The sequence below is a fragment of the Pleurodeles waltl genome, chromosome 3_1 (genome assembly GCF_031143425.1).
Source record: "Pleurodeles waltl isolate 20211129_DDA chromosome 3_1, aPleWal1.hap1.20221129, whole genome shotgun sequence".
Lineage (NCBI taxonomy): Eukaryota > Metazoa > Chordata > Amphibia > Caudata > Salamandridae > Pleurodeles > Pleurodeles waltl.
In genome coordinates, this window is record NC_090440.1 from 1,762,920,040 (window position 1) to 1,763,064,218 (window position 144,179).

At 42.8% G+C, this 144,179-nt stretch overlaps 2 protein-coding genes across 3 annotated transcripts in view; one reads left to right on the plus strand and one right to left on the minus strand.

Annotated features, from left to right (window-relative positions):
• Positions 1-8,571, plus strand: part of LOC138285596 (uncharacterized) — a 106,572-nt gene extending 98,001 nt beyond the window's left edge. The window contains exon 5 of the mRNA XM_069225751.1: positions 7,837-8,571. Within this exon, the coding sequence (XP_069081852.1) occupies positions 7,837-8,434 (598 nt within the window). The 3' untranslated portion in view covers positions 8,435-8,571. The remainder of the gene's footprint in view (positions 1-7,836) is intronic.
• Positions 8,572-39,313: 30,742 nt separating this feature from the next.
• DBR1 (debranching RNA lariats 1) lies at positions 39,314-96,934 on the minus strand. Of its 2 annotated transcripts, none has more exons than XM_069225752.1 (9): positions 96,812-96,934; positions 87,552-87,772; positions 86,221-86,345; positions 82,437-82,517; positions 79,945-80,030; positions 62,701-62,925; positions 57,778-57,858; positions 57,476-57,624; positions 39,314-40,289 (listed from the first exon to the last, which is right to left on the minus strand). In XM_069225752.1, the coding sequence occupies exons 1-9, from the start codon at positions 96,845-96,847 to the stop codon at positions 39,608-39,610; spliced, it is 1,686 nt and encodes a 561-aa protein (XP_069081853.1). In that variant the 5' UTR covers positions 96,848-96,934; the 3' UTR covers positions 39,314-39,607. The 2 variants fall into 2 exon arrangements, with proteins under 2 accessions (XP_069081853.1, XP_069081854.1); XM_069225753.1 differs by having other exon boundaries at positions 87,552-87,859; positions 96,812-96,920.
• Between the last annotated feature and the right edge of the window lie 47,245 nt (positions 96,935-144,179).

Below are 144,179 nucleotides of genomic sequence, written 5' to 3' on the forward strand. Positions count from 1 at the left end.
CTCAACGTTTGGCTAAATTCACATTTTCCTTACATGTATCACATTTCTGTGAAGGAACTATCTGGGGATTACACTAACATTCATGACACCCAGAATTCACACACTTCTTCATATAAAAACGATGTCCCACTGCCTATTTCCCACTACAGGAACAGATGAAATCTCTTGACAATATGAAGTCACTTATGTCTTCGCATGGACCCTGGTTTGGTCCATTCTTGACATTCTTTTTGGAGTAACCGGCTCAGGCAATTAAAAAAAAAAAAAGCTTGGTAAACCAATCACAAGTGCACTACAGTTTGTTCAACACATTGAAAAGGTTAATATTTGTGAGAGTAAATAATCATTGCAGTGATTTGACCATTTTGGACATTTTCAAGAAAAACTGAGATTCATTTGATAATGGATGGGATGCAGTAGTTTGAATTAAATTCTGAAAAACAGAGATGCTAGTTGTAAATGGAAAATTTAAACTTGGGCTTGATAAATATGAGCCTCACGAAATGTGTCCTCCATGAGCTCATGGGAATTTAGATTGAGGCAGGTGGGTGTGCTTATCTGCACTTAAATGTTTCATATAAAAGTAGGTAGGAAAATTGTTCCATTTGTGAATGACAATACAAAAAGGAAGGGTGTCTCTGAAATTACTGGCTCATTCTTTATTACGTGCACACTCTTTTTATGAGTCTTCCTGAATATCTTTAAAAGTAGCTCTTTGTACTTGACAATACAGGTGCATGTCTTGCGTGTGTTGCTTTTTGATTTAGTCATGCCTGCCCCTTGTGTACCCTCTTCAGTGTCTCCCAGTGCACTCTGTACAATACCGGGGGCCTTGTATTGTTGCTCTAAGAGTTTCATTCAGAATCTGATTATAAAAAGTATATAAACCCTCTGGACGTCTGCGCTTGTCTACTGCCAATCAAGTAACTATCCAAATGTTAACAAGATGAAGGATGGGTGGTTGTAGCTTCTTGTTCTACACTTGGAGACTGTGGAAGTCCCACCCCTTCAAGCTGCTAGCAGTACCATACACCACTAAGTTCAGACACTATATTAAAACGTGGTTATTTGCTTTCTATCATTGGTTACTTTATGTGGTCAAATTAGCCCTAAGAGACCTCCTGGTGAACGAGTGTTCTATAAAATCCCTTTAACGTAACATATGAGGTTCTCCCAGAACAACCTTGCTTGCAAGTAACATAGGAGAATGCTGATTCCTAAATAGACATTGGATTTTATCTTCAGGAAAAAGAGTAAAGTGGCAAGCATTACCTCTGCCAACAGATGAGAGACTGAGCACCATTCCTGCTGGTGGGGTTCTGAGCATCTCTCTAGAAAGCCTCTCAGACACTCGTGGACATCACTCTCTTGGGCCATATGCAAGGTGTGCAAGTAACATCTGGGAAAGTGATGGGGTCTGGTCAAAAGACGATTCAGTTCCTAAAAACTAACAAGCTTGCTACAGAAGGACCCTTTTGTCTTAGCTCAGGGCACTATTAGAGGACCTTTTGGGGTGCTAAGGAAATGTCATTGCACTTTCAATGAGCGGCTAGCTGCCGCAGAATTGAGGAATGGAACAAGTTTGCTACTCTAGGTGTGGGCCTGCAGATTGGTTGAACTGAAAAGTCGAATCTATCGCCCCTCCAAGGGTGCAGAAAGATGGTGCAAGTCTCTGCCAGCTCCATTGACCCAGAGACTTGCCCTGGACAGGTTCAGCTAATCCTGTGTTTGATAAAACTCTTCCTTCATCCTGGCTTTGAGCCTGGCTCCCTCACTGTGCAGGCTGCAGTAGAAAAGGGTGGCTGCATCAAATCTGCACCGAAGCAAGCATCTTCTATTGTGTGGATGCTCCTGAAGTCCACCCCTTGGCACAAGAAGCACAAAAAAGTGGTGGCAACAGGAGACTTAATCTGCTAGCAGTATAGTTTCCTGAGAACACCATTCCTACCAGTGCTATTGGGAATCACACTAATCCCACTGGACCCGGGAGCATCCTATACCACTTCATACTTTATTCGATTCCAGAGGAGCAAAGCCTGGTTCTGATTAACTGTCCAAAGCTGTTAGGCTCCCGGGAATAAAACCCAAGAGCAATGGTAGTCTCCTAAGGCAACGTTCCCAATGAATTCCTTCCCGGGTGGTCGTCTGTCATGAAGTTTTGGATGCCAAGATGGACTGGGTGGATTTTCCATAACTTCTTTGGATCACGAGCTGCTGCACCCATTACAATCACTTGTAGCTCCAGCTGCAGAATTTGCCTCCAAGCCTGCCATGCAAGGAGTCTCGTTAATGGGGAAAAAACCCTTTTGGTTCCTCTGCCTCACGTTGCTTTGGAGATCATGCCTCTAACAATGCTCCTCCCAGTTTCCCAGTACTATGTTGCTCCCAGTTTCCCAGTACACCTCGTGCAGTGCCTAGGATGAAAGGAACGGCTCCTAGCACGACTCCAACTTGCAGTCCTGAACCCGCTTCTGATGTTTGCACCATACTTCGGTGCTGGCCCTCCAGGTATGGACTATTCTCCTTAGGTCTGCCAGAGGCCTCACCTGGGAAAGCTGGATACAGTGTTTGACACTTACCTGTAGACTGGTACCAATGATATTAGTACATGTATCCAAACAGATGCTCTTATTATGTCATAGCCAATGTGTTGGACGCGCTGTCCTCTGTTCACCAGCACATCTACTAGTAAATGAGGACACTCATAGACGACATTTAGAGACCACCTGGGGGTCATAGCTGAGGCCCCTGTGATGCTTCCTGCTCCCCCTGGCACTTCCTTTGCGACCCCTGGCCAAAGCAGTCCCAAGAAAGAAGGTGAACACTCTCCTGATGAGCACTGTTTATGTTTTGCTGCTTCGACTGGGATCCATTTTTTAAAATAACTAAATTCAAAAGAGGAATGCCTCATTGTTGAACAACCTTTCATAGTTCCTTATTGTGCACAGATTAACAATTATATTGTAACCATACCTTGACTTTTGTGCCTAGTAAGACTGATCATAAATAACATTTGAACAGTAATAGGAATACTGTAAACAAATAAAAAAAAAAAATTGTTTTGGAGCGCAATATTATCTAGTTCAAAATAAATTTGTGATGTTTCCCTGGCAAATCCTCCGTATCCGAACTAGTACGTAGCTATTTATGTAAAATAGGCATGTATTTGTGTAACTGTTGTGTGGTATTAATTATGCATTTATTATGGGTCCTTAACATCTGGAGCAAATGTCTTAGGGTATCCCTTTCTATAAAGTCCCTACCCCAAGCATTTTGGTGAATCGACACAAGTGAGGGCACTTATATATTGGAGTATGCATCAGATTCCCATCAAACCACCATTTATCATAGATCTCCAGTTTTTCAAGAAGGCCCAGAAGATTTGGAGGAAGTCGTTCTTTGAGCTAGGTATCAGAAAGCCACAGTACGCTAAGTACAGGCCACTAAAGGTGTGCCCGGTATTTGTGTCCAGCAACACAGGTAATTGTTTTCATAACTCTTTGGGCTGTGAGGAAACAGAATGCCTTCTGTGTTAATAATGTTGAATGTAGAAAAGTCCAAGTGAATCTTAAACATGCCATTTCTGGTTTGCCTTTTCACTGATCACCTCTTTGGAATGCTAGAACTAGTAAGGATGACATTTTATATATAAAGTTGCCTATTATGTTGATTTATTAGGTCTTCAGTAGATTTTGCAATGTATATACGGTTCTTTTGTTGAACTTAGCTGTAACATGAAAATATTAATGAATGTTATTAATTGCATCATTTTTGCTTTTGTGTAAATAAATTGTTAATACTGTTTATTTACAAACTATCTATAAACTAATCTTAACTTTACCTTGCACCCCCTGGCTCGGCTGCTGATAAAAATGTCAACTACTTTAAAGGGTAAAGCAACGTCTTCCAACATAGGCAAGGGGATATGTTGTATGATACATAAGGGGGGTGTCAATGTAAAAGACCAATGCCAACATAGCCAGCAGTAGCCACAGTCTATGGCATGGTTGACGTCTGTGCCTCCTTGTTCCCATACTGCACCTAGAAAGAGTACCAGTTAATTCTGCCATACTTCTAGCTGCATATTACTCACCTTTTCAGCAGTACCTCCGCACTATGGTAGGTGACGCTGTGCAGCTATGCACTGATGACGTTCCACTCTAGAAATTATGTACGGAGCCTTTATAGCTGTCACTCCTGCATATTGATGTCATTTGCCTCAAAAGTGTCTGTGCCTCCGGACACAGGGTCCCACTGAAGAAGTGGGACAACCCAGTGCCCCGGAGCCACACCTTGTCCCATATTTCTGGTCAGGTCGGTACCGCCTCAGGCTGTTTGAAGAAGTGACTCTTTCCCTATGGTATGACCTTCAAACGTGCGGGGAAAGAAGCACGTATGAAAGGTCCAGCACTGTATTTTTTTTGCTTTACTTCTGCGTAGAATTTCCGTTGTGCCTGGAACTTCCTGGTATAGACTGGGTATATGTCTATAGTGTGGTTCTCAAACATCTGTCTCGTTGTCGTCCTGGAGGCTGCAAAAGTACAGTCTTCGTCATTATAGTGTGGAATTAATGCCCTCAGTAGTGGCCCCAGCCGGGTACGCATCCCTTGGGCTCTCTCCACCACAAAGAGTGGAGACAATCCTTCTGGTCACAGCTCATCCCAGATCCACCTCTTCAGGAAGGCCGATATGTTGGTGCCCTCCGTCTGCTCTGGGATCCCTAGAAAGTGTAGATTATTGTTGCTGGAGCAGTTTTCTGCATGCTCTGCCCTTTCCTCCAGGATCCTCTCTGTAGTAAATCTCACCATTTGGATTTTCAAGACTGACTTAGGTCTGACACCACCCACTCAACTCTCCGAGGTCTGTCTGCCACTTAGCAGAGATCTTGGTTAAGTTACTTTGATGGATACCATCACAATCTTCCCCTCAAGGGCCGACTGTGATCCGTGGGTTGCCTCCAAGAGCTCCTCCCTGGATGGTTTATCTGTATGTGCCTCTAGGTCACGCACACTTTTGGGACTCCATCTGCCTTGTAGTTCTTGGAGACACACCCTGAGTAGTGATGTATTGTGTAATGGTGCTGACCTGGGGCTGCCTGGAAGACATGGCGACACCGAAGGCCTCAGTGTTCTTTTACTGATCTTGCCATCCGATAATTCTCCAGGCACAGAAGGGAGCACTCAGGCTCCTAACTATTGAAGCACTCTTACCCAACCAGGCCCTATAAGCTGTACCTCACCTACCTTGGCCTGAGTTTTGTCAGATCAACAGGTGCCAGTCTCATCAGCGCCCAGGGCCAGCCCTCCAGACCACGCTGTTGTGAGTGTGCAATGTGTCTGATCACAAAAGGGGGCTGCTCATGCCACCCTCTCACCTATGGCCATTCACTGGGCTCTGTACTACAATGGGAGCTGCCTCTGCACTGCAGGGCAGCACCATATTTTCAGTCCCAGCATCTGTGGACCACCCCTCCAGTCTATGCTGCTGTGAGCGTACAGGGCAGTCGGATTACCATGGGGAACCCACTCGCACTGCCCCCAGCCACACTCCCGCTTTCAGCCCGTTCACTGGCCCCTCACTGCAATGGAAGTCACCTCCTTGCACCACACGGCAGCTCCAGGTTCTTAGGTGAGTGGCCGGTGGCAGCCGTGGACCAGCAGTCCTTTCCCTGCCTACGGCACAGCAGGGGCCAGGCTTGTGGGCTACCCTTCCTCATTAACAAGGCCGCTCAAAGTCTCCCCATCCAACACTGCCCTGGCCCGGACCTCACAGCAGGCTCCAGGCAGTATATGTGCTAGGAATGCTGGATGGTAGGAATATTTGCATTTCTCACAGAAATTAGGAAAATGTGTAGTTTTAGGTGAAGTTTGAGGTTTGCAGGACATTGTGAGTAAGAAACTATTGTGAGATCCATGGAAGGCACAACACCCTTGACTCTCTTGGGTGTCTACCTTTCAAAATGTCTGTTTTTGGTAATTTTTCTTGATTGCTGTCTGACTCTGTGCCCGAATATTGCCGCCATTCTGTATAGTAAGTGAGTGGAAATTGAGATTTGTCCCCACTCTATGGGCTCACATGTAAAAACTATTTTCGAAATAATCCAAATTTCCTCTAGTTTGCCAAGGGAAAGAGGATGCTTTAGTATCTAGGACAGGCCAAAAACTACTGCATCTGTTTTGGGTTAGGGCGCTGCCAATGCCTTGGGACTGAGTGGTCTGAACCCACTCCTTTTTTTTTTTTTGGATCTTTTTTCCTCTGGTCTCTAAAGGGCTTTCTGTCATCTCCTTCAAATTGTGAGAAAACACAGTATCTGTCTCCCATTAGGGCCAGAAATATGTTCGTGCTGAGGAGGCCCTGGTCAATGCAGGGCTGACCCCTGGGGGTGTTAGAAACACTATTTCCCCTTCTTTGGTGGGTGCCCCCATCCTTTTTATTTTCTGTGCGATTTTGAAATTACTAGTGTGTAGTGTCCTTTCTGCCAGGGAGGTCAGGGGGTAAATGGAAGACAGCCCCCCTATCTGCCCACTGTTAGGGGAGGGGCAGACATACTTTGTTGCCCTTTTGGATTGGGGTCATAGCACTTGTTTTGCCCCAGTGTAACATCCCTGGTGTGTAGTGGGCTTTCTACCTCTAGGGGGTGAAGATTGGGGAACACTCCTTAATCTGTGTCTAGAGGGAGGTTTGGGGGCTGAAAGACTATATTGCTTCTTCAGAAGTTGGGGGTACAGCCCAATGCCAGGTGGACCGCAACCACCTCTAAAAAAAAAAAAAAAAAAAAAAAAAAAAGAAGAATGAAATCCCTTTGGGGCAAATTCACAATCTGCCTCACAAGGTATGCAGAAAGACTGTTTTTTCACCTTTTGACTGGGGTTTTAGACCTGTGCTGGGGTGTCGCCCCCCTCCTTTTTTTTAAAACAAAAACGAAAATCCATGATTTCTAGCGTTTTTTTAAGGGGTATATTAAGCCAAGCCCCTCTCTTCCCCACACTTTGCCCCCCTGCGATTATTTTTTCACCATTTTGGAGTGGGGGAACACGGCATATGCCAGGTGTTTTTTCTTAACACTTCATTCTCTGGTAGCTATTGACGTGTTTCTGTCCCCAATACCAACACTTTTGGGGCCAGATTGGGGATAAACACCCTCGTCCAGGCCCCCAGCAGAGAGACGGGGGTAGAATGACTGATTGTACCCCGGCAGGGGTGGGGGGAGTTGGGGTAATAGGGGGCGTAATGAGCCAATACACTCATTTATTTCGCACTTTGAAGTTTATGTCACCAGTGACAGCACAAGTGGGTTTCTCTGCTGTGGGTGCTTTGAGGTGATATCCACATCAAAAACTCCAGGCAGAGAGCATTCTTGACGTGGATCTACTATTAATAGCGCCTAAGGAGGTAACTACTCGTCCACGTTTCATTGGAGATTCGGGGAATTTTAGGAGGCCAAATTTCCATTGTAGACAGTAGTTAGTGACCTAATTGCTGATGAACACCAGAACCTTCCCCTTACTAGAGACGCATTTTCCCTGTGAATGACTGAATGCAGGGAGTGGGGGAAAAGCCTGACTGTTAACAGAAACTTGCAGCGCTACCTGTGTATGTAAGGGAAGCTTGCCCTGCACTTCTGCGGTCCGTGTGGTATCTCTTTTATGTGCCTTATTGAAGTATGAACTTTATGCTGCACAGAACTCAAAATTCTTGCCATTTCTGTTTTTTTTTTTTTTTTTTTTAACATTTGTGTTTGTTGATTTTGGTTTTGCATATGTCAAGATGTTAGGTATCATGGCCCTTGTTTTTCAAGCTTTTTCGTTGTTAAAAACTAAATATTTCGTTTTGCAGGAATCTTAAATCATGCCGAAGATCAAGGCGAAATAGCTCCAGCATGAAGTCCAAAGGATGGGAAATAGGCAGAGAGAAATGCCGCAGAGATGTGTTTAAACTAAACACTGGGAAAAAACTGAACCGTAGTACGGAACTTGGCAAAGAAAAAAAGAAACAATTGTTCGTGTATAAGGTTGACACAGATCATGTAACGAAGGATAATATTAAAAGAAGCCAAACAGGAGATGATGATGGAACTGTCACAATGGCTAAAAAGAAACAAACGTCCAGCGACCAGGGAACAGAAAATGAAATGTTTGCACAAAGGTCAAGTAAAAGTAGAATGCATGACACGGTCTCTGGATCACAGCCCAAGTTAAAAAATTTAACAAATACAGAACGTGGAAACTCCATGGAGGATTCGCTTTTGGACCTTTCAAGTGACTCGCTTTTCTCTATTGCTGTTGAAGATTCCGAAGAAGAGGGTTCCGAGTTACACAGTGATGGAGATTCAAGTCTATTTGGGTTGGTAGGCGGAGGAAGCTTCAGGGAAATGTTAGCCAAGATGACAACGAGGCCTTCCGGTAAAGTTGTCCGAGAGTATTCGGTCATTTAGAGAACATGCCGGATTTACACAAATCCGAGGCGGTGCCCTTGCATCATTAAAGTTGTAGCTTACTTTCTAGCACCTTTCACGATGTTTTGTTACTGTGCAGTTGCTTATGTAAAATAAAAAATATAGTTTGGTTTCAATGGCAGGGTTTTATTTTTCCGCAGATTTCCTTTTCTTTCTGTAAAGTAATTTCTTAATTCCTCAGACTGCCAAATTTGAAGGAACAAAGTATGTACTTAAATTAATTTAGTACTGTATTAAAGTTGCCTGTTTCGTAGCGTTTTTAAACGTTAATTTAAAGGTTAGTTTCTGCAGTTAACATCGTTAAAAGAAATTATCCCGGCAACACTTGTAAAACAGGGAGCGTAGGCACGCACCTGTTTATATTTGTTTTGCACGGTTGCTCTAATTACATTCTCCCAAATTAGCTCGAATTTTTCAAATCGGGCTGTACTATGGTAAAACTATGTTCCCTTGTATTGGACAGATCCAAGGCATCCATGCGCGTCTTCTTTGAGTTTAAAATGCATTCCGTTTTCGGCACAACTGGAAATAGCACTCTAATAACGCAGTGTTTTGTACGCCATTTCATAAAGTAGGCCACGGGTATTTTCCTAGTTAATTTTTTCCCGTTTTGTGACTATCCGCTTCCCATTTTCTTTTGCTAGGACAACTCATAGACTTCTTTGTAAGAGTCTATCTTTGTCTGTGAATAAGATATAAATTAAATGTTGGCTTTAAATAAAAAAAAAATTAAAACCAATCTTTCACCGACGGCACTGCCGACTTTGAGTGGCAGCCAAAAAGGAAGCTAGAGCGAGAACCGCTGCTTTGTCTGATTGAGAAAATACCAGAGCACCAGTGCGAGGCGCTTGTTAGTGGATTTAACTCTGAGCCAACTGATGTTCCCACACTTTATTTGAGCAATTGAGTGCGTCCTAACAGACCATTCATAAACAAAAAATTCCATGTGGTTTGTTTTATTTTTATCATTTATTTTTTATTCAGACCATATGCAAAGTAGAGGGGTTGGTGCATCCAGCAATGCATGACTACACTAGTTAGATGAGCATTGTTGACCTGAAGGAAGTTGATTTCGAGAGTCTTGTAGGTGCAGGAGTTTTCATGCCATCAAAGAAGACGCAACATTTGTTTCATGACCAATTTGACTAAGCATTGGCAAAGGCAATACTCCTGCTTATGGCCGAAATTGGCTATGTTAATGCTGTTAAGTTGTACAGTGGCACAGCTGGTAAGCTTCATGGCTGAAGTAAAAAAAAAAAAATAAAAAAAAAAAACTGCCAGCATCATAGGTCTTTGTTTTTTTTTTAAATTGCTCAAGGGAAGAGTGAATGCAACACGGAGGGTCGGTCGGGGAAAGCAGAGCACTGCGATGTGGACGGCATTGTCATGGTCATAGCCCTTTTTAGGTCGTGCACAGCAGTGTGCAAGCTTTTCAACCTGTTGCAATCTATTCTGTGGACTTTAACCACACTCATCACTTTCATTAGTTTTTGGGCCTGCTTTTCAAAAATCCCTGCCTTGATGCTGTTTTATTACTACCTTGGAGATTAACCCTGTTACTTGGATTATTGCACGATCGGCCAGATAGCTTAGTGTCGGCGCACTATTTTTGCTTTTGCCTTGCTGCTTTGCTCATGGCAGTATGTTTGTTTGTCTTCCTTGGTTTTGGCCATCTTGCTGTTTCTTTGCGATGTCTGTGGGATCTTTTTTATTTATTTATTTGTTTATTTTTTGTGCAGTTTTATGTAGCTCAAACTTGACAGGAAGGTAGTTGGGTGCTTTATGTATTTTTTTGCAGTTTTATACAGCGCAAATGTGAGCACCCGTTACATCACACAAGAACATATTAATTCTTGGTAGCAAGGGGAGATTAAGTGATTTCCCCAGAATCACAGCCTGTTGAGTCGGTGCTGAAACTCGTACCGTGTTCTCCAGCTCCAAAGTCTACAGTCCTGGCCCTTACGCCAGATCCTTTCCCCTAGGGTTCTTTTTCTGTTGCGTGTTGGGGCAGTCTGGGAACAACTTGTCTTTTTTATATAGCACTTGGTTATACAGGTTCTGTCATTTCATAGCACTGCAAAGCAGGTGCCTTTCTTAACAAAATTGGTAGAATTCATTTGCATCGACCTTGCGAAGAGGTGAAAAAACTGTCAGGGTTTTTTTTTTTTTGCAGTTTTTTTATAGTTCGAACTCAACATGAAGGTATTGGAGCACTTTATTTTTTTGCAGTTTTATATAGCGTGAACTTGATACAAAGGTATTACAGCGCTTTACATGAGCACTGGTTACATTACAAAAGAACACATTCATTTTTGGTAGCAAGGGGAGATTAAGTGATTTGCCTAGAATCACAGGATGTTGAGCCTGCGCTGAGACTTGAACTATGTTCCTCAGCTCCAGAGTCTGCAGCTTTGGCCCTCAAGCCACATCCTCTCCTCTTTGGGTTCTTTGTCTGGTGTGTGTTGGGGCAGTCTGGTAATAACTCATTTTTTAAAATATATAGCGCTTGGTTCTGCCACTTAATAGCGCAGCAAAGCAGGTGCCATTCTTAACAAAATCACTATAATTCATTTTCATCGACCTTGCAGAGATGAAAAGGTGAAAAAGCTATGTAAGAATTGTAATTTGTGCCATTCTCGTTCTGTCAAGACCTCTGCAGTGGGTGCATTAACCAACTGACTTGAGCAGAGCTTAACGCTAGGCGTTAGCACGTGCTCTTGATAACCTCTGGAAGGTCACCAACCAAGCACATAGGTTAGTTCTAGACAAGAAGGTGGCAAAAGATGTCTTCAAAATGGTGGAAAAGGAGTCATGACTCCAGACCCAAGGACTTTACGGCCTCAAGCTTGATAGCAAAAAACATCTAGCCTTTGGATGTAAATTGGGCCTCTTCAAATAGAGTTCAGTTAGCGCTAACTCAATACAAAGGTATTACAGCACTTTACATTAGCACCAGTTATATTACAGAAGAACACATCCATTTTTGGTAGCAAGGGGAGATTAAGCAGTCTGCCCAGAATCACAGGATGTTGAGCTGGCGACGAGACTTGAACCGTGTTCCCCAGCTCCAAGGTAGTTTTTTAAAAAATATAGCGCATGGTAATACAAGTTCTGCCATTTCATAGCACTGCTAAGCAGGTGCCATTCTTAACAAAATCGCTATAATTCATTTGCAGGTAAGCTGCCTCTTCTGTTATTCTCTTCGTATACAATGTTTTTAAAAGTTAGGTTGGTATTGCCAATGTAGAGGACTAATTCCTTTAAAAGTTTAACACAGAAATATATGGCTGCCCCTTTTTCTTTGCTCCTAACTCTTTTGGCCCCCTTATTCTCCGGTTTAAATGTCACAAATGTGCCTCTTTGTGGCTTGTTTGGTGCTGTAAAGGTTTAGGTAAACACACTAGAAAGGGTTGCATCTCGAGGGTATCATAGCCAGTCTGTAAGAATGAGGCAAAAACACTTCTAAGATGACGGCCTTGTTGTGTTCTTTCTCCTGCAGTGACAGGCCTGGGAGATTTGTAGTGGCACCTGGCATACATCCTCTACACTCCAAACCGAAACACACACATTCCACAGTCATTTACAACGCCTAAAGCTCTAACTCTCACAAATGCAAGACCTATTGCATTTCAAATTCTTGTTTTTGTAATTGCGAGTGGAGGGGTCATCATGGACAACAGAGGGAAGTCGGGTCGATGGTACAGTAGAGCAACTACTGAAGGGGGTTGGGACAAGCAAAAATGAAGGGAGGGAGTGACGCCGGCAACACAGGTAACGATCAAAGAAGGGTGAGGTGTTTGGTCAAACAGCACTGGCAACAACAGAGGGAGGGAATACGGGTGCAAGCAGCACAGGCAAGTTGGGGAAAGCAACACTGATAACAACGGAAGGAGTGAGGAAGGGTGAGAGCAACCCTGACAGCAAAGTAATTGCAAGCAACACGGGCAACAGCAGTGGGAGGGTGGGTGATGGCCAAAAGATGGACGATGCAGGGGGGAAAAGCATATGTGGGAGCTAGCTGAAGCAGACACATTCTGTTAGAATGGTTAAACACAAAGAAACATGTAGGGAGACTACAACAATGAGCAGTTGAAGGACACAGGTAATGTATCTGTGCTCCAGAGAATGAGCAAACACGTAAAGAGGAAGGAAGAGTATGGCAGACCAATAAGGAGCAAGCAATGATCCATCCCTGTGCCCACTGATAGAAAACAAAAGGTCTCAAAGAGACTGCACTTGCCCTGTCTAGGTGAGGTGTACAAATTCAAGAAGTCTGTAATGATTTTTTTTTTTAAATGTTTATTTTCATTTTTTTTTTGTTTTCTGCAAATAAGTGACATTGTCATAGAACAAACAACCAAGAGGCACCATCACCCACACCACAGCAGTCACAGATGAAGTATGTAATTATTGAAATTGTCTGTAGAAATAAAGTCTTTGCATTCAATACATTTCTTTAATCAAGACTGTGATTCAAAAGCACCACAAATACATGTGCGTAATTGTAGTGTGAAGAGTCGGCGAGCAAGAGACGTTCTAGCTGCAGTGATTTTGGAAACAATAACTTTTGTGGAGAAGATAGTCGGTGTGGATACTGTAGCCTAAGATTTGCATGAAGTGGTTGTGGACAAATTGTGTTGGAAGGAAACGTGGTATGGCTTCAATTGATTTGGCAATGAAGTTGCAGCAAGTGGTGGCTGATGTAATAAGATGAAAGAGGAAGGGTCTTTGAAGTCTGCTACAGCCAACTACTGGTAGATGACCCCTGCCACGCCAAAGACCTTTAGGTAGTAAGTCCTCCTGTGGAGCAGCTGTTCCCTAGTCCGCTGACGTGCAGCAAAGAATCTGCTCTTAGAATATGTGTGCTTAAATTGAGTGGGCGTGAGAAAACGAGTTAGTACTCCAGTTAGTTCTGCCTTGAAACAGACTTCACTGTTAATTTATAAACTGCAATATTTTGTCTTCTCGATCAGGGCAAAATTATATTTCTGATAAATATGTCTCCCTCCATGTTCCTGGCCTCTTGAATCCTCCCAGCCCCAGACTGTATCAAGAAAAAGATTCCTTGGTGCCTACGAGCCAGTAGGTCGCACCATCAGCCTTCACTGCAGCGCCATCCTGCGCAGGATATGACAACACGCAGCAATTTGTATGTGTAACCCCTTACATTAGTTCCTGTTATTTCTGATCCATTCGACGTGAATCTGGAGCTCTCTGATCAGGGAACTTTGAGGCCAGGATGTAAGTGCAATGAATGAGACCATTTCTACCCCGAAACACCATACTGGATTCCCCCACTTTCAGACTTTCCTGTTCTTGGGCTACCTCGTGCTTTCTGGCTTTTTCTCAGCCTTGCCTCTGTTGTTTTGCTGAGTCTCACCGGTTGTATAGCCATGGGCTTCGGTGACCTCCATCTCAAATCCAACACCGGCTGTGGAGTCGGACTCTTTAGAGTCCTTTTGATGTTGGACTGTACAAGAGATCCTTAACCTTTTGCCTTCTGTGGACCCCCACTTTATCATAACTGGAACCCAGGGAACCTTCTGAATCATTGTTGGAATCTGGGGATCCCCCCACTGAGTTATGACTGGAAGTCCGGGACCCCGACTTAAACACTGTCAGTGATTTAAACTGCAAAACAATTCACCAAAAAAGCACTCGTCAAACACTTACACAAATGATAAAGCATTTTATTTACTTTGAAAACAAATATAAATAAAAAACAAATAATTTTAATAGGAAAGATAGAGCTTTTCTAAATTCAAGTGAAGTCAAACATCGTCCATACTGTTTCCTGTTGGATGCACCTGCACTGCTCCCACAAATCAATCCGAGGATACGAATTTAACATTTAGCCTCCATTTTCAAATTGCTGGACATTTACAGTACGTTTTAACATTTTCAACTGTACATTTAGCCACTTTATATACTCACTCTATCGCTGGGAAGCCTGGTTTCGGGTAGCCATGCTCTTTACAAATCTGGTAATGTAATTTAATTAATCTGTTGATATTATTTAATTTTCTAGGCAGTCATGGACCCCCTGAAGTGACTCTGTGGCCCCTCAGGGGTCCTCGGACCACAGTTTGGGAACCACTGCGCTGTACCATAACTAAAACACTCCCTGTTGTGAGGATGGACCGCTTCTGGCTCTGCTTCCATCAAGCAAAAGGTTTGTCAGAATGAAGGCCATTTGTGGCTCAGAAGATGAGAAGGTGGTTAATGTACCCCCCTCACCCACCCCATTATGCTGATGCAGGCCTTTATTTGTATTTACTGAATGCAAGTGATCTTGACGCCTTCACCTGAGTCAGTGCTGAAATTCCCCTATGGTCTCCCATAGAAGAGAGTTCATCAGTTGTTGTGGTCATTTGCAGAGCCAAGGAGGTTCTGGAACTTCGTATTCCTTGAGAGGAAACTAGACCCAGTTGCTTATGAAAACCTCCAACCTGACCCATCCACTCCTTGGCCTCTTTTGGTTTTTAACAATGCACTAGTGGACCCTAGCCCCTTGTTCTAAGCCCTTCTCTGACCAAGTTGTTGTTGCCTAATGCAGCAAGGTTTCCTCTTGTAAGCTTATTCATAAAGGCTTCCCTTATACTTCTCCTTGATTGTTAACCTAGGTGGTGTGATGCTATGGGCAAAAATGTATTCTTTTCTCGCCAGTTGGCATTGTGCTTCTTGAATGCTACTTGTCTGCTAACTGGCTAATGCCAGGCCTTTTGGAATTGAACACAGGCGGTTCTTCCTGCTGTGCCAAAGGATCTACATTCTTCCTTTTCACAGACCGTTCAAGATGGCCAGGAGGCAGCCTAGCAAATCTTGTGCTTGACCTGAACTCCACGAATTCAGATGTCTGTGCTATTGAAACCAGGGTTATCATTCACAAGCATACCTGGATGCGTTCTTCGTTTTTTTTTTTCTGACATCCAGGATTCCCCGGTCAATGTCATTCGACGCATCTGATTGATTGAGAGCAGATTCTTCTATGGAGAAGTTTAAGCTGAGCTGTGAGATGGGACAATCAGAGTGCCAGTGCTACAAGTTAAAGGGTTGCTCTAGGGGCCTCCCTTTTTACAGCTCATGAAGCAGCATGCACAGAACATTTGGACCTAAGCAGCTGACGCTGCCAAAGGCAAGGGGGGGGGGATGCAACAGCAGTAGTCATTCTTGTCTCCTGGCATTCCATTTAAACCTTTTTAGTATGCACTTCTGTAGACATAAGTTCCCAGCAGGCAGTCAAGTTTACGATTGTCTGCATGATTGATGTTTGATTACTCCAGCTGAATGGGTCCTGCAAATTGGCCAACTTGTGTATGTCATTCCCTTTTAGTATGCTCCTCCCAAAATGCCTTCTCAACCTACATCATGTACAAAGGCTGTAGTAGGACAAGGGCACTATTCGTGTTACTTCCTGTTCCCCAAGAAGGATGGATGTCTACTGCTTGCTCTGGACCGCAGGGTATTGAAGTCCTTCCTAAGTAGTGTCCCGTATTCAAGTTGTGTTAGCCTTTGACTGCAAGGACTAGTTGGTGTCTTTTTGACTTGCAGGACCTGCACTTGAATGAGCCAGTCTTGCAGAGCTACATTTGATCTGATTTTCTTTCTGGTGGGTTTTACTTGCTACAAATTTGCAGTGCTTCTATTTGAGGGTAATACCACACCCCTGGATCTTTTCAAAGCTCATGTCAGCAGTGATGGACTATCTTCACAGGTACGGTATTTGCTTGTTCCTGTACCTCAATGAATTGCTATTAAATGTGGACTTGCATCTGCAAGTTTTAAATTACTCACAGAGCAAAGTCACTGTTGTTCGATCTGGAGTTCTCCATAAACCAGTCCATGTCTCACCTCCATGTAGGCTATTTTTCACTGGGGCGGTCTTGGACCAAGTTTCCTTGAAAGCGTTCCTACTACCTGCAACAAGCTCAGAACATCTAGGATCGTTTCTTGATGTTTAAGGTGAAATCTGCTTTTCCCAGCACTTTCGAGGGTACTTGCTCTGTTGCCTGTAGCTTTTTGGTGGTGCCTTCCATTCTGTGGCACATGCATGCTCTCCAGTGGCATTTGCCGCTCTGAATGACCCAGCACTGTGAGTTTCTTTGTGTTACAATCTGTATTTCTGAGGAGGCCTCTCAAAGTCTGCAGTGGTGGATGACAGACAGCAATCTAACTTGCAGCAGTCCCTTCTGCCTTCCTCAACTACTAGCCGATTTAGTAACCCATGCATTATTGCCCATGTGGGGGTTCCACTTATATGAAATCGCAATCTAGGGTTCCTGGTCCACATTAGACAGCTCAGTTGCATAAGTCTGTTGGAACTGACATGAGGTTGGATTTTAAGGTATTTCCCTGGTCAACAATGTGCATGTTTAAAGTTGATTCAGGTGCTCAGTGACAAAAAGCAGGATGCGGGATGGTATGGGTGCCTGTAATTTGTGTGTGGAGGTGCTGAGGTTGTGGTGCTGCCTAGCACCCAACAAGTTCTTGCATTAAGAGAGTTATCAAGCAGGTTGCCGCAACATCAGGACAGATAAGCTAAGTAGGCATCATCTTGCTGACAACAAATTGGGTTTACACCCGAAGGTAGTTCAAGTTCAGTGGGGGTAAATCTTTTCTCAGCCTTTCACCACCAAAATGCTCAATCTTCTGCCTTTTGTCTCCTTAAGTTTCTGGGAAATGCTTCAGATGGCTTCAACTATCTGTATGCATTTCCTGCACTGACTCTGATCCCATACTTTTGGAGGAAATCGAGCCAGAACATCCAACAAGAGGCTAGGGTATTTCATCTAAACCACCACAACCTGCCCCTCATGCAGGAAGACTGAGCAGGACTAGCTGACTGAAGTGATGGATGTAATTCCGGTTGCACAAAGTCTTCCCATGAAGTTCATACACTGAGGTTGCTAGACTCACTTTTTCTCCTCGTGTTGGGAGGGCTGTGTTGGCCTTTTATGGGCACATTTTTCTTGTCTTCTGTGTGTTCTACCTTTCGCCTAGCAAGGTTATGCTTTGGAAACAGTTGAAGGCTACATATTGGCCCTTTCATCCCTTTTTCATGCACGTGGTCAGCCTCTTTATTGAAATCTCCTGTTATGCGTTTCCCTAAAGGGTTGTCACATGTTTCCCCCGGCTCCTGTTTGGTCTAGTCTTTCCTGATGTGTCTGCCTTCTGAGCCACTTAAAAGTTGCACTGTTTGGCTCTTTACATTCAAAACTATGGCCCTGATTCTAGGCCGGCGGTGCCCCGCAGGGCATTCTGACCACGGCGCTTTGGCCGCGGTCAGAAAGGGTAAACCGGCGGTCTCCCGCCGGTTTACCGCTGCCCTTAGAATCCCCCATGGCGGCGCAGCTTGCTGCGCCGCCATGGGGGATTCTGACACCCCCTACCGCCATCCTGTTCCTGGCGGTTCGCCCGCCAGGAACAGGATGGCGGGAGGGGGTGCCGCGGGGCCCCTGGGGGCCCCTGCCGTGCCCATGCCAATGGCATGGGCACGGCAGGGGCCCCCGTAAGAGGGCCCCGCAAGGTATTTCAGTGTCTGCCTTGCAGACACTGAAATACGCGACAGGTGCTACTGCACCCGTCGCACCTTCCCACTCCGCCGGCTCGATTACGAGCCGGCATCCCCGTGGGAAGGGAGTTTTTCCCTGGGCTGGCGGGCGGTCTTTTGGAGACCGCCCGCCAGCCCAGGGAAAAACTCATAATACCCTCCGCGGTCTTCTGACCGCGGAGTGGTATTATGGGGGCGGAATTCTGGCGGGCGGCCTCCGCCGCCCGCCAGAATTAGAATCACCCCCTATGTTCCTTATAGGGATCACCTCTGTGCAAAGCATTGGCAAGTTCAAGTTTTGTCTTTTCATCCGCCATATATAATTTCCCAGGACAAGCTGGTTGTTACGAGGCGTGCATCCTTTCTTCCAAAAGTGGTCTGACCCTTTCATGTTGGGAAGCCTGTTACTCTTCCCACATGCTTCTACCCTCACTCTCTACAGTCTTCTAAGAAGGAAGAGTGGTTACTTCGATTGGATCCTCTGCATGTGCTTAGTTTGTACATTGACAGGACTAAGGGCCACTCACTTGACAATGTTTTTTTTGGGGGGCTTGCCAGTGCAAAAAGTGGAGGCTGATACAGTAGCGTACTATGTCCTGCTCTATTGTCCTTTGTACCAAAAATCTTTTATGCTTTGGCCCAAAAAGGGATATTCCTGACGGTCTCCGTGCTCGTTCGACCAGAGCAAAGGCCAAGATTTCAGTTATTTCAATTAATAAATCGGGCACAATTCACCAGTTTGTGTTATGGACTCGATCACACTGGCTATTTGGGCAATAAATCGACCCAATACACCTGAAAGTGAACCCACGTAATGAGGAACAACCTTTCTTGTTTTAAGGTATTTAACTGTTAATTCTCATTCCATTGTAAGGGTGCAGTAAAATTTAGGGGGGGGAGGGTCTGGCATAATCTTTCTCAGAGTCTTTGAATGATTCTATGAACTCATCTCACTGCTTTGAAATGGGCAGTTTTCGTAACTCGTGCTTCCCTGCGCAACGCAGGAGTATATGAAACTGATTGCACATAAGAAAAGCATTTTGTGATACTTTTCAAGGGTACTCCAGGGCTTTCTGCAATTCCTCATCATTGTGTGCCTGTGCAGTCAGTCTCCCATTTATGACAGAGTGCATGCAACGAGACTCCGGCGTGGTCTAGCACTGACCTATACATCCATACAACCAACTTGCGGCTGTGGCTTACCACAGTTTTGGATTTAAATGGTGTTCCTGGCTAGATGCGGAGTACAGGGTGTTGAATAATTGCACCATCTGCTTTTCAATCTGTTGCCTTCCTTTGCGGATAAATGTGTGTCTTGGAGGAAGAAAATCTGTTCTGCTCTCCTCCAGATTTGGGCCAGCAGCCTATGTCACTTGCTTAACTCATACGCCTAATGTTCCATGTAACAAATAGGTATTTACCCTGAGTACCCATTGTAAGATGTTGCACACCTGTGTGTTTAGTGTCCCCGTTGTGACACCCTGTTGATCATGTGAGTCAGTAAAAGAATTAAGTAGTGGCAGAACCCCCCCCCCCAATACTAGGTCTGGCTCAGAAACTACTATCTGACCTCCCAACCAAAGCACAACCGATCAAGTCAACAAATATTTTGGGTGGAAAAAGACTGCATAAGGTAGGCAATAGTTAGGGAGGTTGGCCCAATCCACTGACTCAGCCCGTCAATGTGATCATACTAATATTATGATCTGCTGAGGGGGAAATCCCTGTGTTAGGAAAGCATTCCTGAGTGCTCTATCCCATACAGACCAGCATCATTCATCAAGGAAGGATCCACTTGCCCAGTCTCCTCCTGGCAATAAACGCCCAGGCCCAGTTGAATGGCTTTGTTCAGGATTAGTAGAAGGTCTTAGGGCTTCTCCTGAGCAAACATGTAGTGAACATTAGTATACTTAGTGACTTCACAGCCACATACAAACATACAGCTTAGTATACTAGTAAGGGAAACATTGCCTTACATTTTCAAATGAATTGGATAAATTCGTCTGCTGCCTTCAGGCTAACTAATGGAAATATTGTGGAATCTTTACTTGAACCTGCAAGTTTCTCCTCTGTCGAACTAGGCAAAAGGTTTCTGTCTGGTCCTCGTATAGCAGCAGCTGTTGCAATGGTTGCCTGGTGCTCTTCTAGAGCCTGTGAGTGGGATGATGCAGTGCGCAGGAATTTGGGTTTGGCTCCTCTTCGGTGGCATCTAGCAGTGCCCTCTTGGCACCAGGGAATGCCTGGTAATGTCCCCTGATGTACTGCTGTTGGAGGGTGGTATTGGTCACCCAAGGTCCAGGATGCCAAAGGAATGGGTAGGGTGATCTGCAACTATTTTTAGCTTGTATGGAAATATTAAGGCAGAAGTAAGGGCAGGTCTCTGAGGCTCTTTTTAATGCTCATAAATTCATCTCTGGCACTGTACTGCGATTGTGAAATCGGGAAATATCAGCACTTTAGAGTTATCCATAAGTAATGGACCTCCAGATCTAGCTTTTTGTAAGTCTGTACTAGGGTCATGAAAATGTAGTATTTTGACAACGACTGGTCTGGGAGGTGGTCGAGGACACCTCGCTGGGATCCTGTACACCCTCTCCACCATGATCAGGGCGACAATTTGAAGGGAAGCATTGTTAAAGGGCCAGGTTTTGAAATATTCAGTATGATCTGGACCCTCCACATTTTTGGGCATACCCACAATCTGCATGTTGTTATGCTTTGCCTGCCCTTATGCCTCTTGTGGCACAATTCTCAAGGATTTGTATCCAACTGAGTAGGGTTTACAATTGTTTCGCTTGGTTATTGGATGTTGTATGGAGCTCTTGGAGAGATGTTTCATTGTGCTTGACCCTGTCAGCCAACTTGCATTCATCTTCTCTGAACAAGGTACGTTCAGTTGTCATTGGGTCTATTTTGGCCACCAGTGCCATTTTCGACTCCCAATCACTGTGAGGATTTTCTCCAGCTTGTCAGAGATAACTTTAATTCCAGTAAGGTGTACGAAGGGGCAGAGTAGAGTAGAGTCAGAATACAGTTTCCAGCATGACAATATTAGTGTTGGCATAGTTTTGTTGGCCTTTGTCTTTACCATTTGGGAGATGGGGTGTGCAGTGATTACTCAAAATTCTGAAAAATCTTTCACTGGTTGCTGTTGGATGAAACAGCCTGCCAAATGCTGCCAGGGAGGGGAAGGAGTAGGATTTTCAGCCTGTGGTGGACCCTCTACGACTGGCAAGAGCACTAGGATAGCAGAGGGCCACCTCATCTGTCTCCTGTCTCTCTTATGGTGTGCAACGCTGGTCAATCTCTGTTTGGAAAGACACAATAAATGAGTGTCATGCACCAGGTCAACGGATCGTGCCATAGTAAGGGCACCAGCAAAGTTGGTAATGGTTTAAAGTCTGTGTGGTCTGAGGGTATGGTCCTCAATGCAGCCCTGCTAAGCCCTGCCATAACAATCCAGCCAGTTTAGTGAGTGTCTCTGGTGCCGACCTCACCTCAGTGAGGCCCCGCCTAGCTGGGGGCCACACCATTCAAGAGTGGGCCTTAGTTCAGCAGTTCTCGCAGGTTCCTCCAAAAGTGGGCACATGTTGGCAAGCCAGGGGAAATAGTTCTTGGAGCTCTGCTTCTGGGACCCAATCTGTAATATGTGCCCTGATTGAGCCTCGTTTCCTTCAGCACAGGCAGAAACCAGTCACCCATGCGATCCATCCAATACTGTAGAGGATAAATATCACAGAAATCATCCGGTGGCCCACTGGGCAGGTTCTGGGTGACGAACTCCTGGCGATTCATCACAGGAATCCCCGCCACTACTGCTCACTTGCATGGAACTTGCTGTCTTCACTGGATCACACTCGGGGTCCATGGGTGCTCCAGACAAAGGTCCCAATGCCCCAGTCACTGTTCCAGTGTATCAACCATGGCCAGGTGAGACTCTGGCTAAGCAAATCCCAGTAGAGACTGCAGCACCAGCCATATCAGGCCGAGAGGAGGAGGATGGCCCGAGAACCAACAACCTTCGACTCTTCTGGTGGATTTTCTGGCACAGAAATTCTGATTCTGTGTGGGTATTGAAGGTCCTACAGTTCCATTTAAAATGGGGACTCCCCTCTGCAGACGGATGCTGATAACAGGCTGTGACCAGGAGATCCTTTAGATTACATTCTCTATCGTCAGTTGTCACTTCAGTTATGCCTGTCAAGTCTCCATGGGTGTGGGGGAAAACTTATAAATGATGTCTTTCTCTTTCTCTCTCTGTCTGGGTCTGTATCATGATTTTAATAGTGGGACAGCCACAGCAGAGACTGTTGGTGTGACCTACCAGCACATGGAAGCTTTTTGGGACCCAGACAGACGCCTGTGGATATTCACAAATTGGGAAATCTGTGTGTAGATAGAATATATAGAATGTTTATGAAGATATATTACTTATTCCTGGTAGATAGATTTATGCCCCTGGCCACCTATTTAATTCTCCTCATCTGACATCTAGTGTTAGTAATGTGCCAGCATGCAAAGCAGGCCACTGACCAAAGCGCAGCAGACCTGGCCTAGAATGCTTTTTGTTTCCCTTAAGATTAATTAATAATCTAATTCATTAACTTTATAGTAATTTTGGAATTACTAACATGCTCTCTCCTAATGTTACAACTTTTTGCAATTGTTTTAGAGCACCTAATGAATGAGCTGTTGTTTATAAAACATACTTTGACCTAATATCACAAATATCTGTAACAACAGCAAGTAATGAGGAAGCTCTTTAAAAAAAACTACCATCCTTGATTATGTTTCAAGTAACCCAGATATAATCACTAGATAGCAAATTTGACTTGAACAAACTGTGAACACACCTTCAGAATTCTTTCCTGTCCTGCCGAACAACACAACCAGCATTTATTTTTAACTTTTACTATAAAAGAATTGGGTGGCATTTCACCCCTAATTGCTGTCTAAATTTGGATGAATCACTCCTGCGCTGGGACGGCCATACGGAAGGGGTGGAGATCAAAAAAATCTGGTCTGTGGTTAGATCTGTTTTCTACTGCCAAGAATGTGTAATGTCCTCAATTTTGCCGGCTAGAGTTTCCAAGGTGATTCTCGCTCAGAGATGTTTTGTGTCTTTAATGGAGCTCCGGCCTTCTGTATGCCTTTTGCCAAATACTGCTCTTACTCAGAGTTCCCATGAAGATCAGGAATGACCAGACTCAAGTTATTCTTGTGACTCTGGACTGGGTACAAATTCTAGTACCCTGAGCTGTTAAGCATAAGCATCGGTCTCCTGATCAGGCTACTACTTCTGGGTGATCTTCTGTTGCAGCAACAAGGGAGGGTCCTGCACCCAAACCTGCACACCCTCCACCTGCTTGCGAAGAGATTGAGTGGCAACTGTTGACAGCTTTCGACCCTCCTCCCGAATTCTGTGATGTTATTCTTGCAGTCAAGCGTCCCTTCAGCAAGTCACTATGCACCTGCCGCTGGGTTATGGTGTGCATCAGAAACATCAGTCCTCTATCTGCACCCCATTCTCTGGTTCTTCTGTTTGTTCTATCCTTGACCCAGCAAGACTCTGCTTTGGGCACAGTTAAGGGCAATTTATTGGCCATTTCAGCATTTTTTACGGTTGCAGGGCTAACCTTCTTTGTTCAAGTCACCTGTAGTGGCTAGGTTCCTCAAAGGTTTGCAACATGCTTCCTCCCGGGCCATTCATCATGCCCCAGGGACCTGAATCTGGGCCTGACCTTTTTGATGTGTGCGCCCTTTGAGCCATTGCACAATTAATTCCCTCTCCGGTTATACCACCTTCTTTCTGGACAAACTGGTATTCTGAACATGCGCCTCCCTCCTCCCAAAGGTTGTGACTTCTTTCCATGAAGGCCAGAAAATTACCTTGCCTACCTTCTTAACTCTGCCTTACCCTTTTAAGAGGAGAGACTCCAGTGTCTGGACCCAAAAAGAGCATTGTTGTTCTACCTTGAATGCACAAAGGAGTTTTTGGTGGACGATCAACTCTTCCTAGGGGCCAGGAAAGGGAAGGCTATGCAGAAACGGACCATCTTGAGATGGGTAGTACTCTGCATGAAAATCTGCTATGCATTAGCCAAGAAGCAACCCCCTGAGGGCTTGCAAGCTCATTCCACCAGAGCCAAGGCTGTGACCACTGCATTAGCTCACTTGAGTCCCTGTCATGGGCATCTGTTAGGCAGCAACGTGTGCATCTCTGAACATGTTAACTAAGCACTACTTCCTGGGTAGGTCGGTTGTGATGGGCAGTTTGCCCGTTCAGTCCTGCAAGACCTCCTGGTTTAGTTTGATTTTGCAGACCCACCTCCAAGGAGATATTGCTTGGGTATCTATTCTACGGTATGGAATCTGCAGCTAGAACTCTCTTTCAGATGAACAAGTTACTTCCCTTTGGTAATGCCTTATCTGGCAGACTGTCTCGCTGCAGATTCCTTAACAGCCCTCCCATTCGTCCCGCTTTGTGAACTGATTACAGTGTCACCCTTTTAAGGGCCCTTAAAGGCCTTAGAATTTCACAATAGTTGTCCGTCTTCATCATGGCTCTGTGCTACTGGCATTGAAAGCTGTAAAAGGAACAGACATCCACTCGCTGGGGTGGCACCTATATAGCACCGCAAATGTCATTTCCAGCTCCCCCGCATGAAGCCAAACGACGCCACATAGGTGCATATAGTGGCACACATGGGTACTGGGTACTGCTCAAAAATGTCAGGATCCAGTCTGACTAAGTTAAGGAGTCTGCAGCTAGATAGTCTCTACCAGATAAAGCGTTAGTGATGTTAAGTAACTCTTTCTTCCAGACCCACTTCTCAAGCCACATCTCCTGCTATTGCTAATATCCGCATATCGGACATGCCTGCAATTTAAAAATTATTGACATCTGTGCTTCAGTTGTTAACTAAACTAGTTACTACTGAGGATCACCCTAAACATGCAATAACAGCTACGCTTAAGGGGTTAAACCCACCATCCATACACTAATCTTTAATTGCTCTACTGAAATTAGAACTACTATCAATCACAGGAAAACTTAAGTTATAAACATTGCAGATTTCTATTGTAAAAAGCACTTCATATTGAATGCTCAGTTTTGTGATTTTCAGTTTCTCCCATGTGTATCTTCTAATAATTGTGTAGCATTGTTTTCTGATTAAATAGATATTGACCACTTTGATGATAATGACTGTTAAACCTCTGTTCCCAGAGGTTATGAATGTCAAGAAAAATTATGGGCAACGAAAAATGTCAAAAATATAGAATGACAAACAAATTGAAAGTGTGCTTTTAGTAGAATGTTAAATCTAGAATCAACTACAACAGATTCCATCACTATTAACATTTTAGAAAGTTGCTCTGTTTGATGTCTGCTGTGTTTTTGGGATATATATTGTCCATCAATTACAGGATGACCCCTTTCAAGTCTCTCAACCAGGTCAGTATACACTAACTCAGTGAATAGAATGCCACATTTAGATTAGCAGTCCACAATGTATACCAGTCCATTAATTCTCAAGTCCCTTTCAGCTTTCAAATAATTTATCCCAAATTATGTTGTAATTGTGCCACGAAAAGGTATCAAATTTCTGAGGCTGTCTGTAATTTTTGAAGACGCTAGAGCATCTATACGTTCCTTATGTCCCGTGCCTGTGTCGAGGAAGATGTGGACACATTTTAACCCCTTATCATTTGGGGGCCTTCTCAGGACCTAGGCTGGTATGTGTAATTTAGGAGTGGCGCCTCCATTAGGGCAGACGAGCATTGTCCCACTAATAAAAAATAAATACCCACAGAAAAGTGCCCTGAGACGAAAAAATGAAATGGTAATAAAGTTAATTTATTACCATTTTATTTTTCACTAACCCGGGCTCTGAGCCGAAGTGTCGGGCCATTGCTGCTAAATGGCAGCAGAAAGGAGGAGTGGTGGGCTGGGCACTTAAGTTTAAAGTGTGCTTGTCCCTCTAGCTCGATGTCTTGTGTCGGCCAGCCAGATGTGCATTTTAAACCTCTCCAAACCAGTTTTTTAGACAGCTGGGTGGAGAGCAAGCACAGGCCTACAATGCCCTGGGGAGTGATGAGAGAGCCCGCTCCATCCAATCCTGGTGCTTCTCCATTGCTGGTTAACAGCATGAGAGAAGCGCCAGTATTGGTTAGGGTAGCTGGCTGGGGCCTGCGCTGGATGAGAGATCACTGGGATCGCAGTGAGGACATGCAGCAAGGTAAGTTAATATTTTATTTTTAATTTATTTAGTGTGCACTAAATTTCCGAAATGTATTACATAACTGTTTTAAAATTAAACATTTTAACTTTAAAAGGATAATGTGATGCATGTCTGCAATTTAATTAATGCAATTGCGTGCATGCACCCACCCTGCACGCCCCACCGCTTTCAGTCGTTGGCAGCAAACACTGGAATAATTAAAGGCTGGATGTTTCTTTTGCATATCCATGTAAGCGGTAAACAAATGTTGCAGTGTACAAACATCGATTGGTGACCTGTTTCAGAAAACAAAGGGAAAACCGGCAGGTGAATGATAGAGTGAATAGTCCTCATGTGTTGCGATGCATATGTCCATGCACGAGGGGTGTGCTTACTCATTTGACATTACGCCAAGAGTATCGGACATTGTTGTAGGGGTACATTTGTGACCATGTATGGTCCCTGTATGTATAAACAAGTAATCGAATGTGACCTACTTCTTCTCATGGCCATGTCAGAGGAGTGTGTTTTGGAAAGAAACATCTGGTCTCTAATTATACATACCAACCCAGGTCCGGAGGAGGAGATACCCAAATGATAAAGAGATCCAAACGCATCGACATCTTACTCAACAGGTTAAGTGGAAATAATGAACGGGTGGAGGCTCCAGGATCTTCGAAAATTACACACAGCCTCAAAAATGTGTAACTTTCTTTCCCTGTTGCAATTAAAACGATGTGGAATGGATTACTTTGAAAGACAACCCACACTGGCTTGAGAATTAGTGGGCTGGTATATATTATGGACTGCTTTGCCAATTTTCTTTATTTATGATTTGCATTATTTTTGTCGTTTAATGCAGTTTATGAACTATGCATGCGCACACTATTTTCACTTGGGTCCTGAATTTCACATATAATGTTATACATAAGTTCAAAACTGAAACAGTTGCAATGTCACTTGATTTATTATGAAATAAACTTGTGATCTGAATAAAAATGCTTGCACAATTGATTTGGAAGATAAGGGGGACTTATTTGAACCATACTTGTCTAAACGTTCAGCAAAAGGAGTACTTTTTTCTTATTCTAGCTGTTGGCCCAGCTCCTATATTGCTTCCTTAGGGACCTTATCCCATTTCCGTATATGCTCAATCTAGGAGAGGCACATGGAGTTTGTTCATGTTGGAGGCCCCACTTTACCAGTCCTAATTTGTGTGCAAACATTGGGACAGGAGGAAAAGCGTGCATAGGCGGAGTGTGCAACTGGAGTGAAAGTGTGGCCCTGGCATAATAATGGTTACACAGAGCACAATTTGGAATTTCTTTATCTAATCATGGCATACATCTTTGTCATACTGTAAGCATCAGTGACAAAACTGGCCTCTTCTGGCATACTACTGGGTCCAAAACCTTTTCTGCATCCCGGGCATTATTGGCATCTTATTGGCACTGTTGCTATTTTGGTGTGCCCCCATGCCTGAAATGTTAATACCTGAACTGTGAAGGCAAAATGTATATATGTGTAGCGTCTGTACCACAGGTACTTGATGAAAATTACAAGCTGATGTTTAGGGACCACTTATTTTCTAAAAATAGGACTCTAGTATTTAGAAGGAAAAAGTTTTTTTTATATATATTTGTATATGTATATATATTCATATTATGAAATAACTTATTTTCCTTCTGTAAATAATTAAAGGTTATTTTCTTTCTCAGAATGGAAGTATCGGTTTGATAGAACAGCAGGTTTGCATTCACCTAACCAAGTTTTGAAGACATAATTATTGCATTTCTGAAACATAGTTAAAGATAATATTTGATGAAACCTGACTTCTCCTGGATTGAATGTCCTTTGTGCTACAGGAAACTTGCTGTTAAGTCTCTTCTTCCACTAGTCATGTGGAGACAATTCTATATTTATATAGCTTTAGACATTATGGTTAACAACTCCATCTTATGCACGCGATAGTCACTACTGCATTGGGTGTCGATTGTTGTAAGGAAGTGTGCAACACTAACATTTATTAGTAGCTCTGGATGCATTTCCTTGATTGGACGGAGTTAGAATTATAAAAGGCTACTTCTGATATAGATGATTATGTAAGCCAGTACCCCCGGTAATCAGGGTCATGCTAAGAGTGACGAGTATTCTTGGAATTGTTTAGTTGCCCAATGTCTCGGATTTAATTGTGGGCTAGAGGATGCCTCTCTTACACCTATGCAGTGACTGCAATCATTAATAAACACTCCTTGTTGCTGTCTAGCGGCATTCTGCTGTGCACGTTGTCTTCGGAAGACAGCAACAAGTTTGATTTATTGGTGCAATATAGTTGGCTTGCCAAAAAAGCGTTCCTGTATCTCTTAGGGTTCCCTAGGCAGGCAAAACGGAGATGAAAGACAGTGAACTAGAGTGGAAAACGAAACAGTGGAACAGGAACGTTCCCGACTTAATAGACACACTGTGAAAGTAGGGCGAGGGAAAAAGACTGTAAAAGCTTAGGTCTGTATGGCACACTTGAGAGAGATTGAACAGCAAAAAAAAAAAAAAAAAAAAGGAGAAAGAAATAGTCATCCTGGTTTTAACTTTTTTTTTTAAATTACATTTCTGTCTGTATTTATCCATATTTTTTTTTTTGGCCATCCTTATGGTATTTATTCATATTTAGTTTGTGTTTTTTGACCAGATGAGGTTATAACTTGTACATTTCCGCATTTGTTTATCAGATAAACGTGCATGCATACTTGGACACCTGTCAGGTTTTAGCACATTACACTGCCAAAAAAAAAAACACACATGAAAACAATAGCATAATAGTACAAATGCATGTTGTGATATGCAGTAATTTAAGCAAATCTCATTCTCATTTTAACTCCCCATGCTGCCAATATGTACAGCTACTGGCCTAAAAGTCTATAATCTCAGCACAGAGAATCACTCAAAAGAAGCCAAGTTTTCTATATTTTTCTGCTTTTAAAAATAAAAAGAGTCAGGAAACACAATGTTTTCTGTCTGTATTTATCTGTAAAAATCAGTAAAAAGGTAAAACAGGGAGCCCTAGATATAAAGCAGTCCGGAAAAAAGTTGAGCCAGGGTGACATGCAAGATCAGAAGTGCGAAACGGGAGAGACAACCAACGGAAGGTATGAGGACACCACAGAATGTATGAGAGAGAAATGTTAGAAAAGAAACATCTAAGTAAGCATGTGAGAGAGAGATCTAGAATGATGAATACAGCAGAGGTGAGTCTGTAATGGACAAGCCGAAGGGTAAAAACAACCAGTGGAAAAAAAGAGAGCATATTACTGAGAGACCAGTGTGGAAAAGAGGGGGCAAAAAAAGAGAGACAGCTTAAAGAGAGAGAAGGCTAAAGTTTTAGACACACGTGAGAGAGAGGAAAGACAACCAGAGATAGGAGAAAGAGGAAAGAGGAAAGAAAATTAGTCCCTTGCAAAGTTTCCACTGTTGGTATATTCTCGAGTAATTTCGTCTTTTGTTGTTACGCGTGTTCTGCAAAATTCCCGAAATTATGCTGTCATGCTACGTTGCATAATTACCTGCTATGTGGCTAAAATGTAGGGTTCACACATGGAAACAACACGAACAACCAGAATGCGAATTGTAGCATTTGTGTATTTTGCACTATTATTTTTGTGCAAAATGTGTACTTGCATCCAAAATGGACACAGGGACGCATTTTGAACTAACATGTAACACTACCTGCGGTTTTGCATTTTACTTAATTATGTGTAAATGTTCAGTTTTTCTCAAATTTATTGTAATAGCAAATGTTGCCCACCCCTAGAGAAAATGGCAGTCGAGAGATTACAAATTACGGTAGAAAGAGGAAATGAGACAATAAAGGGGAGATGTAGGGGATGGAGTATGGGAAAAGCATTACACAAAACGTTGATCAGGACGAACAGATTTGGAAGAGGAAGTATGTAAAAAAAGAAGAGAGATCGCAGGCAGCAGTTTTGCATTAAGGCAGATGGGCACTACCACACGTCTTTTTATCTTGCCTCTGAGGGTTTGAAGCAGTAGCTCTGCCTCTTTAGCGCAGCTCGAGAGGTTCTGAGTAGAAGAAGAAATATAACACAAACAGCATGGCTGCTGTGCTGTAGGTCCATACTTGGCCTTCCAGGCATAGTTTGTTGTCTAGAGCATCTATGCACAGTACACTCTTACAGAGTTGAGTCCTGAAATCATTGCGTTGGGTTTTCAGCAAATGCTAAAAAGTAAGGTTTTAGAAACCAGTAGCAGATACAATGTAGTTAGCAGTATGAAGTCCTGAGCTCACTGTCACATTAAGGTAACCATTTTAAATTGGACAGGGCAATAGCCATGTGGGGGTACCACATCGCACCATTACATATTTTACTCTGTGATGGAATATATCTGGTAGATCTACTATTTTGACCCTGCTGAAAAGGTTGGAGGAGTATATGCACTAAAGCCAGCCCAGAACAGGGAAAACATACAGAACTGAATCTTCTAATTCCAGGTTTCACGTTTTATCCAATCTCTTGCCCGTAAGTCATAATGGCTGGTAACTGGAGTGGAGATTCAATCCAAATTGGGCACCTCGGACCCTGGTTTCTCCAATTTCTGTCCAACTTGTAACAGAAAGAACTGGAGATCAGAGGCCTCTGGTCTCCAGAAGAACAGATATCAGATGGTACAAATCAGTCTGTTGGAATTAAGGGTCAATTGGTAACTAGCTTTTTAGTTAATGGCACATGCCAATTAAAGAGTTGTTAAATATGCGGGCGCAAGCACAAGGAAGAACACAAAAAGATTTGATAAAATGAAAAATAAAAGGTTTCCAATAAAGTTAAGGTCACAACGTGTTTAGCCTACAATTCTGGAGGAGAAAGACTCAAAAGTTCTAAATGTTACCTGATGTAGTGCTTTTATCAAGTCAGAATTTGCCAACAGTTCTGTGTAGGAGTGTTGTGATCTATATTAACTGTACCCTTAAAATGCTGTAATTCGTGAAGGGCAGTGCGGTAGGGCTACGTAAACCACAGTATAGCATTGTCAGTTTGAACCTGTATCATTTTTGTGTCTGTCGACCAAGCTGCTTACTTCGGTAACACTCGTTCTGGTAGAGACTATCTAGCAGCAGATTTCTAACCTTTTGAATATGCCCCTGGTTTCAGAGTGGATCTGAAAACTTCTCCATAGTACCTCTGTGCGCAGGAAAGTGGCACTACGAAGCTCTGAGCTGACAAAGTTCCTCTCTGATAACGATCTGCAAGGCCTATTGAGGTGCCACTCCCGCGTGCTGACATCAGTTGCTTCGACACCATCCACACATCTAGAAGTGGAGCACCAAAAGCAAATTGATAGACCAGTGTGCCGATTCAAAAACTGTGGATCTTATTAATGAGTACAGTCCAAACACAGAAGAGGAAAGAATGGTGAGGAATCTGCAGCTAGTTCAGAAACATTATTGCCAAAGTTAAGTAACGTGATAGGGACTTCTAACCATAGCTTCCTCACCTTTTTAATAGATATCAAAGCAGTACTTAAAGGAAGTCAGCCATAGATAGGCTCAAACCAGAAAGTCCAGCAAAGCTGAGCAGGCAAAGTGCCCTTCTATGCAGATCTAGCTCGCCAGACAATAGTGCTTCATGAGCTTGTGAAGAGACATTCACATAACAGCCTTAGAGATTGTGGGACTGTGTGCGAGAATGCAGTGGTAGAAGCTTTGGCCCCTGTAGAATGAACATGCAGTCCTTCTGGAGGCTGCTTTTTGGCCGAAGCATAGCAAATCTTGAATGCAGAGCATGATCCATTGCGAGATGGTACATTTCTGCACAGCCTTGCCTTTGTTTTTTGGCTCCAGCAAACCCCAAAAACAGTTGATCATCCACCCATTGGTTTTAGTACAATCAATGTTAACTCACTGCTCTTTTGGGATCCAAGCCTGCCAACTTGAAGACCAGAAGCAAGAGGATTGGTGCCACCCCGTCGCTTTGTCAGGGGAGTAGGAAAGGTGCAAAGAAGAAGTCTGTTTCGACGACTTGTGTTTTTTGTGGTTATGGGGGAACTTGGAGAACAAAAGCTGGCCTCTAGAGAGACTGTCAACAGCGGAATCAAGTCTTGGAATGGGACATTTGCGCCACTCTTTTTTTCTTGTACTTGGCAATGTTAAACGTCACCTCCCTTTTTCTGTGGGCCTCTGGGCGCATGGATGCGCAGTTTTTACAGATCTTGGAGTTGTGGCTCGATCCCAGATAAATCTGTCAGTGATCTGTCACAGACATCTGCTTGCAGTAGTCCCTAAAGGGTTTAAATCCTGCACACTGGATCGTTTTTTGGTGAAAAAAGGGTCTCGGAGACAAGATGCATTCCGGAGCTGTGCAAAAGGAAAATAACTGAAAGCGTGTAGGAGTGGCACCTCTGTAGGCCTCGCACATCATCTCTGGAGTGAAATGTTGCAAGTGTGCAGCCCTATGGGATCACCTTCTGACTCGCAGAGGTACTACAGAAAGGTTTATGGATCCTGATGCTGTGTCTTTCTCTTATTTCTGTAGTGCCATAAACCAAGGCTTGGCAAGCCAACAGGTCTGGCTTGAATGTGCAATTGCATGCAAATATAATTAGTACCTGGTTATGTTTACATGTGCTTCTACAATAAAGCCTCAGCTGTTCGCTGCGGCAAGTTTAGGGAATATTCAAAAAGGTGAGGCCTCTGCAGCTAGAGCTCGCCATACAATTCAAGGTTAAGTGCGTGTGCGCATAATGCCGTGTTTTTCCGAATGAATATGGCTTATTTCATAGTCCTTTCACAATAAGAACTACATGACAATTTATTGTCTCATTTCATTGACACAGTGTTAGAGAGAGTGACACTGTTACTTTGCTGTCTGAATGGAGCCACTCTTCCCTCAATCCTTTTTTTGTTCACTCTCACTTTTACATTCACCTGCGATTGTCCGTGTGCTTACTCAGCTGTCCACCCAACCGTCAATGGTCTGTGTGCTTGCCCCAGACCCTTCCACATGACCTGCATTGTCCATCTCCTTGCAGACTCTTCTACTCACTGTGTCTGCATGCATCAGCCGCTCCCGCCACTGTTGTCTGCTTGCACACTACAGCAGACTGTTACCTATGCAGTTGCCATGACCATCCAGCTATACCTCTGCAGTCCATCCATTTGTCCCTGCTTTTTAGCCATGCTGCACAGCAGCTGTACTACCATACAACATGGCTCCAAAACATCAACAAAGCCAACCATTCTGGTAGATGAGACATTACATATGCCAATGGTTGTCCATACAGACCAGAACGTCCAGTTCTGGTTGCTTGCGTGCTAGTCAGTTAACTTTAACAGCTTGGCACACCTGTGCCGTACAGGATAAATTCTATAAGACGTGTAGATTACATCAGTGTACCACAAAGCTATCTAGGAGGATTTCATCTATGCACACCAAGTGAGTTCCCAGATGAACTGACTTAACAATTTATGCCGTTTAGTACCACCTACCCAGCATGTCAAAACCACCAATTATTGGGGGGCGTTAAGCCCTTTCAATGATGGATCTGTGGCATCATCGGCCAGCCTCCAACAGACTCCATTTGTCTCTCAAACAGGTTCAAACATGAACTATTCAGCACGCTCCGTACTAATTTAGGACTGCATGCCGCTTGGCCCTCATGCAACCAAACCGATCGTTTCCGAGCATACACCAAAGATCTCAGAACTTGTGGAAGTTCGGTGTATGCTTTTTTTTTTTTCTTTTTCTATCTGTCTTTATTTTTTATATCATTGGACTTAATATTGCATTACAATACTCATATTTCTGCGATGAAGTAGTGTACGCGTTGTATATACACAGCGTTTCATTCAGGTAACATGACAAAGGCACGCCCAATGTAATGTGTGTGCCTTACAGCATAGAGAATCAAATAATCAACACTTGAATTATCATAGATACACAGTAGTCTGAATTAGGTAAGTGCAGAGTGAGTATGCATACGTGTGTGGTTACGGGGACAGAAGCATGCATTTTGCCCTAGAAGAGAAACAACGTAAACATTCTAGAACAAAGCAGGGACAGCTATTTGACCTGGGAATGGGGAAGCCAAGTTGAGAGGAGGGGGAGACATAGCTGAAGCCACAAGCAGGCGAGTCTCGGGGCCATTATATCTGTGCAGGAAGAGAGTAATGACGGCAGTGGCAGCGTAAGTACCAGGAAAAGGGTTAATAGGAAGTTGATTGGGGTGTGCTGGGGAGAAATCATTGAAGCGTGTGTGTGGTTCATTCGGTGACCTGAGCGACGAGGGCGATCCCACTACACCCACCGCACTTCATTATGACAACTCGTCTATGCAAGTAGGTGTACCAGGTATTAATGTGTGTAAGTCGGCCTGTATTGTGTCCCAGCTAGTGGCTATTTACAGAGGCTGAGAGTATCCTCCCAGTGGAGGGCAATACCTCCCATCTGTGCCCAGATCGAACTGGAATGTAGCCAGGCATCATAGCACGGTGGGCCAACTACGGTTAATGAGCCACTTGGCTAAAATAAGGCCTTTGCTAAAAACCGTGATGTGACTATGGCCAAAATTTAAGAGCGCCTAGCGCCAATCATTGCCACATTAGTCATTTTTTTTTTTTACACTAATGTGGCTATAGTGTGGCAAAAAAATGCCACACCATATTTACCATGCTTGCATTGCGCCACTTTGTAAACCCTTGCACCACATTATGCCTGCCTCAGGCATAATGTTTGCAAGGGGTGGGGCATTCCCCCACTTAGGGTGCCCGCAAAAATGGGGCAGTGAAATCTCAGAGATTCCACTGTGCCATTTTTTTTTTACACCTGCACAGAGCAGGCGTTAAAAGGGGGCACACCTTTTTAATTTTTTTATAATGGGCTTCCATGTACTTTGTAGGATTAGTGCCATAATTTCTGGTGCTAATCCAGCAAGGTACAACAATATCATCAAAAATGATGACTCTAATGCAACTAATCTGTGCCATGGTGTGCCATGTGTTAAATATGGGCCACATATGGTGGCGTTGGGGGGGTGCAATCTGGGCATATGTTTTTTGTCCCTGCGAAAGAGTCCCAGTATGTAAGCCTCCCAAGTAAATGTGATGGTTCAGTTCATACAGTGCGACAGACAGTGCATCACTGTACTCTAATAGCACTGAACGTGTGGGCAGGCCCATAGCATGTGTAGTAGGTCTGCATCTAATAGGTGACCGTGCGAGCACTTTGCATCCACACAGATGAAGTAACTAATAATTTTGGCTGGTGTGGAATAAGCCCATTGGGTAATATAGTATTGAATTTGAAGGAACCTGGTACTGTGTGGAACCCTCGTTGGGCTTGCCAGCAAATTGGACCATTCCTTGATTGTGTATTACGTACCTCGGGCAGTCTCCCAAAGGTTTCAGTGATGTGAGCGGCAGGGTGGTGTGTTGTCTCGACAAATCTGCTAGCGAACGCACCAGGGGCCTGATTTATACTTTTTTAGGCGCCGCATTTGTGTCATTATTTGACGCAAAAGCAGTGCAAACTTACAAAATATGATTGCATTTTGTAAATTTGCGCCGCTTTTGCATTAAAAAAAAGGACACAAATACAGCGCTAAAAAAGTATAAATCAGGCCCCAAGTGCCTACCATTGCCACAAACATGCTAATATTGTATGGCCAGGTGAGTGGAAAGTTCCTGGGACGTCACCCCATGATTGTCCCAGTGCTCCGATGAGTGAGCAATAAAGGAAATAGTCACAGATAGGTAAACCAGTTTTCTCCGTTAGGGTGTCGTATGTAAGGAGAATGCAGTTGTGATATATTTCGCCCAATATATGGATTCCGGTGGCATGCCATGGCGCCTATTCTGCTAGTGTAGTGGTAGGATGGGCTCGTGGTGTCCCCGGAAGACCAATGGCCGATGCATAAACGATCGTCACGTAAGTGAGGTATAAGCTTTTACAGAAGAAGCTGTGTGCTACATGGAGAAGTTGGGGCTGGGGTGCAGGAGTTTTAGCATGGGGTGGAACAAATGGAGTATGTCAGGAAGACTCCAAGGTGGAAACACTGGCATGTCAGCCAGACTGCAGAAGGCTAGCCACCGTGATACCCACTGTAACTAGGCCACCAGCTAATAGTTTTCAAAGTTAGGGAGTGCCAGGCCACCATGATCAGTAGCTCTGTATAGTGTAGTGAGTGCTACTCTGCAACAAGAGTTGTTACAGATGAATTCTCAAATGGTGTGTTCAAGAGAACGGCGGGGGGAGGGTACATACATTGGAGATCAACAAAATAGTACTGCAAGTGAGGTGGGCCAGCCATTTTAGGAGCACAACTTGTCACCAATAACGGTAGCGCCCACCAAAAGGCAATCTGGGATTTGAGGGTTCGTAGTAGTTTTCATTTAATAGGTCCGAGTCAGATTGATAAATTTGGATAATAAGGTATCTGAAAGTGTTGGGTTGCCAGGGTGGAGAAAGAACGGCAGGTAGTGGGCCAGGAATGGGCATGAAAGATGGTAACGGGAAAATACGCGACTTAGACCAGTTGACATGTAGTCCCAATATTTAATGCGCAAGTGGTGAGCACAGTAGTTATTGACAATGAGGAAATGGGAAAGGTCTCTCAAGTAAATGAGGTTGTCTGTATAGAGGGACACTGCATGTGTATGCCCCAGTCACGGCCCTATGCACATAAAGCAACAGCCAGGGGTTCCATGGATAAGGCAAATAGAAGTGACAGGTGGCATCCCTGACATCTGCTTCTATTAATATAAAAGGGAATACATATCAGGGGCCCGGTTTTATCTCTGGCTATTGGCAAATTGTACAGGAGGCGTACCATTTGCGTGAACCGAGAGCCTGGTCTGAATCTACCAGAATCCAGAGCAGGAAAGGCCATTCTAACGTATCAAATGCTTTCTCCAGGTCAAGCACTAAGCAGCCCGTCCTGGGGCCAATGCGCAGTGCGTATTTTAGGATTCAGAAAAAACGCTGTATATTTAGTGATGCGTTACTGGCCCGAACAAATCCATTCTGGTCTGCACCAAGTCAAGGGCCAGGTGTGCCAGATGGTCTGCTATAATTTTGGCCAATACTGTTTAGTCGGATTTCAACAGCGCCAGTGGTCTGTATGAATGGAGATGTGTTGGATCTTTATATGGTTTGGGTAGTGAAATTAGGACTGCGTTGCATATTGTGTCGGGGAGGCATGCGGTGGCAAGTGCTTTCTCAAAGTTCAGGCAGGCAGAGTGCAAGTAATGAGCGCATGTTTTGTAAAATTATGCCGGCAATCTGCCAGGGGTTCTCCTGGTAGCAAGGGTTTTGATGCCGTTTTGAACCTCAGTTAACGTAATGGGTTTGTTTAGTTCCAACCTTTGATCTGGCGTAAACTGGGGGGAGTAGGTATCGTGGATAGAAGGGAGTCCATGTCATCCTGAGAGGATGGCATGACAGATTAGAATAGAGTGTTATAGTGGCAATATAATTTGTAACGTATCTTGCGCTGTGTACAAAGCTGTGTGCCAGTCTCTAAGCGCTGTGCCTCTATGGGTCGTTGGGGCCAGTCTTGCCTTATCATCCAGGCAAGGAGGGAGCCAGCGCTATCCGCTGTGACGTGTGTTCTGGCAGTGTGTGGTGTAGTTCAGACAGCGTAGTCTTTCTAGGGGTTCGGAGTGATCTTTGTGGGCTTTGGGAAGGAGCGGCTGACTGCTTGGGTCTTGTAATAACACTTTTCCAAGGTGAATTAGTTGACGTTCCACTGTGGAAACCTCCCTATCCAGTTGTCTGCGTATGTTCCAAGTCGGTCCCAGGCAATGGCCATGGAGGGTCACCTTGAAGGGATCCCATTCCGTGGAATGTGCCTCCATGGAGCCCTCGTTAAGGTCAAAATATTAAATTATTCATCCGGTTAACAGTCTCCTGGACTGCAGGGTCCACACTTGCCGCAGGCTGTAGCCACCGCACGAGGGATAGGAGGGGCCCATATCCTAGTCTAGTTGTAAATCAGTATATGATTTTTTTTGATTAATTACATGACTCACGTGGTGGAATGATTAGAACGCTATTAAAGGCTCGACTATTAAAACTGCATTGATTCACTGGGGGAGAAGTGGTAAACTGACAAGCAAGGTGCTTGTCCCAGGGAAGAGTGGTGTCCTGATTGGGTTAGCTATGCAGCGTGCACTAAGAAAAGCAGCAGTGAGGTGATCCGGACCACTTCTTCTAGAATGTACTTCACATTCATTCAGTCTATCATTATTATATATCTAAATTGGCCAAATAAGAATAGAGAGAAACAATTAGTAAATGTTTGAGAGATCTTAAGTTCACATATTTCAAACTAAAGCGTCTCATTCAGTCTAAATTGGTCTTTTTAGCTCCATTAAAAGTGTCTTCATCTTCTTTCTGTAGTGATATCATATGCCAAGGCCTGGCAAAGACAACGGGGTCTAGTTTTAATGTGCAATTGCATGCAAACATAATTTGTGCTTGCTTGGGTTTGCTTGTGCTTCTATATTAAAGCCTGATCTGTTCGCTTATGCAAGTCTTGGTATCTGCCTAGCCAGAATGGTATTGTGGATGTGGTGAGCCGAGTCCACCTCCCACTCGTTAAAGGGGGAAAGACATGGGGCACAAAGTTACAAATGCTCAGATGTTAAAATATTAGCAACCTAAAAGTTAGGTACTGTTTAAATAAATGTACATACATGATTAGTCCAACTACCAGGGAGTGCAACCTACACTTACAGTGACCACTAGGTGGCCCAGTGAGATAAAGTTAAGCACCAACTGCAGACATCTCTATGATCTACAGATCACACATTTGAATCAGGACAGGGCCAACTGATGTTTTCACCGGTTATTTACATGAATTAGAAAAGGCATAAGCGACTATTGTGGCATCTCTCACTAAGAGCTTGCTTCTCTTTTCTATTTTGCATGGCCATTCTGTGGAGATAACACTTTTAAACGTGAGAGGCAAAATTGAGCTAAATGCAGTTGAAACCTCAAAGATAAATATCCCCTTAACACGTTTGAACATAACTCTGAGAGAGATTTGTTGTATGTTAAGACAAGACACAGCACATTCATATACAAAATAAAGAGCAAACTCTTAGTATATTTACTGTTGTAAGAAACTCACTTTTTACAAAGGGAAGTAATTTACCACAAAGTTCTACAACATTACCAAATTAAAAAGAAGCTGCACCTTTCTTATCAACAGAAATAATCTAATTTTGTAAATCCACGTACAGTCCAAGGTGCTTAAAAACGCATATTAAAACATGGTTTAAAAATCAGACCTCACCATTACTATAGAACGCATTTGGCGCGCAAATTATTAAAAAAAAATGCATTTTATTTCCAAGCGCAATGCACTTCTCGGTTAGTAGTCCTCGTCTTCATCCTTAGAAGCATATATTGACTGATTCCGCCTCTTAATTTTTTTTATGCCACTGTTCCCATTTTCATTCTCGCCACTTAACCGCTTCAAAGCACGTTCCTCTAGAACCTTCCCCTCCCCGTCAGTCTGGCTGCTCTCAGAGCGCTCCAGTTCATCATTGGTGGAGTCAATAGCCTCATCAGAAGACACAATCATTGAGTCTGGGAGGAGGCGTACATCCGAAAAGTTGTTTGAGAAATCAGGTACGTGCTCTGGGGAAGGCTCCACAGACTGCAAGCTAATGTCCCCATCTCCAACGTCCTGCTCAGTCTCATCCTCATCGTCATCCAATGTGATTTCGTCAGGGTTAATGGAGGTGGAGAGGCCGGATGTGTCTGTGCTGTATTCACTGGGATCATCGGCTGACCCGGTGCTTTCTGCATCCTCCTCACTGTCTCCTTCAGCTTCTACCTGCCCGACCCTGGCATTAAGGTCGGTCAGTCCAAATTGGGCACAAAACTCAGTCGTCTGTGGGTTGATTAAGTGAGACGCTTCCCGATGGTTCTGAGGCTTGTTTGGGTCATAGCAGGGAACAGTGAGGCTGAAGTTAGTAGGGATGTTCAAGTCCTGACCCATATCAGCCAGCACTTCTTTTTTGGCTTCTTCTGTGGCGCTATAATCCCACCTAAGGGGGTAATTGACAAAATAAGTTATTGTTGCATCTGCAATGATTATTTTAGATTTAACTTGCCAGTACTACAAAATACCAAGCATGAAGGTGCGGTTCCTAGCTATCGCACTTGATAAAAGAAAAGTGTTTAGACGTTCAGAAAGCTCTTATAACCGTGCCACTACTGCTATCAAAGACTGACACCCAAAGATTGACACCCATGCACTTGACAGTCAGTCCTGGGCAACCAAGGAAGAGACTCTTCCCCCTCGCCCCCCACCCCCCCATCAAAAGGAAACCAAGCTCACCATCTCCCTAACTCCCACCACCTATCAAAATATTGTTGAACATTAGAATAATATGAAGGTATGGTGACAGGAGTGGCTCCTCCATTAGGGCAGAGTGGCATCACCCCTCTAACAGAAATAAACCCCAGAGATATAAAAATAAAATGGTAATAAAGTTAATTTCTTACCATTTTATTTTTCACCAATCTGTCCTGAACGGAGTGCCAGGATGGGCCGGGCCACTGCTGCAGCAGGTAGGAATGGTTGGCTGGCTGTCCACTTAGGTTTTAAATGCACATGACTCTTCAGCCGATTGTCTTGCGAGGGTAGCCAGACGTACATTTTAACCCTCTCTAACCCAGCTGTCATAGACAGCTGAGTTAGAGAAAGCACAGGCCTCCAGTTTTCTTGAGACCTCTGAGAGGCGCTGCTCCTTCCAATCCTGGCACTTCCCTCATGCTGGTTATCAGGACTGGTTAGGGGAATTGGCTGGAGCCCGGGTAGCCTGGAGGAGACAGACGCAGAACTCGGACCGAAGCGGAGGAGGATGTCGGACAGCAACCAAGGTAAGTGGCTATTTTTTTGTGAATAGTCTCCACTAACCTTGCATGCACGCATGCTCCCACCTACCACCCATCTGACCCACCACTCATCCTAGTTGCCAGCCAACGCCAGAAAGAAGGAACTTTAAAGGTACCCCAAGGTACGACCCACGATGCAGTAGCACACCAATACCCTACAAACTGCTTAATGAGTGCTTGAGTTGTGCCTAAGGAGTGCTCTTCAATTTAATAAGGACTGTACAAAGGCACATGCTGAGAATGCCAGATTGAGTATTGCTGGAATGCTTTTAAATGGCTGAACTTACACAATGAAAAGTTTGAATCTCTGGAAACCTTTTCACAGTAATGGAATTCTTCAAATGTTAATTAATCGTACTTTTTAGAACCTCATAAGCTTTTGCAGCAACAAAGTTAAAATGCGTTCAGACCATTTAAGAAAGGCGATAAACCTGCTTCTTTGCTACAGGATAAAGCAAAAGAACAGACACAAGGATGGCTCCTTTACAGTTGACAAACATACATTTGGGGAACTAACTGGGAAAGGAAGTTTCCCGGTCTGGTCTCCACTGCTTAACGAAAGAAAAAAACTACATAAGCATTTCCCATGTCCAATTTCTATTTCTCAGTGAATTGATCTTTCACCACAGTTAGCAAGTTTAAACTAGCTGGGTTTTGGTTAATCTTTTAGTCCTCAACAGTGCGTGGTGTCACAGCGTCTAAGCGCCAACAAGACCCCCGCCAACTCTTCCTTAGTGAAGGAAGATAATGAAAAATAAATCTATAACCCCTATCGACTTTAGAATTTTCAACTCAAAGCGCCACAGCTTTATATTTCTTCTTCCAGTCAACATCTGGGTTAAAGTGTTCTCGGTCTAAACTTAATCAAGCAACCTCCTTGAAGCCACTCAACGGTGAAGGCAGTTTTCAAGTGCACTGGCAGACCTTACTAAGCTTAGTAGACCAATCAGTTAAAAAGCCCTAATTATCAATCTACCAAGCTGGAACTCAAAATTGACTTATTAAAATTAGTGGCTTCAACGATCGTAGAAACTGACAAAAGAAGGAGAAACTTTGCATCTGTCATGAACAGTGCAGTTTCAGATGACCACTCAAAGCTTGCCTTAAAAGTAAGCCTATTTACAAAGAAGGACTACTGTGCCTGCCAGTCTGTAACAGAAACTATTAGAACTTCCGGACAATCTCAGCATAGTAACTTTCGAGGTAAAAAGGTAAAAAACACATCAGTCCTTACACACATAGGTACTAGGGCCGACTAAAGCCAACAAAAAAGTTAACAACAATCTGAAGGCTCAGAGAGTTACAAATCTTGTAAAACCAAATAACTAGCCCTAAAACTATTCACCATCTTGTCAAGTCAACCTGTAAATCCAGATAAGACACTCCTTGTCCCCCCATTGTGCCCCTCTCTCATCACACCTATCTCATGACAAAGCAATACCTCCAGGCCACCTACATAAGAGCTCGTGGCCTCACCTTATAAGATCAAATTACAACTAAAGGCCGCCCCTGGTTCGACCTTTCCTGCACTACCTAATTCCCAAGGGAACTGTCTACAGTTCAGTTCAGGCCCTATGAAAATAAAACACCACAGGCCTTTAAATACGCCACAAGTAGCAACATTAAAACAGACCGTGAAAAGGCCTACATGCCACCAGAGAAACCGTACACCGCAGGAGGGGGTTCATTCCTCCCTTTCATTCTCCAATGAACTGGATGCCAAGTATGTTATGAATAGCCTCATCAGATCGCTTACAAAAACGGCTTCCCAGACAACAATTAGATCCATTGTGTGCGACTAGTCAATTCTTTCAAGACACATTCTAGCAGTAAGAGCGTCCTGGAGATTCCAAGTTCCCGCCCAGGCACCAGTGGCCATTCCATAGACCCTTCCATTCCCTCAAATACCAGACAAACCAATTTTCTATCCGAATTATTAGTTGAGAGGGCACTTCCGCAGCCCACCCAGAACATCACAGATCTTTCATCCAAGGACATCTTATCAATTCACTTTCTTCAGGCTGAAGCACACCCATGAAGGGAGTCAACACTAGTGGCATGGAACAGCGCGGAGGTTGCTATTTTTTGTCTCCTGATCCTCTTTATCCTAAAAGCTTTGGAAACCTTGCTCTGTTTATCGAACGGCAGGTCAATCACCAATTTTTGTCGAGCTTATTACAGGATTTCTTGGCTCCTTTGATAGTATTTGCCCCCAGGAAGCTTGGAACCAGACTGACATTTCAATGGCTTTGAAAGCTTGCACAAATTAACCCACAACACTCCTGGCAGGCCCACAGGAAGGTTGTCTTGTTCTGTAAAAGCTGATCTAAATTAAAATAAAACAATAATAAAAAATAAAAAATCCCAGATACCCTATCTGAGACTCTGCAACCAATTCGCAATGAAGCCCAGTTCAGGGATACAACCCGGTCATATGTTAACATTTAATGTATACAGGGAGTGCAGAATTATTAGGCAAATGAGTATTTTGACCACATCATCCTCTTTATGCATGTTGTCTTACTCCAAGCTGTATAGGCTCGAAAGCCTACTACCAATTAAGCATATTAGGTGATGTGCATCTCTGTAATGAGAAGGGGTGTGGTCTAATGACATCAACACCCTATATCAGGTGTGCATAATTATTAGGCAACTTCCTTTCCTTTGGCAAAATGGGTCAAAAGAAGGACTTGACAGGCTCAGAAAAGTCAAAAATAGTGAGATATCTTGCAGAGGGATGCAGCACTCTTAAAATTGCAAAGCTTCTGAAGCGTGATCATCGAACAATCAAGCGTTTCATTCAAAATAGTCAACAGGGTCGCAAGAAGCGTGTGGAAAAACCAAGGCGCAAAATAACTGCCCATGAACTGAGAAAAGTCAAGCATGCAGCTGCCACGATGCCACTTGCCACCAGTTTGGCCATATTTCAGAGCTGCAACATCACTGGAGTGCCCAAAAGCACAAGGTGTGCAATACTCAGAGACATGGCCAAGGTAAGAAAGGCTGAAAGACGACCACCACTGAACAAGACACACAAGCTGAAACGTCAAGACTGGGCCAAGAAATATCTCAAGACTGATTTTTCTAAGGTTTTATGGACTGATGAAATGAGAGTGAGTCTTGATGGGCCAGATGGATGGGCCCGTGGCTGGATTGGTAAAGGGCAGAGAGCTCCAGTCCCACTCAGACGCCAGCAAGGTGGAGGTGGAGTACTGGTTTGGGCTGGTATCATCAAAGATGAGCTTGTGGGGCCTTTTCGGGTTGAGGATGGAGTCAAGCTCAACTCCCAGTCCTACTGCCAGTTCCTGGAAGACACCTTCTTCAAGCAGTGGTACAAGAAGAAGTCTGCATCCTTCAAGAAAAACATGATTTTCATGCAGGACAATGCTCCATCACACGCGTCCAAGTACTCCACAGCGTGGCTGGCAAGAAAGGGTATAAAAGAAGGAAATCTAATGACATGGCCTCCTTGTTCACCTGATCTGAACCCCATTGAGAACCTGTGGTCCATCATCAAATGTGAGATTTACAAGGAGGGAAAACAGTACACCTCTCTGAACAGTGTCTGGAGGCTGTGGTTGCTGCTGCACGCAATGTTGATGGTGAACAGATCAAAACACTGACAGAATCCATGGATGGCAGGCTTTTGAGTGTCCTTGCAAAGAAAGGTGGCTATATTGGTCACTGATTTGTTTTTGTTTTGTTTTCGAATGTCAGAAATGTATATTTGTGAATGTTGAGATGTTATATTGGTTTCACTGGTAATAATTAATAATTGAAATGGGTATATATTTGTTTTTTGTTAAGTTGCCTAATAATTATGCACAGTAATAGTCACCTGCACACACAGATATCCCCCTAACATAGCTAAAACTAAAAACAAACTAAAAACTACTTCCAAAAATATTCAGCTTTGATATTAATGTGTTTTTGGGTTCATTGAGAACATGGTTGTTGTTCAATAATAAAATTAATCCTCAAAAATACAACTTGCCTAATAATTCTGCACTCCCTGTACATCAATGCTAGAAACATGCTAAAAATTATTTAAAAAAAAAAACTTGCATCAAATAATTAGAGGGGTCATTACCCACTTAATTATGATTTTCCAGAAGCCTGCACCCTGGTAACACTGATATGAGGATAACGGTCAAGACATGCTATGGCATCATCATGGTTCATATCCCCCAAAAACGTGACCTACCAGGGGAACAGCTGCTGACAAAACTCGAGTCCTTAGGCATCAGTGCTCTCAATAGGAGATACATTGATGTTATTCCAGCTAACCAACCCACTTCACTATATATAGGAATACTATTCGCGACTTACGTTTGTCAATCTAAATTTAACAACACAAAATAACCAAATTTGAAATAGAGGCGATTGCAGAAAGTTACCATCACCCCAAGGTCATAATCATTCTAAATAAAAAACCTCCCCATGGAACTAATAAATCACTCAGGAACACTAATAACCAGTGGCAACCTTAAGAGGCTCAAATAGATGTTCTACTACCCATAAATTCAGCTCAGAGCCAGATTCGTTAGGAATTTGGGCTCCACAATCCTCTTACTGCTAGAAAGCTCTAATTCATCAAACTAATGCACAAAATAAAAGCTGCAAATCAAGATGTGTTAAGTCATTACATTTTGGAGGAAATGCCAAGCAATCCTTTGTGCAGATCTAATCAATGGCTCGATCTCCTAAATTGCTCCCTTAAACAACTAGGATTACAAACTCTATAGCAGACCTTCATAAACCATAATCTCTTAAAAAAAAAAAAAAGCTGCAAACCATATGGCGAAAAAAACTGATTCTAAAGGATAAACCGGCTTTCAGATCCCACTCATGGTATGTTATTAATTCATAATAACTTTCATGCCCCCAACAATATCTAGGACAACCGTTCTCAATTTGAAAAATGAGGCTTCTGCTACACAGATTTGGTCTATTTCCTTCAAAGGACTGCAACCCTCTATGGGTGCGGACAAATTCAGCTCAAAATTGCAGATACGGTTGATCCCACCACAGTCCATCTTTTGTGCACATGTCCGGAGTTTAAAAGGAAGGAAATCTGCCTGTTAAAGCCATAACTTGCGAATAAGAACTTGCTGACAGGCCATGATCAGGATGGACTGTTCCAACATCCAATTCCGCATTTGATTCATTAAATTCGTAGTCACCGTAGATATGCGCAAAAAGTTATTAGACTTCAATCCAGATCAAGTAAGCTGTTAACAACCGTCCAGCACGTGAGAAGATCTACGCACTATGAGCTACCACTGAAAATGTCTTACATCTTTGCCCCCCTAGTGGGGTTTCAAGTGATCCGGGGGGGATACCAAGCTCTGGTCAAAATAGTCATTACACAAATAATTGTTTGTTAAAAGCAAAAACATCTTATTGCATTTTTAAAAAGGTAACAGTACTTAACTGCAACGTTATATTTAAACATTGCCATCTTTATAAAATAATTGTGAAAAAATTCTGAAGGGGGGGCCCCAATGATTTTTATTTTTCGAAGAGGGAGGGGGGGGGGGGGGGGGAGGAGGGGAGAAGAACCATTGCTCCAGAGGATTATAATTCATTATTGTATAAGGGATGTGTGGAGGGCGAAGTTGCAGATAACGATGAAATTGACTATGATGAAGTTTAAACTTGTTAGAGCTCCTGTACAGATTTCAGGACTGTGTCATACATTACATCTCCCAATGCAGAAATGTCCCATTTCCTAAAACTCTCCAATTGGGTCCCCTGTTGCTATACAGAACCGTGCCATAGTAGTGTCTGTTCCATGAGCCTCTCCAACCATCCCATTCAGCGTAGTGTTTTCCAACGTGGTCAGTACTACCCGTGGTACTGGAGGAAGACTGTTGTGCCTACCCCTCCCCATAAAGCTACTCCAGCAGAGGAACCACGCCCATCTCCCATCTCTCCACCTTTCCACCGCATTTGCCGGATCTCCCCATTGGTCACACCACAATTTGTTGATGATCAGCAGATTAGAGGCAAAGTAATAGGAGGATACGTCCTCAGCTGCAATGCCGCTGTTAAATTTTGCCTGAAAACATTTGGCCACGGCAATTCGTAGGGCAATTGGCCACCCCAAGGAAACCCAGTAAGGATTTTATTAGACCTGGGGACTGGATGAGGGTGATTTTGTAGTTGATAAAGCAGCCAGTGCAAGGACACCATTTTAAAGATCACTGAGCAGCCGGTAAGTGACAAGGGCAGTAGTGACCAAGTCCGCATCTCCTCCCTCACCTGAGCTAGGATAGCCTCCATATTGCACGGTCGGGAGAGTGTAGTGCCAGGATTCATAAACACCTCAAGGTACTTAAAGCCATAGGTCTCTCTTTGTAAATCTGGGGCCCAGGCTATCGGCCCCGTATAACCATTTACCGGAAACACTACAGATTTGGAAGTGACAAAAATGCGCAATATCTGGAGGTCTCGGCCCTGTCACCTCAGGGTCAGTAACAAAGAATAACAGGTCACCTGCGTAGAGAGCGAGTCCGTTTGAGGGATTCTTGCCCACTCAAATCCCCACACCTGTGCATCCATCTGGACCCAGCCCACCTAGGGCTCCATGACCAGGACAAATAATAGTGGGGAAAGAGGACACCCCTGACGCATTTCATGCTGGATTGAGAACGGATCAGATATGTGACCAGCGACCCTGACCGCAACTTGGAATATAGTAAATGAGCATACCGAAGGAACCTGGGGCCAAGGTTCAACAGGGTCAGCAGTATGATCATGTAGTTCTGGTGACTGGGTCAAATGCCTTAACTACGTCATCCAAAAGTATGGTGGCAGGTTGCCCATGGTGATCTGCTTTGCGAGCCCATTGGACACATGTCTGATGTTGTGGCTCTGCCAAGCATAAACATACCTGGTCTGGGTGAACAGGTTGGAAATGTGACAACCCGTCTATTTGCTAGTCTTAGCTAGTACCTAGGCTTCTCTGCTAAGGAGGGAGATGGGACGATATGAGGAATGTTCTTCCTGTGATCAGCCTGGTGACTTCTCTGCGCCGACAGCATGTATGACTGCTAGGAGGCGTTTCCTGAGTTTGGGCATGTATGTCTTGAAAAATTCACACGGCCGTCTATTGGGACCTGGGGACTTGCCAGACTGCAGGCCCTGGGGGCTTGCCAGACTGCATGCCCAAGAGGCCCGCCGAGAGCTCTGCCTCTCAGATCTTAGTCTAGTTGGGCTCTTGCTGAGCCCAAGAGGGTCGTGTGGGACAAGACGGCTACAAATGTACATTATCTACTGTTGGGGAAAGTCTTCACGTTGGGCATACACCCTCGCAAAGTAGGCAGCAAAGCTGTTTGCAATCACAGTCCCATTGGGGTCCAAAAGGAGAAGGCGTACAATGGGCCAGCAGGCCATCTGACAATATACTAAGCAGGTTACTTGACTTGTTGTCCCATTGGTAGATGCGGCTCTGTGCCGCCCGCTATGTCTACCTGGCTTTATCTATTAGCATCTGGTGGTTTTGCTGCTGAGCTAGTCCCCACTGCCATTGAGCTATCTGAGACTTGATGTCTGACAGGCTCAGTTTCTTACGGCGGCATTCCCCGGTACAATAATTTATGCCCTCCAATTGGAGTGCCGGTTTGAAGGCCTCCCAAAGGATCGCTGCAAACTCCTTAATACCCTAATTAAAGAGGAAGTACTTCTCTATAAATTGCATAATGTGTGTTCTACATGGGGGAAGCCATAGGTGCCAAGAAATAAGTCGCCAACGAAAGGCAGGTCGTTAGGGCCCAAGATGCATAGTTTATAGCTATCGGCGAGTGGTTGGATAACTCTTGAGTCAAAATGTTGGTGTTGAGTGTTCTGTGTACGTAAGTGGCCACATAAAAATAATCTAGCCAGGAGAAGGACCAGAGTGCCGTTGAAAAATACGTGTACCGTAAATCTAATGGGTGGTGTATTCTCCAGGCATTTGACAGTCACAGTTTCAACATCAGGGAAGCAAGCCAGGTCACTTTACCAGGCACGTTGTAGTTCCTTGCACATGCCATCTACCCACCTGAGGATCCATTACATTGTTTCAGTCTCCCCCCACCCCCACCACGGTTAGGCCATAGGGGAGAACTCTCCCCACAGACAAATTGATCTACAAATGATTGTCCCAGCTGAGGGGGACATATATTTAACATAGTGTGATGGGTTCGCCATATAGGGTACCCGTGACAACCATATAGTGGCCTAAGCAGTCAACCCAAGTTTCAGTGACCAGAAACGAAAGATTCTGATGTATAAGAATACAAGCTCCTCTAGACACCCTTATGAAGCCTGCATGGAACACCTGACAATAGCCAAATCTAGTGAGGCAAAGGGCTTTGTTGCCAAGGAAATTAGTTTCTTGTAGCATTACTACATCAGTTCCTTGTCTCTTTGCATATTTTAGGACTGCACCACACTTAACCTTGTCTAGTATCCCCCTTAAGTTCCATTACAGAACTCTGATAGTGCCCTGTGGACCAACTGACTCAACTATGCTCATACACTGTGGGTAGGATAGGAATTTGTAAGGAAGGGTGCACGAAGGTGCATGTGCTCGGTCGGTCTGCGCATAGAAAGAACCATTAACAATTCAATCCCAAAACGTCCCCCATTCCCCTACCTCATAAAACTAGAAGTACCTACTGCAGACTGTGGAATTTGGTGGCCCCAACAGGGCTCCTTGTGGATCTCCAATCCCCCGTAAAGTCTATTAACCTTGGAGAAGCTTACTTCATCTCAGGGTGGGAGTATAATCAAAGATATATGGCCTCATACTTACCTGGTAAAGAAGGGGTTGAATTATTATTTGTTCAAATTTTGGGATCCTAAATTATTCAAAAAAATTAAGCTGAAACTTCTGAGAGATGCTGCCCAATTATGGTTCAGTGTCAGGTCCCTAGTGGGGATTGATTATTATAGCAAATGGTCACCTATTTGGGACTCGCCAGGTACCCCAGAGTGTTTGAAGGATGTTTTGGCCACCCCAATTAAAAAGGCAGGTTTTAAACACTGGGGAGAGTTAGTAAAGGAAGTAGTCTTGCTGTCTTGGGAGGAAATGTCGCAGAAGACAGGTGGGGCTTTGTCGAGATTAAAATATCTGCAATTGAAAGGGTGGATAGCTAAGGATATTAAGATGTGGTTGGCAGTCCCAGATAGAGGATAACATTTTGGTAGACCCCTCCCAAACAAATTTGTGGCATCATGGTATTGGGAGTTGCTAGAGGCTGGGGGACGGTGAATTTAATCTGCCTAAAGAACTCTGGGGTGATGTTTTCCCGGAGTTACAGTTGGTGGAGGCTTGGGAGGTGTCTATGCGCACGCTATATCAAGTGGTGAAACCTGCTCTGTTTAGACCAAATGAACGAGTTACTTACCTTCGGTAACGACTTTTCTGGTGGATACATTAGCTACCTGTGGATTCCTCACCTAATGAATACTCCCATGGCGCCAGCATTCGACGGAAATCTTCTTCCTAGTCTCTGCACGTCGACGAGGACATCACTCTAGCCCACGCGACGCCGTCTGACGTCATACAGGCAATAAGAGGTCCTCGCCGACGTCAGTACCAACATTTTTTACGTGCATGAGAACAACAACCCAATGCAATGAAAGAGCAAGGCAACATCCCATAACCTTGTAAAATACACAATATTGCAATGAATAGCTGTAAATTTAATATAACAAACAAATATATGCAAATCATGTATGTACACAAAGATATATACATATATATATATATATATATATATATATACAGATAAATATACACAAGTATCCATTTATACAACATCTATTGCAACCTTGAAGACCAAGAGGAGCGCACTCAAGGATTACTTGGTAAGACCAGAAAGGCAACGGGGAGGCCGGTGGGACTGTGAGGAATCCACAGGTAGCTAATGTATCCACCAGAAAAGTCGTTACCGAAGGTAAGTAACTCGTTCTTCTGATGGATACAACTACCTGTGGATTCCTCACCTAATGAATAGAGTCCCAAAGCAGTACCACGCCCGGTGGCGGGTGCCTAAATGGTCAAACCAAGAAATCCTGCAGCACTGACCGTGCAAAATGGCCGTCCCTTCTGACCTCAGAGTCCAAACAGTAATGTTTCGCAAAAGTGTGAAGGGACAACCAAGTTGCGGCCTTGCAGATGTCGACCACAGGAACACCTCTGGCCAAGGCCGAAGTGGCCGACTTAGCTCTGGTGGAATGAGCTCTAATGCCCTCAGGAGGATCCTTCTTTGCCAAAGAGTAACAGATTTTAATGCAAAGAACCACCCACCTGGAGAGTGTTCTCTTGTGGACTGCCTTTCCTCTCCTCTTGCCCACGTACCCGATGAACAGCTGATCCTCCAGCCTGAAATCCTTTGTTCTATCAATAAAGAAGCTCAACGCCCTCTTTGGGTCCAGACGGTGCAGTATTTCTTCCTCTTTAGAAGGATGAGGCGGAGGATAGAACGTGGACAAAGTAATTGTCTGAGCCAAATGGAAGGGTGAAACAACCTTCGGGAGGAAAGCAGCCTTGGTCCTCAACACCACCTTATCCCCATAAAAAGTTGTATAAGGGGGCTTTACCGATAAGGCCTGCAACTCACTCACTCTCCTTGCAGATGTTATAGCTACCAGAAAAACTGTTTTTATAACCAAATACCTTAAGGGGCAAGAATGCATAGGCTCGAAAGGGGACCCCATAAGGAAAGTCAGGACCAAGGACAAATCCCATTGCGGCATAACAAATGGTTTTGGAGGATATTTATTTAGAAGACCTTTCAAGAATCTGATAACAATAGGGGATTTAAATAACGATGGTTGGTCTGGAAGACAAATGAAGGCTGACAAGGCCGACAAATAACCCTTAATGGTAGCCACTGCACAACCTTTCTGCGCTAGAGACAGAGCAAAAGACAAAACGTCCGATAGATGAGCATGTAAGGGATCAATCTGCCTCTCTCCACACCACGCAACAAATTTAGACCACCTATTAGCGTAGATAGATTTAGTGGAGTGTCGCCTGGCCGCTAATATAACATCCACTACATCAGGCGGGAGAGAGAAGGAACTCAGGTTGCCCCATTCAATCTCCAGGCATGTAGGTGCAGACTCTGGAGGTTGGGGTGTAAAACCTGCGACTGCGAGAGGAGGTCTGCCCTGAAAGGGAGACGGAGCGGAGGGCACATTGAGAGTTGGAGAAGGTCGGAGTACCACACCCTCCTTGGCCAATCCGGAGCTATTAAGATGACTAGCGCCCGGTCTTGGCGAATCTTCCTCAATACTCGAGGAATCAAGGGTATGGGAGGAAACGCGTAAAGCAACTGGACGCACCAGGTTATTTGAAACGCGTCCCCCAACGCTCCCTGCATCGGATACTGGAGGCTGCAGAATAACGGACAATGCGCGTTCTCCAGAGTGGCAAACAGATCTACCCGAGGAAACCCCCACCTTTGGAAGATCAAACGGGCTTGATCTGGATGGAGACGCCACTCGTGGTCTGCCGAGAATTGGCGACTGAGACCGTCCGCACGTACATTCAAGACCCCGGCCAGATTTGCTACCAAGCAAATCTGATGGTCCTTTGCCCAGGACCATAGTCGAAGAGCTTCTCTGCAGAGAAGGTACGACCCTACTCCTCCCTGTTTGTTTATGTACCACATCGTGGTAGTATTGTCCGTCAGGACCTGTACCGACTGACCACGAAGGGAAGGGAGAAAGGCCTTGAGAGCCAGACGTACAGCCCGTAACTCTAACAGATTGATATGAAACATCTGCTCCTCTGGAGACCAAAGGCCTTTGATCTCCAGATCCCCCAGATGAGCTCCCCACCCTAGAGTGGAAGCATCTGTTATGACCGTGGCCACTGGTGGCGACTGCGCGAACTGCTTTCCTTGTGAAAGATTGTTGCTCGCAATCCACCACTTCAAGTCCACAGCAGCATCTCTGGAGATCATGACAGCACCTTCTAGATCTCCTTTGTGTTGAGACCACTGCCTTCGGAGGCACCACTGAAGAGCCCTCATGTGCCAGCGAGGATGCGTGACCAACAGAATGCAGGAGGCGAACAGACCGAGCAGACGAAGGACCTTGAGGACTGGAACTACCGCTCAATTTCGAAACATTGGAACCAATTCCTGAATATCTTGAATCCGCTGAGGCGGAGGAAAGGCTCGACTCAATGTTGTATCCAGTACTGCCCCTATGAACAGGAGGCGCTGAGAGGGCTCCAGGTGAGATTTGGGCTTGTTCACCGAAAAACCCAGGTCGAACAACAACTGAGTCGTTGACTGCAGATGATGCGACACAAGCTCCGGAGACTTGGCTTTGATCAACCAGTCGTCCAAGTAAGGGAATACTGCTATCCCCTTCCTTCTGAGCTCTGCCGCAACCACCGACATCACCTTCGTGAAGACTCGCCCAAATCCACGAAACCTCCTGAAAAATCTGGAAGAGGCAGAGGAAGAAGGAGCTTGGAGTCCTAACGATTTGGCTGTGGCCCTGCTCTCCTTAAATCGCTCCAAGGCCGAATCAGCCTTGGCCCCAAACAGTTTGTCCCCATCAAAAGGGAGATCCAATAGGGTTGACTGCACATCCGCAGAAAACCCCGAATTACGGAGCCAGGCCTGTCTCCTTGCCACCACAGCCGTGCCCATTGCTCTGGCCACCGAGTCGGTCGTGTCCAGCCCAGACTGAATAATCTGGGTCGCGGCAGCCTGGGTGTCCGAAACAACATCCAAAAGACCCTGGGGAAGCTCCGTAAATGATGAGGAAATGTCATCCATCAGAGCATGGATATATCTCCCCAGAATACAAGTTGCGTTGGTGGCCTTCAACGCCAGACTGCAGGACGAAAAAAAATTCTTGGACTGCGCATCCAGTTTCTTCGAGTCCCTGTCCCCAGGCACCGTCGGGAAAGAACCAGGCGCTGATTTAGATGAACAGGAGGCCTGCACCACCAAGCTCTCCGGCGTAGGGTGTCTAGAAAGAAAGCCAGGGTCAGATGGTGCAGCTCGATACCTCCTAGCCACGGCCCTATGAACCGCTGGGGAAGATACTGGTCTCTTCCACACCTCTAGCACCGGATCCAGCAAAGCGTCATTAAACGGCAAGAGAGGCTCCGCCGCAGCGGAGGCCGGATGTAGCACCTCTGTCAGAAGATTCTGCTTTGCCTCTGCCACCGGCAAAGGTAGGTCCAGAAAGTTAGCTGCCTTCCGTACCACAGCGTGAAAGGAAGCAGCCTCCTCCGTGTATTCCCCTGGAGACGAAAGATCCCACTCAGGGGAAGTGTCCAGCCCACTGGCTGTATCCAGACCATGCAGTCCATCCCCAGAGTCCTCTAGTTCTCCTTCCTCCAGGACTCGTTGGTACTCCTGCTCCTCTAATAAACGGAGAGCACGTCTCCTCGAATGAAGCCTCTGCTCGATACGCGGAGTCGACATGGCCTCCGCCGAAGATCGGCACCGATCCCCAGAAGCAACCGACGCCGCGTCCGGCGCCACAGGTAACTTCGGCGCCGATGAAAGAGCAGGACGTAGAGAACACAGAGCTGATGGACCCACCGGAGTCACAGGACGAAATCCCGACGTTGACGGGATGGAAATCTCCGGGGCCAATCCCTCTGAAGCCACCGGAGCGGCCACCGGCGCCGACACCGGCGCCGAGCCCACGTTCCCAAAAGGGAGAAAGGGCATAAAGGGTGCCGGCCGTAGAGGCGCAGGATCACCCAATGAAAAGGCCAAAGGGCCAGCCGGAGCACCCCCTGGAGCCATCTGTTGGAAGATGGTATACATCGCATTTAGGCATGCGGTACTATCGGCTCCAGGGGTGGGAAAAGCCGGATACTGGGGTGCCTGTATCGAAGGCGACCCCGACCTCGACGTCTGCGACGCCGGAGACAACACCAGAGGCTGCACCACTCAATCACCGACGCCTGTCCAGGTGAAGTCAGTGACGCCGGAGAGGGCAACGGCGTCGACGGATGCGGCGTGACCGTGGGACTGACCTCCCAAGTCCTCTGGCGCCGATCCGAAGACCTGGAACGAGTCTCCTAGCTTGAATGGCGCCGTGAATCTCTACGGCGCCGGGAGTCTCGATGACGCTGATGCCTTGGCGAAGAAGACTTCTTGTGATGTTTTTCTTTCTTCGACTTCGCCATAAACAACTTAGCCTCACGTTCCTTGAGGGCCTTTGGATTCATGTGCTGGCATGAATCGCAAGTCGAGACGTCGTGGTCGGAGCTCAAACACCAAAGGCAGTCGGAGTGAGGATCCGTAACTGACATCTTGCCCCCACACTCACGACAAGGCTTAAAACCAGACTTTCTCTGCGACATTATTACTGCAGAGAAGGACTACGCAGCAAAAAATACACTGTAACCACGAAAGTAACAGTTGCTCCCTCGAAGATAACCGTTTCGAATGCACGGAAAAAAGGGAACTGACGTCGGCACGTCGTCGAGGACCTCTTATTGCCTGTATGACGTCAGACGGCGTCGCGTGGGCTAGAGTGACGTCCTCGTCGATGTGCAGAGACTAGGAAGAAGATTTCCGTCGAATGCTGGCGCCATGGGAGTATTCATTAGGTGAGGAATCCACAGGTAGTTGTATCCATCAGAACATATAATTTACATTACATAGAGGTTTTTTTTCTCCATACAGATTGTCCAAGATGGCGAAAGTTGAGGTGATTAAATGTGGAAAGTGTGGGTTGGAAAAAGCGTCGGACGTTCATATGTTTTTCGAGTGTTCGGCGATTAAATTTTTTTGGGACGCAAGGGAGACATACGATTTCGGAAGTGTTGGAGGTTGAGATCGAGATTACCCCACTATTAGTTATGTTTGGCAGATCGGAGCAGTTAATAAATTTAAGGGCAGATATGCAGGAGTGGGTATTTTATGCAGTTTTATTAGCTATAAGAGAAATCTGTAGGAAAAGGGTGGGTAGTATTATTCCCTCTTATAAAGAATGGGTGGATCAAGTGGAATATGTATTTAAAATGGATACGGTAATGGGTATCACTAGGGCAAAGAAATTTTGGCTACCTTTTAAAGCTTGGTTGGATGCACTGTTGGTAAGTGCATAGAATTTTTGTCCGATGATTATTCCCTCCCTGCGGTCTCTCACATAGTGAGGAGGTTTGGTGAGAGAGAAAGAAGGAGGCCTTTGGTTCCTCCCCGGGCCAAGGAGCATGGTTTGGTGTCAGACCGAAGAAAGACCTGGTGGCTGGGTTGTAGGAGGACAAAAAAAAAAAAGATATATGGCCTCACCTCAGTGCATGCATTGAATACAGCTGTCAATTAAAGTCCCCCCCTGTGTACCAAAATAATATGGATGTGTGCATAGTTCAATCAACATTTCACTAGGGCTGTTATACAGGGTCAGTGTTGTGCCTGACATTTTGCCAGGAAAGTCACTATTACTGAATGATGACTATTTGAATGAGGTTCTCTGAGAGTCAATCCTACCCAATACTGTTACAGCAAAGGCAGTGGACACGGACACAGAGTATTACAAAGTGTGCCCTTCCCGGTGCAATAAAGCAAAGGCCTCTCAAGGAGGGTAAAAGCACCCGCGCTCCGATGCGAGCAGCCACCAGCCTGCTCGACTCCCCCCAGCTGAGTATCTGCGAATGCAACGCTTCAGTGCCGGCCCCTTCCGGGCCGTGATCTGTTGCACCAAGGTACGGGTCGCGGCACGATGATCCAGTTCGAGGAGGCAGGGTGGGGCAATTAACACCACAGGGCCACGACACTGCACCAGGCTGGCCAGCACTTAGTCCGGCTTCACAGGCACGTCTGCCAACCTCCTTAAGTCCAGGCGCGGCAGCCCGTCGGCCTGACCGGACCCCAGTGGGAGAGGGAAGCAGACAGTACCCACAGCAAATGCTGCACACCATGGTCCGGGGAAACACTATTCCCACCACTGACTCCAACAGACTCCAGAGGGTTTGTCCCCAGCAATGAGTAGGAAGCAGCATGGTTCCCATGGGCTGCACCACTGTCTCTCTCAGCAGGCCACAGCGAGGCCGCCCCAGCTGCACTTAATATTGCTGGCAAGGGGGCCGCAACTGTTGTATTTAGGACGGTTTAGTCATGCAGTGGCAAACCATGAAAAACATGCAAACCAATAGCATACAAGGGGTGGCCTAAAGGCCATTGTTTTTACTGCTTATTGTACTTTTTTTTTTTTTTTTAATAAACAAAAGCGAAAGAAACAGTTATAACATTTTTAATCTAACCACTACCACAGATTTGAAGAGCTTTTGTTTATTGGCTATTAAGATAATGTAAGCACTTCCCCAGGCACATATCTCTTTGTGACTTACCTAGCATGGAGGCCGTTGTTTTCTGGCATATTCCACATTTTGGGTGTAACATTAACCAACTCGTTAGTGGCCTTCAGAATTGCCAGCCATTCCAGATCATACTCTAGCCTGTCTTCTGACTTACTAGGGTCATGATCGATGTCCACCACCTACAAGAAGAACAGTGAGGGAAGCTACAAGTAAATTCCAACCATCAATGCCAAAAGTGACAGCTAAATAAATATTAGAACAAGTAACTAGCAATCACAAACACTCAGCAGATTTTACTTATTTTAATTAAAGTTGAAGTGATCACACAGTACCTGCAGGAAATCTCTGTGGGGCAGGCATTTGTCCAAGGCTAAAAACTTAGTCGCTTTTGGAAGTTCTTTACCATTGTTGGTCTGAAAAGTGAAAAAACAGCATTAAACAACTTACAGAACAATTAGCCATATGTTTACATAATCAATCATTTTATTCTCATTTAAAAGCAAAGGCAGATGTGGATAAGCTAGCACTCCCATATGCCACAGGAATAAATTATTGACTCAAGTAGACGTTTACGCATTTACATTAAGGGTGTACAGTAATCACGGCCCTTGACATTACCTATATACTACAGTCTCTCAATTTCAAATGTTTCTGGTCTAATACCACTGCACCACTATGCAACTGTATCGCCTTTCCACTGTAGCAGTACATTCTTAAGTGCTCTTTGGCCAGCATGTGGCGCCATACACATTTTAAAAGGATGTAGTCTTGTTTATCACCCTCTTTAATATGTTGGATCAGGAGTTAATAAGGGGCAACCTACCAGTCCAGATTTGTTTCTTGTGCTCTAAAAATAATTTTCAAGAGCAAATGTCATTACAGTGGATAATTTTGGATAGTTATTTTTTTTATTTTCACTATTTTTTTAGGCTTTGGGGGGGGGGGGGGGGGGGAGGGGAGTGGTGGAGCGTGGAGGATATGAAGTGGAGAATAGCCATAAAGGAACTTCCTTATGTTGGGAGGCTCAATACAACTAGATCTTAAAGACAATAAGACACCCAACTTTAGTGATGGGTTACCTTGCCCCCCACTCATCTGGCTTGCTCATGCGCAACACAGCAATGTCAATACAAGCATGTTTCATGGAAGTTCAAACTTTAAATGCAATAGAAATGTGGGCCAAATAAAATAGTTGAGGACTGTTTTTTTCCTGGAGCAAAGTTGATGTTAAACCATAGAAAAATGTTCTTACATAATGAGATCTTGAAAAGATGGTCGTAAAACAACTTCAACATCCACAATCTATGTTTTTGCGTTTCCACTACATGAAAGATTGCAGGGCTTTTACCTGAAATAATCACTCAATACCTGGAACAGATTATTCTTACGTTTTAGTCAAGTAATAGGCAAAACATTCTATTTTGGCAAGCAAACCAGGAATTAATTAAACAAAAACTTATCTTACGTATTTTGGTAGTAACTATCTAGGAAATGTGATTTGTGAGTGAAATTGCTAAAAGTATTACCCTAAAGATATTCAAAACATGGAGTAGAAGAAAAGTATATTATTACTATTATCATCATCATGAAGGTAGCCATAAAGTGCAATGTTCATCCAGATATGGATCTCCCAGCACTTGAGGAACAACAAAGTTGAACCTGTGCCTACATTGGAAAATGAAGACAAGAAAAACAAGGTTTTAAAGTCCGTCTGAAGTTTCTGGTGGTTTGCTCGCTGTTTTTCCTTGCACGTATTTGTAGAGTATTGCATCCTTTCGAGGTGAAGAAGGCTGTGACTTCTCATATTTTGGTTTGGGGTGTCTGCAGAAAATGTGTTGCTGAAACCGAGGAGGTTCGCAGGTGGTATTTACTTTAGTTTTCTATCAGGAATTTGGATTCCAGTCTTAAGCTAGTTTGTACAAGGTCACTTTAAAATGTATCTTTTTTTTGGATAGGCAACCAGTACAGCTGTTGAAATGGACCCGAGACATGGCTAAATCTCCTAAGGCCTAACAGAGTTCTGGCCATGGCATTCTAAATGCCTTGCAGCCTCACAACTGCTTTTTTCACCAGTTCTGTAAAGATCAACCTTGATGCAGAAACAAACAGAAGTACTGAGTCCTACTATTTTCTTTGGAAAGAACAGGGACACTAAGGTTTCTTAGGTGATGGAAACACATCCTAGAAACCGGAACTATTTGCCACTTGAGATACGACTCAATAAGAGTCTCTTAGCTCTATGCCGCCATTGGACAGGAACAACCGGATGCAGGTGTCACAACAGTGCAGATTTGTAAGGAAATGCCTCCTTGGCATGGTTACCCCCTGACTTTTTTGCCTTTGCTGATGCTAAGTTTTGATTTGAAAGTGTGCTGAGGCCTGCTAACCAGGCCCCAGCACCAGTGTTCTTTCCCTAACCTGTACTTTTGTTTCCACAATTGGCACACCCTGGCATCCAGATAAGTCCCTTGTAACTGGCACCCCTGGTACCAAGGGCCCTGATGCCAGGGAAGGTCTCTAAGGGCTGCAGCATATCTTATGCCACCCTGGGGACCCCTCACTCAGCACAGACACACTGCTTGCCAGCTTGTGTGTGCTGGTGAGGACAAAACGAGTAAGTCGACATGGCACTCCCCTCAGGGTGCCATGCCAACCTCACACTGCCTATGCAGTATAGATAAGTCACCCCTCTAGCAGGCGTTGCAGCCCTAAGGCAGGGTGCACTATAACATAGGTGAGGGCACCAGTGCATGAGCACTGTGCCCCTACAGTGTCTAAGCAAAACCTTAGACATTGTAAGTGCAGGTTAGCCATAAGAGTATATGGTCTGGGAGTCCTTCATGCACGAACTCCACAGCACCATAATGGCTACACTGAAAACTGGGAAGTTTGGTATCAAACATCTCAGCACAATAAATGCACACTGATGCCAGTGTACATTTTATTGTAACATACACCCCAGAGGGCACCTTAGAGGTGCCCCCTGAAACCTTAACCAACTACCCGTCTAGGCTGACTGGTTTTAGCAGCCTGCCACACTCCAGACATGTTGCTGGCCACATGGGGAGAGTGCCTTTGTCACACTGTGGCTAGTAACAAAGCCTGTACTGGGTGGAGATGCTTCTCACCTCCCCCTGCAGGAACTGTAACACCTGGCGGTGAGCCTCAAAGGCTCTCCCCCTTTGTTACAGCACCCCAGGGCACTCCAGCTAGTGGAGTTGCCCGCCCCCCTCCGGCCACGGCCCCACTTTTGGCGGCAAGGCCGGAGGAGATAATGAGAAAAACAAGGAGGAGTCACTGACCAGTCAGGACAGCCCCTAAGGCAACCTGAGCTGAGGTGACTGACTTTTAGAAATCCTCCATCTTGCAGATGGAGGATTCCCACAATAGGGATAGGAATGTGACCCCCTCCCCTTGGGAGGAGGCACAAAGAGGGTGTAGCCACCCTCAGGGCTAGTAGCCATTGGCTACTAACCACCCAGACCTAAACACACCCCTAAATTCAGTATTTAGGGGCTCCCCAGAACCTAGGAACTCAGATTCCTGCAACCTAAGAAGAAGAGGACTGCTAAGCTGAAAAATCCTGCACAGAAGACGGAGACACCAACCGCTTTGGCCCCAGCTCTACCGGCCTGTCTCCCCACTTCTAAAGACACTGCTCCAGCAACGCTTTCCCTAGGGACCAGCGACCTCTGAATCCTCAGAGGACTGCCCTGCTCTAGAAGGACCAAGAACTCCCGAGGCAAGCGGCTCTGTTCACCCAAGACTGCAACTTTGTAACAAAGGAGCAACTTTAAAACAACTTGCGTTTCCCGCCGGAAGCGTGAGACTTGCTACTCTGCACCCGGCACCCCTGGCTCGACTTGTGGAGAACAATCACTTCAGGGAGGACTCCCCGGCGACTGCGAGACCGTGAGTAGCCAGAGTTGCCCCCCCCCCCTGAACCCCCACAGCGACGCCTGCAGAGGGAATCCAGAGGCTCCCCCTGACCGCGACTGCCTGTTCCTCAGATCCTGAAGCCCGGTAAAGACTCTGCACCCGCAGCCCCCAGGACCTGAAGGATCCGAACTCCAGTGCAGGAGTGACCCCCAGGAGGCCCTCTCCCTTGCCCAGGTGGTGGCTACCCAGAGGAGCCCCCCCCCTGCATCGCTGAAGACACCCCTTGGTCTCCCATTGATTCCTATTACAAACCCGACGCTTGTTTGCACACTGCACCCGGCCGCCCCGTGCCGCTGAGGGTGTACTTTCTGTGTGGACTTGTCCCCCCCCCCCCAGTGCCCTACAAAACCCCCCTGGTCTGCCCTCCGAAGACGCTGGTACTTACCTGCTGGCAGACTGGAACCGGGGCACCCCATTCTCCATTGAAGCCTATGCGTTTTGGGCACCACTTTGACCTCTGCACCTGACCGGCCCTGAGCTGTTGGTGTGGTAACTTTGGGGTTGCTCTGAACCCCCAACGGTGGGCTACCTTGGACCCAAACTTGAACCCCGTAGGTGGTTTACTTACCTGCAAAAACTAACAAACTCTTACTCCCTCTAGGAACTGTTGAAAATTGCTGTCTAGTTTTAAAACAGCTATATATGATGGATGTGAAAAGTGTATATGCTATTTTGCTAATTCGAAGTTCCTAAAGTACCTACCTGCAATACCTTTCATTTGAAGTATTACATGTAAATCTTGAACCTGTGGTTCTTAAAATAAACTAAGAAAATATGTTTTTCTATACAAAAACCTATTGGCCTGGAATTGTCTCAGAGTGTGTGTTCCTCATTTATTGCTTGTGTGTGTACAACAAACGCTTAACACTACTCCTTTGATAAGCCTACTGCTCGACCACACTGCCACAAAATAGAGCATTAGTATTATCTCTTTTTGCCACTATCTTACCTCTAAGGGGAACCCTTGGACTCTGTGCATACTATTCCTTACTTTGAAATAGTGCATACAGAGCCAACTTCCTACAAGATTCATTTATTTAGCTCTTTTTTTTGGGGGGATTGATTATTCTTTTATATAACTTATATAATTGTGTGCAGTTGTACACTGTGTATATTGGCTCTGCCTGTGTCAGGTCAAGCTACATGAACTATTCTGTATCTCTGCGAAAGAAAGTGAGCAGCCCATAAATTATAAGACCTGAAACTCACCTGCTTGAGGAACTGACCTCGTCCTGTCATCTTTTCAGAAAGGCTCAGCAAAGAAAATTCAAGGAAGCATTATTTAAGTAAAGCTTGCAAGGAAGAATGTGGATTACCTGATGTTGCATGAAAGCTGCAAATTTAACATGTAGATGCGCAGCAAACCAAAAGGTAGGCTTTATGTGCTGCAGGAGCTCGGAAGCCGCAGGACTGCCTAAGGTGTTAGACTCCACTTCTTGGCGCAGAAAGGACTTCATCTTGAACAGTTGCTTTTTGTTTCCGTAGTGATAGATACTCCTTGGCCAGTCATGCGACAGGAAGATGTCCATAGGCTGCTTCAGCTTTAAGTTTAGATTACAAAACAGTGAAAGTTTGGTGTTAAGACAGCAAAAGGGTGTTCCAGGAGAAAAGTTACACCATAGATATATACAACACAGTCAAAGCCAACCAACTAACCCCTGACTTGCAACCAGTCACATAACATGGCTAAAAACAGAGCAAACAGAACATACATAAAAAGAATCACCAAAACCTTTAAACCGGAAGCAGCTCAAGAAAAGCAAAACATAAAGTTGGTCCATTCAGCAGCCCACTAGAGCAACAGACCATTGCATGGCCTGATAAGTTCAAATCACTTTCCCCAATGCCAGTCAGTGGGTGTCTTGATCCTAGGTCTTCGACAAGCTTATGTTACTAAACTAACACTATTGGGGTTATGTTCTAGGCCTCGGCCAGTGTTCGGTGTTACTCTTCAGAATATCACTTCAGCATAAGGTGACCAATTCATTCAAGATCATCACGGACACTCCCACCGGTCCTGTAGTTTTCCTCTAAAGAGTTAGTAGGTGTAGTAAAACCACAGAAACAAGTGAATCCGCTTCAGTATTTATTTACTTCATGTCATCATCTTATGAGTCACCTCACAGCTGTCAGTCAGCTGGATGATTAACATTCCAAAGCAGCTGCCCGAACAGTTCATTGTAGGTGAAAATAGAGGAGGAATTAGGAAAGGGTAACTAGGAACATGGGAAGTAAAATATACCATAGTAATAACATTCAGATGAAATTGTTACATGTTATCTCAACTAATAATCAACTACAACACGTCCCTTTATACAACAGAGGAATCACACCCAGAGGAACGGATGATTACATCAGAGCATTTTGACGAATTGTCTTATAATTAGTTTGTTAGGCCAATTTTAAGTGTCATAGCCCTTGTGCCAAATAGGTATTTTCCTAATTCGACTAGAATCCCAACTAATCTGGGACCTATCCTCATCACATGCACCAGCAATGTCTATAGGTTGGTTTGTTACAATGTTTTCAAATTTGAAAAGTCTGTCCATACTCCAGATTTTCCCGTCATCAAGCACTACTATATTTATCAATACTTGTAAGATTTTCTTAGGCATTGAGTATTGCTTATGTTGGAGCAGTGTATGGGTAATTTTACTAATACTGTATACCACCAGCTTTCCAATCTCTCCTAGCCCTTCTATTTGTGGCGTCATACTGCGCTTCATATTGTTCTTGGCGTTATCGGACACATACTCCTACTTCCTCCCTGGGTACCCATAAAGGTTTACCTCCCCCTAACAATTAGGAGATTGTTAGGTACCCAGTACTCTGCATTTCAGTGACATGAATAGAGAAACTCTTGTCACTGCATTGGGGCTTGTGTGATAGGACCATAGCTTATCTCTCAGAACATTTCCTAATGATTCTCCTGAACGCACAGCCACCTGTAGACATTCCTTAATCATTCTATTAATTCTTCCACTAACCATTAGCTGTGGACAATACAAAGCAGTGGTGAAATGTTTAATGGATAGCTTGGTTAGGAACTCTTATCTTCTCGGTTGTAAATTGTACTCCATTATCAGTCATTAGAGTGTTTGGAATACTTTCAGTACTGAACGCGTCCACAGGAAATCAATCATTGCTTTCATTGTTACCGAGCCCACTAACCTGGTCACGATCCAATGGGAATGGTAATCAGTTAACACAATTAGATATTTCCCATGCCATGATGGATAGCTAAATGGCCCCACAATGTCCAATGCCAATTTATCCTATGGTTTACTAGGCACCTCTACAGGAGACAATGGGCTTTTACGTGAGATTCTTGTATCATCGCTAAAGGCACATTTTATGCAATCCCGTACTGTGCTTTCTAAAAGTGGATCCATGCCTGGGAACCAGTAGGGTGCCCAAACATTTTTTTCTTTTCTTTTTCTTTTCAGTGAGACTTCTTCCCGGTGGCCTTCATGAGCAAGCTCAGCTATATGGTTCCAAAGTTGTCTAGGAGGTATCAATTTGTCCCCTCTTTTGATAAACCCTTCCTTAATACTTAGCTCATGTCTCACTCCCCAAAACCATTGAAGGTCTTCATGTAAACTGGATTGTTTTTTAGGCCATTATCTACCGTCTCAACCCTGCCAAGTTCTGGCATGTCTAGAGGATCTGGGGATGGTAATTCCCATTCGTGAGTTTGCTGGTGATCACAACTGAGATTGTCAGCTAACTGATTCTGAATGCCTGGTATGTATTGTGCTATTAGGCGAATGTGGTTGTGAATTGCCCAATGCCAAATCCTTTGTGCTAAAAGACACAGTTGTGACGAGTGTGTCCCCCCTTTTCTGTTGAGATAGACAACATGACAACAATGTACTGTCTTGACAAGAATGTGTTTGTAGGCTACTAGTGGTTGAAACGCTTTTAATGCTAGAAAAACCGCTAGCAGTTCCAAGTGATTTATGTGAAGTTTTTTTTTTTTTTTATTGGCCCATTGACCCTGTATGCTGTGATTGTTGAGGTGTGCTCCCCACCCAACCATGGAAGCATCGGTTGTGATAATAGCTTGAGGCACTGGGTCTTGGAATGGCCGCCCTTTGTTTAAATTTATAGGGTTCCACCATTGAACTGAGGAGTGTGTTTGGCGGTCTATCAACACTAGATCTTGAAGTTGACCCTGTGCTTGTGTCCATTGTTTTGCTAGGCACTGTTGTAAGGGCTGCATGTGTAATCATGCATTTGGGACTATGGCTATGCATGAGGACATCATGCCTAGTAGTTTCATTACAAACTTTACAGTGTAGTGTTGGTTTTATTGTATGCTTGATCTTACATTTTGGAACGATTGGACTCTTTGTGGACTTGGAGTGCCAATTGCCCTTTGTGTGTTGAGTGTTGCTCCCAAGTATTGTTGTATTTGGGATGGTTGCAGATGCGATTTTTGGTAATTTATAGAGAACCCTGGTTTGTGTTGTTTCTATGACGTATTGCGTGTGAAGAAGACACTGTTGTTGAGTGTTGGTTTTTATTAGGCAGTCATCCAAATATGGGAATACATGCATGTGCTGTCTCCTTATGTGAGCGGCTACTACTGCTAGGCGTTTTGTGAGTACTCTGGGGGCTGTTATTCCGAACAGCAGCACTTTGAATTGATAGTGTATGCCGTGCATTACAAACCTTAGGTATTTCCTGTGAGAAGGATGGATGGGTATGTGGAAATACGCATCTTTCAGATCCAATGTTGTCATGTAGTCCTCCTTTTTTAGTAAGGGAACTACGTCTTGAAGTGTTACCATGTGGAAATGATCTGATTTGATGAAGAGATTCAGTGTTCTGAGATCTAAGATAGGTCTTAACGTTTTGTCCTTTTTTGGAATCAGGAAATATAGTGAGTAGACTCCTGTTCCTTTTTGGTGATTGGGTACGAGCTCTATTGCTTGTTTTAGTAGCAGTGCTTGGACCTCTATTTGTAATAGGTCTAAGTGTTGCTGAGACAGTCTGTGTGTTTTGGGTGGCACATCTGGAGGGAATGTTGTGAATTTTATGCAATTACCATGTTGGATAATTGATAGGACCCATGCGTATGTGGTAATATGTGTCCAGTTTTGGTAGTATGTGGTTAGCCTCCCCCCCACTGGTGACAAGTGTTGGAGTGTTGTGACATTGAAGTCACTGCTTGGTCTGGCTTGGTTGGAATTTTCCCCTTCCTTTTGGGAATTGTCCTCTATAAGAACCACAAAACCCTCCCCTCTGGTATTGTGATCAATAGGTGGGTCTGGTTTGAGAGTTGGAAGGTTCAGATGTTTGTTGCCGAAACCCCCTCTGAATTGTGGTTTTCTAAATGTGCCTCTGACTTGTGGGGAATAGAGCGCGCCCATGGCTTTGGCCGTGTCCGTGTCTTTTGTCATTTTTTCAATGGCTGTATCGACTTCCGGCCCAAACAACTGGTGTTGATTAAACGGCATTTTTAACACTGCTTGTTGAATCACTGGCTTGAATCCAGAACTTTGCAGCCATGCATGTCTGCGAATGGTTACAGCCATGTTGACAGTCCGTGCTGCTGAGTCTAGTGCGGACCTTATCTGGTTGTTAGATATGGCCTGTCCCTCTTCCACTACTTGCTGGGCACGTTTTTGGTGTTCCTTGGGCAAGTGCTGTATGATATCTTGCATCTCGTCCCAGTGTGCGCTGTCATAGCGTGCAAGCAGGGCTTGTGAATTCGCAATTCGCCATTGATTGGCTGCTTGTGATGCCACTCGCTTGCCTGCAGCGTTGAAATTCCGACTTTGTCAGGTGGTGGAGCATCGCCTGACGATTGTGAGTTTGCTCTTTTCCTTGCTGCCCCTACAACCACTGAGTCCGGTGTGAGCTGCTGTGTTATGAACACTGGATCTGTTGGGGGTGGTTTGTACTTTTTTTCAACTCTAGGCGTGATAGCTCTTCCCTTTACAGGCTCCTGGAAGACCTGTTGCATGTGCTTGAGCATGCCCAGGAGCATTGGCAGACTCTGATAGGATGCGTGGGTGGATGCCAGAGTGTTAAAAAGGAAGTCATCCTCCACTGGCTCGGTGTGCATTGCTACGTTGTGGAACGTAGCTGGCCTGGATAGTACCTGCGTATATGCAGTACTGTCTTCTGGTGGTGACGGCTTTGTTGGATAACATTCTGGGCGGTTATCAGATAATGGTGGTTCATATAAATCCCATGCATCAGCATCATCCTTGGTCATCCCATTATGTGTGGGTGACTGCATTATAGGTGTTCCCACTGGTGACAATTGTGGCGAATGCAGTGGGGATGGTTGTGGTGAGACCATTGGTGGTGATTTGTCTCTAACCACTTTTGCCTTTGGTTGCATTTCTGTGTCCTGAAATGCAAGCTTCCTTTTCGATTTGAGTGGAGGTAAAGTCTGAATCTTGCCAGTCTCTTTTTGGATATGTAACCTCCGTTGTGTATGGTCAGGTTCTTCCATACCTAACTCTTGCTAGAATAAATGTATTTTCTTGAGTTGGCTGGAAAGTCCTTGCTCTTCTGTATAAGAGCTTCTTTTCGGCTCCGAGGCCGCTTTTTTCGGTACCGAAGTTTCTGTTATAGTCTTTTTCGGTTCCGTGGAGATTTTTCGGTGTTTGGTCGATTAGATCACTGTGTCGAAATCGGTCGGTGCCGGATTCTCGACCGGAGTCGGAAGTCTTCAGCAACTCCCTGGCCTTTTTCGGTGCCGATGTTTGGTCACCTTACTTTCGGTGGGTTGGGCCATGGCCTGCTGGCGGTGGCGTCCCCATGGCCTTAAGTGTTTTGGTATGACCCTGAGTTTGGGACGGGGCAGGTTTACTCACGGTTCATTGCCCCATCGAGTGTCGTTCACTTCCGGATTCATCAGAGTCCGTCTCTTGGATGGAGATACTTTCCCCCTCTTCGACGTCGAGCGGTTCTTTAGGTTTCAACGCCATTTGCAGTCTTCTTGCGCGTCGATCCCTCAAGGTCTTTTTCGATCGAAACGCTCAGCAAGCTTCACAGGTATCCTCTCTGTGTTCGGGTGACAAACACAGATTACAGACCCAGTGCTGGTCTGTATAAGGATACTTTGCGTGGCACTTAGGACAGAAACAAAAGGGGGTCCGTTCCATTAGTCTGGGACGACGGGTGCGGTTGGGCCGACCAGGCCTCAGTGAAGAGTGGAAGCCGCAAAGGGCCGCCGAATCGGTCTTGATGTCGTTGCCGATACACTAACACTAACCTGGTACCGAGCGATAACAATACCGTCGAATTTTCAATACTTTAGCTAACTTTCCCGATTCGAAATACGGAGCGAAGAGGAACATGTCCGAACCAGACGGCGGAAAGAAAACAATCTAAGATGGAGTCGACGCCCATGCGCAATGGAGCCGAAAGGGAGGAGTCACTCGGTCCCGTGACTCGAAAAGACTTCTTAGAAGAAAAACAACTTGTAACACTCCGAGCCCAACACTAGATGGCAGGATAATGCACAGCATGTGTATGTGCAGCCACACATGCCACCGAACATATATATATCAATGGAAATGCGAGGAAGCCTGTTCTGCGGTTTTGTGGATTTTCGCGCCACATTTGATTTGGTAGATAGGAATTTGCTGTGGAACATGCTCAGACAGTTAAGGATGGATTTGGATTTATTATATCTCCTTCAGGGTCTGCATTCACAAAACTGGGCCCAAGTAATTTTAGACATGAGTGGCACACTGTCAAAAAAGATCCCTATAAAGAACGGTTTGCACCAAGGTTTTGTGTTGGCACAATATTATTTACATTATTTTTGTCAGATTTGCCCGGGTTGCTGCAGGAGGTCAAAGGCCTAAGCCCAAAAATGGATGGTGTACATGTTTCCTGCTTATACGCCGACGATTTAGTGAAATTGGATATCACGGAGTTAGGTCTACAAAGGAAATTAGAGATGTTCCACTCTTATTGCCGAAAAGGAAAAAAATAGTTGTAAATTTAGAAAAAACAAAGATTATGTCTATAGGGAAAGTGAAGAGTGATTTTGCTTACCCATTTAGATCAAAAACTAAAGAAGGTAAAAAAAAATATAAATATTTAGGTATGTGGTTTGACTCAGACTTGAAATGGAAGGATCATATTGAAGCCCTAAAAAAATAAAGCTTTATCATTGGTCTGGGGATTGAAACAATTTAGTAGTAAATATGGGGGTCCTTCCCTCCAGCCGGTTATTTCTGCTTTTAATGCCATGGTACGTCCCCAGTTTCGATATGGGGTGGAAGTCCTAACACTCTCAAGGAAACTAAATTGGGAGACAGAAGAAAGCTTTTGTGTAAAGCGTATGCTATCATTACCTCCGTCAAGTATGTTACAAGCTATAAGAGCAGAATGCCAAATGACGTCATGGACTTAACAGGGATTACAAGCAACGCGGAAGTTTTGGTTAAGCTTAAGAGACGAGGGGATTTGTAAGATCGCGAGATTGTGTAAAAAAAGAAATAACAAGCAAATTGTATTGGGCACTACAAGTGAGAGGACGTTTAGAGAAGCATTGTGTTCTCTTAGGCTTGCCATGGTAATCAGTGGCGCTGTGCACAAATCCCGAAACAAAATTTACGAATAATGGTGAAGGAAAGGGAAAGAGAAATAGATCTGAAGAATATAGAGTGTAAAATATCAACTCAGGTTATGGTAGGGGGAAATGGAGGAACCTGGAAAAACGTTCCCTACCTAGAGACCCTACCTAATCAAAGATTATGGGACGCAGTGTTAAAATTCCAAATTGGACTGAATCCAGGCTATATGGACCCTAAAGCAAAATCATTTCTTAAGGATTCTCAGGGTGTATGCACATGTGGCTTACAACAGAAATTTAGCATGCAACACCTACTTTTGGATTGCTATTGGTTTTAGAGGTGCGTAAGATGTTTTTAAAACCAGTTTTTAAGGAATACAATATGATTAACCGGGATCAAGCGTTTAGACTATTAATAGACATGAGATGTTTGAATGTAACTTGTGCACTAGGCCAATTTTTTATAGGATTAAGAGGGGTCTTAACTGAACTTACAGTGCCGGGTATACCGTAGGGAGTAAAGACAAACTAAGAATTTGAAATGGCACAAATAGGTTGTTTTTAAATTGGTTGATGGAAATATGGAAATTTTGCCACGTTATATAGTGGCCACATGTAAAATGTTGAGCACTTTAAATTGGAAACTGCACTTTGGCATTATAAGGATTTGAGTCCCGTTAGAATTGTATGCGAGATGATTTGTTTAGCATGCAGTCTTTTTAAAGAATTACAAGGAAATGAAATTGGTTGAAGGGTAAACTAACTTAATGAATAATGTAAGTAGAGTTTGTTAATAAGCTTTAGAATTATGAATGTATTATGCAATAGGGAATCCTTTTTTAATGAATTTTGTGTAATTGTCTGCTTATGTATAGGTTTTTATATCGAACTTTATATATATTTTATTATTTTTACACTTTTAAGGTTTAAGCCAAATAAAATAATTTATGACTATCTGACTGAGAAGTTGGGTAAACTCCGAGACTGCAGAGGCTAATTTTCGTACTCAAGAATGGAAGTTAACAGTGCATCTGAGCACACACACACACATGCTTGTTACTAATTTGAAATCCCATACATTATCAAACCACTTTAAGAAAATATACCAGGGTAGGTGTGAAGAGATCTTTGGTACTGCTGCTCTAAACTTTGTCGCAGTACTTTCTCCCTATGTCTGCTCCAAGTGACCAGTGATGAAAATGTCATACTTTCATATTAAGACTTTTTTTGCAGCTTTTCTGGCCCACAGACGGTTCACGTGGCAAACCAGACATCAGTGCAAAACATAACATGCCGGAATCCTCCTGAAAATGACTACAGGAAACAACTACTGGATACAGTAGAGCAAGTGCATAACAAATGATGCACTACTTCTAAAACCATTAGTGAAGTAAAACCAGATTTTAAAAATACATGAACTAGGAAAATTAAAGCAAAGTTATAAAAGTGATTAAAAAGAAGAGCAAGGCAATATTCTATTTCTACTTTAAACAGCAGCCTTAAAAAGGTACATAATATTTACAATGTACCACGTTTTTGCGTTTCTAAGGCAATGGAAACAAGTATATTGCATTAGTGTCTAAGACTGTCAATCTGCAAAGCTATTTGGTTTAATCAGAAATGCCTAACTGATGAATCTATATTTCGGACTGTGGAAAACTGTCATGAATCAGCATGAAATTTACAAACGAATGATATGGTATACATGTACATATGGTTAATCCGGAAAAAATTTATTGCAGGTTTGTTAAAAAAGGGGGGTGGGAGGAGAGGGAAACCGGGTGGAAAGGGTAGAGTGATTGGGGAAGGTAGTGCTTAGCCCATCTTAGTTTATATGAAGTCTTTGGTATGCATCGGTTAAGTGTTTTTTTGGAATCATTAGTAAAGTAACAAATGTTATGCTAGGTTTACCTTTTTGTTTAACTGGTTTATTAAACATAAACATCGATTGGTTGTAAAGAACAGTGGGAAATTAGTCACGAAAAACAATTCTGTGGAATCGTGTGGGGGTACAGTTGCCACATTCCACTACCAGGTTTACAGATATGTCCCTGCAGGAAACTGGCCTGGAAACTGGAATTTGAATACTGCATAAAGGGTTGAGGGGCTCCCCAATGAGTGGACAGGGCTTGCTATGCAATCCCCAAGTGCTCTATTTAGGGGTATAGTGTGGTCGAGCAGCCTCAGGCTTAACACAAAGGCGTGCAAGACATCTACAAATACACAGTCAATAAATGAGACACACAACTCAAGGCGATCCACACCCATTTAAAGAAATACCAAGTATCTTTATATATGTTTAGGCATTAGAGAAAAATCATTCACGTAAGTACGTTTTTAAATAGAAATTCTTTTCACTTTAAAAAGTGGAGACAGTGCAATTTCTGAGTTCTGAAATGTTTTCCTATGGAAGGAAAACAAGTTCTGCTTTCAGGTACTGCTTGACGATTTACGTGACCAATCTCCGAGACTTAATGTGAGTACTGGGCAAGGGTCAGGACCACACCAGCACGCTACTCCGGGTGGCACTGGAGTGGCCAGGTGCAGAGGAGTAGTATGATGTCAGGTGCCCAATGTATTTCAATGGAGATTGGTCTCTGTGGAAAAAGGCTGCAGGCTCCGGCAAGGAAGTCAATCGAGGTCAACCAAAAGATAAGTTACAAATGTGGGGTGCTCGGGGGACGTAAGTGCACCTTTAGTTCTCTTCTCCACGGGTCTGGGGCGACGGGTGCAGAGGCGTCCTTTGGTGGCAGTGTTCGGTGTCCAGGAGCACCCGCGGTTGAATGTGGTTTGAGGCTGCACGCATCCTCCGGGAGTTCAAGAGTGGTGAAACCACAGTGAACTCTAGTTCAGGAGAGCTGGAGGACGTAGCGAACACCATGGGTCGACTTCAACTCGGACCGGAGGAGACAGGAGCAGTGGCTGTTCTAGGCGTCAGGTTTCTCTCAACACAGAAGCCGCTGGAGAGGGTGTCTGCGTGTAGAGGCTGCAGGTGACCTCGGGTCCAAAAGGGTTAAAACCACAATGGACTTGGACTCTGGGGAGCATTGTTGGCACTGGTGGTTCATGTCACCTCTGGTCAGAAACTACAGGTTGAGTGGTGACTTCAAGTGTCGGCATTGATGGTTCCAGAGGCTTCATAGTACCTTCTTTGGAGGTTTTGGGAGAACAGGTCTGCTATTCACAGGAGGTCTTCAGTCTTTATTGAAAGCATGTAGTTCTCCCGAGTTTCTGGAGTCACAGCTGCAGGTTGAGTGGACTTTGGTGCAGATTTCATTGCGGGATGCAGATAGGCTGGTGGGGTGGGCACCAGGTCAGCAGCTTTTTTTTTCTACACTTCTGCTATTGTAGCTCTTTGGTGTCCTTTGTCTTCAAAAGCCGCCAGGATCTGCTTCTCTTGTGCCAGGGGCACCCCTATATACTGAATTTAGGGGTTTTAGGAGTGTGCAGAGTAGTAGCTAATGGGCTACTGACCCCAGAGGTCACTACGACCCCTATATGACCAATTCCTGTGGAAAGTGGCCATAACCCTGTCACAGAATTCCTATGTATGCTATCACCAAGATGGCTACTTCTGATAAATGGTGTTCACCTTGCAGTAGCCCACCTTAGGGGTTGTACTAGCCTGGGGGTGGCAAGCCTACCTGGATAGCTAATTCCCACTCTCCCCCATATCAAATGAGCTAAGGGTGGGGGTGGCTTCCTCTTATGTGAGAGGAGCCAGATCTGCATTTCAAAAGGCGGCAGCCCTTTGAGGCTTTCCGCCTTAGGGAGGCTAATCAGCAGGTCATCCTGTGGTAGGGGGTGTTTTGTTCTGGACCTCCAGAGAAGAGAGGGCTCATCATATGAGGCCCAGAATGGTGTCTTGGGTGGCAGGCTGGCAGAAACTGGTCAACAAGCACACCAGAGGCTGGTGGGGTTTCAAGGGGCACCTCTAAAATGTCCTCTGGGTGCATGTATTGGTAAATCCAACACGGACATCAGTGTAGGTTCACCAATACGAGATATTTGATACCAAACACCCCTATAGTCAGTGAAGCCATCGGGTAGCTGAGGAACTCTTATTGACCAGTGTCCTGCACAAGTATTTAAGATGGCTTCCCTGGTCACTTGGTATGTTTGAGAATTGACAAAGACATAGCAGGGGCATATCTGCTCATGCAGATATGCCCTCATATGTAAATAGTGCACCCTGCCTTAGGGCTTTACGGCCTGCTAGAGGGGTGACATATATATTGCTTGCAGTGTTAGGGGACATGGCACACAGGCTGTGTGCCATGTCATGTTTCCACTTTGGTCGGCACCAAGACATGCAGTGTACAATGGCTGCCTGTCATGTGCTCGGTGAGGGGTCCCTTAGGGTGGCACAATTTGTACTGCAGCCCTTATCCCTCTTTAGTACCCCAGGCCCTAGGTAAACGGGATACCATTTAATAGAAACTTACAGGGAGTGCTAAAGGTTTTGAAAATTGGGGAGTTTTGGGAAAGAGATCTGGCACTGGAGACCTGGCTAGCAGGAACCCAGTGCACTTCCAGTCGAAATCACACCAGCTATCAGGCAAGAACTAGGGGGTAACTATGTCAAAAAGACACACTTTCCTACAGTCCCCATCAGACTTTTGGTGGGGTGGATTTTACAGCCCTCTCCCCTGCACCTTTGAACCTAAACCTGCATGTGTACCAGTAGGTAGTGTGATCAGATTAAGAAGCGTGAGTCACTGCCTAACTTGAGTACTAGTGGGCCCCAGTACAACGTTAAGCCTCAGAAAAGACATTTTTAAATTACTTGTTGCCCTCATCCGACAAAACCAAGTTAAAGTTCTCAAAACGATGCACGCATCTTTAATTTTGATATTGGAGAGTTGCCTGCAGATTTGTGAGGTGGGCCAAACATCACACTGTGCTGCTGGTCCAGAAGGCAATGTGCCACAGCAGGTTTGATCAAAAGTTCATCATTACAGTAGCAACAAAATCCTCCTGGAGAAAAAAAAATTGCTCAAGGGACATTATGGGTGTGTGTGTGTGTAGAAAAGCACAGTGCATGGGAGGAGGAAAGTTACAGTTACACAGTGGAATTTTGAAGATCAGCATCGGCGTTTAGGATCACAACAGCCCATCAACTTAAGTATTTAAATTTTTTTAAAAATAAAAATGTACTTTTATGTTGATGCACAATTATGAAAAGTATTACAATGAAGCGCATAGATTTTATATTTAGGAAGCGCATTGTATATTTAGGGGACGGATGAAGAAGGCAAGGCTCACCCAGTACGCCCACTCCTTGCCTACTTTTTATACTTCATGTATGGCAAATTGTTTTTAAGAATTACTAGAACCATGTAAGGGAAAAAAATGTCCAAATGAACGAGTTACTTACCTTTGGTAACGACTTTTCTGGTGGATACATTAGCTACCTGTGGATTCCTCACCTAATGAATACTCCCATGGCGCCAGCATTCGACGGAAATCTTCTTCCTAGTCTCTGCACGTCGACGAGGACGTCACTCTAGCCCACGCGACGCGGTTGCCCCGTTCAATCTCCAGGCATGTAGGTGTAGACTCTGGAGGTTGGGGTGTAAAACCTGCCCCTGCGACTGCGAGAGGAGGTCTGCCCTGAGAGGGAGACGGAGCGGAGGGCACAGCGAGAGTTGGAGAAGGTCGGAGTACCACACCCTCCTTGGCCAATCCGGAGCTATTAAGATGACTTGAGCCCGGTCTTGGCGAATCTTCCTCAACACTCGAGGAATCAAGAGTATGGGGGGAAACGCGTAAAGCAACTGGTCGCACCAGGTTATCAGAAACGCGTCCCCCAATGCTCCCTGCACCGGATACTGGAGGCTGCAGAATAACGGACAATGCGCGTTCTCCCGAGTGGCAAACAGATCTATCCGAGGAAACCCCCACATCTGGAAGATTAAACTGACTTGATCTGGATGGAGACGCCACTCGTGGTCGGCCGAGAATTGGCGACTGAGACTGTCCGCACGTACATTCAAGACCCCGGCCAGATGATTTGCTACCAAGCAAATCTGATGGTCCTTTGCCCAGGACCATAGTCGAAGAGCTTCTCTGCAGAGAAGGTACGACCCTACTCCTCCCTGTTTGTTTATGTACCACATCGTGGTAGTATTGTCCGTCAGGACCTGTACCGACTGACCACGAAGGGAAGGGAGAAAGGCCTTGAGAGCCAGACGTACAGCCCGTAACTCTAACAGATTGATATGAAACATCTGCTCCTCTGGAGACCAAAGGCCTTTGATCTCCAGATCCCCCAGATGAGCTCCCCACCCTAGAGTGGAAGCATCCGTTATGACCGTGGCCACTGGTGGCGACTGCGCGAACGGCTTTCCTTGTGAAAGATTGTTGCTCGCAATCCACCACTTCAAGTCCACAGCAGCATCTCTGGAGATCTTGACCGCACCTTCTAGATCTCCCTTGTGTTGAGACCACTGCCTTCGGAGGCACCACTGAAGAGCCCTCATGTGCCAGCGAGCATGCATGACCAACAGTATGCAGGAGGCAAACAGACCGAGTAGACGAAGGACCTTGAGGACTGGAACTACCGCTCCATTTCGAAACATTGGAACCAATTCCTGAATATCTTGAACCCGCTGAGGCGGAGGAAAGGCTCGATTCAATGTTGTATCCAGTACTGCCCCTATGAACAGGAGGCGCTGAGAGGGCTCCAGGTGAGATTTGGGCACGTTCACCGAAAAGCCCAGGTCGAACAACAACTGGGTTGTTGACTGCAAATGATACGACACAAGCTCCGGGGACTTGGCTTTGATCAACCAGTCGTCCAAGTAAGGGAATACTGCTATCCCCTTCCTTCTGAGCTCTGCCGCAACCACCGACATCACCTTCGTGAAGACTCAAGGTGCTGAAGTAAGACCAAACGGGAGGACCGCAAACTGATAGTGCTGCGACCCTACCACAAACCGGAGATACTTCCTGTGCGACTTGAGTATCGGGATATGAAAATAAGCATCCTGCAAGTCGACAGACACCATCCAATCTTCTTTGTTCAACGCCAAAAGCACCTGTGCTATGGTCAGCATCTTGAACTTTTCCTGATTGAGGAACCAATTCAAGATCCTCAGATCCAGGATCGGTCTCAACCGACCATCTTTCTTGGGAATCAGGAAGTACCTTGAGTAACAACCTCGACCCCTTTCCTGCTCTGGGACCAACTCCACTGCGCCCTTTGAAAGGAGGACTTGAACCTCCTGTTCTAGCAACAGGAGGTGTTCTTCTGAACAATAAGATGGGTGGGGCGGGAGGGGGGGCGGAAACTCCCGAAAGGGAAGGGTGTAGCCTTTCTCCACAATACTGATAACCCATGTGTCCGTTGTAATAGTCTCCCACTTGTGGAGAAAATGCCGTAATCTTCCCCCTACAGGAGAGGAGTGAGTGGGAAATGGTGGAAGCCTAAGGCTGCTTTCCCTGCTGCACCCCTCCAGAGGACGAGGAAGAGGCAGAGTGCTGTTGAGGCTCCTCTGGTGCGGGCCCTACCTCTCCCTCTAAATGATCTATAGGGGTGAGAAGAGGCAGCTTGCTGGAACCTCCCCCGAAAGGAAGAAGAGGAAGAGCCACGCCCAAATCCACGAAACATCCTGAAAAATCTGGAAGAGGAAGAAGGAGCTTGCAGCCCTAACGATTTGGCTATGGCCCTGCTCTCTTTAAATCGCTCCAAGGCCGAATCTGCCTTTGCTCCAAACAGTTTGTCCCCATCAAACGGGAGGTCTAATAGGGTCGACTGTACATCCGCAGAAAACCCTGAATTACGGAGCCAGGCCTGTCTCCTTGCCACCACAGCCGTGCCCATCGCCCTAGCCACCGAGTCGGTCGTGTCCAGTCCAGACTGGATAATCTGGGTTGCGGCAGCCTGGGCGTCTGAGACAAAATCCAAGAGTCCCTGGGGAAGCTCCGTAAAAGAAGATGAAATATCATCCATAAGAGCATGAACATATCTCCCCAGAATGCAAGTTGCGTTGGTGGCCTTCAACGCCAAACTGCAAGAAGAAAATATTTTCTTGGATTGCGCATCCAGTTTTTTGGAGTCCCTGTCTCCTGGCACCGTCGGGAAGGATCCAGGTGCTGATTTTGAAGAACAGGAGGCTTGTACCACCAAGCTCTCCGGCGTAGGGTGTCTTGAAAGAAAGCCAGGGTCAGATGGTGCAGTCCGATATCTCCTGGCCACAGCCCTATGAACTGCAGAGGAAGATACAGGCTTCTTCTACACCTCCAACACCGGATCAAGCAAAGCCTCATTAAACGGCAAGAGAGGCTCCGCTGCAGCAGAGGCCGGATGCAGCACCTCCGTTAATAAATTCTGCTTCGCCTCTGCCACCGGCAAAGGCAGGCCCAGAAAATTAGCCGCCTTCCTCACCACCGTGTGAAAGGAAGCAGCCTCCTCCGTATACTCCCCTGGAGATGAAAGGTCCCACTAAGGGGAAGTATCCAGCCCACTGGCCATATCCAGACCATGCAGTCCATCACCCGAGTCCTCAACCTCTCCTTCCTCCAGGACTCGCTGCTACTCCTGCTCTTCCAACAGACGGAGAGCACGCCTCCTTGCTATGGCGTAGTCTCTGCTCAATGCGCGGAGTCGACATGGCCTCTGCCGAAGTCGAAGATCGGCGCCGATCTCCAGAAGCATCCGACGCCGCATCCGGCGCCACAGACAGCTTCGGTGCCGATGAAGGAACAGGACAAAGGGATCTAGGAGCCGATGGACACACCGGAGTCACAGGACGAAATCCCGACGTCGACGGGATGGAAACATCCGGAGCCAATCCCTCTGAAGCTACCGGAGCGGCCACCGGCGCCGAGCCCACATTCCCAAAAGGGAGAAAGGGCATAAAAGGTGCCGGCCGAAGAGGCGCAGGATCACCCAATGAAAAGGCCAAAGGCTCTGAAGGACCAGCCGGAGCACCTCCTGGAGCCATCTGCTGAAAGATGGTATACATTGCATTCAGAAATGCGGTACTATCGGCTCCAGGGGCTGGAAAAGCCGGATACTGGGGTGCCTGGATCGAAGGCGACCCCGACGCCGGCCTCGACGCCGAAGACATCACAAGAGGCTGCATCACCTCAACCACAGACGCTTGTCCAGGCGAAGTCGGTGACGCCGGAGAGGGCAACGGCGTCGATGGATGCGGCGTGACCGTGGGACTGACCTCCCAAGTCCTCCGACATCGAGCCGAAGGCGACCTCGAACGAGTCTCCTTGCTTGAATGACGCCGTGAATCTCTACGGCGCCGGGAGTCTCGATGACGCCGATGAGACCTTGGCGAGGAAGACTTCTTGTGATGTTTTTCCTTTCTCTTCGACTTCGCCAGGAATAATTTTGCCTCACGTTCCTTGAGGGCCTTCGGATTCATGTGCTGACATGAATCGCAAGTCACAACGTCGTGATCGGAGCTCAAGCACCAGAGACAGTCGGAGTGAGGATCTGTAACGGACATCTTGCCCCCACACTCTCGACAGGGCTTGAAACCCGACTTTCTCTGAGACATTGTTACCGCAGAGAAGAACTACGCAGCAGAAAACACACTGTAACCACTAAAGTAACAGTAGCTCCCTCGAAGAGAACCGTTTCGAATGCACGGAAAAAAGGGAACTGATGTCGGCATGTCGTCGAGGACCTCTTATTGCCTGTATGACGTCAGACGGCGTCGCGTGGGCTAGAGTGACGTCCTCGTCGACGTGCAGAGACTAAGAAGAAGATTTCCGTCGAATGCTGGCGCCATGGGAGTATTCATTAGGTGAGGAATCCACAGGTAGTTGTATCCATCAGAAAAATAAGGAATAGAAAATAGCAAACTATGTCTAATGCCACTTCAAAGACTTAGACAGAATATTTAAATTACACATTATTATTATGATAAAATATAGAAAAGTAACAGGAATGAGGCAAAATATTATCTACCAAGGTACAACATTTGAAATCCTTTATGGCCATTCTCAAGCCCACAACAATTTCACAATCGTAAGATTCTTTTCCACCAACCTGTTTCAATTTGAACACATCTATATTTCTCACATGATAGGCACTCCTCATTGTCTGTTGGTTGTATGGTGGACATTCAAAATGGCCTGAAAAAGAACAATTCAACTTGAAATGTACGCAATTTTCAGCTTCCACACTTATTGAAGTGCTCCAAATCACAAAAGATGTTGAAATGAAGTTCAGTTTTCTGTACTATGTCCAGCAAACCACAAGAATGTATGAGCCAGATGAAATTTTTTTACTGTCTCTGATAATATTTCTGGTAGATACACCACCTTCATGCAGTCTTCACCTTATTCTCTGGGCGACAGACTGTATCTGGAAATCTTTCTCCCCAGCAATAGCTCTGCAGTGCCAACAGATAGCACTACTCCATCTGCCCACAATGTGATGATAGTGACCTACATATGTTGCAGCCTTGTGCTCTAGCCTGCAAACCAAGGATTGCACATAGGAACCAACAGCTTTTTGACTACTCACAAAAACAGCTGGAATACTATTTCATAATTTGGGATTTTTATTTTAGGAATGGCACTGCTTTAGTGGGGTAGGAGAAAAGACAGTGTAAATTCTGCAAGGAATACTTAGTATCTACAGGAAGGAAAATGTTATTTTATCCTGTAAATATCTGCTTTTAGAGTGTACTGCTCTAGATTCACATGCACTGCATACTTTTGGCACCTAGTGTTGGGCCTGTACGGTTGCAACTTGATTTTCTTCCAAAAAAAGTGCAAGTCACAAGACCTGTTATGACTTTTCCCTAAATGTACTATCACACTCACTTCACCTCAGGTAAACAGGTGGTGCACTGTAACAAGTTCCCTAGGTATCATCTCCGTTTCCTGGAGTTTCAATTACATGTATTTTTGTCATTATAGATCTCTTCACACTCTCTGGTGAGGGGTTTCTAGACTTCTTACATTAGTTTTGTGCAGTTGCTCAAATTTGTGGTAAAGGAGTCTTTTTGAGTATCATTTCCAGACAGAAGGTAGCAAGATCACAAAGTGAATCAGGGTTAGTATCAGCACATGGTAGTTACATGGCTCAACATCTAGAATGTACACCGATCCATGTAGGTCGATTTGGTAGAAGTCTTCAAAGTTTTACAATAAAGTTCATGCTTAAGGCTTCAATTTGCGGCATTTGGGTCTGCAGGCCATGACCAATCTGACTGGACCTAAAACTTTCAACACTACATTCAATCCATCAGGATGCCTTTATTGTTGCAAACCTTCTCCCACAGCAGAGGATCGAAGGCCACACTGGCCTGCATGGCTTTAATTGTTGCTAATCCAAGTCAAATAGAAGAAATAAAAAAATTTAAAAAAGGAAACATTCCTTCAGAAATTGGGTTTTTGTCCTGCCCTGTTTAGAGGATGCTACACCATGGGCCAGATGTACAAAGCTCTTTCTACCTTGTAGCAATTGCAATTTGCAATTCCCAGAATAGGAAACAGCAAATAGGGATTCCCTATTTGTGATTTCTATTCTGATGTACAAAAAATTTCCTAAATGTTACTTGGCCATTTATGAGATGCAATTATCACCGACGTGAAGTCAATGGTAACCAGGTGCATTAAAAATAAATTTAAAAAAGCACCCAAGGATCCTTTTTTTGCTTTGTTTTTATTGAAATAGACCACACACATGCCCCTTAGGCATATTTGTGCTCTACAGGTGCACCCCTATTTTTTGGAGTGCAGCAAGGGAGGCCTTTTGCCCTTTGCCATCCCTGGTTTTGCATTTCCTAAATAGCAATTTCTTAATATGAAATCACTATTTAGGAAATGCAAAACCGGCCCATTCACTAAAATTATTTCTTAATACTGATTTTGTAATACCAATTCCTACTTTGTAGGAATCGCTATTAGAAAATGGGTCTCTCTGTACATAGCATTTCTTTACTAACGATTTCTATGAAGTCGCTATTTAAGAATGCAAAATTGCATTTTTGTACATCTGGCCCCATGTCTTTTCCATCTTCCTGCCATTTACCTCAAAACTTTAGGGCACCACATTACATGAATCCATATTTAAAGTGCTCTGTGGGTGGAAACATATGATCCAGACACAACCAGCAGGGGGGATGTACTGTGGTGCAGGTAACGTTCTACAGAGCAAAATTAATATTAGTCATGGCTATCAGTATATTTTTATCATCCTAGGTTCACTATTACCTCAGCTGGAATTTATTTTGCTCCTTGAAGACATGCAGAACCACTTGTTCCCCTGCCAATATTTTTCTAGAGTTTTACATTAGCAGTAAAACAACAGTCCACACAACCACATACCAGTCATGCAGCTTAACAGAACGGTATCTGACAAACAACGGTAGAATTTTCTCCTATTTATGGTGGATTAGTTTTGAGAAGAATTTCATCAAAAAAAAAACCTTCATTGTAGATCAGGATCGGTGTATGGAACACTCAACAAGATAAAGGGGTATTAATCAACAGAGTTTGAGTTGGTGTATTTTTGACATTCATGCTTACCTTTTTTATAGTCATGCGATTTGAAAATTCCAGAGAGTCCCCCAATACGAACCCCACGAAAGTTCACAACTCCAGCATAGCCTGAAAAGTTACAACAAAAACAAGAAAGCTTATTAGTAAAACTTACAGAACGCCTCTGGGCATTTTGGGGTGCAACACTTCTACAGAAACTTCTGAAAGATATTACATCTATTTAAAATCGCTTTCCTCGTAATGGTCTCTAAGAATCGTATTGTTCAGTACTGTAACAAAGTGGGCCTGCCCACAGAACACATTAGCTAAAAAAATCCTCAAAGTTCGACTTAGTCCTGACAACATTTTCTGACCTCAACAATTAACAAAAAGATGTTCAATATTGTCCCATCCGATCTACAGGTTAAGTAAATTGCATAGCTTTTCATATGGAAAATGCTGTTAACCCCTTCTGTGCCCAGGGCGTAATGGTTACGCCCTGAGGCACAGTGCTCGTGTGCCCAGGACGTAACCATTACGTCCTGGGCACAGAGCCCAGAGGTCTGTGGGGTTTCACCCCCCAACCCCCCCAAGGCAGGGATGGAAGGCAGGGACCCCCCCTGCGACGTCAGTGCGCGATCGCACGCTGATTGTCACAAGGCCCCCTCCCATCGCTCTGGAAGCTCAGCTTCCAGCACGATCGGAAGAGAAATGCAAAAGCATTTCTCTTCCGATCACGTGGAGGAGGCTGGAGAGGCTTCAAAGGGAAGGAAGGGAATTTCCTTTCCTTTGAAGTCTCTGAGCGTTGTAGCAGCCGGATTGCTTGCTTTTTTGGTTAGGAAATTGACATGAGGGAGCGAACCCTTTGGCAAGGGTCGCTCCCAGGGGGGCATTTTTTTTAAAGGCCTTTTATGCCCCCCGGGGGCAGAAACCTCTAGGCACCAGGGGATCTTTTTTTTGGTTTTGTTTTGTATTTTTGAGGTGGGGAGCGACCCCTTAGGCAGGGGTCGTTCCCCTCGGGGGAAAATTTATTTTAGGCTATTTCTGCCCCCCTGGGGGGCAGAAAAGCCTATTTTAATTAGGCTGATCTGCCCCCAAAGGGGGGCAGAAACCACTAGGCACCAGGGAGTTTTTTTCATTTTTTTTTCATGAATTTCATGCAAGGGGAGCGACCCCTTAGGCAAGGGTCGTTCCCCTGGGGGGCAAATTTATTTTAGGCCATTTCTGCCCCCCTAGAGGGCAGAAAAGCCTATTTTAAAACCACTAGGCACCGGAGATTTTGTTGTTGTTTTACAGATGGGGGAGCGACCTCTTAGGCAAGGGTCGCTCCCCTGGAGGGGCAAATTGTATTTAGCCCATTTCTGCCCCCCTTGGGGGCAGATTGGCCTATTTTTATGAGGCCAATCTGCCCCCAAGGGGGGACAGAAACCACTAGACACCAGGGAGTTTTTTTTATTTTTTCACGAATTTCACACTAGGGGAGCGACCCCTTAGGCAAAGGGTCGTTCCCCTGGGGGGCAAATTTATTTTAGCCCATTTATGCCCCCCTCGGGGGGCAGATCAGCCTATTTTAATTAGGTGGCACTGGGGACTTTTTTGTTGTTTTACAGATGGGGAGCGACCCCTTAGGCAAGGGTCGCTCCCCTGGATGGGCAAATTGTATTTAGGCCATTTCTGCCCCCCCCTTTTGGGGGCAGGTCAGTGGATTTTAGGTCAATCTGCCCCCAAGGAGAACAGAAACAACTAGGCACCGGGGATTATTTTTTTTTGCGCCAATGTCACACAAGGGGAGCAACCCCGTAGGCAAGGGTCGCTCCCCAGGGGGTGTTGGGCAAATTTATTTTAGGCCTTTCTGTGAAAAAATGTGATGTGTCCACGTTGTGTTTTGGGCCATTTCCTTTCGTGGGCGCTAGGCCTACCCACACAAGTGAGGTACCATTTTTAATCGGGAGACTTGGGGGAACACAGAATAGCAAAACAAGTGTTATTGCCCCTTGTCTTTCTCTACATTTTTTCCTTCCAAATGTAAGACAGTGTGTAAAAAAGACGTCTATTTGAGAAATGCCCTGTAATTCACATGCTAGTATGGGCACCCCGGATTTCAGAGATGTGCAAATAACCACTGCTTCTCAACACTTTATCTTGTGGCCATTTTGGAAATACAAAGGTTTTCTTGATACCTATTTTTCACTTTTTATATTTCAGCAAATGAATTGCTGTATACCCGGTTTAGAATAAAAACTCATTGCAAGGTGCAGCTCAATTATTGGCTCTGGGTACCTAGAGTTCTTGATGAACCTACAAGCCCTATATATCCCCGCAACAAGAACAGTCCAGCTGACGTAACGGTATATTGCTTTCAAAAATCTGACATTGCAGGAAGAAGTTACAGAGTAAAACGTGGAGAAAAATGGCTGGTTTTTTTTCACCTCAATTTCAATCTTTTTTTTATTTCAGCTGTTATTTTCTGTAGGAAACACTTGTAGGATGTACACAAATGACCCCTTGCTGAATTCAGAATTTTGTCTACTTTTCAGAAATGTTTAGCTTTCTGGGATCCAGCATTGGTTTCTCACCCATTTTGGTCACTAACTGGAAGAAGGCTGAAAGCACAAAAAAATAGTAAAAATGGGGTATGTCCTAGTAAAAAGTCAAAATTGTATTGAAAAATTGGGTTTTCCAATTCAAGTCTGCTTGTTCCTGAAAGCTGGGAAGCTGGTGATATTGCCACCGCAAACCCTTTGTTGATGCCATTTTCAGGGAAAAAACCACGAGCTGCCTTCTGCAGCCCTTTTTTCACATTTTTTGAAGAAAAAATAAATAAATAAAATAAACACTGTATTTTGGCTAATTTCTTGGTCTCCTTCAGGGGAACCCACAAAGTCTGGGTACCTCTAGAATCCCTAAGATGTTGGAAAAAAAGGATGCAAATTTGGCGTGGGTAGCTTATGTGAACAAAAAGTTAAGAGGGCCTAAGCGCGAACTGCCCCAAATAGCCAAAAAAAAGGCTCGGCACAGGAGGGGGAAAAGGCCTGGCAGCGAAGGGGTAAAAAATAAAAAAATAATAATAATAATAAACTTAGATGTAAGCTCTGCCACCCCAGCGATGCTGAAAACAAACCAGTACAGAAAGTGCTTTCTGCAGATTCACATATCTTCTTTATAGAATTGCATCTATACAAGAAAAGGTTGTTGCAAAATTTACTTTGCACATACAGCGCTTAATTCATAAAAGTAAACAATCTTTTGAACAAGTTTAGTCTTTTTCAGTGTTCACAAACTACGATTCAATAGTAAATAGTTATGACTGCGGAGAGTTCCGCACACAATAGTAGCTGGAGGTAAAAACACATGGCTAACTAGAAAAATGTACAGGGCAGAACAACACGGCTACCAAAGTCATTTAGTGGTATTTTTGACTTAACATTTTCCGTTCCTTTCACAAGTGCATTTTAGAGCATGCTTTCTTAAACACCACAATTTTTCACCATTCACATTTATTATACACAAGTAAAGCTCAAAGTGTATGCTATCAGTTTATGAATTTGCCATATAGGTGCTACGATGGGCTTACTAGTTAGTATTTGCAATGCCAAAATTTAACACTAAAACACAAACATAAAAAGACATTTGGAAAAATTGATTTATGGAACGTCTAAAAAGAGAGGGATGTAATTCTATATGAGAAGCATCCAGTGCAGCAATACTGATTTTTTGGGTTCACTCCACATACATCTACGGCTCTCAGCCAACACCAGGCCATTTTCCGAAAAAATATATAAAATGTTCAACTACCATTAAACAAATTACACAGAACTACAGTCCATCCTACCAAGGTAATAAATGTTGGGGGCCACCCAGCCCCCATAGGGCAACTCTTGCAAGTGATTAGAGGCTTCATGATTCCCCCCAATGAAGATAGTCAGAATGGGTGCCTTTTTCTCCCCAGAGTAATACCTGCAACAGAAGGGAGCTTGTTAGACGTCATATGGAATGCTTTTGTTTACTCACATCAACAAAGCCAATCATTTTTATGTCTGTACAATAAAAAGAAGATAAAAAAAGTCTACTAACATGTAGAAAATTTACAGCATGGACAGCGCTAGTGCAAGCTTTTCTCACACAAACAGAACAGTTAAACCACGTGCGCATTACAGGAAGCTTCCCTTGCAGAAAAAAAGTGTTAATGCAATGGCAACAGCAGTTCAAATTTCCCTTGCCCTCGAGTATTTGAGTTCCCACAGCGGATGACTACAAAGTAAGTAAATGACGTGACATGGTTGTGGGAAAGAAAAATTTATATTTGAGAGCAGAAAGAGCATGAAAGTAGTGGAAAGGGGAGATTGTGATTCATCTGCAAAATGTTCATATCAATGTACCTACCTCATCTGGAATACAACAGCTCAACTTCTCACCTGAGGTACTACTACTAACACCAGTTAAGATAACATTTGGCATAATATGTTCTGATATTGAGGAAACGTCTGACATTGTTTGACCAGTCCTATCACATCAGGCTTTATCTACGGTACTAGACAGGGTCACCCGTACTACTGCACCAGGTACCCGAGCCATTTATGTACAAATGGTGAACTTGTGCATAAATACAAAGTGACAAATAAAGATTACTTGGATGTTAAATGGAAAATGGTGAAAAATACATTTTACACAACAATTAATACAACAGATTGCATTTTCTAAGCACTTGACTTCAAAGCATAGTACTGCCCATGATACAAGGACGAGAAGGCTTTTCTAGGATACAAATGTGTAACCTACAAGTCACATAAATGGTCAACACAAAAAATTTAACTCACAGAGACATCTTACCTGATGGATTACTGCAAGTGGGGTCAATTAGAATACCTCTACCAATTATGAGATGATTGCATCAAATGTTGAAACCCTGGAAAGTTTTATCATTTTAGAATGAAGCGTGTCTCAAATCAATATGCAAGGCATTTCCAAAGGAGCAGAATTTTTAAGAAAGAACTTTATTTAACACTTGACCCAATGATTCCAGGCAGCTCCAATCTATGAGCACTTTGCAAACAACCAAAACAACAACCTTAATTTACTTTTGTGCTTGAATTACTCATCATTTTTTTGCTTTCACAGGGGAAAAAAAATAATCAAGGAATGCTGCTGTTACAAATCACTCACTTGTAGAAGGTCTGCATTTGTCGGTACTTTTGTGGTACTGCCATGCATTTCATGTCACCCTCATTCCGCACTGCCTGGAAATCTCCACAGCAAAGCAACAGGTCAACCTTGATGTTTTCTTTCTTCTCCAGAAACTGGATCGTTTCATAAATCTTGTCAAGCTCCCCATGACAGCAGCCCTCAACAGCAACTTTCATGATGCGAATTAAAATTCTTCTTAGCTAGAATCGAATGCAGAAAACGATATCCTTCTGTGACCTAGCTTAATGATCTCATTGTCGGCCGGTTCATGTGAACTACACCAAACTCTGAAAAGGGGTTGTGGGGTGGGGAGGGGGAAGAAAAGGGGGTAGGAAATGGGTGGTACAAAAGGAGGAGCTCATTAGATTCTCTTTGTTTTCATAATTTAATAATTGAGCTATCGTACCACTTAGGCTACCACTTGTGTTTATCTTTTTTTTTTTTTTTTTAAACGCACCACATTTTGACACATGAGCAGTTAAGCCTTCGTAGTGTCATTGTTAAGTATGAATAAAGCCCAGTACAAAATGGGCATATGATGAGATTACATATAAAATAAATCAACATAAGTATCAACACAAAAACAATTATATTATTGATTTACAGCTATAAGAAAAAGAAAATACACCATCTCAAGATTAGGTGGTTTCATATATTAAAGTATATCAACAGACCTTCAACCAGTACTCACCACGCTTCTTCATAAGTAAATTTACTCTCATTTAAAATATAACACCTTCACTTTGTCATTACTTATTAAACTAAAAAAAAAAAAAAAAAAAAAGTCAGCCAGCCAATATTCAGTAGCTTTATGCGAAAAAAGTAAAGGCACTTGAGGCGATTCAGAAATATTTGGAATCCATTTTAGAAACAATAACTTGAATTAGGCGTTTTTTGTTTTTTTTTTAACAGGAGTTCAGTCTCTTGCATGTCCTGGGAGGAATTCTAGTCCACTCCTCGCAAAACTGTTGAAGCTGGGTGACATTTTAGGACACACTCTTGCACTGCTCTCTGTAGATGCCACCAAATTATCTCATTCGGGTTGAGTTCTAAACTAAGACTGCCACCCAAACATTCCAATTCTTTTTTGTTTCAGTATTTATGCAGATGATTTACTGATGCAATTTGGAACATAGATCTTGTAGCATAATCCACCTTCAACTAAACTGTAGCTTTTCGACAGAAATCATGACACCCCTTCCACACTAAGCTGGATAACTGGTATGAGGTTCTTAAGGTGACAAGCAGATTTTAGTTTTCCACTAAACATGCATTGGTGCCTTGTAGCCAAACAATTACACTTTTGGCCATTTGTTTAGGGGACATTTTTCCAGGACACTTTTTATTCGGGTGCAATTTTTTGCAAACCCAAGCCATGCAACAATATTCTCTCTTAAGGGAAAAGATTTTCCATCTCCCAAAAAAGATGAAAATCCACAGGTGGGAAGATTGGTGACCATCTTGAACGGTTTTCATCTCAAGTAATCTTTCTCACTATGAAACGACAAACTTCATGGTGTTCGGAAATTGCTTCATAACACTTGCCAAACTCACAAGCAGCAATAAATCTTTCTCTGAACTTGTCATATATGTTTGACATAGTCATAGTGCATTACTGCAGAACTAAACGCTCCAGACCAGACAGATGATTCTGATTACTTATACTATATATGTATTTATTACACTGTGGCAGTTGCCACTTTTTAGTTACAGTTAGGTTTCCATAAGCAAAGCATTTGTTTCGCAGATAAACTTTAGTGCCTGCTGCTAGAGGAATCTGCAAGAAACTCAAAAAAAAAAAAAGATCTAGCTCTGGTCCTCAGTGAACAGTTTTGTGCAGATTCGTCAAGTGGAGACCAAGAAAATAAATGTTGCCTTCCCATTTGAATCCCATAGAAACTCTGAAACACAAACGGCTGAGCAGAATTACAACAAATTTGGCAGAAAGTTAGAACTTTGAGCAGAAAGGGTTTGTGTTATTGTGTAAATCAGTTCAGCTGACATTTAAAGAAGGGCTCAGTTGGGTATGGAATAAGCTGAAACGTTAAGAGCATGTCTGGGTGGGTGGTGCTTTGTGTGTGGGGAGGTGGGTTAGGGGTACCAACAATTCGAAAACATACAGCTCACTGATTTCGCCCATGCATAATGAAGGGCTGCGGGAATGAATTGGCCAGATGCGGCTGAGATGGGCGCATGCTATGCATGTGGCCGAATTTCTGTCACTAATCACATGATAATGGACATAACCTTTGACCACATGCTGAACAAATCGCTTCTCTGCCAAGTCTCCCACATTTGGTTGATGTTACCTTCTTTTTACTAGTATTAACCCACCAAACAAAATTACCTCAGACTTTCACCGGATCGCTGCCTTTTTAAAAATGTCTCCTGCTCAACTTTCTTTTCTTTGAGCTGAAATCATGGACCAAGTTCTGATTGCTATCATTCTGCTGATCAAGCTGTGATTGAGGTACTACTTTTATATGCTCTTCTTTCCTTTTCTTGTTGAACGTCCTGCCATTTGTAGCTATGTTTTACTGAGGTACAGGCACTTCAAATAAGCCCCCTTTTCATTATAAATTGATGATCATGTGATAAGGGATGTTATCTGCTTCCAAATGTATTTTCACTAGGACATGGGTGCGATTGCTTCATATGTATGATATGACTTTTTGCCAGTGTCATTTTTTTTTCATTTTCACACATGGGGAGATTAACTGATATTCTCAGAATCATATGGATGTGTACTAAAACCTAACAAGCACTCGCAAAGCCCCTAGGTCTTGCCGTTGAGACTATTGGCTCTGCCTTATGTTCATGCTGTACATTACGGGCAGATTTCTAGCCATTCTGCGAGGCTGCTATGCAGCATGGCTAAAAATAATAACAAAAACGGACTATGATGCATCCAGTGCTAATGCACTTGATGGCTGCATCAAAGCACATTTGTTTTTTCAAATTAGTTTAGGCACACTGTAAAGCATCCGCACTGCTGTAGAAGATGGCTACAAAATACAGTCAGGCCAATAGCTCTTATACTCTGTTCATCTTAAAGGGATTACCCTCTTAACCCCTTAGCTGCTGGGCCTTTTCCCCCCCAGTGCTGAGCCCTTTTTTGGCTATTTGGGGTAGTTCGCGCTTAGGGCTTCATAACTTTTTGTCCACATAAGCTAACCACGCCAAATTTGCGTCCTTTTTTTCCAACATCCTAGGGATTCTAATGGTACCCAGAGTTGGTGGTTTCCCCTGGAGGAGACCAAGAAAATAGCCAAAATACAGTGAAAATTTAGTTTTTTCCAAAAAAATGGGAAAAAAGGGCTGCCGAAGAAGGCTTGTGGTTTTTTCCCTGAAAACGCCATCAACAAAGGGTTTCTGGTGCTGAAATCACTATCTTCCCACCTTTCAGGAACGGGCAGACTTGAATCAGAAAACCAAATTTTTCAACACAAATTTGGCATTTTACTGGGACATACCCCATTTCTACTATATTTGGTGCTTTCAGCCTCCTTCCAGTTAGTGACAGGAATGGGTGTGAAACCAATGCTGGATCCCGGAATGCTAAACATTTATGAAAACTAGACAAAATTCTGAATTCAGCAAGGGGTCATTTGTGTAGATCCTACAAGGTTTTCCTACAGAAAATAACAGCTGAAATAAAAAAATATTGAAATTGAGCTGAAAACAACAGCCATTTTTCTTTATGTTTTACTCTGTAACTTTTTCCTGCGATGTCAGATTTCTGAAAGCAATATACCGTTTTGTCGTCTGCTGGACTCTTCTGGTTGCGGGGATATAAAGGGCTTGTAGGTTCATCAAGAACCCTAGGTACCCAGAGCCAATAAATGAGCTGCACCCTGCAGTTGGTTTTCATTCTATACTGGGTATACAGCAATTCATTTGCTGAAATATGAAGAGTGAAAAAGAGGTATCAAGAAAACCTTTGTATTTCCAAAATGGGATCAAGATAAGGTTTTGAGGAGCAGTGGTTATTTGCACATCGTTGAATTCCGAGGTGCCCATACTAGCATGTGAATTGCAGGGCATTTCTCAAATAGACGTCTTTTTTACACACTCTCTTATATTTGGAAGGAAAAAATGTAGAGAAAGATAAGGGGCAATAACACTTGTTTTGCTATTCTGTGTTCCCCCAAGTCTCCCGATAAAAATGATACCTCACTTGTGTGGGTAGGCCTAGTGCCCGCGACAGGAAATGCCCCAAAACACAACATGGACACATCACATTTTTTCATAGAAAACAGTGCCTACCTGTGGAATTTGGCCTCTAGCTCAGCCGGCACCTGGGGAAACCTAGCAAACCAGCACATTTTTGAAAACTAGAAACCCAGGGGAATCCAAGATGAGGTGACTTGTGGGGCTCGGACCAGGTTCTGTTACCGAGAATCCTTTGCAAACCTCAAAATGTGGCTAAAATACCACGTTTTCCTCACATTTCGGTGACAGAAAGTTCTGGAATCTGAGAGGAGCCACAAATTTCCTTCCACCCAGCGTTCCCCCAAGTCTCCCGATAAATATGATACCTCACTTGTGTGGTTAGGCCTGGTGCCTGCGACAGGAATAGATCACACAACGGTCAATGTTGGTCCTTACGTGAGGCAGCTGTTGACCCTGGGGTGATCCATTCCTGACACAGGCACTAGGTGTAGGCACTCAAGTGGGGTAGTGTTTTTATCAGGACAGGTGAGGAGTCACTGGGTGGTAGGAACGTTGTGGATCCCAGCATATTCCTGTAGTTTGTGTGACAGAAATGTCAGAAAAATAGAGTTTTTTTTCAACATTTCAGCTTTGCAGGGTATTCTGGGTAAGAAAACTTTGGGGAATCCACACAAGTCACACCTCTGTGGACTCCCCCGAATGTCTAGTTTCCAGAAATGTTTGGGTTTAGTGTGTTTCTCTATATGGCCGCCGAATCCAGGACCAAAAACACAGGTGCCTGCCTTACAAAACCAGTTTGTTTTGCCATAGACAATTTTGATGTCTCCACAATATGATTTGGGTGGTGGAATTTGGGGCTGAACTAAATTGGTGAGCTCCCAAGAGAGCACTCTCTCTCTGCTTGCCGCCGCATTCACCTGCTCTCTGGGTTGGCCTAACCCACTATTACCCAGTTGCACGAACAGCTTGCGAAGGGACAGCAGGACTGTCCTCATCACCTCCCTCATAATGTACTGGAAGAGGAGTTTTCGAATGGGACTCCTCTGACTGAAAAATCACTCCCAGAGTCTGCGCCATTGTCCTATCCCTCAGATGCTGTCTCAGTATCTGATGTCTCAGTCTCTGATCCTATGTCAGAGCGGTCCTCTATAACCCAAGTGCAGGCAGCAGTCATCCATCAAGATGCCATCTCTGCAAGTGCTGTCCTGCCGATTCAAATCTCCTAGAGCTGATCAATCAACAACAGTATCAAAGGCTGCCGACAGGCTGAATAAAACGAGGGATGCACTTCCTCCTCCGTAGCCTTGATCAATGCGGTCTCAGTGCTGTGCCCATTATGAAGACCAAATTGAGTTCAATTTTAATATTTGATTGCTCTGACTGAAGCATTAGAGCTACTGATTCATAGTTTTTTCAATTATCTTTGCGGAAAAAAGGGGGCGATAAATAGGCTGATAATTGCTGGTGTCGGCTGAATTTAGACAAGGTTTCTGTAATAGTAGAAAAATAGAGGACACATTCCATTGTTTGGGAAAATATTCTGTCCTGAACATTGAATTAAAAATAGCTCCGAGACAAGAAGCAATAGTAGCTGACACTAATTTGATCACAGATGGAGGGCAGGGATCAGAAGGCAATCCTGATTTATTGAGAAGAATTTGCTTCATTGTCTGTTCTGTGGAAAGTAGAAAAAATTCTGAAAACATGGACTGTTCTAAACATTGACTTACCTGCTTATTTTCCCTCACCGTATCTTTACTACCACCTAGCTTATTATAGATCTGTACAACTTTATCTTGAAAAAAAAACTTGAACGAGAATGCCAGAAAGCTTGATTGAAGTTAATCTGACTTTTACAAGGAGCTGATCAGTTTCTTCACTACTTGAAATAACTCTTTACATGAGTTCTTGGAAGATTCAGTTGAGAAAAATACGCTGATTTCTCTTTGATCAGCAAGGATTTGTATTCTACCAGGCACCATTTGTATTTTTCTTCCCTAAGATAGCTTACTCTCCATTTGCGTCCTTGTCTTTTACAACATTGTTTCTGTACTCTTAATGCGTCGGTGTACCATGGTGCACTTCTATGTGAATGACATGTCTTAACTGGCGCTAGGGTAGAAGGCACAGAGTTAATCCAGTTAAAGTAATTAGGGGTTGCCGGATCCAAGTCCGTTGATGAAGGCAGGGACTTTAGCAACTTCAAATGAAAATCTCCCTGGCCAATCTTATTCCACACGTGTCCTAAGAGTTGTGTGCGTGATTAGTCTCGGGAGTCTTGCGATTTAACAGTATCTCAAATTATACAGCATAGTGGTCAGACTAGGTCAAGGGCAGGGATCATGTTTCTTTCAACTGAGAATTATTGGTAAAAATACCATCCAGCGTATGATCCGAGTGAAGTGTTAAGAGTGGAGGGACATAGACTGCTGGAGATCAGAGGGGCAAAGAGTAGAGTAAACTGTCGAAGAGTGAAGTGGTGTAGCATAGAGTGAAGTGGTGTTGTGTAGAGTGAAGTGAAGTGACATAGCATAGAGTGGAATGAAGTGTAGTAGAGTGGCCTAGAGTTAGGTGGCATGGAGTAGTGTGGAGGGTCGTACAGTGGAGAGGGGTGTTGTAGAGTGGAATGTCAGAATGTGGAACCGAGTGCCATAGCATAGATTTGAGTATCACAGTGCGGAGTGAAGTGGCAGTGTCCTAAAGCAGAGTGGCGTAGGGTGGCCCATAGTGGCACAGAGCGGAGTACGCACTGTGTGGTAGTGCACTGACATTACAGACCACACAGTTCCAATTAAATTGACCATTATATTTTCAGAGACAGTTTTACTGATAAAACTATACAGCACAAAAACAATAACGTGGAAATGTCATCACCTAAAGTACGTATTTCTTCTGATCATATATAAGTATTTGTCCCCGGCACACTTCAAAATTACAAAAAAAAAAACGTGCTTCATTTGTGCTTTACTAATTCCAATCATTCACACAGTTAATTTACAGTCAAAGAAAGAAAAGTAAACACTAGGCTGCCTCAAAAGACAGAACCTGACATTTGACCTGCCTTTGAACGCACAGCAAATTTGACGAGGTAGGAACAAAATGTAAAAGCCTGTTTACAGAATGCAAACTCCTGTGGAAGCATACAGTAAATTGGCAATGCTCTGCTGGAGGGTTACAGGCATGCTGGACAACTTAAAACATATAAAGCTAGCAAATGGAAACAAGAACAGGTGAGTTAAAAACCACAAAGCCGATGGCAAGCAATGTGCGGAATGCATTCCTAGGGAAGCTTTACGGATGTCCCCAACATGCCTTTAGCAAACCAGTAAAGAGCCATGGTGTAGCTCACAAAATAACATTTTTTGTTGGATCAGACTAGGAAGCAGTGACACTCGAGATCCCCGTCGAAAATACTTAGTACAAGACGGCCATAGGCCAAACAATTGATAAGAACGTAATGGCAGACAATATCAAAGGCCAGTGAAAGAGCTAGCCACAGGAGGCTTGTCGGATAGTTCATCTAAAAATTGGATATCGTGGTCCTATATAGAAGACACCTGCTTAAAACCTAGGTTCAATACTGTTCCGAAATGTACATTTTTAATGCATTGAAAACAGAATTACTACATTTTAACATGTTACTATGCTATACGCTGGAAATCTTTACTAGGATATTTCATTTAAATTGGCATTACTTTTTTTTAAATCAAAGATTAAACAATTACATTTAGCGGGTCTATATGTCATGTTCTTTCACAATATTCATAATCATCTTTAACATTCAGGACTATTTAACTCATTACTGCATCAGTTGCCTCTTCTTAAATAAAGATGTAACCACGCACGCATACAATGTAGAAAGCTGTAAAAGGAACAAGCAATTGTTTCTTCAAACAGCCAGTTGATTTTGCCAAGTTTGCATTTGGGGGGTGTCAAAAGTAACCCTAGCCGGTTTTGTCATCACAATGCACCAGTACGGTTTAGTCTTTATTTGGGAGAAGTACTGAATTTAAAAAAAGCAGAACACTAAGATTGTTTAGGAAAACAACCTTATATATTTATTAAGCTCGTTATATAATATATAAAGGACAGACACTTAGCAAGTTCACATGCCATTTGTGATTATTTCGATCTGTGCTTTCTAGGACTTTCTATTGTTTAAAGGGTTTTTCAGCTAAATCACAAGATCGTACAATTCCATACCGCAGACCGATCATTTTACCTAATTAAATCTCAATAAAAGTCACTGTCAACTTGCTGTTAACGTTCATAATTTACTGCGTTTGTCCTATCCTGCATTTAAGAAACTATACTGAAGCCAAGGAAGAACGTCATGTGGAACGAACCCTCTGTCTATGATCTGTTACAAATCCATGAACCTGTTATTAGGCCATTCCAATAGTGGTGTAGTCCAGAAACCAAGTCCTAGTTTAATGTTCTCCTCTCAGGCAAGCACTACCAACAGAACAAAATTGAGCATCTTCCCCGCATTAAGCAATACTGTCACTTCAATACTAGCTCCTACACCCTTTTTATGCAGGTTTTTTTTGGTTTTCTTACACAAACGCAACGGCATGCGAGCACGGATATCTATGTTTTACCGTACTGCAGCAATCTCAGCGAAGGAAAAGTGGTTAAGAACATGTTAATTGTTCTGACTAAATTGTAATGTGAGGCGTTAAGGTTACATTTCTCCCTGGTAACAAGGATGATCTGTGGCAAAAGAAAAATAATATTGTGAAAATGGCATTTAACAACTCCATAATTACCCTGGATATACTTTCAAATTAAATGAAACTTAATTGCCAGCTTAAACATTTCAAGTCCTGCCCTACGCCAGAAAACGATTTCGATCGCAACGTATTTCTCTTTGAGAGAACTAATGCACAATTCTCATATGACCAAAGCACGCTACCTAGAGGTAGTACTTATTATTGTGTAAATGGTAATGCGCGCGGTTAAACCAAACAAATAAAAATACCGCTCAAGATGCTAAAATAATTTTTAAGGTTGTATAAATCATTCACAACCCAAGCATCTAACACTGAAATGTTCAAAACGCTTACCATCCACAGACTCCAAACAATCATCCTCCGGCACATACCCGTCGCTTGAGATTTAACTCAGTTCCGCCATCGACACAGACAACTTTTTTTGTCTTTCAGTACTTCCGGGTCACAAAAAACCAATAGCAAGACTGAACATATATATTTTTTAAATCGACTCAGGGTGAGAAAGACCCATCTGTAAACTTGTCTGGGATTGGAGTATTGCCGCACCTCAGCCACTCCTAGCGCGTCGAATAAAATTCTGATGTGGTCATTGGCTGTAAAGCCAATAAATTGCTTCTATGACGTCTCTACTATGGGCCGAGTTAAAGCGAGTCAGTGGGCGTTAGGCTGTTTAGAGTGAACGGGTCTCTGATTACAATCGATTCTGTGTGGGGGGTGAAAAGGTTGTAGATTAGTAGAGTGCTTAGTCGTAGAGGAAGCAGCCAGCACCTTGGCTGTTCGGAATAGTGTTGTTTCCGAATGGTGCGATTGAGTGATGTGGGGACCTTAGTCACAGGTTGTCCTGCCGAGTACCCATCTTACTTTCCTTGTATCCCTGAATGATTATGGTGGTCGCGCAAATGTGGGCTCAGCAAACAAAGCTAATGCCGTTGGCGTGCCTCTCAGTTTTTAGTTACCGCATCCAGGCATATACCAACAACAGCAAAGTCATAGTTGCCTCCGAGCGACTCAACCACTCTCCCCTTCTCGCCGCTTTTTTTCTCGAGGTTCGCGAGCCAACACATTACCAGGCAGAGCCCAGCCAAGGGTTTGGCCAGGATCTTTAAGCACGAGACGAGGCCTGTAAATGCTTTCTGCATAAATCATAGAAGAAAAATCACACAAAATAAAATAAAGTACTTACAAAATAAAAATAAAAAAACATGTATTTCTTTAACACGTGTAGCCTTTGATATTGAGAAGTGCTTCCTAAAAGTGATGGCTCTTATAGATGAACCATTAGTGAATTAAGAGGAAAGAGCAGTTTTCCTGTAAACGTGGGCCAAGTTTTTGTAGAGGACCCTTCTAGAATATTAAACACTAGAGGTTTTTGTACAACTGGAATTCTGATTTCTGAACTCGCGGGTTTTACAGTGTTTTCATACTCCCTAATAATGGAAATAAGTGTTTTGTTAAATATTTGCTTAAGATTACTCAATTTAAGCGACAAAGTCGCAATTTATACAGTCTTTTTAAAGTTTTTCTTTATACAGCCATTAAATGGGTATTTATTTGTATTTCCTTATGTTGATTAAGGCTTTGTTTTTACCTTGTGTATGATTCTGCAGCTCTCATATACAGCACAAGCTCGACCTGGGGTATATTAAGTGGTTTTGAGATGGAGAGGATATTGTGATTGTGGGTGTCGAAGTGTTATAAGGTCACTAAAGGTATTTTCATCTACTTGTATATTGGTGCGTAGTATTTAGTAATATGTGTGTTAAATGTATTATTCCTTCTGTAAAGAAAAGATACTAAGTGCACAATGATTTATTGACACTTGTTAAGTAGCAGTATTTGGAAATTTCTAGACTGGACTACCCCCCCTGAAAAGGCCGTCGACTACTTTGCTGCGCTATCCTGAGGCAGTGAAGTGCCACAGCGGCGTCTTTGTTTCCCAGTACTGAAACATTTGTGCACCTTTTACTTGTGCAAACCTCACATAATGCACAAGTAACCCATTTTTTTTTACATAAATAACAACTTAAAAAGGTGGATTTAACATGTAATAGAGGCAGGGGCATTGGAGGAACAGGGGAGGGATTATAACTGGGGGCCACTGGAATTATGCAGCAGGTGAGGGTCAAATTATGTGGCAGGGTTGAGTAAATTAAGCGGCAAGAAAAGGCAAATTATGTGGCACATTTTGTGATAGTATTCCTTAGTTTTGTTTTATTATTTTTAAACTTGTTAACACTGTCTGGGCATTAGTTGCACCTCACTAGTACCAGTTTATCACCCAAATATAGCAATAAGCTACAGAAGAGCGAGCAGTAAACTTTTCCAAAGAGTGTTGCTGTGTTTGAACTAAGTTTGTAACCGTTTCAGCTAGAAACACATTTTATTTGTTAAAATTTGCAGACAATGCAGCAGATGATGGATTATGTGGCATGTGCGGCAAATCTACAATTATGCCAAAATTGCTGCAGCTGCCAATCGCATAATTCCAGTGGCCCTGGTTATAAATGACACAGTTTGAGGGAGGGGCAGTTCAGAGAAATTAATGGATAGAATGTGCATGTAGTCTGCACACCTTAACGACCCATTGACAGGCACTGTGAGAAACCTACATTGCTTTCTGCTTCAACTTTGAGCTTCAATCACATACTTTCATAAGCACTTACAACCTGAACTTAAGCACCTGGAGGTGACTCTCATTTATAATATGCCCTATGCAAAAGTCATACGTTGCATGAGAGCTACAGAAACTCAGCATCTTGAATATTACACTCTTAGGGAATTCAAGATGAAGTAAAATGTGAAATAGAAACAGAGATTGAATGAAATATCTTAACTGTTTGTACGTTTGTTGAGAAAGTATCAGTGTGTTGGCCCAAAAAATTAAGGACATGACTACGGAACCCGATAGGGACTTGTATCAAGATTCTCATTTTAATTGCTGCCGGGTGTCAAACCTGGCAAGACACGCCAACACCCGCCATGACTTAAAGCCTGGGCAGATTTTGCTTTGTCCTCAAAGAACCACACCACAACTTGAGAAGCTGACCTAAAAGCCTTTCCATTCTTGGGGAAAAGATTGGTAGTATGGGACATGGTGGAGACTAGTTTGCAGTCAGAAAGTGACCTCTGACAAAGGGATATTGAACATTTCAACGTAAACACACAATGAAAAAAAGTAGATCAATTTGTTTTACAACACATACATTTACACCGACTTTTAATTCATTTGAATGCATTAAACATTTACATTGCATACAATCACATTGCACATTTTTTTTCAAATCTTCAGTGATACCTTTTTCAGAATGAGATCCATGTATGTTTGAATAATTTGGCAGAGTTGATTTTCAAAAGAATGTTAATACTGCTCTCTCACTGTTTGCAACATACTATGTAAACATTTTGTTCTTGCTTGAATATTCAGAAAGTTGATAAGTGTACTGATGTATTGAAGGCTCAACACTGCCATCTACTGGAGTTTTAGGTAAAGACACAGTTCTTTTTAAATATGTGTGTCTTGTACAGTTTAGGCATTTGATATAAAGTTGAAAGTAGACTTTATTTTGAAAAAAGATTAACTTCGTTTTTTAAGTAATTTTTTCTTATTAAATTACTACCCACCCTTTGCCCCTATTTTACTCTTCTAACCCATTCCTAAAATGAGAAACAAACAAGAAAGAATTCCAAATCTTAATTGTAAAATACAGTTTGTTTAAAATACTTCTAACCATTTGCCCAATATCACTTAAGGACACGTTCAAAAAAGAATGTATTTGAAAGAAGATTAACTTCTATTTTAAAGTAATTTTTATAAATTAAATTGCTACCCACTCTTTGCTCCTATTTCACTCTTCAAACTTGTTCTAAAAATGAGAATCGCAAACATGAAGGCATTCCAAATTTGAAGTTGAAAAATATTCTATTTTAAATAATTACCATCCTTTACTCCTATATGCTATACATTCAAACCGTAGCAGACATTGCAATATCAACCATTATAGGAAAGGGTTAAACTATGAATTCTAGAACATGCTTGCTGTCAAAGGAAGAACCAGTGTCTCAACTGAAATTAAGTGACCCTCTGTTTTACCATGCAACCAAACTTCCTGTGGGAGAGATTGGTTGTGGCTTTTCGAGAGAGCAAGTCTCAAAATAGAAGAAGTAACAGGTAGAAAAACATTTTGCACACATGCGGCTCTCATTGTAGCTGGTGGGGTACGGCAGTCCTTGACACTGGGACACGACTGCTGTACAATGCAGTTGCTGGAAAGCTCCATATACATGCAGGCTGGCCTGGTGCTTCTTGGGAACTAAACTTGGTTGGACTGCATGTCTCTGGATTATAACAATACATGGGAGCCTGAATATATCAGGAGTCCCCAATGGCAAGCGAGAGGAAATTTGGATATCTTTGTGTCAAATTGTTACATATGGTCTAGCAGAAAGGGAAAATCCTCCATTGTATCTCCCTAGGGTGGCAAAAAGATTGACTGGTGCATGGAATGGGTCATGATCCTGAGATGGATGCTGCCACATCAAATTCCTTTTCTCACTTTTTCCTTGGTTGTCTTGTGAACTTTATGCTCCTCATAATCCTGTGATGTGGGCAAATTGGAATGTTTACCCTTATATGTCCATCTGTAGTGGGTGGGGGGGAGCCCACCAGACCACAAGCATTTGCAATGCAATGGGTCTCTCGTTTGCTTCAGCTAGAGCGATTAGCATTGTAAACTCCTAACCGGACGTTTCTTGCCACATAAATTGAAAATGAAAATAAAACAGTTTAACAAAACTAACTGGACTTTTCTTGCCATATAAACTGAAAAGTAAAAGTTTCACATAAGCGAGCTGATGGCCGTCATCCGTGCAAAGCAGACACACTAACGGAAATAAAAGTTCACTCGTAGTGAAACCTATCGCAAAAAGTGCAATTATCTACGTAACCGGCAAAAGTGCAACTAACTATGTAACAGGGCCGATGTCATGCAAAGCGCTCGACTTCTGCCCAGTGAGATCGCGCTGCGAAAAAGAGAAAAAGTAGTCCAGAAACCAGACGGAAAACGTGGAGCCTTATATGTTTTCAGTACTTGGTCGCTGTGCTCGGAGGGCTAAACACACCAGAAAAGGCATGACTTATGCATGCCTTTCACTAATGAAAACAAGCAGATTTTAAAAGGCAAGCCCACGAACCAATGAAAGAGACTAACATGACATGGGCGTGGTTTGAAGCCCAAAGAGAGAGTACAACATGGGACAGAGCGCTTTGCGCTTGCCCCTACAAAGGAGAGACTGTTGTCACAGCCAAGTACACCGAGCAACAATGACATCATTAGAGCTCCATCTCTCAGCCTCCTTTCATCTTGTCTACATATCGACCCCACCCCTTAGACACTAACTTGATAGAAAAGTCTCAGATCTCGTCAAACGTATCCTCAATCAGAACTACAATCATATTCCAGAGGGGTTTCAACCTACTATCACAATGAAGGAATCCCTCTATTTACTCCTCAACACTCAGGAAATCAAGGCGCACATCCTTGAGCAGTATTGCATCAAAAGAAACAACAGACTTCATCCAGTTAGCCTCTCCCACTAACCCCTTCAAAACCCAATACACCTGCCAGCTCATTATGCAAACCCCTTCTAACACAACACCCGTACGCCAAGACCAAAATAAAATCCAACATTCGGTTTCTTCAAAGTTATCCTCATCAATGTCTTCTACAATGAACTCAACCTGTCCAAAGCATTCCAACCATATGAGTCAACACTCTCCGTTACACCTACATTTCTGTAATGTCTCGTGGAACTCTAAGTGAAATTCTGTAAAACAAACGCTCAGCAGTGTGGCACAAACTACTAACATGTAGACAAGGTTGCCATACGTAGACAAGAAAAGAAACGGTTATGACCAACCTCTGAAGCAAACTTACCCAACTCAAAGCACTCCACTCCACAGGCAGCTATCTAAGGGGCAAAATAAAGGCCACCCACGTCAACAATACTGTCAAAGTGATTAAAAGAAGCTACTGACTTTAATGGTATCAAGCATTTAAATCTCAACTCAGTTAACCCCTCTACCAATTGATGAATGCTTTACAATGAATATCTTCACCTAGAAGATAAACACAAAATGTGATCCTGGATTAACAGCACAAATATTGTCGATACCAACTATTCACCCATTGCTACCAAGTTGATTATCAACCTTTTCTCACACATGGAACTATCCCCACTTCTCTGCAAGTCACTTTCTATGAAGACTACTTTCTGTAATCATTCTTCATCAAACCTCTTAGAGGAGATACCAACACACCAGTCAACATATTCAACCCTTCCATCAGTAAGTAATCCATGCTGGGCACTCTCAAACATGTCAGATAATCTTCCTTGAGAAACTAGCCCCCAGGTCCATATGATCATGCCAACTTCCATCCCATCACCCATCTACCTTCCATAATAAAACATTACGAAAAAGTAGTATCCACCCAGCCACAAGAGAAGAACAGCAAAAATCATTGTTCGCAGTATTACTAATTAAGATCCAGAGTATGGCTCAGCACACAGACAGCTACTCTTAATCTGGTCCAAGACTACTTCTTCACCCTTGATGGGAACATGCTGCACAATTTCTCTGCAGCCATGCATAGTCTACTAAAGAACACTGACCTACAGACCTGCAAGTGTTTCAGACTAAAGAAACTGAAAACCTTTCATCCAGAAGCGGATTTCAGATGTGTGCAAGCTTTGTTTGGTCCTCTCCCACCTTGGAGGCAATACTCTACTCAGACACCATTGTGTCACTCCTGAAAGCCATCCTAAAGTTCCAAGGCACATCCCATAGTCTTAAAAGGTTAGACATTAGTACCCACAGGCTGCAGGAAATGACATCTACTGAACAGTATTTTTGAAGGTCAGCTGCATCACCTACAAGCCTATTCGAAAGAACGTGGTGCATGTAGTGATGAAATTATACACTTTTGGCAGATGTCACCACACCAGGAGCCAGGACATCATTGTACTGAAGATAGAAAGGTGCAAGAAGGTGGCAATAAGAAAACAGGCCTTTTCATCCATGTACCCTGGATCTAAAATGACACCCCCCATTAAAATCAGACGTGCCCTGGCCCACCTGTAATTCACAAAAAAATACACTGCCCTCACCCCCAAAAAACAAACAAATAAATAGAAACAGTCACTAGACGTACGTTGGCTGCCTGTTGTAAATGTTTTGATTGCTCCTCAATGTCTTTTTCTTGGTCGGTGCCTGTGCTACACAATAAGTGCTGCCTACACATGTGTAGAAAACATCTCATTTTCCTCAGAGCATTCTAGTCACCCAATAATGTTTTAGTATACCAAAAGCTCATATTTCCAATAACTCGGCATCCACCAATGTCCACATCTGCAGAGAGAGCATTTATGTCAAAATCTGAAACCCATGGTTTATGAGAGTGCTACCTCCAAAACACATTTTGGAATCAGTTCTCATCAGACAGGCTCAAGGAAAATTTCAAGCTATTTTTGTTATATACCATATGGAAATTAACCCAGCAAAGCACTACAAATCTAGACTAAATCTCCAAAACACCCACTGGGGATGTTCAATCTACAGATATAATCTGATTCTGTAGTGATTCCTTTACGTCAATGGCACATGCTTACATAGTAGTGAGAGACAGCTGGGATAGGAGACACTTTATATAGTAGAAATATAATGGAGTTTGGTTTCTCGCCTGCCACCTCACCCCACCTCACCTACTGTGACCAATGGGCTGTGTGTAGAAAGTGAAAATGGCTCGTCCTGTCCCACTTGGTTTGATGCTGGTGGTATACCTGCAGTAATTCTGTATAACGTTGGTAGCGCCACGCAGAGCTCGGCGACTGCCCGTAGACCAGTGCAACCCACTTACATGGAAAGTGGCAAGGGCAAATCAGTAATTCTTCAGGAAAAGCAAACCACCACTCACCTTCGAAATCTGCTATAAACTAATCACCGACTAAGGAAAGTGACAGGCAGGACGTATATTCTTCTTGGGGGTTTCCATCCAGTTCGTTTTTATGCAAACCCACATTCATACATTTCTGACATAGTTAAGCAACTAGTTTTAGGCCAAGATAATCTCTCTCGCGGACTTGCTGCAGGTCTTGCAAGTGGTGCATTGAGGTGCAAGCACCACTGAGGCAAATGACGTTCAAAGTATACTCTGATCCGGACACACAGAATTCAGAGAAGCATACAAAAACAATAGCTTGCAACACAGGTTTATCACCATGGTAAGTGCAGAGAAGCAAACGAGTTAAGGCCGGTAGATATCTAATACAAGCAGTTTTTTTTTTTTAAGATTACTTAACTTGAATCTCAAGGCGCATTATTTTTCGTATGTTGTATTTTGCTTCGAAATAAAACGGTTATGCTGCTTAATAATTGAAAAGACGAAGGGCAAAGCGCAAAGTTCTCGCAGAATTAATGATTTTCCGGAGTGGCTCTAATCTTGGATGGTGACAACTGAGAGGAGACAAGCGAGATCGCGCTGCGAACAAAGATAAAAAGTAGTCCACAAATCGGACAGAAAACAGCGAGCCTCATATGTTTCCAGTACTTCGTCGCTGTGCTGGAGGAGGGCAAACCACCGGAAAAGGCATGACGTATGCATGCCTTCCACTAATTAAAGCAAGCAGATTTTAACAGGTAAGCCCACGAACCATTGAAAGACACTGACGTGACATGGACGGGGCTCACAGCCCTTTTCTAACTCCTAAAGCGTCTCGCAAGCGAAACGCATGCGACGCAGGCGCAACCCTAAAAAGTGAGGCAAGGCATGGGCTGAGGGGGCTTGCCTGTCCTGGCATACAGCAACACCCCCACTTCCTAGCCCCAGACAGCCTTTCTGCCCCCTTGGTTAGGGATATTGGAGGATTCACTCCAATCTTCTCTGGGGTTGGGCAGAAAGCCCACTAGACAGCAGGAACTTGTTTCTAGTGGGCAGGCATGATGCCAATAAACACCAGGGATTGTTGCCCATTTATACCTTCTCTGGTGGCCCATTTGTCAACAGCGTGCCTTAAGAAATCCAAATTTACTTTCACTTCCCATTGGGATGGCTGCAGGATTTTGGCTTCAGACTGAGGAGGTGGGTGCTGGGGAGGAAAGTCTGTCTTAGATCGAGAGCATCCTGATGCCAGAACAGATTATCTTAGGCCCAGGTGTTTGGGGGAGGGGAGGACCTAGTGCCATGGCAGCTGGCCACAGGCTACACTCCTTTTTTAATTTTGTTTTAGTTATTACCCAGGGGCATAGTGCATCTGGTGGGTAGACAGGGGGTCCAAAAGGTGCTGGAAGTAGGAGCGTAGGGGTTGCTGAAAACCCCCAAAAGAACCATGCTGTGGTTCAGGAAGTGAATGAGCAAGAAAGATGTGTTTCTATCTTGTCTCATTTCCTGTACTTCAAAGATAGATGTCAAATGAGGCTACATAGTCGGATAAATTGTTGCTTTTTTTTAACATTTCTTTCTTTGACTTCACATTGAGAAGCTTTTGTAGATAAACTATGTGACAGTCTTTTTTGGGGTATAAGGATTGTGAAAGACCACAACAACATTTAAATATTTATAAATTAACTGTACAAATATCTCAAAATACATCAGCAATTAGGGAAGCACAAATGAACCATTTTTTTTTATTCTGAAGTGTGACGGAAACCAAGATTTTAATAGGTTCAAAACACTTGCAGATGCGGAAATGATAAGAATTTGCTGAAACCCTATTTCAACACATTGCCTTTTGTGTGGTATATATTTTTATCAGTACAATTGCATGTCTATGCAAGTTTAGTGGCCATTTCAATGGGAAATGTGTTGTTTGCAAATTACAGTGTGCTACTACACTCTGCTTTAATAATATATTTGCAACAGTATGCTCCAAAATGCACTACTGACTACCTACTACACATTTACTACTCTTCTACTGTCCGAAACCCCCTACAGTTCCTAGTGGGTTTTTGTCACCCTGGAGTGGGCAGGTTGGGAGTAAACCTCGTAATCTGAGCCCGCTGGAGGGTGGGGGCGGGAGGAGCCAAAAAGACTGGCTAGAGCTGAGTGCTTGGCCAGCCAGGACCGACTAGTAGTCACCCCATAACTATTAACATATATATATATTTTTTTAAACGAGGTGTCTAGAGTACCTCTGCACCTTGAGGACAACAGATAGTATGGGGGCTTAAAAGACTGTTTGGAATCCAAGGTTGTGGGGGCACGGTCCAGTAACATTACTTGGTTGGTGCGACACCTGCTTCCTTTTTTCACATATTCCTAGTGTCTACACTCCCCCTAATTACCCTCCCAGGTGGCAGAAGGACATACATCACCTGTTTTTTTACAGAGAGATTAATTGACCATGCAAGGTGTCTGTTCCTCATTCAACATAACTGGTGGCCTTGTGTTGTGGATCCATGCTTGGGGATCACCTTTCAGGGCAGGTACCACTAGAAAGAGGAGAGTCTTCCTTTGCCAGTGCTACCTCTCCAATTCAAATCAGTGCTTAGGTCAACTCCCTGAGTACTGATCAAACTAAAATAAGTCAGAGCTTCCAGCCCTGGCTTTTTAGTTTCACGTTCTTACCTTTGCAGCCTGAGGCAGGGTCGTCAAGAGGGAATCCCTCTGGTAGGAGGGCCAGAGGGATTCACAGCCCTCTGTGTGTTGTCCTGACCTCCTCATCCGCAGTGGCCCATGGGACTTAGAGGTCATGTCCATAGCACTCATGGGGTTCAACACAGCTATGGCTAGATATTAAAACCCCGTTAGCTTTACAGTTGTGTGTTCAGTAACCTCAGTTTGATAAATTCAAATCTCCCACTTTCTGTTTCCAAACGCTTGATTGGTGTTTATCTTCCCAAGCGCTTGATTGGTTCTTATCTTCCCATATAGAACAGAAGGCAGTGAGAATAAAGGGTGTATTTCCACTTTGCTATGGCTGTCCAGTTTTTAGTCATATAATTCTACTGGTGAGCCAGGTTCCCTTAAACAAGTAATGGGGCAAACTAAATCTGTTTGAGTGATGAAAGGAAGCTTTTATGTATTTGTTTATTTTTTAATGTGGAGTTTAAAGATATTGAGAATTCACCCACCATCAACAAAATACCACTGAACGCTACATGAATATGTCCACACACCTGCCAGCTGCTTCTACCAGGCACAGCACAGGCCAGCTGACACTTGACAGTTTTGATGAACGGATGCATTGGATCACTGGCCCCATTACAGAATATGTTCTGTTTTGACTACCAATGCAAGGGCTGTATCAGCACTAGCCTGGCAGATAAATCAAACAAACAAATCTGCGTTAGGGTGCAATGAATCTGAATTTAATCGTGTGTAAAGTCTCACTAATGCTTGCTGCCATCTGTGCTTCAAATTCTTCAGGGACGTGACACCTAATAAGTTCTGCCTGCTGTAGAAAGTTTCATTGACAACTATGAGAGCTTGGTAAACCATCTGAATGCCCATTTCACATACTCAAACTCTTTCCTAACCAGCAAGCTCTGCCTTTCTGTGGGATACTCATGGTGAAAACTAAAGCAGCTTTGAAGACCTGGAAAGCTATTACATGCATATGTGTACTTCTTTCTCTCACTGTCGCATAGCTTTGGCAGTGAACTATCAGTTTGCAGGAATGCTGTCCTCACGGATATGGACAAACAAATGAGGTGCCCTTGTCTGCACTATTTAAAATGCTGGTACTGTCATTCATGTTTGAAAGTGTGAATTTTGTAATCAGTATCAACTATAATATAAAGAATAAGTATGTTTTAATCTGATTTTTTCAGTGGATCGCATTGTTTGTTCAGTAAAATGAAAGTTATCTATGCTATTAATGATATGAAGCAGACCCTTTGTTAACAACATCGGTAGAGAGCCGATCTACAACTGATTTAATATTTAATGTTATTGGAGCAGGTGCAAAATAGGCAAGTGTTTAAGCAGAAAGGTGTGCAACTAAGAGTGACACTATATTCTGAAAGCCTTGTGTAGCTTAAGAAGCTCCCTATTGTTGCAGGCCAGAGAAGTTATTTAGACCTAAGGTTTGATGCATTTTGTACACATCAATAGAATACCATGTTGAACTAAGACACTTGTTCATATTGTTTATTTTACAGGATACATTAAGGAAAATAACAGATTCTGAGTCAGAATAAGGTGCACCAGAGCGAACATCCACATTAGATTTTGAGGCACCTGAGGGTGCAGAAGTGTCAATTTCACTATCAGGTTTTGAGGCAGTCACCAATGGCGATTTCTGATCATAAAAGGCTTTATCTGCTGGAATGATTCCTTTCCAGGTTGCTTTGTCAAATCCAGGCAGGAAGGTGCTTTGAATACCCTAATGGTTACAGTTTATCAGAAGCGTACAATGCAAGGTGTATCATGTAGACTTTTAAAAGGCCTACAGGGGAGAATGATCGATGAATACACATGAATTGGGATTGCAATGTAACACACATTCTTCTGTACAGGCGAAGTAACATATTGCCTGCTTAATATTTAAAACTTTTCATTTTTTATGTCATGCAACTTGTGCATCTAAGTTACTATCATTTACGTGTAATTTATGTACAGTCATCTTGGATTAGTGATTTCAAGGCTTTCTAGTTGACATCTACTGCTAGCTGCTTCTCACCACCACAGTAATATGTGCATCCTAACTTATACACTTTGCCAATCATTACGACCCTGGCAATCTGGCTGTGGCCACATTCAACCTTGGCAGTTGCACCACGGTCGGACCGCCAACACCGCCACTTTTCGGCCGCCCGACGGCCAGGCGGTCCCAATCCACCAGGGCAGCGCTGCCCTGGGGATTATGACCCCCCCTCTCCAGCGGCGTTTACATGGCAGTTGCCCCACCATGTAAAGGCTGGCGGAGATGGGGTGCATGGTGCCCATGCACTTGGCATGTACAGTGCAGGGCCTCCCATGGCCAGCCCAGTCGCGCTTCTCGCTGTTTGCTTTGGACCCTTTGCACCCTACGCTCCGCAACATTGCCGCCGGCTCATAATTAATGTTGTGGGCTGTTTTCCACTAACCCAACGGGAACCTCGAAATGGGGCCTGCAATAAGGGGACCGTAGTGGCGGTAACCTGACCACGGGAGTTTGGCGGACGGCCTTTTCTGTCCACCAAACTCTTAATGCCCCCCTTTGCCTTTCTTCCTTGCCAGAAACAGTTTATAGGGCCACAGGCCAGACTGGGCATTCCGGCCCCAATCATAGTGATTGTGTCCATTTGCCACTGGTATGTGGGGGTCTATCCTACTGCGGCTGTCAGGGACGCGAGTAGTCAAAGACTTCTCAAGTAAATAATGTGAGGGGGAAGAGCTCAGATCTCATCAGTCAGCCAACAGACATAATAGCATATTGCTCAGACTATTTCTTATCTTCATGAAAAACAAAGCAATATTCAAAGTAATATAATCCGATAGCAAAACTAAATACTACACAGTTCAAAAAGAATTGCACGTATAAGGCTGTAAACTCTGTTATGATCTTCAGATACTACCCCTCAACAAATTGAGGAGATTTCTAATGACTACAGTCCCAAGACATAGCTATTAGACGCAGATGCAGATTACTTCAAGACGAATGAAATGCACAAAAGCACAGCTCAGTTCATCTGGGGGTTCGCATAACAGTAGAATAAAGGGGTCAGTAGACCCTGTTCCATGACACAGAGAAAATGGTCTGGTCACAATAATAATAATTCAGTAACACATGGGGCACTGCCACCACCTATTTTCAATGCACATACGCCACCACCCTACACACCTTATTCCCTCACTTGCATTAATCAGCATGGCAATCTCTCACTGTAGATCTCCAGAAAAGAGGTCCCCCACTTCCGAGAGGGCCCCATTGGGCATTGCAGCGGTGGCTCCACAAGGACCAGTCCGATGATGAAGCATGACACCCATTTGGGTGTGGGAGGATCCTTGCTTCTGATCTATTGGATCCCAAGTCCTATTGATCAAACACACTTCCGACTGATAACCTCCTTTTATTTCTCTATACCTCTTCCCTTTTGGGACAGCACTCCTTTTTGTTTATTGTTCATGAATAAGGAGTGTGGTTTCTCGACCTTTCAATTAGCTCCTTGTCCGTGTCTTTTTGTTTAGTTAATCTTTACATCCCCCACCACACTCTGGATTGTTGTCAAGCTATTTAAAGACATTTCTCCTGATTCATCAATTGCAATAAAGGCCTGCAGTTTCATGAAAACATTGCGTATTATCAAAAATGTTATTGTACCCCTGTGCTCACAGCAAGCAGATGAAGAGTGAGCATCAGTATTTTTCACTTGATAGTGATGCATCCAATAAGAGAACCCTTAAATTATATCTGCTTTTTTGACTGATTCAATTTCACTTCAGGTGTGACCTGCATTTTGGTAGATTTTTATGTCCATGCAGCAAAGACCGCTCCTGCAACTGCAAAGAAACTTACAACAAAATTGACAGAGCATGGCTTGAAATTCAGGAATATAGATTCACACTGTAGAGACAAGGCAAATGTGAATTAAAGGCAATACCATTCTATTGAGCATTTATTTCAAATATTTCTAATTATTTCTGCAAAACAAACCTTTGACTTAGGAGTTTATTGTCTTTTACTTACTCAGGGTGGCTGCCTATACTATGGCAAGAAACAGTTGTTTGGCTCACCAGAGTTCCAGCCAGGGATACCTAATTTTCTGATCCTGTGGCAAAATGAACTGACAGCAGGGGGAAGTGTACATTTTCTTTGTTCCAAACATATTACATTGTATTGAGTTGTGCAATCCTGCAATTTCAGAATGAATTCTTGAGTGCCTCTGAGCCTCAAAACATTTTGAGAATGCTGTGGTGCAATTCAAAGAACCACATTTAAAGCCAGATCTTTAGGTTCTAACACAAAATGTTATTGAGTGTGCTGTCGACTTGATGATGCACAGTGAATTCATAGCTTTTATTTTTGAGTGTTGCCTTTCAACAGCTGCAAATCAGCTAATAGTGCAAATCTTTTCTACTATCTGCAGCTCTGAGGCGTCTTCCATTAATATAGTTTAATATCTCAGGGTTGATAAGTGATTACAGTGATTTATCATGTATTTTGAAATGGGTACTTGCTTTTCCTTCTGAAATCCTTAAAAAAAGAAAACTCAGTCATACTCTCATTGCCAGGAAATAATTAAGCAACAGATTTTCTTCAATAAAACAAGAAATAGACATGATATAAGACTTGTCTGTGTTCAAAGTTCACGTGAAAGGTATCCTCCAAAATCAATTACATTTTACATCGGATCAGTGTTCCTGAAGTTTGCCAGCTCAGCCTAAAAGTACACCTTAGGAAAACTAAAAATGGTACTCTTGCAATGTAATTAAATAAGCCTGATTATGTTACAATGAGTGATCCAACTGTCCAATTATCATTTCACAATCCCCTATTATTATTATAATTTTTACAGTTTCTTATAAAGCACATAGCTACCCGACATTGGGATTCCTAGCGCTGACATGAAATGTAGGTAGTTGAACAGACTCCTGATCAGAGGACAAGTATGACTGTTCTGGCTAGGCAAACAGATAAGTCTTCAGGTTGTTCCTGAAGCTCAGCAGATTACCATTGGTTCTAAGCTGAATTGTCAGGGAGGTCCTGAGCCTAGGCGCTAGATAGGCGAATTATCGTTTATCACTCCTTGGTTTTTGGATTCTGAGAACGGATAGCAAGGAGAGATTATTAGATCTTGGCTCTTTACGGTAGGTGGTAACAGGTGATTAAGAATGTGTGTACCTCAGGCATGTATTACCTTGTGCATTGTACAGAGACCTTTAAATTCAGTTCTCTTTTTTATAGGTAGCCAGCGCAGATTCAAAAGGAAGAATGTACAGTTTGCCACTTAGGTATTCCCAGCAATAGTCTTGCTGCAGCATTCAGAATCAATTGCAGCCTCCTGAGTTGCCATAGTCGAGGCAAGAGAGTATCAGGCCTTGTATGACTAATCGCCGGCTTTCTATGGGAAGCCATATGAGTCTTTCTGAGAGCTCTTAAAAGGACAAAGCAGGTGCAGGCCACCTTCTTATCCTGCCAGGCCATGGTCAACTTTAACTTGTGTCCAATACAAACCTCAGGTTCTTCACTGGTTGAGGGACGATTGCCTTAAACAAGCTGGCCAGGTAAGGTGGCTCCAGAGTGAAGGGTTGTTACAAAGAGCATGACCTCTATTTTGTCGCCATTAAGTTTCAGGCAACTAGTGGCCATCAACTTATTTACCTGGTCCAGACAGCTGAATAGTTTCTCCGACATGGAGTTGATGTTAGGTGACATAGAAACAATAATCTGTGAATGGTCTGTCTACAACACCATTGTGAAGTCAGCTGAGAAGATAATATCTGCCAGTGAGCGGACGTGAGCACCTTAAAAAGTGTGGGGCTCAAAGATGAACCCTGCATTAGATCTGATGAGTCTCCGACAGGCAAGGCCTATTTTCAACTTGGAAGCCTCTGTTGTTGAGGAAGTAAGACAGCCATTTGTCAGAGTCACCAGATAATCGGGGTCTGCACACGTTCCCAACACGTCCACCACTGAACAGCTCCAAGACTCTGATAGATAAATCACAGAGGCTAAGAGAGTTCAAGAGGGGAAGAGGGGATTAGGAAGGGAAACAGCTGGGAAGGAGACTTGTAGTAAGAAAAAAGGTTAGAACACACAATATGAAAATTATATCTCCTGAAATCAATACTAGACTATGATTCTAAGCATAGTCATTCTGAAAACATGAACAATCTAAGAATTAAGTTTAAAATGACTAAGTTTCAAGATGGCTGGATACCTGTAAGGGAATCAAGATGGATTAAATGAAAACATTCTTATTCAAGTACTTTCCTTTACATGAGAATCAGAAAAATGTTCTGACTACATTTTAAACCAGTCATATAAATCCTTTTTTGAGAATGCATACTAGGACTATACAATATTGCATCTAGACACTCTGATCTTCTGTGTACTCTTAAAATGTTTCAACACAAATTGCGCATATTGTAGATTTTTATATATATATATATATATATATATATATATATATATATAGACAACACCATAAAAGGCTTGTGCAGCATGAATAACACAATATGGATTCAGGAAAAAACAAATCACATAACTTGTCAACTCAAATATTACATGATAAATATCTTAGAATAGTGGCATACAATAAACAACATGAATTAAACTCGAGGAGAGAATCGTGCATCTTGCCGATTCGTAAACCACAATGTAAATGCCAAGAAATAACAGCTCACAATGAATAACAAGATCAAAGTACAATGAAACGAATTGCGCGTCTTTTGCCGATTCTTAAGCTACCATGTAAATGTCAAGAAATGGTAGCGCGCAATGAACAACAAAGTTAAAACACCATAAAATGAATCGCGCGCCTTGCCGATTCTTAAGCCACCATGTAAATGTCAAGAAATGGTAGCGCGTAATAATTAACAAGATTAAATTATCAGGAAACGAATCGCGCGTCTTGCCGATTCGCAAGTCACCCTGCAAATGTCACAAACACTCAAGCGCATATTTCACACGCGCAAAGTACTCTGTCAAATCATAAAAGAATTAGGTCCAAGAACATGAGAGTTCTCGATAACGGCGTCAGGAGGCCAGCCCAACCACCGTCTTACTGCCCAGAACAAGGATCTCCAAATGAAGAATGAAAGTCAGATGTCTGGAAGATCAAATAGGCCACCGGGACAGGAGCTCAGGAAGTAGCTGCTGCTCTGCACCGGGACCTCTGAATAGTGAGCACTTGGAGCTGGGCTGGTTCCTTTTTATAGAGTCTTGGCCCAGCCCACAACCACACCCAGGCATGTTTCAGGGAAAGTCTCCTGAAGGCCCTGGAAAGGGACCACACCCTAACACACTCTGAAAGCCTGCAGCAATACATTGCAAATGAACAGCATTTGTAAGCATATTAAAAATAAGTCTTCAGGATTGAACTCTGCAATGCAAAAGGTTAAACAACAACATATCAGCACAATGCATAAATTACGTTGTTTTGAGAGTGCTGAGTTTTTGCATTCTAGTCGCCAATAGAGCGCGCACTGCCCTGGTGTTGACACCATTGTAGTGCCGTTCCTGTAATCCCAAACTCTTGCAGCCTACGCTTGAGGATGGGGTGGGAGACTATATCAAAACCTGTGCTCAGATCAAGAAAAAAGAGTGCAGCGGTTTTGCATAAGTCAAGTGTCTTCTTAAGTTCTTCTGTAGCCAGAGGAAGGGCTGTCTTGGTGCTACTGCCTGATCTCAACCCTGTTTGTATGTGGTGCAGGAAATTGATCAATTCCAGGAACTTGAACAGATGCCTATTTACCAGTTTTTCCAGGATCTTACTGACCCCTAGAAGCAAGGAAATAGGTCTACAGTTCTCTTGCTTGTCAGGATCTAAAGTAGGATTTTTCAGTAGCAGACAAATGATTGTGTGCTTTCAGGAGTAATGGACTTGATATTCAATAGTTATTCAATCATATTTGCCTTTGACTTTTGCGTAGAGTGCATGTTTGCTAATACTTTTGTCTAGAAATTTTGTCTATGCATTTGACACCCTGTCCAGACGTTTTACAAATAATGTCCAGAATTTAAATCCTTTCCGAGTGGTTGTCCTAGACTGCACAGATCTCTTTATCCTTTTTCTTCCTTTACGATTCTGACATGGCAGCAAATAAAAAATATCTGTCACAAAACCTTTGTTGCTAACAATACAGGATGATTCTGGATTGTTTACCCATCTCACTCACAATGGCAAATGAACAAGACGAGACAAGATGATGTTTGAGGACTGAAAATGTATCTACTTAAAATGAAAATATAGCATTTCTGAACAAATACCTGTTTTTATTCCATGAAAGTGACAATCTTTTATTTGCAGAGCATATTTATACAAAATGAAGATGTTATGCTTCATTATGGTGAGCTGATGTTTTGAATAAAATGACTGCTTTTTCTGGACTACATTTAAAGCTGATATTTCATGAGAGATTTTTTGCAAATTTTTGTTCCTTGGTACCAGATGGCACTCACTGTTATGTTTGTTACTTCATAACTTATGTGGAGGAATTTACCATCTCTACTGGTAAAGCTTTTTTGATGTTATTCTTAATGCTGTCTGAGGCTTAAATCTGTAGGACTCCACAAATATCGCCAAAATATATCGAATAGCTTAAAATCACGATCCAGTACTTAACAAAATAAAACAGTAACATCTGCTACAAACATATTGCCATCAAAATATCTAAAACATCAGAATATCATAAACCAAAATATAGAAACACAAAATACTGCCACCAAAATAAAACATATGAAACAAAACAAAAATATCTATAACTTAAATATTGACAACAGAAATGTTGTAACTATAACAATAACAAATGAAACTAAAAACCTAAACATCAATAAATATGTAGAATTGTCACACATTAATTTCAATAACCGAATAATGCAAATAAAATAAAATAATACAAAAATAATAATATCTAGATTATATAAATATTTATTTTAATATATTACTCCAAAAATAAAGTAAAAAAAATTTATTTCAATATGTGTATATATATATCCCTCTGTCCTCACTGCTGGGACCCTTGCAGCAGTGGTGCACGCAGACTGAAGAGCCCAAGCATTAAAACCACTTCGAACTCCTAAAGTTTGGAAAGTGCGATGAAAACTCTGACACAGGCCTGATAGCATACATAAAAGCAAATTTATTCCAATACCGACATGCAAAGAAACCAAAAACCCAATGCGTTTTGGCATCTGACACGTCTTGGGCACAGGTGGGTGACTTTATTACTTGCACAATTTAAAACATCGACATTCATCAAAATAGACAAAGGGCAGGGAACACAGTGTTTCCAAGGAATAAAGTCTGAGTAACACACTATAACTACTGCACAGAGCAGAACAGTTCAACAATGTTATAGCTAAGGGCCTCATTATGAGTGGTGACGGTCAGACCGCGGCACTCCTGACAGTCTGACTGCAAGATTACGGCCCTGGCTGTCGATTATTACAACCGCCAAAGGCATAATGAGGCCCTATGTATACCACAGTCCTAACATAGAAACAAAAATCAATCTTAAATCACATGATATCTAACACCATTAAATTGATTGCATTCTGTTATCCACATTACATGAGTATTCATGGTTTTTCATAATTTGTCATAATTCTTTTATCTCCATTGCGTCTTGCATTCGTAGCTCTTTCACCGATCTCCAAAGATGCAAGTGGGATGAATTGGTAACATAGTCCTATTGTAATGCCAAAATCAATCTAAAGTTAAATGACTTCTCTTATTGTAAAATCAATTGCATCCTGTTATCAACATTGCATGATCTATCATGGATTTTCATAATTTTATCATGATTTTCACTATTTTTTTACCCAATGCGTCTCATAATAATAACTTTTCAACCCATCTCGAAAAATGCGAGTGGGATGTTGGGGGGTAGCTAAGTCATATTATAACAACAAAATACACTTGTTAGATCCGCTCCCTCTCTATATACTCATTGGAATGGCTAGTATGTCATCTTACGAATTGTGCCCAAATAGGCTTACAGTAAATCAATTTCTCAACAAAGTCCAAGTGCATTTGACATCAAACATAATGCCCACTTAGGCGTGTCCAATTCATACATATGCCCATATTGGGAGAACAAAAAATACTAAATTAAACTTAATTAACGTGAATATCCAACATCTAGCCCAAGGGCGCACAGTTTATCATTACATACATATTTGTTGTTCAGTTAGGGTGTACTTGAACAATACACTTCTCAGAAATCATCCATAAAAATAATCCCCATTACTCCCATCCCCTCAGAGCAAGTACAAAAAGGTAATAGGAGAGAATCAGAGAAGAAAACTAAAATAGTAGAGGAAACAGAAGAAACAACGCATCTCAGCTTATTCGTGATACTCTGTCCCTCTGACTCAAAAGGAGCTGGACAGAAGAAATGAGTCCTGCCCAGGCTGCAATGAATATGGTATTAAAGACAGCTAGCCAACCATTTCAGGAAAGTGTGTGTCCTGTGTTGGACAAAAAAAACAAGGCAAAACATATATATTAAAATCCAAGTATTGTGATGCTGCCACACATAATTCAACACAGTGTGAACTCCTACTTCTCAACCTGAGCAAAATGACTTATTCCTCCAGTTCCCCATGTGTACAAACATCTATTCTTCCAAGTTCAGACCACTGGGTACCTTAGTATCTAGCTTGTGATTATACCTGTATTCTAGCTGTCTCAAGTTGAGTGTACGGTCACCCACCCTCATGGAAATGGGTACTTTGTCTTTTGCAAAAAACTAGTAAGTCTTTATTCCTTTTGTGCATCTTTCCAAACTGATGTGCCACGGGATATTGTTTATTCCCATTCTTAATAGCTTTCACATGATCTAACACCTGCTTTTTCACCAGGTGCGTAGTGCTCCCAATGTACAATTTTTCACATGGGCAAACCAAAGTATAGACACAGTAATTGGATTGGTATGCCAGTTGTTAGTCTATGCGTTTGTGTGTTACTCAATGGGAAAAAGTATTTTTTGACATATCTGCTGAATTTTCACGCTTTATGATTTCCACAGGTATAAAAACCATCAGGTTTGCTGCTGATTTCCATCACCTAAACTTTGCAGGGCAAGACAGTCTCAGTTTTTATCACACCGGAGGGCGGGCTTTCCAAACTTTGGGAGTTGGTAATGGTTTTAGAAAACATACACATGCACACACACCCACACACATATATATATATATATATATATATATATATATATATATACATTCAAGCTAAAATGCGTACCCCATCCGTCATGGATCAGAAAGGTTAATAAATAATATATATTAGCATCATAACCTCCTGTTACTAATAAACTCTAACAGAGTTTGATGTCACACACACATACATATATATTAAATATATACATATATATAAATATATATATATATTATATACATGATATACAGTAGAGTATATAACATTAATACATTTATAACTTTGAAATAATACACTAAGAAGATGACCTAACAGCATTCACCTAACAAGGTTAAACAACTCAAAAGCAGAGAAATCAAGCAAAGAAACCATCCAATAACACTAAAGTTTAACATAATTAATCAATCACAACAACTTCGTAATTAACTAACAGCAGAAAATGGACAAATGTTCAAGAAATAGTTTTCTAAATGCAGATAAATAGAACATATCCAAACCAAAAAGGAAATTTTATCAAAAATAAAGTAAATAAAGTAAGGTGCTTATTTCAAAATCAAGCACCACAACAACAAACAGTAAGTAAAACAAAATACAATTTCAGCAAATAATTAACTAATTAACTTCTCTGTTAAAACTAAAACAGGAGTTAAAAATGTAAAACTTAATTATTTAGCATGTAAAGCTAGTACTACCAAGAAACACCTGTGGCAAAAGGCAACTAAACTAACAAACAATTAAAGAAATGTTTCCAAAAATCACCAAACACATCTAATTCATAGGTATAAATTTGCAAAATGTTTTAAAATGCATAACTCATTAGGTAGTAAAAACACAGTTATTCATAATGTATTAATATTTATAGCCCCAAATAAAATGTCTAACAGAGCCACATACTTAAGATCTCAGAAAGAAAATATTATTAGACTACATAGGCTACATGTACCTCAAAGAAAGTAAAAGCAGTGAGAGAACAGACTAGAAATATACAAAATATTATTCAGATGCCTTCTACGGGAAGATAACTTTACAAAACATAAATTGTTGATATTGTTAGCAAGCACAATATTCCTCTGAACCTCACAGAAATTGAAGAACAAAAAGGAACTGCAAGAGCTCAGGGAACCCAATACCAGCTAACAGAGTCGACTTGCACAATTTAAAAAAATGTAATCCCCAATGTTCCTAATTCCACTACAGGCCAACTCATTGCAATTACCAATTAAAAAAGAATCCTAGCCAGGACTATACGAGCAACCAGAGATGCTCCCAAAGATTCAAGGACATAGATATTCCTGAAAATGTAATCTTAATACACACAAATTAAACTTCCCTTTTATACTATAATGCTAACAATTAGAGAATAATATTATATATACTACTGTCAATGACCTACTAAAATGTACCAAGAGCAACATGTGGAAGATGAACAGCCTGTTCAAATTGTGCCCTCCACAATTCAGTCAAATCTACACAACCCTGGGAGAATAGTATAGCAAAACACCAACATCACCTTAGTCTACTCACTTTTACCAAATAAACAAATTGCAACATAACAAGAATTATTAAGTGAAACAAAATCCAAAATGAAGAATTAGACTACACAAAACATGATTTGAATGCTGAGCAAACAATGTGTTCCACCATTTTAAAATATACCCAAACACTTAAAGGGTGTTACTACCATTTAAATGAGTATCTGGCAACACCTGCAAAAATTGATGTTGTGTAGAATGCTCCTCAAATTACGTACTTGCCCTTGATATTAAAAAATTAATTGCCCTATTATACGTCTCTTTAACTGAAGAAGAAAAACATTACAACCTATTAATAGAAGCACTTTACTATCAAATACATGAACTAAAATGAACTCCACTACTTCGAAGATACTTGGGTTAGTATAGTAGATTCGACTGTTCTGGTTGCATATGCCAACCCAAGAATCATATAATGTTGTCGGATGTTTACAATAGTAGCATGGCAAAACAGGCAAAAACCAGCTATGCAGAGGAAGGGTGGCACAGCCCTTCCAATGAACTTTGGGACAGAGCCAACAACCTTTATACCAGTTTTTAGAAATGTTAAAAAAGAAGCAAAGCTACCTGGAACCAAAGATGGACCATTACTACCTTTACTAAAAGCTAAAGTCTCAAAAGAAGCAAAAGAAATGCACAACTCATTACAATGTAAAGTCCAACTCATTTCTAACAATGAAGGCCTAATCCACCAGGACTGTATAGCAAGACCATTATTCTAAACTAATCAATCTAAAAAAAACACAAATAATAACCCTATACAAACCTATACCCAGCTAATTTATTTATTAATATTATTTTAATATTTTTACTGTTTAATTTGAGGTAAAAAATAGGCATAAAAAAGTAGTCAGTAGATTGAATAATAAGAAATGCTGGAATAAAAATTAATACATAAATATTCAATAAAACAAACAACTGTAAAATACACAGTTCCTATTATAAAGTGCAATATAAAATATACAGAACTTATAAATTAACTCTTAACAACATATAATAGTAAATAATACAATAATGAATTCCACCCTTTAAAAATTAACAAAAAGTGTTACTTACCATTTTGCAGTTGAATATATTAAACTCCATAACAATCCAAAAGGCACCAATAATGAAGAAGTAAAATATAGAAATCCCCCAAATGATGCAAAATATCAAAGACAAAAATAAAATTCCAAAGAAGTGATAACATTCCACTGAGACTATCCAAAACCCCAAACAACTTAATTTAAAAAAATGCTTGAAGAAAACTTAAACTACCACAACTACAACACATTTCCAACACTAACTCAACTAACTACTAAAAAAAACCTAACCTAAACTATTTAAACTAATCCCATAGAGGCACTCTACAACAGTAAAAGCAGAAAAAGTAAAATAAATAATCTTACCTGATCCAGAGGATATGAATGGGGAACTGCAACAGAATGCCACCCGAAACAGACCAAAATAATGAAGATTGGGTATAAATGAATACAGCTGAACAAATGGCTGCTAAATAAACATAAAAAACAAAAATCCCATAGAGGCCGTATTACATGGTATACAAATATTGTAAAAATGAAAATAGTAACAGAATGCAGAGGTACCAAAAATGGAAACCTATTATAAAAGCTATAAAGATAAAAAAATAAAAATGGCAGTACTTTTTAATATATCAGTAATGTTTCTGACTATACAATGTACATTGTATATGTCAAGAACAAGTGTATTATATGTGAAAAAACATATTAAAAAAGTGTGCTTGTAAAATGAGTCTAAAAATGTAAAATGGTTAACATATATGTTAATAAAGCATTAAACAATACAACAGAAATATACATTAAAAAATGTTAATGTTGATAGAAAATTTATGCACATCGACAAGTATGTTGACAAAATATGACAATGTATGATGAAATGCAAATAAATATAAAATTATAAAAAACATATGAAATACACATTTGTATATGGTACTAACATGACTACATGCAATAAAACTTAAGTTTAAAATCAAATTATAGATTTGCACCTTGATATAAGGTCAACAATATAAAATTAACAGAGATTTATGAATTTCAAAATAGAATACAAATGAACTTACATCTTAAAAACATTTAAAAGAATGTTATAAAAGATTTTAATTATTAAGAATTATAACATACTTAGTCATTTGGGGGAAACATTACTAAGTTAATCAGTTCATCCCTTTCTGTTATGTTGCGTTTAAAATACAAAGGGTGAGTATAACATTTCCTTGCTTGAACCAACAGCAGCATCCGGACATACAAAAATTACATGCTTTCATTCTTGAGCTCCACCATAGCAGAGATAACCTATACTGTTCATCCTTTGCAAATTTTATTAGGAGTTCAAAGGGACCCAGACAGAGCATTAGTATTAACACAGCTTATACAGTGGTCTAGATAAAACATACCTTATAAAAAAGTGTGTTAGTCTCAAATTTTAACTTGTTAAACTAAAATGTAAAGCAAAGCATGTTAACAAAAACATTGTCAATTACATATATAAATGCTGGTTTCAACTATGAAACTACAAGCAACTAAGTAAAAAAAATAAACTAAAAACAAAAAATATTTCTTCCTAACAAAGTTAACACAATATATCAAGTGTTCAACTTAGAAGAGTGTAAATTATATAATCAAACTCCGCACTAAAATACTTTGTTAAAAAATATAAACATTAAAGGATGTACATTTGCTGGTCCCTCTTTAATCTAAGCTACATGGCAAAAAGTGTTGGACTTTAAGGGGGATAGATTTATTATAGTCACTCCAATCTAAGCTCTTTAGAGGATGATATTGGACTTTAAAGGGGATAGATTTAAAGGTGGTAGATTCCCACTCCAATGTATATTTGTGCAATGCGTAAACTTTATACATATAAAACAAATATTTTCCACCCAATACAGCATGTATGATAAACAGATTATACTATAAAAAAGGACTATAGGCAAAACAATGAAAACACTTGTAATAGTTAAATATAACGGCATATAAATTAAAAATGTTTATGAACACATTCATTTTTATAAACTAAAATATTGAAACAAAGTTTCAGTTACTTCTAACAGTAAATGAAAAAAGAAAATAATTAACAACTTAGAAAATTAAAAACATACAAAAATATTCTTAACGTTTTTAGAAAAACATTTGGCGTGTGTCCTTTCCCGCTCCCAGATACTCTCCTTTTGTGTATTGTTGTTTTAGAAAAACATATACAAAAATATTTTATAAAAATACGTAAGATGTTTTAAAAGTGGAAATTAATTATATCAAATTTAATATTTTGACTAAAACCTAAATTAAATATATGTGCTTTTCTTAAAATAACAATATGTAAGAAAATCAACCAATAAATAACAAATGCTTTACAGCCCTTCAAATGTTAATCTTAAAAATTTCACAGAACTTAAATGTTTAACCAATGCAATTGTTTAAATTAGGAAATTAATAATACATAACAAATCTAATGATTATTAATATTTGGAAAACATTGGAATATTTGACTATTTTCAATTAAATAAAATATATTTTAAAGGCAAAACTTAAAAATCCCTGCTCAATTTCACAATAACTCCACATTTTAAAACATTTAATAGAACATACCAAAAATAATATAGAAACAGTTCAATATTACAATAAATAAGAAACCATAAATATTAAAATTACATCACAAACTACACAGTTTTTTAAAAACAAAAAATTATTTCTCTTTCTCTGCTAACCGAACATCATGCTCCCAAATTTTGAAACTCATAAAAAAAACAAAATGCACAAAAACATAGCATAAAACAAAAAAACAACTACTAAGTACTGTAGGGACAGTGTCTGTGATTCTGCTGATCTTCTCCTTGGCATTCCCCTGTCTGTGTTGCATTGTGGAGCGTCTGCCAAGGTATTCTATAGCTGCCATCTGTCTGCTTTAACAAGAGCCATTATGGACCAATGTGCTCTAGTTGTTAGAGGAGTGTCACTTTTTCACTGCCCCACACTTACATGACTGGCCTTGCGTGGATGTGCAACTGGCAGGCCAAATGCAAGCTTGTCTGTGCCTGTCCATGCATGGATGGAACCAAGGGTAATAAAATCTGCCTGTTTTCCCTCACTTGCCTACATTTATTTGTCCGACATGCTCCACTCATGGAGAAGAACTTGGGGTGTTCGGTGCCTCACTCCATAAATGTTGCTACTGACGAGGCAGGGTGTAAGCATTGTTCTGGTATCATTAAATAAATGCAAAGTTTTAGAATGCAATTGGTGAAAGCCCTTTCATACTGATAAAAAGATTGCCTACAGGGATGCAATTTGGATTTACCATAAAGATATCAAGGTGGCTTGGGCAGCATTCATCACTCAGAAAACTAAACACAATCCTAATTCCTTAAAGAAAATATTTTACAAAGGTGAAGACCTTCCATAATCCAAGTGGCAAAGCCCTCTTGATCCCACCCAATTCCACTAGATGCAACAACTTAGCATACTCCTTCTCTGATAAAGTGAGAAGAATCTACTCCTTGTTCTCGGTCAGGACAGGCAACCTTAAGGGTCAGGTAGAATTACCTCTAAGATCTGGGCCGAAGATAACCACTTTTCAGAGTTACTTTAAAAGACTTAAGTAACTGGCTGACTCCATCAAACCTGGCTCTCTGATGTATACTGCCCCTCCCCATGTTCTTAAATTTACTTCTGCTGTGATATATCGGGTAATTCTTGATCTTCTCAACCTCCTATGTTGACTGAGGTACTATCATCAGCATGGATACACACACTTGTGATACCATTACTTAAAAAAACAACACTGGACACTTCAAAAGTTGGGGATTACAAGCCTATCTCTCTTTTTCTGATTCTCAACAAAGTGCTAGAAAAACACACCAGCTAGCAATTTGTTGGCTATTTCGAAACTCCCAATCTATTTCACTCTTCCCAATCTGGTTTTTGCCAACTCCACAACACTAAAGCAGCCTTATTGGTAGCTTTGGAAGAGTTGATTTGGACTTTTGTTCAAGGTGGAGTGGCAGCAGTTATTTTACTCGATATTAGTGGAGCATTCTATACTAATTCTCATGTCTTACTGTTGAGATTCTTTCATAGATTTGGTATTAGGGATACCGTTTGGCATGGTTCTTCTCCTTCCTAGAGGAGCATAGTTTTTCATGTCTTTGATAATCCCTTCTTTCTGAGACTTTTTCAGGCAACTGCATGGTTCCTGAATAGCTGTCTCTGAATCCAACTCTTCTTGAAGTTTATGTACGGGCATTGGCAGATCTAGTGGTATCACATTGCTACCCTGTGCCAATTACACCCAGCTGGTTTTGTTCTTATCACTTAAACTCGACAGCACCCCAGACCCTCTTAGGAGATGCATGTAAGCGGTATCCAACTAAATGGCCCAAAACTCGCTTTGTAGCTCAATGGAGGGAAACTTAAAGCCCTGCTGGTAGGGAACCAGCCTCAGTTTTGGTCTCCTCATTGGTGGCCAGATGGCTTGGGCCTGTTTCTTCTGGCCTAGCTGATGGTGAAGCATCTTGGGATCTGAATAGATGCCGATCTCTACATGGATGCTCAGGTCAAGAAACTGGCTGGATACTTTTTCTGAGCTTTTTAAAAGTCTCAGATGGTTCTTCTGGACTCTGCCTCATACTATCCAAAAAACAGTATTTCAGACAATAATTGCCTCACACCTGGATTAGGGAAATGCTTTCTATCTCTGCACCTCATGTTCCACCATTAGGCACCTGCAGGTGATCCAGAATGCCGCAACCGAGCTGCTTTAATACATACCCAAACACCAATCTCCGCCACAGTCTCAGCAAGATTGCTTTTAAGAAGCAGCTAAAAACTTGTTTTTTTTAAGCCCAGGTGGGTCTACATGTGGCTTTACTTTTGGTCTGCAGTGTTGGGAAGCCCCATTTGCCCAGCAATGATATACAAATACAAAACAAAAGACTAAATACAGTGATATTTTTCTACTAAATATTTAAAAAAACGTATATTCTTACCTGCAATATTAAAATAGATAACATTTTCAACATCACAATATTATTGCAACAATATTCTCGTGTCACAATATTTTCAATTCAGGATTCAGGTGGAACACCAATTGACCAGTAGCATTTATGAATTGGCTAGCTCTATATACCCCTTGTGATTCAAGATATGTGGACCTTTCTTTTTGTTCATGCTGCCTCTCCTATATAGTCTCAGTATTGAGAAATGACTAAAGAACTGTTTAAATGTTGTCATGCTGTCACAGGTGTTGCCCAATAAATGTAGATATGTCTCTCGCCCCAGTGGACATTTCTGCCATTGGCAAGAGCTGCCATCACTGCAGTTCCTGTCAATGAACTGTAAACTTAATGGACAGATCTGTCAAGTTTCTTCTATTTTCAAAAAGGAATTCCCAAAGCAGGCTTTGCTTTTTGAAAATCTAAAACAAAATGTCCCTTCACCCATCCTTGGAAGCTAACTTTCATGGTTAAGGGGACATTGAGAACTTTTTAATGCTCCTCACGACCAGGTTTTTCCTGGCGGTGACGGGCATTAAAAATTTGCTGCATATATGCCTATCTAAATTAGGAGGGTGGATATATAGCTGAACCTCTGACAGCCCTTAATCGGGCCATCGGCATGGAGAGAACTCCTTTGCTGTTGTGATGGCGTTCCCTCTCCACCAACAATAAATCAGACCCATAGAATCTAATTGGAAGGCGCTTATTGGAAAAATGATGCTAAAAGATTTTGAAAAATATACTTCCTTATCCAGACATTGAAAGACTCACAGTTTTGCTGACATGTTTTCAAATATTGTTTCCCAACATGTCTGTGGAAGGTAAGGCTTACCAGGCCCACCAAAAATACTGAAATAGTTAGTATCCTTCAAGAACTTCTAGACTTTTAGCCAATTTATGTAAAAAAATCTGTTGTGAAATGCCCCCTTTGCTTTTTTTGATTTAAAAACCGGCATGTTTTGATCACTTGTTAATATTTCAAAATTCATAAGCCACCGTTTCTTACCTTGCCATCATTGTTATTGGCCCAAGTGCTATAAAATGAAAGTAAGCTGGGTTCCACAATCACCTGAGGCTATTTACTGTATTGCGCACTAGCAAGTATGTATCTGTTTTTAGGAGCCTAGAGACAGTCTGTAATTAGTATTGGCAGGCTCCAGTGCGCTAAGATTCATAATTGTCTGCTTTATTTTACCCCCTGGAATTCATGGTTTGTATTTATTTGTGTACAGTGGCTGAAACACTTGTCTTGTTTAAGTAAAAACACTGACTGGAAAATTACTTTTTTTGTTGCAGTTTTATATAGCGCAAACTCAACTCAAAGGTATTGTAGCAGTATAGAAGAGCATTAAGTTACATTACACAAGGACACTTCAATTTTTGTTTTTGTAAGACACAGGGAGATTAATGGCCTCATTACATGTTTGGCAGTCATGAGACTGCCAAACTTGTGGTGGTGGTCAAACAGATGCGGCTGTGGCGGTCTAACCGTCAAATTAAGACATAGATGGGCAGACCCACCTGAAGACCAGTGTCCATGCCAGGATCATAGATCCCGATGGGGTGACAGCCATCTTGAGTTTCTGTGCCTGTAACATTATATCATCTGCATCAAGTCACTTTAATCCCTCAGTGTGAGTGGAACTTTGATTACATATGCTAGTGGGTCCACAACCTTGGCAAATAAAAGGGGAGACAATGGAAAATCCTATCTGATGCATGATCCACCTCCAGTGGCCCCAGCAGTAGGCCATTCTTGCTCACCTATGTTGCAGGTACCCAGAATAATTCCCGCACTCCACACGTAAACAATATTCCAAATATTTCTCACAAAGGTAAGACACCAACACCATACCTCACACTCAATTAGTCCAAATAAATGTCTATTAACAAAGTTTTTGTCACGTGAGTTTCAAAAAGTACTCATTTGTAGTCCAAATACGAGAAGACAGGTCATAGATGAAATGATAGTGTTTTATCTCAGAGTCAACGGGACTTCTTCAGGGCTATCATATTTAGAAAACATAGCATACATTCATTAAAATCACACTAGTTAAAAATTCACAGCAACAATAAAAAGGCATATCTGTACAGAATAGCAGAACAACTATGGGCACACAACCTATGGCATATAGCCTAAAGTTGGAAAATAACATGAACCATGCATAGTATACAAAGAAGTTACTGAAAAAATAATGCTCTACATTACATTGTGATAACATTTCCATCTTTATCTTTCAATGAAATGTCAATGACATCATATAGCCGACATGTCAAATTATTCTTTGCAAATACATCTCAGTATTGACACACAATTTCTAATTACTGTCTACATAAACTTATTCCACATAAGCAGTGGCCTGTATTTTTTAAACTAGTTTTTCATTAAAACAAAAAAATCATAACTTTTAAGACCAGGCATTCAAACACTAACCGCAATATTAAAACTTCTCACCAAAAATAGTTTTCTGTTCAATTGTTCTCTTTATCAAAACATCTCAGTTCAATATTTTAAAATAAGCTGTTTTGATGGAAAAATAAGTTTGTTATAATAAGACACAAACACATATTCAATATGTCTATAACGGGGGTCTCCAACCTTTTCTGTAGTGAGAGCTACCTATAATTGAAAGTCATTGTGACCTACTAAATGCCAGACAATTTGCGCATTATTACCAGAACCTCTCCCCCCCAGCTTTATTGATTTTGAGCCTAAAGTGAGTAGAGCCATAAGCTATGGTTTGAACAAAATACTTAAACTAGGAGCACTATGACAGGGCTGCCATATGTGTCAATGATAGTGTGGTCTGTTGATAGATATGAACATTTGTGTGTGTCTGAATTGGATATATGTGTATGGGTGACTGAGAGCCTGTGCAATATGTATTTGTGGCACAGGACATACCATTCACAATATGTGGCACTGTTATATGTATAACACAGACATGCAACCATTTTTTTAAATGGGAGAAAGTAAATTGACATTTCTCCAATTTAAAACAGCTGTATTTTTCTGGTATAAATATGTCACCATGTCTACCAGTCACTGGGAGCAAGATGCCTGCTGTATGTAAATGCAGCAAAATTAAGAGTTAACTCTTCATTTGAATTTTCTCCCATTTCAGAGCATTCAGAAACATTTAGTTCTCATTTAAGAGTTGAATACATCAGTCCTTCAGTTCTTCACCTCTGTGCCCCAGCCCGGGATCATAAAGCAGAGTAGAACCGGATCTTTATCAGTCCCTACTCCTGCAACCAGTTGATTATAATGAAGAAGATTATTATGTTTGAATTCATGTGTACATATTAAATATAAAGTAACAGAATTATTAATTGTCTATACCTAACAGCTTTTGACCATCATGGCCTGTCTTACGACTTACATGGAGAACCACCAATGCATGATAGACTTGTACAAATGAAGTGCCATATGGCTGTCAGACATCTTGGAATATGATCTAGATACCTATCCGCCCACTGAAAATGGGTCATCTGAAATTATTGCAGATGGCTGTGTGAAGTTTGAGCTGCAATGTTTGTTTTTCCGGCACTTCTAAGTGACAAAGGCATTTTAAATCATGTCAAATATCAAACATTATATTGTAGACTGGTTATTACAGCTGCAAAGCCCAAAGTCAGGCATCTTAGAGAATAACAATTGAAGATATTAGGTGCATTTTGGCCATGTCAAAATGGGTCAGCAAAGTCTTACACAGCGTCTAAATAGTACAATGTACCTGCTATCCCTCATTAAGTGTTCAATCACATACTCCCAAGCTTATCCAAATCATGACAATTATTGTAAGTAGTGGGTTCCCATACAAATAAAATATAGTAGAAGGTAATTTCATACCCATTTGAATTTCATCAAGAAAAGATCACAGCATCATCAATCAGTCTGCCTAAGCTGATGTAATGCTTTGTTATGGAAGTCCATACAGTTCATAATTACTACAGTCTCACCCTTGTCAGCCTCTTGATTGTTAATAAATGTTCTTAATATTTGAAGTGCTGTAAATTATTTTTCTGACCACAATGTATAATGGGTTAGAGACATTTCTTTGTCCTCCAGTTTGTGTAGATCATGCATAACCTGTTTGGCAAATACAGTAGTTCTATTCCTTGGAAGTATACACTTTATGGACTAAACTTGGACTGTAGGTGTATACCACTACACAATAAAGATCTGGTATAATATAAACATTCCTCCAATAAGTCCTCAATATTATCTCCCTACCCTTGGACCAAAAGGCAGTGTATGTCCTTAACAATTGTAATCTCTCATTAACATTATGCATTTTTCCTGGATTAATTATAAAGACACTCTTTAGTTTTAAAAGTCTAATAAAATTAAAGAAATCCACATGTACATCCGCAAAGATACATCTGTTGGTTGGACAAAAGCTCAAACCTTTATTAAGCACACTTATTTCACTGTAAGTTCATAATTAGATAAATTCACAGCCTAATTTGCTACATTGTCTTGGCTCAAGACCTGGATACCAGTGGTACTGCCAGCTAATATTCCTTATTTAGCTGGTTCCTTATCCTTAGTTCTGGAAACTGTTCTTATTTTTTCTCCTTCTGCCCCCTCTCCTTGTTTACCTGTGTATGATTTTGTTTCTAATTCATTCAAAATCATTTCAAGTCTTCAAAAAAAGTCAAAGAACCTACTAGATTAATTCCAGGGTTATTGGATGTAGTTGGAGTAACATCATCAATGGATGACACATCTGAACTACTTCCTTCACTGATTAATTTTGCTGATTTGTCTCCTTGAAAAAGTGAAGACCTGACTGTTCCAGTAATCAAATTATCTTTCTTTTCTTCACACTGGTTTGGTGTTTCTGTATTTCAGTTGTAAGGCTAGCATAATTCTTTTCAGTAGCTTCCTTCGGATTAAGGTATTTTATTTCTTACTTTACCTTTCAAATCTCTTAGCAAATCCATCATAACAGCAAATCTGTTGTGTAAATTCTATTCCCATTCTTGTAGGAGATCACTATCTAAATCTCAGAGTTAGGAAACGTCAGGATACAAAACCCCTGAGGGACCTTCTTGTTGTCCAGGTATTTTCTTAGTGTCATTCCATCCCAGCACTTGGTCGGCTCCTGTTTGCTCAATCTTTCTTGACTAATAAACTTATTTTTCAACCCTTCATTCAAAGGTCTTCCATGTGTCTGGTTGTTACTAGAAGGGCTGTTGAATACACAAAACAAATCATTGGTCATCTCCTCTTTATTGTCGTCAAAGGATGTGATTTTTAATATTGAATAATTCAATAGAGACAAGGTGCTGGCAACGTCACTGTCCAATCCAAAAAACACCACTCCCAATGGGGGGTTTTGATATGTGTTGCTGCACTCAATGTGGCTTCATCTGTTAGTCCAAATAAAGGTGTATTGACAAAACCTTTTAACACGAGTCAAAAATAGTACACAGTTGTAATCCAAATATGAGAAATCAGTTCATAGATGAAATGGTAGTCTTTATTGAATTCTTGTAATGCAAAGTAGAACACAGCCAATGCATTTCATCTCAGCGACAACAGGACTTCTGGGCTGTCAAATTTATAATACATAAGAGACATTCAATTAAATCACACTAGTTAAAAACCACAACAACAATAAAAGGCATACTTGTACAGACTATCAAAACAACTAAGGGAGCACAACCTATGGCATGCAACCCAAAGCTGGAAAATAATACCCAGAGTGCATAATACAAAGAAGTTACTGAAAAAATAATGCTCTACATTAAATTGTGATAACATTTGCATCTTTATCTTTCAATGAAATGTCAATGTTGGCACATGTAGCAGACATGCCTGCTTCATCTTTGCATACACATGTCAGTTTTGACACACAATTTATAATCACTGAATATATCAACTTATTTCACATAACAAGTGTTGGATTGTTTTTCAGTCACTAGCAAAGTAACCAGTATACCAAGTCAAATTAAAACAGAAATGTTATCAATATTAACACTAGACTTTCAAACACTAGGCACAATATTAAACATTCTCACCCAAACATATTTTTCCGATCACATTTTCCCTTTGTTAACACATATCAATTAAATATTTTTAAACAAGCTGTTTTGATAGAAAAATAATTTTGGTCATAATAAGACACAAACACATTTTTATTTTTAAATATTTTATTAAGTTTTCATTGCGGATCATGTTACAATAATTCTGTGTTTTCAATATTCGGATTCAATTGATCAGCTTTAACATTTACATTTAAACAAAACAACACAACTTAGGTCTTATTGTAACTCTCAGTATATTTGTCTGCTGCAATTAGTTGTTGGGTCTTGTAGTGCAGTACTTGCAATATTTAACCATTTAGCAACTTGGCTACGTACTTCTCTGCTGTAACACATTCTGCTTGTGATGGTCTGGGTGGCTGGATTAGTGTCTTTTTTTTTTGTGTGTGTGTGGTGTGGCTATAATTGTTGTTCGTGTTCTAGTTATTTACTCGTCATGTGATTTCCGCTGTGGAGACCGACAGATTGTGGGTGTGGGTGCCCTTCCTACTAGCATGTCGTGGCTCGTCCGTACCTCTGTGTTGTGTTGGAGGTGGTCAGGATCTATCTTACCACTGGTAGTGTATTATTGTCCAGTTCATGGTGGTCTCTCATCGTTCTTAGCCTCTAGTTTGGGTACTAATGTTTCCCAGGTTTCGCATCCTGTGTGTGTTTGGCCCTCCCCCGCTAATTTTCGTAGTACCTGGTGTTCTGTACGGGTCCAGCACAGTGTAAAGGCGCGCCATGCTTTCAAATCTGGTGCTCTGGGCGCTTTCCAATTCATGGCTATCAATCTTTTGTACATTACGTACGCTAAATCTACAAACTTATGTAGGTGTCTGTTTCTTTTCTCTCGGTCTCAGCCCCAACAGACAGGATTTGGGATCTACTACAAATACATGTCCCGTCAATTCAGAAACTTCCTCTACTACTCCATTCCACTCTCTGTTTACCTGGGCACATTCCCAGACCATGTGGTAAAAGTGCACTAGTGGGGCATTGCATCGAGGGCAAGCTGGATCCGATCCAGGAAACATACGTTTAATCCTAGCTGGAGATAGGTATGTTTTGTGTGTGAAGTTGAACTGAGTGTAGCGAAATCTAGGATTTCTCGATACCCCCCGAGTATGGTATAATACTTTCGACCAATCATCTTGAGATATCGGATTCACCAGTACCATATTCCATCTTTCTCTTACATTCTCCAAGTTAGGTTCTGGGGGCTTGTTCAGAATTTTGTATAAGTTCATTACAACTTTTATTTGATTATCATATTGCAGCATGTGATGTAGTGTGGGGGAGATCTCTGGTTCTTGGTCGCCAGCCACCCATGTCTTTTTGATAGAGTGATATATAGCATAGTAAGCTATAAATTGCCCTGAACTTACTGATGTGAGGGCTTGTATAGATTCAAATGTCAGCCTCCCCTCTTCAAAGCAGTCTCCTATCATCAGTATACCCGCCTCCATCCAAGCCGTGAGTGTGTTATAGCCGCGTTAGCCCATCCCGGAATCAGTCCCAGGGGGATAAGTGGAGAATAGGGGCATACCCTGAGACCTTTTTGTATGTATCTCTGCCAACATGCGTGTGCTACTACCATTAATAGATTGTCAGATGCCTTTTTCACTGTTTTGTTTGTTAACCATGTGATCAATGGCTCTCCTTGTAATTGCGCCAATACCCATGATGATTCTGCCAGTGTGGGTCTGTGTATCCAGTTCAGTATCCACTGTAACTGTGCGGCTGCATAGTAGAGTTCGAAATTGGGGGCGCCCAAACCTCCCTCGTTGATTGGACGTTGCAGTGTGGTAAGTGCAACACGCACTCTATCCCTTCCCCATAAAAGCTGCAGCAGAACTGAGTTCAAATCCCGGAAAAAATCTTTTAGGGACTTTGACTGGTAATGCCGCAAAGTAATATAACAGCCGGGGCAGTAGCAGCATGTTCGCCAGAGCCACCCTGCCCAGGGGAGATAATGGCAATTTACACCGGAAACGCAGCGAGCCTTTCATGGAGCCTAGTGCGCGCCCCAGGTTCCCATCTCTGAGATCCTCGGATCTGTGGTAAATGTGGATCCCCAGATATTTGAATGTATCAAAACACCACTTCAGGCGTCCTATGGGGGCGGTTTCTTTCCTCATTGGCGACCAAACAGTCAGTGGAAACACACAAGATTTTTCCCAGTTTACCACCAAGCCCGATATCTCCCCGTATTCAGTCCAGAGTGAGATCACTGAGGGTATCACCTCACTTCCCTTCCGCACGTATATTAGGGCATCATCTGCATATAATGATATAATAATGTGGTGTAGCCCACTCCTGTGAATTCCCTATCTATCTTTCATTGCCCGTAATCGAGTCGCCAGTGGCTCCATCGCTATTGCGAAAAGTAAGGGAGAGAGGGGGCATCCCTGCCTAGTACCTCTTGTGACCGGGAAGCTGTCAGATAAAACACCTCCCGTTTTCACCCTGGCCTGGGGATTGGCGTACAGTGTCTGTACCCATCGTATGTACTTAGGGCCAATTCCCATGCCCTGCATAGTGGCAAACAGAAAGTCCCATCCCAATGTATCATATGCCTTTTCAATATCTAATGATAATACCACTTCATCATGAGCATCCGTGGGAGTGTCTCCCATGACACTTAACAATCTACGGATGTTTAAGAATGTATTACGTTTTGGAATAAATCAGTTTTGGTCGTCATGTATCAAAGTGTGTATAATGGGAGCTATCCTGTTAGCTAGTATTTTACCTAGGATTTTGCAATCGAGATTCAAAAGCGAGAGGGGTCTATAAGATTTAGCATCTGTGGGGTCTCGGCCTTGCTTGGAGAGGACCACTATCATTGCCTTTCTCTGTGTCGGAGGCAGCAACTTGCAGGTCCATGCCTCTTCGAATACTTTCAATAAGTGAGGTTTTAAGTATTTCGAGCAGCTAGAGTAGTATTCTATTGGGAGGCCATCTATTCCTGGCGCTTTATTCCTAGGCATCTGCGATAGAGCTAATTCCAACTCTTCCACTCTTAAAGGAGCCTCCAGCGTCTCTCTGTCCGCCTGTGACAGTTGCCCCAATGGCGATTCTGCAAGGAAGGATTCTAGATGTTGGGCAGTGCATACTGTGCGTCTGGTATAGAGGTTCGTGTAATATTCCTTGATGCCCCATTAATCTCTTCTTGCGTGTTGGCCATTTTGCCTCCATCTAGCCTTATAGTTCCTATGGGGGTCTGCCGGCAGTTCTCACGAAGGAGCCACGCCAGCATTCTTCCCGATCTGTCTCCTTCTGTTTGTAAGCGCATTATGTGATATTTGTATCGGCGGAGTCGTGAATCCGCTTCAGTATATTTTGTACGCGCCTCTTTTAGAGCTGAGTATGGTGCCTCATTTTGTGCCACTGCAACTTTCAATACTCTCAATTCCTTTTCCAGTTTGCTGACCTCTACGTGGAGGGTGTGCCTCACTCCCCAGGTGGTTGACATACAATGCCCTCTAACTACATCCTTGTGTTCGTCCCACTCTACCGCTCTTGTGTCTGTGGTGTCCTTGTTAATTTCCCAGTACTGTCTCACTTTTGCATTCAATCCTTCTACGAACGCCTTATCCTGGCGAGCCTCCACCTCCAGTCTCCACGTAGGGATTGCTGAGCGTCTCCTGCCCCAATTCAGGGTTAATCTCAGTGGCGAGTGATCTGACAGTGTCTTGGCTAGGTATTCTGTCCTTTTAATCAGTGAGCATATGTCAAGGGATCCCCATATTATATCTATTCTGGTGTGTACTTTGTGGGGTATAGAGTTGAATGAGTATTCCCTTTGTTGTGGGTGTTTCATGCGCCATACATCATAAAGTCTCATGTCGCCCGCCCATGTCAGCAATGGGCCCCTGGCGCTCCTATTCGTCGACCCTCTCGGGTGTGTGTTTGACCTGTCCCAGAACACATCTGGTGTGGCATTGAAGTCTTCACCCCAGATAGCCGGGGCTTCAGGGTTCACCAGTAATGCTGGGGTAAGTGTGCCCAGGAAGTCAGCTATCCCACTATTAGGGGCATAAATCCCGATTATCGTTAGTTGTCTCCCATCTAGTTGTCCCTCAATTACCACGTATCTGCCTCCTTGATCTATCCTATGCGTGGTTTGGACATATGGGACGCCGCCTGCTATCCACATCAGTACTCTTCTAGCAAAAGCTGAGTATGTTGTGCCTATGATCTGTCCCCCCCATTTCCCACGCAACTCTTGTAAGTCAGACTCCAGTAGGTGTGTTTCTTGTAGGATGGCGATATGTACTCCCTGACGTCTAAGGCGGGTGTATACCCGAGATCTTTTGCTTGGTGCACCCAGTCCCCTGACATTCCACGTGACCATTTCATATTCATGTGTGATATGATTTAAAGTTTGAGCCATATAACATTGTGTGATGCACCTTCATGTAGCGCACTCCAGTTTTCGGTACCCGTCCAGGCACATATCATCACCTTCAGATGTATAATTAAGCCCAACAGCTGCAGCGCCATTACTTGAGTTCTGTCTTGACCTATAATGTACAACTTAACACTCTCCCCCCCGCCACCCGCCCTATCTAGTTCCCTCACTCTACTAAGAACTCTTAATGAACTACACAACACGCTACTACTTAAGAAATCCTGTATCCATGTGAATACCTTTAGGGGAGCTATTTTGACAACCGGATGTGGCTCTTGTAAGGGGCTCACATCCTTCTACAGACAAATTCTGTGCAAACGTTAACGTATGGACGCTCCCGGAGTGTTAGCCTCCCCCACAACACATGTTCAATGTCGTTAATCATTACTATAGAGAAAAAGATAACTTGTTCAAACGATACTCATAAACGATAGCTGCGTCCACTGCACGGCTTTCCTCACAGTTGACCTTTGGCACCCTTTGACTTATTACTCAGTCCGGGTGAAGTACCAGTCTCGGATCTTGCATTCACAGTGCATCCGCAGATCTGGGGGTGAGCTTCGGACACTTAAACACTTCTGTTATCGAGGAGTCCGAGCTGATCGAGTCGGGATCTGTGTTATCGATGGGATTGACCCGTAATGCTTCAAACAAGTTTTGTGTGTGTAGGGATGTTTCTTTCAATACCTTTGCCCTTTTGTCTGCTGCCTGTTTTACAGTAGGTTGTCCCTTTGATCGTTTCCCGGTGCGCCTACGTGACGAAGAGGTAAGCCATTCTTCTCCTTCGCCCGTGCCCTCTTGGGATTGTGCCAGTCCTTTGGCGTGCAGCCAAGTCCAGGCGTCTTCCGGGGAGGTGAACACATGGGTGCGATCTTCTGTTATCACAGGCGTTGTTTAATTTTCACATAGGAGTTGCGCTGTCTTTGTACCTCTTGGGTAACGTCTGGGTAGGCATTAACAACTGAGTCTTCATGTCGGAATGGGCCTTTGCTACGGAACTGTTGTAGTATTGTATCGCGGTCTCTATAATTCAAAGATCTTGCTATCAGTGGTCTGGGTGGTTGGCCTGGCACTGGTTGCCTCCCCAGAACTCTGTGCGCCCTTTCCACAGAGAAGAATTTCGATGGGGCTCCATTTAGCACTTCTTTAATTAGCCATTGTTTAAAAAATAATTCTGTACTCTGCTCTGCCAGTTTCTCAGGGAACCCTAGAAAGCGCACATTATTGCGCCGGGATCTACCTTCTGCTTCTTCGGCGCGTCACCATAGGACCTTCACCTCTGCATCTAGTCATTGAATTTGGTTTTGATTGTCCGTAGCCATAGGGTGCAACTCGTTTAACAAATCTTCTGTTGTCTTCACTCTTTCCGCCAGTTTGCGGTGGTCCACTCTGAGTAGGTTCAGGTCTTGTGATACTGTGTGTATTCTGTTTTCTAATGAGGATTTGGTGTCCATGATTGCCTGCAATACTTTCTCGAATTGTGTGGAGTGGACTTGGAGTGTGCTTTCTAACGACTGTAAGGTTGGCATCAGTTGTTGATCACTTGGTGCCTGTCCAGGTGTGTTTCGATCTTGGCCTTTCGAGGATTTGGATTTCCCGGCCATGACGCATTTATATTGTTCAACTTTCGTGGTACAAAGCGGTGCGACAATGCGTTGCTTGGGCTTTGGTTCCCCCACTTAGTGCGCCCCTGCCACCCGGTGTGTGGTTCCTCTCTGTGGCGTAGCCCACGACCGGTAGCGCTGCCCCGCGTTCGTGCCAGGCGGCAACCACGTGAGTTTCAAGCAGAGAGATATTTAGCTCTGGCGCCAATGAGTGTCCTGGGTCATGGGCAGCCTCCTTCCCCCGGGTTGTTCAGCCGGTGAGTGTGAGATGGTGTTTTTGCCAACCTGGGTTTCCCCAGCCAGCCTGCCCGGTGCGCTACACTTCTATACAATTTTTGACTGCTGGCGCGGCGGGGCAGCGAGAAATGATGGGGGGACTCCGGTCTCCCCCGTTTGCCCAGCCACCCATAGTTCGTATGATTCTGTTTTCCCCGTAGGTGGGGGGGGGAGAATTCCTCCTCTGTGGACAGTCAGAGGGGTACTGTCCCTCGTCTTTGCCTTTTTGTCTTGGAAATCATCACCGCCGGGCCCGGGTGTATATTTTCTGGCACGGTACGGCTCCACTATGCATGCGCCGTGTCTAAAATATCTCTGTTCCACCAGCTGCTACCTGGAAGGATAGATGATCAGGGAGGAGCAGTGCGCGCCTCCGGTCCTCGAGGCCGCGATCTCCTCCGCGACGGCGCACCGTTCAAGAAAACGCCCCGTGAGGGGGGATACGAGGAGAGCGTGGCATCTGCAATTGTTGGAGGAAGGGGGAGGGGGAAGAGATAGTGGGCAGATCTGTCTCTCCCTGCCGGAAATCCCTGCGCCCCGCTTACCTCTCCTCACGCCAGTGTCTCCCAGCAGGCGTAGCGGGCTCCCCTCGGTGCTGCCCTCTCCTCCTCGGCTCCGAGGTCTACTCAAGGCCGTGGCTTCTGATGCGAACAGGGCCCTCTCTCAGCCCCGACCACAGAGTCTTCCCTGGCGGCTCCGCTCGGCTCGTCCACCGCGCGTGGAGTTCTCAGGCGGTTCTATTGAGCCTCCTGGGCTGCAAGCGCCGCTCCGGGAGCGCCCCACAGGATGTTTTTTGTGAGCCCGCGTCGGAGCCCTAGCTTTAGGTGTCCGACGTGGCCCCCATTTTGGCACCTCCTCCAAGAAACAAACACATAATCCAATATGTCTATAACAATCATTCCTACAGGCTTACCTCATCTAGAACCTTTAAATAAATTCAAATGTCCTTCAGTCTGTAAATTGTATATTTTTACATCCAATCAGCAGTTCTCTATAAATAAATTACAATGTATAAGTTGTCTAAAACTACTTGAAGCTGTTAACTTACATTTTGTTTTATATAATTTGTTATCATCAAATTTTGAAATAATTCCTCAGGGTATTCAATTTTAAGTCTCCAAGATAACACAGCAGTTTTAAAAGTACCAGACAACAATCAGTGTGCTTCAATTTGCTCATAGTTTGTGTTCATTATAACATTTTCCATCAGCATGTATATAGATCTGGTAACTACATTTCTTTCAATATAAGTATGAATACATTCATGTCAATATATGTAATTATAGAGCAACAGAAGAATTTATTGTTGATAACTAACAGCTTTTGGTCATCCTGGCCTTGTCAAAATCTTTAACTCCGAAAGACTCAGTAGCAGTTAATTTCAGTCTGGTGTAAAATTCAAATGTAATCTTGTCACAACCCGCCCGGGTAATTTTACCTGTCAAAATACCTATCATTGATTATCCCTGTACCAGAACTCAGTCCTTTTAAATCATTGGCAATCTTTAAGTAGAAAGGCAGTCATCTTAATGCTCTCAAAATTGATACAATTAAATACGCATACATTAATATGAAAAGTGTTCTTAATCAGAACAATTTCATACTCAGAGAATGTCGTGACACATTTGCTTGGAAAGACAGGACTAAAAACAATTTCTGTCTCAACCAATGCTAACGCAAACAAAGGGTCTGCCTTTTTTCATTGATTTATATTAAAAATTAAAACTGTTGCATCAATGGCCACCTTTTTTTTTTTAAACAAGGTAATCAGTCCTCGTGACACTCCTAAGTTCTAAATCATTGTATGTCCCTACTTCTGTAGTCCTGCATAGTGTTCCCAAACATATATGTCCAGCTAGCAACTGAAACAACTTCTACGCATCTAGAGAAAGCACCACCTCTGAAAGAGAAGGGTGAGTATGATATAATAATGCAGTGAGCCTGCAGAGGTTATGTGAAATAGACTGTGCAATAATTAAGACCAGTATTTTATCCTCTATGTTTATGAGGGACAGTGGTGTGTAAAATGAGCAGCATTCTGGACTCTTTCCTACTTTCAATAGTTTTAATAACATGTATAACAATCTCTTTGACAGTGGGAGGCAGTACTCCAGTCTGGGACTTCTGGACTGAATGTGAGGGCCATTATATCTAGTTTTTCCCTATAAAGTTCAATGGTAAGGTTGTCTGATCCATATGCTTTATCCCCTCCTTAGCTTAAATTATTTGTTTTCATTTTCATACACTTAGATTGTGTGTCCTTAGTAGTACACAAATTGAATACCTCTGTAAAGACAAATCACATCATCCCTCCCCTTCCACCCCATCAATCGTCCACGCAGTCCCGGTTCACCCTCTTCTCTGCCATGGACGCTTCCTCTATTTAGTGCAGTTAGCTTCTGAGCCCTCTTTAGGATTATATATGTGCACTCCTCATCTCTTAGAAGGAAACATTGCCCCCCCTTTGTGGCACAATGACTGTTTGGGCTAGAACCATTAAGAATATTCAAGATGGGCAATCTCTTGGACCAGTGTAGCTATTGAATATTTTTGGGTAGGTAATGTGGGGGTGGGCTGCAGTGTTTCCTAACGTCTGTACTTTCATGTTTTGAGCATTTTATCCATTCTTAAGGCCCCACACAGTTTCTGAAGCCAGACTCCTCCCAACTGTGAAATTGGGGCACCCCACTCTTCTAGGATGGACAGTTTGGTCACTGGCAGCATTTATGAGATGACTTTCCATTACCTAAAGAATAAGAAGGACTACCCAAATACAACTATTTTGGGGCAGTTCACTGTCCTTGAACTCATAGTCTCCTCAATTTCCTCCAACATGACACTCCAGAATCTAGTCAGATGGAGGCACGGCCATAGAACATAGGCTATTGTGCACATTACCTCCAGTATAGGTTGTCTCCTGGGCGACTGATTACTCGTAGTATATATGTATGTATGTATATGTTATATTCAATAGTATTAACCGAGCCAAAGGCAGCAGGGAGCTGTACATGGTCAAAGACGTGCATAAAGAAACAATTAATAGGAGAGAAAGATGGTTTGTGAACGGTTTAAAAAAGATGGGGTTGATGTTTCTTTCTAGTTTACAATGCCTACAAAAGGGTATTTTCTCTCTACCTTCATGACTTGCAAAACTGTTTGTTCTAATCAGTATGTCCTCCGTGTGGGCATAATCTGGGGTTATCCCTATTTCCCTTTCTTAAAAACTCTAAAAAGGGAATTTTTTTCTGTTGTGGAAGGGTTGTTTAGAAGTCAATAAGTGGAGGACACAGCAGGTCACTCATCATTGTAAGCCAGTAGGAGCTTTTCAAAGTGGACAAGCGTCCTTGTGGATTCAATCTTTACTTGTGGCTACGTCATGCAATTTCTAATAAGAATATATTTGAACACTTCTTCTGCCTGTAAATAAATGTCCTACCTAGCCTGTTCAAAGGTTTGGTTTCTCCTCTGGTAAATATATATGACACTATCTTACAGCTTCCTTTGCTCTACCCCCCAAAGCATTGCCTCATCATGCCTGGTGGGAGAACAATAAAAGGTAGGTTGTAATATTATACCTCTTGACAATGCTGCTCCAGACTCTTAGTGTCACTTTTGTCATCGGGATTGGTGTCCATGTGCTTGCTGGGGCTAGGATGTGTATGGGTATATATTCTTGTAAAATATTGGTGTTATTGGTTGATGGGGGGTACAAGCCCTAATACAGACAACAACCACAATTCTTGTCAGGGTGAACCACAAAGTGAACCACAAAGTTCACTAAATTAACCTGTGCTTAACCCTCTGGTAGCTTGGCATGAAGCAGTCACAGTTAACTTTGAGAAAAAGTGTAAAGTGTCATTTATGCAGCACACAAACAGTAATAAAGTGGAAACACAGCACAAGAAAATCCCAAACCAAATTAGAAGGAAATTAGTCAATTGTAACAAATTGTGACCAAAACAACAACAATTCAATCAGTAGAGCCTGAGGTATGCAATTTTAAAGTTTGAGGTAGGTATAGCACCTAAAAGCATAAAACTCCACTACCGGTAATCTGGTCATGCTGTACTGTGGGAAAGTTACAAGTTCAGGCCAACCGCAATGGACCACGGGATCAGATACAGGGACCAGGTTATTCCAGCTGAAAAAGTTGCATTCTCAAAGTCTGACATAAACAGTCCAGAACTTCAGAATTACTCCTTTTCTTGTAAAGGAAAGCATTCTGATGCCAGCCAAGGGCCCAGGACCTGGGAAGACAGCTCTTGGGAATCAGGTACCCACTCTAGCAAAGGCCAGCAGTACTTAGGTCCAGTTACAGCAGATCAGCTGGGCAATTGCATTCAGTCCTACGGGGCTTGTTTTGTCTCTCTAGCTCAGAACGAGAGGTCAGCCAACTGACACTTGGAGTCACTTAGATAGCCTGGGGTGAAGGGGCAGGTCCTGTCTTCCTTCACAGAGAGCAGGGCAGGCCTCAAGTAGCAGGGCAGTACTGTAGGGAACTAGGCAAGCCTCAGAGCTCCCTGCCCCAACCATCCTGGCAGGATGACCCATCCTGCTCACAACTAGTCCTCTATTGCGCACTGTCTGGGACCAATACACATTCTCACTGGGGGAGGCTCAGGCAGCTGAAAACTCCTAGATGGCGTCAGAAGCTTTTGGGCAGGTAAATGCCAACTTTCTTTTAGTGGTATTTTCAGAATTCTAATCTAAAATCCGGCTTTACCATTTAAGAGGGTTTTACATTAATTTTCATCAAGTCCAAACATGATATTTCTACCTGTCCCTAATCAAAAGTTGTCATGTATTAAATGTAAAGGTAACACAATGTTAGACTATGGGTGACAAAGGCCTTAGAGTAGTGAAAAATGAATGTAGGAGATTTTCACTACCGGGGCATGTAAAACTTAAACACATGTCCCACCTTTTAAATACAATGTACCTTACCCTGTGGGCTGTTTAGAACCTACCTTAGCGTGACGTTTATGTATTAAAAAGGAAGGTGTGGGCCTAGCAATAGGTTTATTTTGTCAGGTTGAATTTGCAGTTTAAATAGTTACTTCAGGCTGCAATGGCAGGCCCGAGGCAAGTTTAAAAATGCTACCTTTAGTAGGTGGCACAATGAGTGCTGCAGGCCCACTATTAACATTTAAATTGCATGCCTGTGTACATGTATTATGGTATAATAGGGACTTACAAGTAAATTAAATGTGCCAATCAGGAATAGGCCATTTTTACAATAGTCCAGGGAGGAAGCACAATCACTTTAGCACGGATTATAAGTGTTAAAGTGCAAAGTCCTAAAGCCAAAGAAAAAAAGTTTAGAAAACAGGAGGGGTGAAGAGAACATGTTTGGGGGTGACCTTGCAGAAAGATCCAAGTCCAACATTGCTTAGAAACATATGATACATATACATACATATGCACAAAATGCAGTAGTTTAAAAGCCCATACTGCACAGGGATGATGTATTTGTGAAAAATTGTCCTGTAAAATGTGAATTTTATCTAGTAGTGGAATCTACTCTCAGACTGAAAAACTTCCCTACAGCTACTTAGTTTCTAGCATGATGTTGCAAATAGACAGCTCTGAAACACTTTGAAGTGCAGTAACCCTTGTCTGTTGTGTACTGAATATTCTGTTCGTGAACGCGTAACAAAACCTGAATAATATAATTCTAATCCGTAGCCATTGTTAGCGCCAACCTGAAGAGAAGAGCTTCTACAGTCTCTACTTTCTCCTGTCACAATTTGTTTTTAAGAAAGCAACACATTTTTTCGAAATATGTACAATTTTGTATGCTTAATTATTCTTTTTATTTTTGCCAGACAACCAAGCATTTTGGGACAAGATGTACTTTTAACTGCTCTCAAAATACTGCTTACAGTATGTTACCGGTATTTTTGCGACCCTTAATATAATTTTCAGAACCAACCTATATACAAACAGATCAGTCTGGAAAATGTACATTTGGATTGGCTTGCAATCTGAACTACCTCATTGATATTCATATCGCAGGTCACAAATTGTGGC

Bases quoted from the DNA above. Each gene is read 5' to 3' on its own strand.
- DBR1 (XM_069225752.1), bottom strand. From the start codon at position 96,847: ATGTGCCGGAGGATGATTGTTTGGAGTCTGTGGATG. The intron at 86,346-87,551 runs GTGAGTGATTTG...CTTCTGTTGCAG, and splicing joins CAAATGCAGACCTTCTACAA to GTATTACTCTGGGGAGAAAA. The intron at 57,625-57,777 runs GTACTGTGTGAT...TTCTTCTTGTAG, and splicing joins CCCACAGAGATTTCCTGCAG to GTGGTGGACATCGATCATGA.